Genomic DNA, 142,371 nt, shown 5'->3' with positions numbered 1-142,371 from the left:
CAGGCAGAGGCTTCTCTTAACAATCAAATTTTACTCCATCATTGCCCACACAGGAGTTAGGGAAAGCAGCACATTAATACCTTCATTGAAATCCAAGGGACACTACTGCTTCAGCTTCCCCAGTTCCATTCACATCTCTTTGGACACAGTAGTCATCTGCACACGAGGGCTGGCATTCTAGAACTCCAAACTTTTTCTTTTTCTTGAACCTAATGGGTGAAGGGGAAATGGAGCCCAGACTTGCAGACAGGTAGGAAGTAGAATGGGATGTCCAAGCCAGCACCCAGGAAGAAGAGTGGCCACCAGCTGCTGGCTGGATGTAACTGGGCTACTGATCAATCCTCTGCTTCTTGCTCCTCACAAGGCAGGTCAAGCCAGAAGCCCGAGGCCATTTCTGCAACAACAGCAAAATAATTCATTAATCTATGATCAGGATCAGATCTTGCTCCCACTCTAAAATGTGGCATCTGTGAACTGGCAGAGGTTGAAAACACATCTTGTTTAATTCAAACTAGCTGTCAAACATGGAAGATCTGCAGGTAAATATCTGCTCTGCTGCATTCCTACTTTCTCATCCTAGGACTTAGCAAGTCCTTCTCCAAGTCTACTGCTAAAAGGCTTTGGGAAATAGACACTCCCTTCAGCAGCTCCAGCAAAGCGTCCCTAATATGGGGCTGCCCAGTAAGCTTTGTCTAGGTCTCAATTTCTGCCTGCACGCCCCAGGAAAAGACTCAGCTTTTGCTGTCACACACTGACATGATTTACTAAAGAGGCACCAGCCTGTTTTAGAGCTTTATGTGTTAAAATTTAGATTAATGCTTCAGTATTACAACTCAGCAGTACAGAGTGTGATGGTTGGTTGTGAATTCTCATCAGGATGAACACAGACAGCTGCCACGTGCCAAGAAACTCTTGTTCATTTAGGTACAGCTGTCATTAATCCAGCAGGCTACCCACTCTGCAGACTCAAAAGCTGTAAGCTAACCAGCCCTTCAATTTGTACAAGGGAGGTTCACAAGTGGTTACCAACAAGCCCTTACTGTTGCTCAGTGCCCTTTACTCATCTCTCAGCTCCTCCCAAGGAGCTTCTCAAAGGTGCTGCCTCACGAGGCACAGCACACAGCCACAAGCTCCCCAAAGCACAGCAAACTCGGGGCCAAGGCTGGAGCAGAACAGGACAGCCGTGCCATGCCCAGGCAGAGTGAGGGAGGAGAGAAATTAGGGCAGAGGAGGGAGTGAGGAAGTATCCCCGTTCTGTAGATGCTGGGTTTTGTCCAGCCACGTGGGCAGTGCAGAGCTGGGTTCCAACAATGAGAGGGACAGAGAGACAGAGGGAGAAGAGAGCGAGAGGGCCCCATCTGCCCCAGCCTTGTGCAGCCTCCTGTGCACAGGAGATTTTCCATGCAGTTCTGTCACACAGGCAGAGCCAGCCCTTTGAACCCTTCTCCAGGGAATGACTTGAGGCTGGGGACTGAGCTCAAATCTCCAGGCAGAGCAGAAAGTTGGCTCAGGACAACGCTGCTCCATCCCTGCAGGATCCTCTCTTCTTATCACAACCTTCCTGTCACAGCACTCAGAATATCTGAGGCAAAACATGCTTAGGTCTGGTCCTGCACATTTCCAGCACAGCTTTTACACCACCAGCAAGTCTGCTACAATTTACTATACAGTCCAGAATGTTTAAAATGCACCAAATACCTGAGCAGGTCTTGCTGGAGCATCTCTCTCAGAAGGCCCTGGAGATGTCACTTGGCTGCTGCTGGTGAGGTTCTGAGATGGAGCTGATTTTCTGTAGGGATGGTCACATATTTCATGTTACAAGGCCTAAACATTAACTGTCATAGTTCTTTCCTTGCCAGGAAAAACAGACCTTCAGTCTCAGGACTCAAGGAAAAAGCATGAAGCAGAGTTGAGGGAGCTTTAGGTAGGATATCAGGAAAATGTTCATGCCCCAGAAGGTGCTTGAGCACTGCAACAGGCTCCCCAGGCCAGCGGTCACTGCACCAAGAGCTCAAGAAGAGTTTGAACAACACTCTTGGGCACCTGGTGTGATTCCTGTGGTGTCCTGTGCAGGGCCAGGAGTTGGATTCCATCGCCCTGATGGGCCTCTGCTGGGGCAGCATATTCTAAGAATCCTGGCTTCATTTCCCAGAGCTTTCTTCTGAAAAGGATCTTTTCCTTCCCCAAAAGACTGAACTTACCTAGAAAGTATCAACCTCAAATTCTCTCTTTCAATTTTACTGTAGCCAGGCCAGTCAGGCTGAAGGGTTTGAAAGAGATGTTCCTTCAAACTGAAGGAATTTTCCTCTGCATTCAGGTTGGCTACCTACAGGCAGACATCCAGGAAAACAAATGTTCATTACACCTATATGCAAACTACAGAAATCTAAATGAGCTACTTCAGCTGGGATGGCAGAACATGGCTCTCATTATGTTGTGAATGTCTTCAGGGTGAAAAAGCCCTGCCACTGCCCTGGGCAAACCCGGCAACAAACTCCACAGGTTCAGGGAATGAGTTCTTAAAAGTCACTGTGGGATCAACTGAAACTCTATCTACATTGAATTGGACTCCTTTCACTAGGTTCCAAAACATTTTCCTAGCTAAAGAAGAAATATTCCTAGTTGATCTAGTCATGCTTGCATAATTCAGCAACAGCCTACGTCTATGGGGAATATTTTAAAAGAAAGGAGGAGATACTGTATCTTTCCATGGGTCTTCATCTTACAAAAGCCTATCAGAAAGAAAGAGCAGTGGAACTTAACTTGAAGGAGAACTGGAAAAGCCTCTAATTTGAAAAGGTGAGGAAGAAGTAAAATTATGAACAGCTGAATAGCATGATGGAAGAATTGCTGGCACAGACTCCACAATCTCACCTGCTGAAGGATCTTCCCAAGGGAATCCTTGTCCTTTGGCCTGACTCCATCTCTCTGCAGCCGAGCAAGCAACTCTGGCTCCTTGTAATCCCTCAGGGCAAGTAAATGAATCACCCTGTCCCTGTAGGGTCGGCCATAAACAGCAGCGCAGCCGCTCCAGTCGATGTCTGCAAGTCTCACAGGCATCATCCTCTTCTTCTCAGGCACAGGCCCTGGATTGTTTTGTTGGGCTCCTCTGACCTCTGCTCTTTCTCCTAAAGTGAGGGAAACCCAGAAACAAACAGTTCAAATTGGAGGTCTGGAGAAGGCAAGGAAGTTGATTCCAAAGGATGTAGCAAGGCTGTTGAAACCCTATTGGTTTGGCATTTACAGATCTAAAAGAGTCCAAACAGTAAAGCCTTAAAAGGAAACAGTCATTAAAAGCTGGTAAAGGAGTGATACTGGATGGGAAGTTTTCATCAAGAATTGTTTTTATGCATGGTGCTTTTATATGATTTCCCCAGTGTGTAAGCTCAAGCAGTGGCTATTTCAAGAATGACACAGACAGTGGGATTAAGTGCACCTTCAGCAGCTTGCCAAAACCAGGGGCCTGGGATGCCATCCAAATGGATCAGGACAAGCTTGGGAACTGGGGCCCTGGGAACCTCATCAGATTCAACAAGGCCAAGTCCAAAGTGCTGCATCTTTGGGTTTGTGATGTGCTCTGGCACCAAGACAGGCTGGGGGATGAAGGTGGGGAGGACTTGGAGGTGCTCATGGATAAGAGGTTGGATATGACTTGAAAAACATACAGCTATCCAGTAAAAAATGAAACGGAAGCATATCTAAAAGTGGTCCCTCAGTTTAATACACTTTGTTTTTGGATTGTGTGACTCCTTTTCTGCCTGGGTCCTGTGCTCTCTGCTCATCTCTTGGCTTTGATCATGGCAAGCATTTTATAGAAATCCAAAGCATGGGATTTTTTCACCCCGTCTAATTCTCTTTTCTCACCTTTGTTCTTGGGAGTCTTCCCCTGCACCCTGGAAGACACTGGGAATCCAGAATGTGTCTGAATTTTTTTTTGTTGTTGTACTTCAGGTGTGGAGGTTGAAAGGGAGCTGACACTTGGAGGCCGGTTCAAAGCTGAACAGGATGTGGAAGGCAGGTCCAAGGAAGAAGGAGAGTGGCCACCAGCTGCCGGCTGGACATCACTGGGCTCTTGGTCAATCCTCTGCTTTTTGCTCATCACAGGATGGAGAAAGTCAGAAGCCAGAGGCCGTTTCTGCAAAGATGATCCCAATTAGTTTTGCTCCCATTTTGAAAAAGCAGCATTTCTCAACTGGCAATGGCTGGAAAAACACTTTTCTAACCTAAAAAGGCCTGTCAAACAGGGAGTGCAGCAGCTAAATTTGTTCTCTATTTCATTCCTACTTTCTCACCTGAGTATTCAGCAAGTCTTTCTCCTGCTCTGTAGCTCAGAGGCTTTGGGAGAAAGACACTTCACTTCAGCACCTCTGTCAAAGGCTTCCCCAAAATGGGGAGCTCAGGTTGGCTTTATCTTGCTCCCTGTTTCTGCTTAGACACACCAGGAACACACTCAGCTCTTGCTGTCACACACCCACACCATTCCCTAAAGCAGCCCCAAGAAGCTGCCGGTGCGGTGCCGATCACAGCGTTTCCAGAGCAGAGACGACAACAACAGAGAGAAGCCCCAGGCTGGTTACAGGTCTCATTCCTGCTGTTCTCCAGAGGAAACGCTGGATCACAGCCTCTTCCCTACCAAGCACACACTGCTCCTATCCGTGCACATCAGCAGCTCAGAGCAGAAGTGCCAGACAGGGCTCCGTGCCAGCCTGCTGACAGAAATCCTGTGGGCAAGGAGGCAGGACATAAGAGGATGCTGGGGGGGTCTTGCAGCATTTCCTATTCTGGCTTGGAAAAGAGCTAGGGAAAAACAGCTGTTTCAGAGCTGTGTCCTCCCTTCTCTGTTTAAAGAGAATTCTTCAAGGTATAGAAAATAAACCTTTCATGAAGTGTTCTTCAAGATTCTTTCAAAAGGTTTGCCTTGCCTTCTTGTATTGCTAAGAAAACAGGCCATGCCTTGATTTTAAGTGTGACAAATCCGAGGCATTCCCTGATGATTCAGAGTCCCCTCCTCACACATGGATCAAAAATGAGAGCCTAAGTGCTGCTTTGGACAGAAAAACAAGTTTCCTACAAATGCCTCACTGCAGGAATTTGTCCTTATTCTAGACTTCCCTAAGATTTCTCTTCAAACAGTAGCACTGGCATTTCCATGCATGTTTTAAGTACTAGAGCTGCCATATCATCAAGCACCCTGCACAGAAACAGCCAGGAACCAAAAACATGTCCACATCTTGTCCTTAGCAGAGTTCCCTGTGCACCATGAGAAACAAGTCATGTGTGCAAGCCCGCTGCAGGCTTTGACATTGCAACCATCTTGAAAAGTATACAGGAATCCCATTAGAAGTAATTGCTTCAGGTTCATGTGATATATAGACAACACTACTGCTTCATACCACAGCTTGGACATCAAGAGCAAGTGGGGTAAAACATCAGGCATGGTAGAGAATGTTTAAAAAATTCACAAAATACCTGAGCAGTTCTTGGTGGAGTATCTCTTTCAGAAGGTCCCAGAGATGGTGACTGGCTGGTGCTGGTGGCATTCTGAGATAGAGCTGCTTTTCTGTAAGCGTGGTCCAACATTTCAGGTTACAAGGCAAAAATATCAACAGTCATGGCTCTTTCCTCACGGGGAAAACAGACCTTCATTTCCCAGAGGGTTTTCTGAAATGCTTGTTGTCCTGACTGAACTTACTGAGAAAGGGTCACCTCCAATGTCTGTCTATCTCTTTCACTGTAGCCAGGCCAATCTTCCTGAATGTCTTTTGCGAAATCTTCCTTCAGACTGAAAGAACCCTCATTGGCATCCATGTTGGCTACCTAAGGACAGACATTTAAAACATAAATGTTCATGACACCTAAAGGCAGTCATAGATGTAAAACTGGTGCTGCAAAGCTAAAGCAAAGCTGAAAACAAAATCATGCACCACTTTTCCAGGATGTTTGTTCAGTGTGAAGAACAAAGCAGCTGACATGTAAGAGGCAACAATCTTAAACGGGTGTGGTCCATTTGGGCTGTAGAAATTTGGATGTAAGTAAATGCCCAACTGCTGCAAGCATGGAGGAAATGGACGCTACGGAAACCTCTTCCTGCATCAGGTTTTTTGCTCTTTAACACAGCTTTGAGTGTCAAAGTACACTATGCCAGAACTTCAGTCTTCACCATTTGAAATACATGGAGGGGCCAGGTTTTTCCTTTCTGTTTCCTTTTCTTTTGAGTAGGATCTGAAGAACATCATCTCCATGGGCAAATCCATAATTTTCCACCCTCAGGAGGACACCGGCTGCCCTCTTGTTCCACCCAGCTGCATTGCCATGGCAGAGCACAGCCTGGGCCTCTAACAGGGCATGTTTTCACCATCCCATGAAGCACCACAGGATGCTGGCATTTGTCCCTGCAAACAGAACTGCTTTTCTTTCTCAAGTGCCTGCTCAGAAACAACTACAGCTTCCTGTGGAACACTTGTATGAGATAACCTACCTAGAGCTACACTTCAACAGCTTAAAAGGAACCAAGATACCCAGAATCAGGAATTCACATCTTAAAAGCAGAACTAAGGCTGTGTTGGAAGAGAAGGAAGGCTGTGAGTATAATGAGTATAAGAGAACAGCAAGTTCACCCTCCTGGTTTTTCATCTATACCCAAAAACAACACCACCTGCCTATGAAGTTCAGAAAAATGTGAATAACAGTTTTCAGGATGTAGTGCTGTGCACAAAGGCCTTTCAGAATGCAAACCAGTACCTTGAGGCAGTTCACACTGCAAACAAGAAACTACTCTCTCAAAATCTCCTTCAACATTGATAAGAAGAAAGGGAAAGGTAACATTTTTTTTCACCTCTTAGCCTCTAACGAGCTGAGCTTTGAAATCCTAGAATCCCTTTTTTCATAGGTAAAAAGGAAATATTGTTACTTGAGCTGCTACTTCATGCTTTCATCATTCAGACACAGCCTACATGGACAGGGAATATTGAAAAAGGAAGGAAACAACCACTGCATCCTTCAATCCATGTGAATTGTATGAGTGATAAAGAACTAAAGTGATAAAGAAATAAGAGTGGAATTAAAAGGACAACAGTCCTGAAAAGTCACTGAATAATAACAGGTGCCGAGGAAGTTGAAGACTGGATCCACATAACAGCAAAGAACCCCTGTGCTCAAAGCTGGGCTACCACCACGTCTATCATGGAGAATTTGCCTGGAACACCCTTCCCAATCCCCACAGATCCCAACAGAAGCTAGGTACCACTGAGAGGCCACCAGCTCTGTTCAAGTGAAATACTGCCCTGTGCAGCTACCAAAATTCTCTCCTCTGAAACCTGTCCCAGGATATTTTAAGGACCTCAGCAAAGAGTTTCACCCAGCTGAGAGTTTCACCCTGTGAAGTTACTCCATGAAGCAGTTAAACAATGCAAGGAGAAGAGAAAGGATTGAAATAATGCATGAGAAGCAACAGCATTCCAAAGAATTTATCATTGCCAGCCATTCTAGAAAAACAACAACAATGCCTCTGAAATTGGAAGGTTTCTTTCTTTCCTCACATGGACTTGCCATTGGGGGGAAACTGGGTAAAGCTGATGAAAAAATGTAAACAAGGAGCATTTCCTAAGCCTCTGATTAGGAAATGCTCCTTGTTTCTGATTGAAACCCTGAAGTAAGACAGCCAACAGTTAGCATTGCCAGCAGCAACTCCAGCATCTCACCTCCTGAAGGATCTTTCCAAGGGATTCCTTGTCCTTTTCCACAACTCCCTCTCTCTCTAAGCGCAAAAGCAGCTCTGCCTTCTTGTAATTCTTCAGAGCCAGTAAATGGATCACCCTGTCTCTGATGGGTCGTTGAGAAACAGTCCTGAAAGGTCTCTGAAAGAATTTGGCAGGGTTCGTGGGCATCGTTTTCTTCCTCTCAGGCACAGGATCTGGAGAGCTGTGTGGGGCTCTCCTGGGCTCAGGAATTTTCACTTCAGTAAAGGAAAAACAGAAAAAGAATTGTCAAATAGGGGGGCTGGGAGAAGGCAAGGAAGTTGATTGAAAAGAATGTACCAAGACTGTTGAAACTCTTAATTGCTCAGCATTTATAGATCAGTAAGAATCCAAACAGGAAGGCGTTAGGAAGAAACAGTCATTAAAAATACCTGGTAAAGGAGTGATATTGGAGGGGTGGTATTTATGAAAAATTACTTTAATGCATGGTGATTTTATATGATTTTCCCACTTTGTAAACTCAAGCAGTGGCTACGTCAAGAATGACATGGGCAGTGGGATTAAATGCACCCTGGGCAAATTTGCCAACACCAAAGTCCTGGGATGCCATCCAGAGGGACATGGAGAACCTTGGCGAGTAGGGCCCTGGGAACGTCATCAGATTCAACCAGGGCAAGAGCAAAGTGCTGCATTCTTGGGGCTGGGACATGCCCTGGCACTGAGGCACTCTTTGGGATGAAGGTGGGGAGGACTTGGAGGTGCTGCTGGATGAGAGGCTGGGCATGAGCTGGCAACGTGTGCTGGCAGCCCAGAAAGACAACCGTGTCCTGGGCTGCATCAGGGGAAGCGTGGCCAGCAGGTCACAGGAGGGGATATGACACACCCGGCACTATTTTGAAACCAAGAACTTGTGGTTCCTGGCTGATGGAGACTTCATGAGTACTGGTGAGAAATCCAGGAGCTTTGTCTCTTCCATCCCACACACAGAGACTGACCTTTCTTTACACGCTCCTTCAATCTTTCAATGTAGGTCCAACTTTTAATGCCTTCCTCCCCTTGCTGTGCCTTGCACCATGCCTCTCTGATATTTGCCTGCAAACCTAATTGCAAAAAACATCACGCACTTCAATTATTTAGAACAATTTAAATGTGCCAGTGGTCGAGTGAAGGCACTACTAATGGTTTTGAGAAGTTCAATCCAATGTAGATACAGAAACTTCCCACAGCATTCAAGCAAAACACCTCCTAAAATCATACCCCTGAATGACATCTGACAAAAATTACCTGAAACCATACCCAAGCATTACATTGAAAATTTGATAAGACCTCTTCACCAGAGGGTGGTCAGGCATTGGGACAGGCTCTCTACAACTTCGTGGGCTCATGGCACCAAGTCCAGCAGAGCTCAGGAAGCATTTGGACAAGGTCCACAGGCACCTGGTGGGATTCTTGGGGACAGAGCTGCACTTGCATATCCTTGTGGATCCCTCCCAACTCACATATTCTCTGTTTTTGTAAAAAAGCCCAGTCCCTAACTGGCACTGTATGGATCATATTGCAAAGGCATTCTGTACCTTACCAGCAAGCAGACCTCTCTCCCCTGAGTTTCTCTGTGCCAACCCAAAGCAAAACTGCCACCAAGTTCTACAACTATCTCATTACTGCCAGTTCTCAGACCCCAGGTATTCAAGGTTAAATATTCCCTTAGGATCTATGTAGACCACCACCAAGAATCACAAAAATCTTCTATACCATGTGAAACAGAATGTCCCCAATGAGAAATTCAGAAGTGGAGTTTTGTCTCTCCAAAAAGCCACCATGATGCTGCCTTAAAAATGCTCTGCACCAGGCTCAGGCAGAGCAAGATCTGCACTTGCAGGGCCAGGGATGTCCCTCCAGGCAGGTGACTGCAGCCACAGCCAGGTGAGAGCCTGTTTTTCTCAGGGCAGCTGGCTGTACCTGGCTCAGATCACTGGTGCAGGCAGCACCACTGAGTGCCTGGAAGGGGAATGTGCACCTCATGTCTGCCTGGAGCCAGGCTCCTTGGGGAAACAGCACTGCGAAAAGATTAATACAAATGGCAGCACCTAAGCACATTGTGTTTTGTGGTAAATGATGGAATCTGTGGGCAAGATGATATCAATATCTTCCTTTAAATTTTCTTGAGAAGAACTCAATGCAGAATTACCGCAAACTTATTAATGAACAAGACAAATAGTTAAATCAAGCATGGTTTTCCTTATTGACCTTATGAAATTCTCTATGAAACTTCCTCAAGGTCATTTTTCTTTCAATTTCCCAGTTGAATTTACTTGATAATAACAGTGCCTAGGCACTCCAAAACCAAAACCTTAGCTACCAAGGCTGTGAATTTTAGTGCATAAGGTGGTCCAAACCTTGACCTCCATGCTCCAAATTCCAGTCCATCAAGCAGTATGGGAACAAGGAAGGAGTAGCAGGCTTTCTCAGGGGCTAAGAAACATGTGGCTGAATGCAGTGACAAGAGATTGCAAGGCTGACCTGGGGGCAAACCACCTCCAGCTCAGAGCTCTGAACACAAGAGATCCCCTGTCCCATGAATATGCTGCAAAAATGAATTACCAAGTTGAAAATCTTACAGACATTGAGCAAAATATGAAAGGCAACCATACCTCCAAGTGGGTTATACAATTTGACATCCTGCACACTTCCACTGTGCGATGCCTCGCTGACATTTGGCTGAAAGGAAACAGAAATCTTCTGTAAAAACTTCAGCCTACTCTCCATCACTGCTGATTAACTAGGCCCTTCATTTTAAACCAGAGCTGCATTTGCAAAGCTTTGCTGTCACATCACCAAAAACAGCTGCTTTGACACAGTTCTCCCTCTGAAAGCAGCCAGCTTCAAAAGTGCCCTGAGAGAGCGACCCTCACTCAGCCTCTAATGCAGCCAAGCCTTCAAGTAGCAAGCCACCCTTTCCCAATTGCTGGAATTTATAGGCACAGGCTTCTCTTGAAATCAAGTGCCTGAGTACAACTGACCTGGCCAGCGCTCAGCTAACAAACCAGAGAGGCTCACAAAAAGATCTGAAAGTCGGGGCAGCACCTGACATTTGGCACTATGGAAGCATATCCTGGAGTCAGCTCCAAGAACAACTTCAACTGCAAAAAGGTGAATTTCAACTCTCAACATGCATGAGAACCCTTTCTCTTTCCCTCAGCTCTAGATGCAATTATTTCCTTAGCTGTAAAATGGAATTAGTTTATCCTATGTTAGCCAGATACCACTTGGGTTGCTTGCCTGAACTCATAATTTAGTACAGAATAGTTGCATTCCATCGGAACTCAAAAATCATTAAAATGTCTACTGGCATAATCATATTTTTAGTAAAAACCATCTACTAGCATGCAGCTGCATCATTCTGAAAGCAGAATTGCCTGACAGTGAAGCTAAAAAGTTCTTCATCTGAAATTGGCCTGAACTTTTACTGAAATAGGAGTATCACTTGCAAAGATTACCAGAAGCCATATTCAACAGTCGTTTTTTGAAATCCTTCAATATTTTGCTTGTGAGACTGTTCATCCTTCAATCATGTTGCTGTCATTTGCACAAAGTGCTGCCTCAACACAATTCCATTAATATTTCAGCTTTAATCATCACTACTGGCAGAGCTTAGGACAGGGACTGGACATGAAAGGGAACAGGGAGTCCCTTGAACTTCACATCCTTTTACGTCAGCTTAACAAATCAGTATGCTCTAAGAGCATCTGTGCATTTTATAGAAGAATGGAAACAAATCACGTAAGGCACCAAACCCATCAGCTTGGATTACTTACACAGGTTTTTATTGCTTGGTTAGCTTACATTTTTTCCTAATTTATGATTTAAATTGACTTTTTCATTACTTGATTAATTAAGCATAGGCAGTATATTGATCACAAGCAGTGCATCAGTCTTAAGCATTGTAATATTAGAGAGAAGGTAGCCAAGAGTCTTTTGACAGTCTATTGTCAGAGTTGGATTGTGGGATCACCAAACTTTTAGTTTTACTAAACTAACCCTGATAACCCCTAACAAACAAAGCCAGAGGACGTAGAAGGATGGACACCTGGAATCTAGACTTCATAGCCCCCTGAGAACATGCTGGAGTAGCCAGAAGACAAAGAAAAATAATAATGACATTTCAGCCTCAGAGCTCAAATTCACTTTTCTGGGAAAAAGAAAAAAAAAAAGACTGAAAAATGACGACAAATTATCATGAGAAGAGAGACATCAATATCCAAGACAATACAGAAGACTAAACAATGAGGAGAATGATGTAATTCAGTACCAATGAACAGTCATTTCACTGTTTACTAACAATGTATCAGTAAGTGGAAAAGCTTTGAAAGTGGGTGCATATGGCAGGCATTTAGGAATATGAACTACAGTCAAGAATAAAGTGATGCCTACTCCTAATACTAAATAATAACACAAAAAAATTCCTGTTTGAGGGTTTCATTTATCCTTATATTTTTGGTGATTCTGGTATAAATATAGAACACAGAGAAATCCAAGCATTTAGACCACAAGGCATTCCCAGACCATGAATTTCCTGAGTGTCACAGCATGGGGAACCTCCCACTTCCACGGAAACCACCTCCCTGACATCCCTGTGAGTCGCTTCCCCCCTGGCAGCTGCCTCAAAGGGGCCCCTGGAGCACCAGTGGGGCCCCAGCCCTGCCCAACAGGTCCCGCGAGGTCAACAGCACCTGGCAACAACACCATGGCCAAGCCCCACCCGCTGTCAACCTGCAGAGCCTGACACCTGCCCCTCACCTGCTGGCCATGAGAGCTCTGGGTCACCCTGACAGGCATGGCTGTGGTGGTGGGGGCCCTGCGGGACGCAGTGCAGATCGGGGCACTGCGTAACTCACTGCATCCTGCCCAGGCCCGCAGCCCTGCCATCCCGCTCTGCCTCGGGTGCTCTGCTCCAACGCAGCAACTGATCCTGCTGAAAAATCTGCAAAATGGAAAATATTTCTTAGGAAAATGTGTTCCTGGGTGTTTGGTCTTTGTGGTTTTCAAGGCTCGACAAAAAGAAGGGAGATGATTCCCATGAAACAAGAAGTAGCCAACAAGCTGGAAGTGATGGCCAGGCCTTGGAAAGGCAGGTTACTTCTTGGCTGAATTGCCTTGTTGGTGTGGAGGGCTTGACAGGCTTCAGTGAGCTCAGACACAGGGCAGGTTAGCAAGGCTTGGGAAGAAAGATGTACCTCTGATCCTGGACACAAAGATTGCAGAATTTAAGGGCACAAAGACATTTGGACAAACCCTCAAGAAAAAGAACAAACTGATAAAGCCAACACAGCACCTGTGCTGAATCAGCTCTGGCACAGTTAAAGGCCATTGCAGCAGGGGCAGACCATGGCCACCCACTCAAGAAACCTCTCACTAAGAAGAAGGGAAAGACTGAGCATGCAGACTTTTGAGCATGAGCAGTGAGAGGATCATTACCCAAGAGCAGACAGAACACTCATTATGAAGAGAACTAGGGAACTTGCAGTCAATGAACACTAATTCCTTTCCTTGCCCAAATGTAGAAATACTCAAACACTCTGGGTTCTTGTGCTGCTGCCTTTGTGAATGTGTCCCTGAGCCTCCCTTTCTGCACAGAACTGTAAATAATTACCTCCACTCGGTGGGTGGATCGGCCTCCTGAAAAACAGGTTCTGGAACCAACCAAGTTGGAACAACACTCACTGTGGCTCTGACACCTCTGCTCTCGCTGCAGCCGCTGAAGGGTCTGAGTGGTCCTGCCCTGTGTCAGTGACAATGGCCACGTGTCCTTGGAAACGGGGAGTTCCATGTGCCAGGCTGGCCAGGATGTCACTGAGGAGTGGGACGTGACACAGTCAGGGCAGAGGGATTTCACAATGGGCACAGGTAGGGAATGCCCTGCCCTGTGCCATGACTTATTCTGCTCATTTCCAAGTGCAGAAAGGGGCACTCCACCAACCCCAGTGGCTGCATCTACTGTGCAAACCATGGCTAGTGAAGTCTTTCTGCACAAAAGTGTTTCTGCACTTGGCTCTCTCTGAGGCAAAGAAGCAGCTTTACACCTGTAACCAGGGCAGCAAGGTGCAGCCCTGCCAGCACTGGGCAATCCTGTCATGGGCCCGTCAGTCTGTGAGGCTTCCAGCATGTACACGGTCACTCAAATATCATCTCTTTGACACAACCCCCTGGCCTTTCCTCATCCTAAGCTCCACAAAGGACACGTGCCAGCAGCATGCCCAGGGCCCCAGGTGCTCTACAGGTGGAGCTGACATGGAAAGACCAGCACTGGCCCTGAACAATATTGGAGGCTGATAATTGTGCTGACAGCAGATGGACATTGAAGTTACTGACACATGTAGAGAAACATTTTATACTCAGTTTATGATGGTTTTATTGTCCTTTTTCCCATACCCAAGCTTACTCCTGATTTCAGTCAGCTGGCACCAAAAATAAGGGTTGTCCAGTCGTTCCAGGGAGAGGTAAAAAAGCATGTTGTTGAAAATGTGTTGTATATGACCTTCCAAAGCTCATCTTCAATGACATCTTGTATTTGTTTTCAAGACCATGTCCAAAGCTGCCCATGTGTGATCTGGCTGCCACACTCATAGGGAAGTGCAGTTTGGGGTCACAAAGGGAGGAAGCAATTTGTCCAACACTAGAGCCCAGATCTGTAAAAGAACTTTGTCCCTTTTTTGGAATAACTGGATTGTGTTGATTATGGATCCCCCCTTAAGGACTATTGGAAAAGCCCTTATATGACCCAGGAAAGGAACCCAAGGAGGTGTTTCACTGGACTCTGGATTGTCCAACAGCCTTTCCATATCTTTTAATGGTTACTGATGGCAACCCCTGATTTGGAGTTTCCAGATTTGATGGAACACTGTTCATACATGAGTGCCTTTGCCTTGGACAGTAACTCCATATTTAGCTCAGCGAATGGGAATGAAGGAAGGATCCCTGTGCCATTTTGAGTGTATTTCTCAAATAACAACTAAACTATGTACTCGAGGGATGGCCAATGCACCTCAGAGCAGGAGCTACCATGGTCCCGATTGATAGAATATACTTGAAAATAAATGGGAAAGAAGTGACAGTTGATGTACTGCACATGGTTATGCCTGGTGTAGAGCAAAAAGGAGGTCACTGGTTATCCCCAAGAAGAATCTGAAAGTAACAGGTGGTACTCCTGGAACAAAAGACATGGTGCTAAAGACAGCTACTGCCTTGAACCCTGTGTAAAAGTTACAAATTGCTGGATTTGTGACAAGAATGCTGACTGATTTGAAAACCAGCAATTTGGAATATCATCAATCAAAAGGGAATATAAGAATGGGAGAAGACTAAATGTCCCCACTCTTGGTGGGACTGGCTTCCCTCATGGCTACCAGACCTTTAAAAACTTTAAGAATTATTTATAACCCATGTGTGAATTGTTGCTGTCTGCTCTTTTTTTCTGTGTCATAATTCATTCTATTTTAGCTTTCATGAGATATTTTGCAAATATTTGTAATAACAAACAATATTGTCATAGAAAAGAAAATTAGTTTTAGAAGTGAGACTTCCAAGACAAATCTTGAAAGTATCTATGTGGGAGATTGTTGCAAATAGCTTAGGAGGAAGTGGTGGGTAGTAAAACAACGAAAGCTCCAAAATCGTCTATGTCCCAAGCCAAGCCAGAGCAATGCAGTTTGTTCAAGGACATATTCTGCAGCTCAGATACCAAGGTGAAAATGACTACTGTATGGAAGACCACAGTGAAAGGTCAACTGAAGTCCAAAAGCTCAGCAAACACCCAGGGTCTCTAAAGATGCCCAGCTAGACCCTCAGAGACTACCTGTGCAGACTCGAGCAATTTATGCATATTTCATGATTTCTGAGAAATAGAATACAAATGTATGGCATGCTCCGTTGTGACCTCACGGCTGGTGTTGGCTCTGTCACCATGTGCTCCGCACCGGCACCTGTATAAAAAAGCAGGGCAGACACACACGCCGCACTCGTCCAAAACCATCATGCCCTGCCACGGTTGGAGAGGACGCCGGAGCAGGAGCCAGAGCCGGAGCAGGAGCCGCAGGCGCTCCCGGCACTGGGGCATGCGGAGGAGGCTCTGGGCCGTGTCCCGCCGCCGCGGACATCGCCGGCACCGCAGCCGAGGCCGCCGCCGCCGCTATCGCTGAGCCGAGCCCGGGACTCGAGCCCATTCAGCCAGAGCCCGGAGAGCGCCAGCCACGGCACAGGCCTGGCTCTGCCAGTAAAGCACAGCAAGCTCACACCCAAGTGTGCGTGTGCCCGCGGTGCCTGTGCACCAGCAGCCGGTGTCACTTGGTGTCTACCCGGTGTCTGTGTCTCTCCACTCCCCCAGGGCTTCCCTGGCTCACAAGATTTCCCGGTTCTCCATGCTTGACTGCTCCATTGTTTGCTGTGGCTCCAGGGAACAGAGCTTGTATCGCATGAGTGAATGCCTTGAGACCCAGCCCCTCAAAAACTTTCTTTGTCCTTGCTGCACATGTGCCTAGAGCCACATGTGGGTCACCTTCCTGCCAGTTCAGGATGTGCAGAGCTGTACTTAAGTGCTGCTTCTGGTCAAAGTTCTCTAGAGGCAAAAAGGGAGCTGGGGAGGGGGCAAAGGGGGTAATGTCAATAAGTGACAGATTGTCCTGAAGTCCCTTTTGCTGGGGCAGATGCCATGGGTGTCTCTCAACCAGAACAAGGGCCAGGACCCCCGGGGCAGATCCTGCGTCCTGGATCCGACCCGGAGGGAAATCTTTGCAGCAGCCAGGAGGAGCACGGCCAGGGCCTTGGGGTAACTGGATACCAGCTGCAACGTGGCAGGGGGAAATGGAAGAGGTTTGTTTTTCCTCTACCAGTGTGCTGTGAGTCATGGGGTTTGCCAGGTTCTGTGTGGTGAACGATCATGTGTGACTTGTTCGCCTCTTGTGCACTCTCCTTTTAGTGTTGTTATTACCGTTTGTGTTCTTTTTTCACTTCTGTTTCCAGTAAATTGTTCTTATCTCAACCCGTGATCTTTACCCATTTGTGCTCTTCTCTCCATGCTGCCACAGGGAAAGTGGTGGGGAAGTCAGTGAGTGGCACGTGGTCTGAGGTGCATCATTGTGAGCACTAAACTAGGGAATACCATTCCCACAGTGCAACAATGTGGAAAACTCAATTTCTGAAGTTCCTTTTGCTATGTTTGCGCAATTATCTCATCAAGGAAAAGCCAAACAAAATATAAAGTAGCAGCAATTTTATTTGAGTAGCTTAGGATATACAAAATCGGATACAATTTAGTTAAAATAAGGAATAATTTAGTTCCAATAATAGCGCGTAAGCAAGAAAAGATAACCGCTGTGTACGGAGCCCAAAGGTCCCTTTTGGCACTTCACATACAAACTTGCCAATCGAAAATTACCCCCTTTATCTTATCTGTCGGAGCCATCTCCTCCCATTTTTGATTCATCACACCTCTATCTCTGCCATATCACCACCTTTCAGTGCGCATGCTCTTCCAGTCTTTTGGGTGGTCGCGCCCCTCTTCAGGGGTCATGTCTTGATGAAGGCCCTCTTCTTCATCATTGTCCTTTAATTCACCTTTGGGTTACACATGCGCACCAAGCTAGTATAATGTGAGCCAAGCTAATTTAATGTAAGCCAAAACTAAAAAATAACCATGAAAGCAATAAATCTCATTTAATTAATGTATCCTTGAAACCTAACTAGTTTTTCCTCCTTTCTTGGTAATTTTTAGTAACTGTTATCTCTTGCTCCTTCCTGCTTGAAAGATCTGCAGGATGGGGGGCAGGGAATGGAACCCCTCCTCTCCCTTTTGTCCTTACACTTTTAACTATTTTATTATTCCCAAATATTAATTACTGTATCAATACTGATTACTGTTGCAGTTTTGTCAGCACGAATCATACCTATTTACCACAAAATCCCCCATTTCTCTTCCTGATCATTGATTCGTGCTGTATTAAAAGGCGGTGCCCTGATATCCTTCATATTTTTCATAATTTTGATTTTCTCGTTGTCTCATTTCAACTTCAAACTTTTCCAGCATTTCTCTTGCTGCCCCTAGTTTTTCACACTCTTTTTCAAATTTGGTTATCATTTCCTGGGCTATTTCAATTTCTTTAGGTCCTGCCCACAGTTTATCGGTTCCTTGTTCTTTAACACGGGTCGATTTAGCTGTTAATACCATTATAGATCTTGGTTTTCCTTTTACTGCTGATTCTGGCTCCAGAGGCATTGTTGTAATTTGCATCCCTTGAATCACTGAGTGAATTATTCTAATAAAACATGGAATCATACAAGGCAAAAACAAAAGTCCCAAAACCAAACATAACAACATGAACCCTAACTTTTTCCACCAAACACCTCCAAAGAGGTTAGCCCACCTATCTGCGTTCAAGATCGAATTCCATTTTTGTACTGGTACATGGGCCACACTTTTAATTTCCTCTGCAAGTTTTGCGATAGCTTCCCCATAATCATCAATTTCTACACAGCACTCAGATTCATTATATCTCCCACAAACTCCTCTTTCTTCTGCCAACAGATAGTCTAGGGCAATCCTGTTCTGGTACACAAACGCCCGCATTTGTGTATATTGCTTGGCCAACAGTTTTAGTGCCCCAGAGGTGCGGTTTGATACCACCTCCACTACTGCTCAGAGCCTTATCAATCGATTCAGTAGGTAATCTGGGGTCCTATATCCCCATGATCTGTCCTGAGCCCATGTTGCTGGGTCATAATATGCTATAATTCTTTCTGCAGGCCATTCATCCTCCCCCCATTTTTGATTCCCTCCTGCTGTTGGAAAATTGAAATTGAAATCTCTTTTGTTCCGCTGCAAGGTTTCATAAAGTGGAGTTCCCAGCACATTGCTGCTAGACCTCGGTATAACAAAGAAGGAGGGTTGTATTACTCCCAAGGTACAGGTTCCTCCCCATTTTTGAGGTAACTCACTGTATGCTGTTTGCCCACAAATCCAATATATCCCATCTGGGGCTTTCCATTTCTTATCAGTTTTCTCCGGCTGTTCCCAATAAGACCTCAGGCTGTTGATGGATTGGTAAGGGTTACCTCCAGGACTTCTATACCAGCATAAATCAATCTGATCATCCCATTCACAGTTCATTTATTTTATTGGTTCCCAATATCCAGCAGGAGTTTCAGGTCGCCAAACCTTTGAACGACTATTCATATTGACTACTAATGTGGACTTACAAGGAGTGTACCCTACTATTTTATTAAATTTCTTTCCTTCTCGAGTTATACAAATGGTTCCAGTTACTGGATGGCTTAAAATCCATCCTTCAGGTCTCTTCAATGTTCCAGAAATTTTGGTGTGGTTCCATTATAAAAATTGCTCTGGAGCTAAGCTCTCACCTTTCCACAGCCATCTTCCAGCCATTTTTAGACCCCCACAGATTCAACATTTGGAAAATCCCAATTCTGTGGCAATTTCTTGCATCAATCCCACAAACAGATTCTTATTCAAGGCTGACAAATCCCAATCTTTATAGCGCTGTTTCAGCTGTTTATACAACTCGGCGAATTCTCCTAATTCTTTTCTCCTTCCCTTTCTTCTATTCTCCTTTGTTTCCTTTTCTTTTTTCATTTTCTCTCTTAACTTTCCCTTAGTGCCTCGGCCTCCTATGCCTATATATGGATCGTCACCATTATCATCTTTTTCAAAACAAAGGAATCTTTCATATTGAGGGCAAATCTGATCACCATGGGGATAAGGAGCTCGTCCACTATATCCCAAATTTTTCCCGACCCAATGCATCTTTCCTTTTTTAACACAAACATCTGTAAAACTGCTGCAGTTGTAGCAGGCAGAACTAACATGCAGGTGTGTCACAAACACAAATTCCATCTTGTCCTTAATCCACACGGGGTGATTGCAATAGTCACAAATGTTGAAATTGCTGGGACTTGGTTTTTGCACCGTTTGTTTTTTCATTGCTGATCCTCTCGTTTCTTGAACTCTGTCCAGTGTGGCTTTCTGGCTTTGGCCCACAGCCAAGGGTATCATAATGATTACAGTGAAAATAATCCTCAGGAAATTTACCTTTCTACCTTTCTCAAGGCCCCTTGGGTTGCGACCAAGGGCCAAGATGCCAGTCTTCTCGGTAGCAAAGGTAATATCCCGGGATCTAGTCACTGGTGCTTTTAATTTCCTTGGTACTCACAGCCTTGGTACCCATAGCTCCACAGAGTTTGCTTGTCCCTTTTTAAATGCCATTTCCCAATTCTGGCCCGTTAAGAAAAGACTGTTAAAACAAAACCAACAGGAAAAAGGTTAGGCTGAAACACCATAAACCTATATTTTCTAAAATTTTGGGGATGTGCCAACCACAATAAGATTTTACCAGCTGTTTTCTACTTCAAGGGTTGGGGAGTTCGTTAAGTCGTCGCCGCCTCCGGTAGGCACACTCACGGCGCCAGTGTGCCCCTGGAAGGCGCCTATGACATGGTATACGGACTTCTTCCCCACAACAGCTATCGAGTATGAGACACTCGTCTATGAGATCATGAATTGCTCATTCTCTTATTTCTGCTATAGCAGAATATAGCAAGAACAAATTGATCTAAGTTCTCTAGTAATCCAATTGCTGCTGAAAGGGTCCCATCTCCCAGTCTCAAAGGTATCCCAAGAAAATCACTAACAATGCTTTCTATAGTTAGCTGTCTACATACATAACCATAGCAAAACAAGCAAATCAATTGTCTTTCCTTCTCTTCCTTCTTAGTTACTCTCCACCATAAGTTAAAACAAAATGTGCAAACAATACATATCCATGGACGACACCTTAAACCATGTTTACCACACTCACACTGCTTTACTTGTCTCTGGACCCTTTCAACAACAGGTGTTATCAGTCTCAATTCCTGCAATTGCAGTTCTGTAACCAGTTCTACTGATGTTGCTGGTGGATGTCTCCGGAGAAGGAGGTCTTCAACCTTTTTGGGCCATTCCTAACGACTAAGAAAGTGTCTTATTCTTTTCTGCCTCCAAGCTCAAAGGAATTGTGGTCAGCAGCCACTCCAGAGTGCCTAATTCATTCTTAATAAACCAGGGTTAATAAAAAAAATCAACTTAAATCCCACCATATTTTCACATTACTCTTGTTACTATGTCATAAATTACATTCTTACTCCAGTCTTCTGTAAAAAAGAATGATCTACCTATTCTCAAGCCCTCCAGCATTTGATTAATACATAATGTCCTGGTCAAATAGAATTGATTAGAAAATCCAGAGGAGTTGTTTGAGCTAAAACTCCCTTAACTCCTTCAGATTGTTTACAATGATTACTACACCAAAAGCATACCAGAACAATACATAAGTTTACAAGCTTGTGCTGACCAGGATGGACTAAGGGGACCGGACTCCCTTTACCTTAAGCTCTTCCCCACTGATTATAGCATAACCTGATTTTCTTTCCCACTCACTACCCGAGATGACCCATCTATATATAACTTTTCCCTCCTTTGTAATTCTTGGTCTCCCAAATCTGGACGTAATTTTGTTGGTAATTCTATAACCTCTATACAATCATGTACCAGCTGTTCCCCTGGATCCCCATAAAAAAATTAAGCAGGGCTCTGTACTTGTGTCACCTTCAATTCTAGTTCAGGGGAGGTAATCAAGATAGCCTCATACCTGAGTATTTGGCTATCTGTTAACCATTTCTCAGCTTTTTGTGCCAAAATTCCCCTAATATTATGAGAGGTGTATACAAATAACTGAAAGGGTTTTTCCCAAATCAGGAAAACTTAGTACAGGAGCCTGCAACAAAGCTTCTTTAACCTCTTCAAATTTTTTCTCATCCTCCCTAGTGCACTTAAAATGGTTTATAGACAATTTTTCAGATAAAAATTTCACTTTCACTGTCTACAATAACCCAAAAGACCTAAAAACTCTCTTCCTCTTTTTAATTTTGGGGGTCCCATGTTTAATATTTCTGAACTCTCAGGGTCCAGTTTTTTTCTTTCCCTTACTGATCCAATGACCTAAATACCTGACTTCTGAACAAAGTATATGGGTTAGCCACTATTGAAGAATGTGTAATAGTTCTTTGATTTATTGCCCTTAAATCTTGAACCAGCCTGTAGCTCCCATCAGTTTTCTTTACCAGTAAGATGGGAGTATTATGGGGTGACATGCAAGGTTCTAATATTCCTTGCTGTATTAAATTTTCAATCACTGGTTTTAACCCCCACACACTTCTAATAATATTAAATATTGTTTTATTTAAATTGGTATTTCTGGATTTTATATTTCAACTTTAAGGGGCGGAATGTTCAACCTCCCTACTTCACCGAATGCCAAATGGTATTATTAATTTCCAGATTATCCTCTTCAGCTAAAAAAAAAAAATTTTTTAAGTTTTCCTTCACAGGGTTTTCCTAACAAATTATTTTTGGCTTCTGGTAACAACAAATAATCACTTACTCCAAATTTGTCATCTGTTTCAATCTGCACCCCTTTAATTACAGAAACGGAAAAAGTCTCTCCCTTAACTCCAATTACTAAAACTTATTCACAAGTTATCTTATATCACTTGGGTAATTTTCTTACTGTTGACCTGGAAGCTCCCATATCCACTAAAAATATAATTTCTTCACTATGGGGACCTATTTTTAACTTTATCAAGGGCTCTTCTGGTGGTATTTTGGTCCCCTTCATTAAATAGAGCCCCTGACCTCCCTAATCTTCCTGGAAAATTTTCTCATCTTACTGTTTCTTCCTACAACCTTTTTGTAGGTCCCCCTTTTTATGACAATAAAAACAGGTGGGTCCTGCACCCTTAGAGGTAGGGCAAGAATTTTCTAAGTGCCCCTTCTTCTGGCAAGCAAAGCAAGTGGGTCCTGTGTTTCTAAGAATAGAACCGGACGCCTGCTGCTTGTTCTTTCCTGTGGGTTTCTCTGTATCCAAAGCTGCCTGCATTTCTTTCACTGCTGCCACCAAAATTAACTCCTGAAGTCCCTTGTCTTCTAATTTCTCCAGCTTCTTCCTGATGTCTCCCCAAGATTTTGCCACAAACTGAGTTTCTAAAAGAACCTGCCCTGCCGCAGTATCAGTATGCCTATGTCTCAGTCCTGCAGAGGCCATTTCTGATCACTCCGCTCTGGTCCCTGATGTTCTCTGTCCCAAATTCACATTTCTGCCTGTCTGATCATCTCTCTCTCTTCTCTTGTAAACAAAATTCCTAGGATAGCCTGCAACTCCACAGGCCAATATAAATTATCTTTTAAATAATTTCCTTTGTCAATTCAAACATACAATACTTAATCATTTTCTGCTTACTCTTTCCCCTTCGGGATTCCCGTTCATCCCAAAACCATATCACCATCCCCAGTGGGCTGTCCTGAGGAATGCTCCCTTCCTGAGAAACCCCCTTATGGTTCCCAGATACCTCTAACTTCTGCAAATTTTTCACAAAATCCACAGCCCCTGGGTCCAGGGACTTACTTTTTCCTTGGCCCATCTCTGGCAATAAACTAAGAAATCCCCACTACCAGGAGAAACTTAGTTTCCTCTACTCGCCTCGTGGTTCAACTTCCTCCCTTACTACTCTATCACACAGTTTCCATCTACTTGTTCCACCCCTATCTCTCCCTCTTTTTTAATCTATTTCCACCTCCCTTTCCCAATATACTTTTCTAGCCATGTCCTCTCACCATCTAATCACATACTAAGTTGCCATCTACCAAACCCTCCAAGGATATTGAACCTATTCAATCACTCTCCTTCTCAGTCTCCCTACTGAGTCAATCCCTCCTGCTAAAGGACATTCTCACAAGTTCTTGGACCAGGGACCCCCTCTGCCCCTTGGTCAAGCCATCCTGGGGCCCCTACTCGTTCACTTTCCTCTCGCTTCCCTCCTTTCCCGGCCCGTCTCCTCACGGAGATCAGGGAACCGCGGTACTGGGAGGTCCCACTTGCTTCGGCAGTCCAGGACTGCCCAGCCCCCGTCTCAGACACCCCACAAAAACTCACACATGCACACAGTCGCCCTCCAGACCCAAAACTTGGTGATACTCACAGCCTCCTTTTCTCACAAAGGTCTTTGTGCACAAAGAAGTTTTACATGGGTATTTTCTACCTTCCCTAAGCCGGCACTACACTCTGATGGGAGCTTCTTTTGTGCTCTTCTAATAAGTCATTTGCTTATGCATTATTGTAATTAAGACTCTCTTTTCCAAGGGAGACTGGTCTAGCCTTGGGACCACTTAAAAGTCTAGTGGGGAGCTCATTCCCAAAAACCATCCACCTCCCCGGGACTTGGAGAGTCCCGGGTTTCGGCACCAAAATTGTTTTGTTTGCCCAATTATCCCTCCATCAAAAAAACCAAACAATATTAAAGGCAGCAGCAATTTTAATTGAGTAGCTTAGGATATACAAAATCGGATACAATTTGGTTAAAATAAGGGATAATTTGGTTCCAATAATAGCGCATAAGCAAAGAAATTACCGTGGGGTACGGAGCCCAAAGGTCCCTGGACCTTCAGCACTTCACCTACAAACGTGCCAAACAGAAATGCCTCCTTTTTTCTTACCTGTCAGAGCCATCTCCTCCCATTTTCAATTGATCATACTCCTATCTCTGCCCTATCACCACTTTTCAGTGCGCATGCTCTGCCACTCTTTTGGGAGTCTTCGAGGGTCGTACTGGAGGAAGACACTCTTCTTCCTCATTGTCCTTTAATTCACCTTTGGGTTACACATGTGCACCAAGCTAATATAATGTGAGCCAAGCTAGTATAATGTTAGCCAAAACTAACATATTACCATGTTCCAAGCACCAAAGCAATAATTCTTATATAATTAACATTTCCTTGAAACCTAACCAGATTTTCCTTCTTCTTTGGTAATTTTTAGTAACTGTTATCTCTTGCTCCTTGCTGCGTGAAAATCTGCAGGAAGGGGGGGGGGATTGAACCCCTCCTCTCTCTTTCTTTCTTGGCATTTGCACCTTTTAAAACTATTTTATTATTCCCAAATATTAATTACTGTATCAATATTGATTACTGTTTCAATTTTGTCAGCACAAATCATACCTATTTACCACAGAGAAGAAGGACATTGCTCTGTCTTGGCTGGGGAAAGGACATAAAGGGGGGGGTTAGTACACATTTATTTGGTCTCCTTTTCAGCAGACTAGCGGGTTTTATCTCACCATGTCTGCCTGTCTTTGGCAGGGTTGGCACATGTCTCGTGATTTGGAGTCAGCTGCAGCAGCAGGAAGGGGCAGAAATTTTGTGAGCATTGATATCAAAGCTAAAGTGCTGCCCCATGGAGGGATGTTGCTTTATTCAAGGGATTTTTGGCTTAGAGTTGCAGTGAACTTGCGCCTGTGTCTTCCCAAACAGCATTGCTTTTTTTCTTTCCTCAGGAATCGCTGCTTCTTTTTCTTCTCCCCATCTGGGGAGCGTTCCATGCAATTGCCTCCTGCAGCCAACTCTTGTCACTGTGGACTGACAAAGGAGATCTTGCAATGGAGAGAGACTCCCTAGAGCTGCTGTGGAGAGCTGAAGGGGGAAGCTTTGTCTCTTAGTCTTGAAGTCTTGTTGGGGATGTGAAAAACAACTGCACACTTTGAAAATTTAAGAAGGTTTATTAAATTTCGAGAAAAATAAAACAAAGGACTTCATAAGGAAAAAGCTGCTGTGCTGGGAATTGCCCCTCATGAATACCACATGGCCAGTTCATCTTCAGGATGGATGCTCAGTCTTTTATACCCCCTGGGGGTTGAATCAGCCAGCCCTGACCCCTCCCAAAGTCTGTCAGTCAGCTCTTCTTTGCCATTTATCGGTGGAAACTGCTTTCTTGTAACTTGATTGGAGCTCAGGTGTTGCCATGCGACACCCCCTAAGAGCCAAGCTTTTCCATTCCCAACTGCCCCAGGTAAGGGACACATGTGCACACCTTCTTTTCACTTATCCTAGACAACCCCGGCTGTCTGATGGCAACAATACAGGGGGAAAAGGGAACTATGGGGAAAACAGAAGACATCTAAACTACAAGAACATAACTATATATAATTAAAGCTTTTCTTAATATTCACACAATCGTTATCTTTTAATTGCGAGAGCCAAGCATCTCATTATCCATCTATAACAGGAGCTTCATGTGTTCACCCTGGCGGTAAATTCTTGGGTGTCATGATTATGAGCCTGGATTTACCCAGGCTTTTAAGTGGAGAAAACTGGGGACATTTTTCTATGCAGTTCCTAGAAAACAAAGCTACGTTTTCAGTGGCGGCTCTATTGTATTTTGATTCGTCTCTGATGGACTTGTGGGTTTATTTGCTGCTGTAGTTGAAAGGAGTTGATCAACAGTTACCTCATGTAAGCGTAAGTTAGTTAACTATTTAGAGTCAGCAACTATTAAGGACAAGCCCAAGAAGGAGGATGTGCCTCAGCCTTGTCAAGAGAAACAGAATGCACCTTGTTAAGATGAGAGGATCAGAACCTGTTGAAACTGATGCAGAAACTGCAGACGAAGGACTGCCTGTGCTTCAGAAGGTAAGGTGAAAAGTGCAAAGTGAGGAAGACTCCTGGCCTTCATCGCAGTGACCCCTGAGGAAGACTTTCAGCCTTTCTCAGTGTGACCACCAGAGTTCAGTGTGCTTGCTCATCAACTATGCTAATGATTTTAATAACTTCAGAGAAATAATTAGTACAACCATGTCTATCCCAAGGAATGTAATGAATATGCATGAAATCTAACCATAAATTGTGCTGTGTAAAGTGCTGAGTGTGTGTGTTAGGAGGAGCAATCCCCCCCATACCCGGCGCTGAATAAAAGCAAATACCCACCTCACTGATTCAGTCTCTGAGGTGACTCTTGGCTCACTGTTGGAGTGAATCAGAGTAGTTGCTGAATATGAATCATTTTGAGTAGCGTGCTAGGAAAAAATACTCAACTGAGAGGTTGAGCATCTCTTTCACAAGTAGTAGTGGCTTTCCAAAATGCTGTTAGGGTTATTTAATTTAATGCTTTGGGTTTTAATTTTGTTCTGTTTTGGGGTTTTTCTTTCCAATGGTTTACAAATACCTAGCATAGAGTTTTGAATAGGAGACTGCCCATTGTGGTATTTTAAAATAGGAAGGATTCCATTAAATAATGGAAGCTGGAGTTCTTGTTGTAGTGGTGAAAAAATGTATTTAGTGCTGTCGTCAGTCACTTCTGCATATAAATTTTCAATTAATATAGCATTAAGAAATATTCTAGGTATATAGGCAATCTATTATTAACAAGATTTTCTGTGTCTGGAAGTTGGTGCATCAAGGATCTCTATTTATTGCTTGCTTCTAATTTGTACTGTTTCCAATTTGGGGTTGCTTTTTTTTTTGGGTTGGTTTCTGATTTTTTTTTTTAATGTCAACATTTGAGTAAAATCTCTCTGCAGTGATCTTGTCTTTATGTTTTAGGCTGTAGCAGATCTGAGTCACTGCTATCAGGATTGAATTGTTCTTGTGAAGGGTAGTGTGAAAATGATTAAGGGCAGTCACTGACACAAAGAGCTGCATTGTTTTGCTGTTCTAAGTCCCATACTTAAATAGTTGATGTGAGTCTGTGCAAGTGTCATCTCCTAACAATCCTGGCATAATATAGTGCTGGCTTACAGATGAATCCTGTGAAAAACAAATGTGAGATGTCTTTTAAGAGGTGCTCCTAAACAAGAGATTTGTAGTCTGTACTGTGACAAGATCTGTAGAGTTTTTTGGGTATATGGTGTTGTGCTGGTGAACCACAGGCATCCTTTACAGCCCATTACTGTGGCATGACCTTGCTGGATCAACAGCTGCCTCACATGCAATGCTCATTTAATTATTGGCATTTTGAAGCACTTTTCCCCATGTCACATTAAAATATTCCCATGGACAAGGTTCTGCATTGAGACTGAGGTATGGGAGATGGGAGTTTTGCCCAAAATCTTTGCATTGTTTCAAGTTCTGTTGTAAGTTAGAACTTTCTTCTGTGGCACTTGAAACAAACTTTTTAAGAAACAGTCTCTAACCAGTGTGGCTGCAAACAATTCATTTTCCACATCACTGCCCCTTATGAAGTAGAATCTGGATTGTCACTGTAAACCCTGAATATTCTGCCCTAATGTCAGTAAAGTCAGCAACAAGAAAGCCACTACACTTCTTAGTTCATGTGGAGGCGGCCGGTTGGGGGTCTGACGGCTCAACCTGGATGCCGCAACCTTCCCAGAGAGAGGTCCCGCAAGAGACAACTTTGAGGAGTCTTAGGCAGTCCTTCAGCCGCAGGGTAACCTCAGCAAGGGGTAGGCAGCACAGCTCTTAGCAGTGATTTCAGCTCTTAGTGATTTCAGCTCTGCCTTGAGAGCTGTACCCTGGCCAACAGAGGGATGAAGAGACAGGAGCACCGTGTGGCTGTCCCGCAGAGGTGGCCTTTATTCCAGTGCCCCGCGAAGGACACCAGTGATGGCCGCTCCCTCCCAAACGGGGCAGAAACTGGGGGTTCTGTGGGGATAAGCGGGGGTGGCACAAAGGGGAAAAACCAATCGGTCCCAACAAATCTGCATGGGGTTCCAACATGCTGGGAACTCTCCGTGACCAAGGAGGATTTCTCAATCCACGAGAGTTTGAGAAGATCTTATCATAGCCCATTCCAGGGATACCTCTCCAAGGGAGAGGGCTGGCATCTGTCTCCACAAGTTCATATATACCTGAACATCCTATTTCTGGCCCTCTAAGGTACACAGTCATTCATGGGATTACAGGTTAAACTCAACAAGCCAACATCTTAATACTGAGTGTGAAATATATAGCAACATTAATGCATGATGTTGTTTGCCTTTACAGTGTGTGCTTCTAAAGCAGTTACATTTTCCTTTCTGAATACAGGTTTTTTTGTTGGTGGTGGCTACATTGATTAAATTCATGTCTGATAACTGAATAAAGAAATTAACATTTACATCTGTTGTATATCCTACTCTAGATGAAGAAAAGTGGGCAGCCTCTTGCTTTTTGAGATATTGTTTTTGGGGGAAATGTAACTGCCCATTTGACTTGTGGAGATTGGTTGGAGCTGATTTGAAGGTATATACTCATCTTCCCAGCAAGGCTGGAATTTAATGCTGAAATCTGTCCTTAGCAAAAGGGGAACCAAATGAGGACTGAATGCTGGAATTCCACAGAAAAAGCAAAGAAAAGTGTTTTGAGAAAATTGTGAGGAAGAACAACCAAGGCCTCAGTCAACTTGCTGAAAGGGCTTTTTAAAGGCGTTCAAGTGTTTCTTGTACTCTGGGTTAAATGCATGGGAGAAAAACCACAAAGATATTCTCAAAGGTACAAATAACTTTACTGGCAAACTTTAGAAAATCAGGGAGCTTTGGCAGAAGATTTGGGACAAGACTCAATCAACATAAAACACTTCTCAGAGCATTAACTTGACCCATTCCACTCAGCAAACTTTAAACCCACTTGATGTTAAGTTACTCAAGATGTTCCGAGAAGAGGCAATTAGAAGAAGAAGAAGAGAAAGAGAGGATATACAGAAAAGAACATGCACAGATAAAAAACTCCTGAGTTCCAGTAGTGTTCAAATAGATGCTCCAAGATGAAGGTAGCATCACGACATGTGGCCTCGTGCTGAGCCTCCCATACCCCTCGGCTTTCATGGGCCCAACCCCCCGGGTGCCACTTCTGGTCATTTGGCCACTCAGAAGCTGGGTCAGGGGCTCCAGGCTGGAGAGTGGGGCGTTTCCTCCAGTGTGCCAAAGACTGGCAGCTCAGCCAGGTGGGGGTACAGGCCTTTTGGAGGGTGTGAGGCAGTTCACTGCCTTGCCTGGGGAAGGCCTGACCTTTCCTCCTCCACACACACGTCTCCCAAAAGCTCTCAAAACATTGATCTTTCCACTCTCTGACACCACCACAGGAAATTCTGCAAGGATAAATCTGCCCTAGTTTCAGGTGGGCAAGTTCTCAAACAGAATAGAAGGGCTGATGTTACTTAGATCCTCTTGTAGGGACCTCCAGTTCATATTTATTAGAAGTGAGCAATGAGTACTATGACCAGAACTAGAGGGGTTCTGTCCCCAGCTGAGGGGAGGAAAGAGACAGCCAGCTCTCCAGGACTGTGTGGACTGATGGCCTGGCCCATCAGACCCACAAGAGCAGGTGGCTTTTGTCGACACCAGTGCAAAATGTACTCTGATGCCATTGAGCTGTGTAGGGGCAGGATCCATCTGGGTTCCTGGGGTGACAGGGGGAATCCCAAGAGCTGACTGTACTGGAAGCTGAAGTGAGCCTTCAGCTGAACTGGCCACAAATGGCAAAACAGCCGTGGCCCAGAGGCCCTGTGTATCCTTGGCATAGATTACCTCAGCAGAGGGTATTTCAAGGGCCCAAAAGGGCATCACTGGGCTTCTGGGATAGCTGCTGTGGAGACAGAGGAAATTAGAGAGCTGGTCCCTGGTGCCTCACAGGATGCTTCTGCTGTGAGACTGCTGAGGGTCAAAGAACAACAGGCACCGATCTCTACTACACCAGTGCATTGTCAAAAACACTGCCCCAGGGGACTGCGTGTCCCCCGTGCATGAGATGGTTCATGAACTGGAGAGCCCAGGAGTGCTCAGCGAGACTCACTCAGCCTCTAGTAGTCCCATATGGCCTGTGCATAAGTCTAAGGGAGAGTAGAGACTTACAGTGGAGTATCATGGCCTGAATGAACTCACATCAGCGAGTGCTGCCGTGCTGGACATGCTCAATCTTCAGTGTGGAGTCCATGGCAGCAAAGTGGTACAACCGTAGACAGAACTCCTGCATTTTCCTCCATTCCTTGATCAGGACAGTGCAGGCACAGTTTGCTTTCACTTGCAGAGGAATCCAGTGTAGCCCCAGGGCTGGAAACACAGCCCCCCACTATTTACCATGGCACCAGAAAAGGGTGAGGCTCCGGAACAGCTGCAGTACATCCATCACACCATTGTATAAGACAGCACAGCAGAAGAAGTGTTTGGAAAGGAGAGAAGATAATCCAGATCCTCCTGAAAGCTGGTTTTGTCATAAAACAAAGTAAGGTCAAGGGAACTTCACAGGAAATTAATGTTTTAGGAGTAAAATGCCAAGATGGATATCCTCCGATTCCAATTAATTCAGCCAACAAAATAGCAGATCTGTCCACACCAACTAGCAGGAGGGAACACAAACTTTCCTAGGCCCTGTGGGTTTTTGAAGAACGTGTATTCCAGAGTACAGTCAGATGTGACATGGAGGAATAATTTTAAGTGGGGTCCTGAACAAATTAAACTGTTTATGCAGTAGGCCTTGGGGCAGTCAGGAGAGGAAAAGATGTTAAAAATCTAGTGGATTGACCCTGGATGGACCCCGGCCAAAGCCACTGTAACATTCCCCCTCCCAAGGGCCAGGTAAGAGAAAATATGGAGGCAGGCTGAGGGCATGGTCCTGTGACAGGACCAGCTGCCCCTGATGCCCGCTCTGCCTACGGCATCTGCTGCTCTGTGGGTGCACAGCTGCAGCAGGGAGCTGTGGGAAGAGGTGCTGCTGCCATGGCCCAATGGCTCTGGGACCCCATGGCTGTGCCCCCTAGCACCGGAATGCCACCCAGGGTGGGGCTTAAGGGGAAGGGCATTAGCAGGGAGAGAAAGCAGCACACAGAGATTTTGTGAGGGAAAGAATTTATTTCCTTTTCCTTGAATAAAGGGTTGAAAGAGCCCTGCTAGAGCTGCCAGTGGGGCAGCCTCTGACAGGCCTGGGGAGAGCTCTAGGGCCTGGGTCCTCTCTTTTGTCAGATGTGCTGGGGCCCAGGGGACAATCAGTCCCTGCCCTGTGAGGGGGAGCAGAGGGGCTGCAACTGCCCCCCTGGGCAGGAGGAAGCCTCTAATGTACCAGCTTCCTCCTCCTCATCAGAGCCTGTGGGGCTGCTGTTGGGAGTCCCTTGCTGGGAACTGCTGGAGCTGCAGCTGCTGTTGGAGCTGCAGCTGCAACTACAACTACAACTGCAGCTGCAGCTGTTGCTGCTGAAGCTGGAGCTCCTGAAGTTGCTGGAGCTGGATGTGCTGAAGCTGGAGATTGTGCTGAAGCTGGAATTGCTGGAGCTGGAGCTGGAGCTGGTGGAAGTGGAGCTGGAGCTGGCCACAGGGCCATTGTTCTCGTCCGTGACAGCGGCATAAGGCAGAAGCCTCTGGACCTCCTCACGACACTGGCCCATAACGATGCTGATGACGTTGTGGACCAGTGGTGCCATGTGTTCCTCGAGGAGAGGCTGCAGCACCTGAACCAGCATCTCAGCATTCGGCTCGTAGATGCAAAGGCCATGCAAGATGCTGCTCTCTATGGCGTCTACCACCCACCACCAGCCCTGGTATATTCCCTCCAGCCTCTCATGCAGCCAGGACCGCATGGAGTCCAGGAGATGCTGTCGTTGATGGAAAATTTCTGCCCAGGCCTCAGGCAGGACACTGCGCACAAACTCCAGCCTTGATCCTTCCTGCTCTGCTGGAGACACTATCCCCTGTGGAGGAGGGGAAGGGGGCACCACAGGAGGATGGGAGCTGTTCTCATCCAGGCTGCTGAGAGCTCTCCCTCCCTGGCTGCTGCCATCTAGCAGCTCCTCAGGGACTGTGATGGATGTCTCCAGGTAGTCATCTTCTCCGTGATCAGAAAATTGGACAGTCACTATTGTTCTTCTGCAGAGTGGGCACACTGGATTTCTCTGTGTCCACCGCAGGATACAGCCCAGGCAAAACTGGTGGTGACAGGGCAGAGTAGAAGCCACATCCTCACAAGTGTCCTGGCAGATGGCGCAGTTGCCGTTGCTCTCTGTGGACATTTTTGTGCTCTGCAGCACGGTCATGGAGAGATAAGGATCAGGGGCTGTTTGCCCTCACTGCTGGCACCTCCCGCAGGAGGGAGAGGCCATGGTCACTGGCTGTCCTGGGGCAGGGAGGAAGAAGTGGCCAGGCCCCTGGAGAAGGCCACCCTCCCAGCTCCCTGAGTCCTGTCACACACCCCACAGCCACCCCAGAGGGACATTTTCCTTCAAAGCTCACCCTCAATGCGGCATCTGCAGTGCTTGGCTCCCTGAAGCAGGCAGGGCAGTGAAACAGGAGTGGCACCAAGTGGCACTCTGAGACTGGCACCAAGATCTGGCAGTAACAGCCACCAGCCAGCACTAGAGTAGCCTGCCTTGATCCTCCACTCCACAATGGTGCTTGGATGGAGTTCAGGCTGGAGCCAGACTGGCCCAGGCTCTGCCAACTGAATATAGGTAGTGAGGGACACAATGTCATCATCCCTTCCTTCTGTGATGTCACAGTCCACTGCTCAGTGACATCAGCCTTCACTCACCAGTGACAGCAAATCAGGCATTTCACCAAGATAAGCAGTGAGGGAAGTAAGGTCACGACTCATTGCAAAGGGACGTCACAGTCCCCAGGCTGGCAACATCAGCCTCCTCTACCCGGTGTTGTCACCGCAGGCCTTCCATCCCTGTACATACATGGTGTTGGAGAAAAAAAGAAATATCATTTCTTGTTTCCAACTTCTACATTCCCATGTTGCTCTCCCTTGGTCACCTGCATCATGTGTCTGTGGCCATGTGTCTCATCGTGCTTTTAAAGTTCTCTCTGGCATACAGAGACGGGGCACAAAGGGATAATTCAAAGCTGTGCCAGGAGAGGTTGTTATTGAAATTGGCCAAATAGAAATGTTCTAACACAGTTTTGAGTATTAGAAAGTAGGCATTCTTTATTACACCATGCTGGTCACTGAGAGGATCCCTCCTCTAATTGAGTCCCATGAGTGTCAGGTGAACAGAGCTTGAATACCCATTCATTAGCTATCCCTGCTTACTTGATGTATACCAATTACTTTATTTTACAAATTTCCACCCCTTACTGATCATAATCATATGATTCTTTGGGGTCTGTCTTCAATGTCCAGTGACCTTTTTAGGTGGCTGTTCCTTACACACCGCTTTAGAGTAAGCACAATATCATTTTTGCACAATAACTTCTGCTTTGTCAGCCTTGCAGAACTGAGCTGGCATCCTGCTTGTGTTTTGCATGACTTCTGTCTGCCTAAGTTACATCCTTCATCCACTTCTTCAAGGCTGTGCTGCTCTGTTCTGTGGTTGTTACCAAGTGTCCCCTTTTCTTGAGACAAAGCTCCTTATAGGAGCTAGTTTCTTAATACCTATAATTTCATTTTACAGCATAAGGCATTACAAAAGCTATAGACTGATGTTTTAACCAAGTCCAGCTGGGTAACCATGAAGTAAGTTTGGTCCAGATTCCTTCAAATCCCAAGGAGATATTGTTTTGAGCTAAGGGCTTTGGCTCTTTTGATTCTGGAATAATGTGTCCAAAATTTTACTCTGTTTCAATGCAGTAAAATTGTCAACAGAACTTGCAAAGGTCCTACTTTGGCTGTAGCAGAGCAGTTTCCCCTTCTTTCAAGTACACCCAAGCTCTTGGTTGGAACTTGTTCACGGGTATGTCCAATCCTGTTGGTCTGGAGATGGCTGCTGCTTGCTGTAAATCCTGTAAAGTTTTGCTAAGAGAAATGAGGTAATTATTCAAATCAACCTCTCCTTATATGTGTGTGTTTCCTGAAATGTGTGGTACTTGGTAGGGTCAACCACACAGCAGCTTATAGGACCAGATTTTACTGGTGCTCCATGGCTGAATTCTAATTCAAAGCAGAGCAACAGGTAAGGCTTGGACCCATGTCAAGGAGGTTTCCTAACATATTTTACCCAAGTTCAATTTGATTGCATAATTCATTCTCTCTACTTTGCCACTACCTTGGGGCCTATAGGGAGTAGGAAGATCCCAAGCTAATTCCCAAGGCTTTCCTACCCTCTTGTACCCCTTCCACAATACAGTGGGAACCTCTGTCTGATGGCATTCCCAAAGGTACCCCAAATCTAGGTATTATTTGATAAAAAAGTATTTTAGCCACTTCCCTAGACTGGTTGGTATGACAAGGGAAGTCTTCCGGACACCCGGAAAAGGTATCCACCAGAACTAGGAGGAATTTATACCCCCATTTTCTGGGAAATTCAGTAAAATCTGCCCCTATTCCCTTGGGACACCTCCAGATTTTATGGCTCTTAGAACTACATTGTGAGCTGTGTTAGGACTGTCTTTTTTACAATCCATACATTTTTTGAGTCTTGATTGTACAGTCTGAGCCATTTAAGACCCAATTATAGTTTTTTGCAAATGTTTCAAAAGTTTTTCAGTACTCCAATGAGTGGCTTTGTGTTTGCAATCCACTTTTTCATGCAAGAGTGATTCTGGGACTACTCTTGCCCAGCTGGGAGAACTGCCTGGCCTTGTGGATCAAATCTTGCTTCTACAGTTTCAATTAATTGACAGTCCCTAGCATTATAGTCTGGTTTTTCTATTGGGAGGACAAGGGTATCTCTGGCAAGGGTATTAAAGATAAAACTTTGTTCTCTGACATGTCTTTTTTGCAGCCGCATTGGCTAAATGTTTTCCCAATTCCAGTTTGGTCTTATCCACTTGGTGTGCTCTGCAATGCCTGATGGCCACTTCCTCAGGTTTCTGGATACTTTCAAGTATACCCAAGATTTGTTTTCCATTTTTGATCGATGTGTCTTGAGATGTCAGAAGGTCCCTTTCTTTCCAGAAATCCCAGAAATGTGCACGTTCCACTCCAAAGGTGTATTATGAATCAGTTCAAACGTTAACTCAATTTCCTCTATTTAATTCCAAAGCTGGATTGACTGAAATGTGTTCTACTTTCTGGGCTGAAACATCAGAGGAGAGTGCCCCCGACTGGATTACCTTGGGTTGTGGAGTCACTGTGCATCCAGATGTTTGCATAGGAGGATCAAGGGCATGGTCCTGTGACAGACCAGCTGCTCCTGCTGCCCGCTTTGCCTTTGGCATCTGCTATGCTGCAGGTATGGCAGCTGCAGCAGGATTTCCTGTGGGACCAGGTACCACTGCTGACATGGCCCTCGGACCCCAGGGGCCCATGGCTGTGCCCCCCAGCACTGGGGTGTCACCCACAGTGGGGCACAAGGCAATGGGAAAGGGCATTAGAAGGGAGAGAAAGCAGTGTCTGGGGACTGTGTGAGGAAAAGAACAATTTATTTGCTTTTCCTTGAATAAGGAGTTGCAAGAGCCCTGCTAGAGCTGCTGGTGGATTGGCCTCTTGCTGGGGCCCCTCCTCATTTTGGGACACCAGGTCCACCTGGGCTAGTGGCCCCTGTTCCAGCCAGGAGCAGAGGTGCTGTGCCTTCTGCCCTAGGCAGAGGGACATGCCGCTGTCGCCAGCTCTTTCCACAGCTCCTCCTGGTGCTGGTCCTGCCCTGCAGGGATGGGCACAGGTGGGGAGTGGCTGTGAAACCCAGGGCAGGGGCTTTAACACTGCTCTCAAAGAGTTCTCTGGAAATGCCAGTTCTGCCAACCAAGGCTGTCAGTGTTTCTGTGCTTGTATTGATGAAAAGGGTAGAGTGTGGGTTTGTGGTTTAATGGAGAGCAAAGCGGTGTCTGAATTAAATTGATTTCAGTTCTTTCTTTCATGGTATTTTGTCTGTGAAAAGCCTGAAAACCAAGGACATCTTTTGGAATACATTGTCTGTGACCTCGATACTAGCCGAGTGACCCTTCAGAACCTTGAACTGATTAAGCAAATGCAGGAACTCTTTTCGCTTTTTTTAGAGGGAGGAAAAAAACCAAACCTGTTTTCTGAATCCTTGGAAAATCAGACTTATCCGAGAAAGTATAATTTGGAATGTACAGATTTTCTGTTTATCATTCATTCAGATGCCTGTGAAGCCAGACCAATAATACTCTCTTTAATATCTTAACAGAGCTGATTGACATCAAACTGCTTGAAATTTTAGCCTCAACTTTCAATGACATTTTGAATATGAGAATTTCCATTTCAGGGAGGAACAGAATTAATTTGCATGGTTCCATTATGGTTTTCTTTTCAACACATAGATTCTCTCATTTCCCCTTCTTTAGCCTTAAGCATTAAAGTTGACCATCTGCTTTGGAACTTCAGCTCAAATGTAATTCTTTTTGCAGTTTTGCTTAATTTTTATTTTTTTTAAGGGGCTGAAAATATTCAGTTGTAGTTTGCTGTATAAAATACTTTGTCACTGTGGGACTGGAAAAAGATCACAGGAATTTCTCCCATCATAGATTTCAAAATATTTTAAAATGTTATTGTAGTATCTGATAGAGATAATTCATGCTTTGTAACGGTATAAAAATCATAAAGATCCAACCATGCCTCTGACCCCTATGGCCAGAAGCTGGGCTTTCCTTTCTATTCAAAAGATTTCCCAGACTGGCCCAGATAAAATCATGGCTATTAACGAATGAATGAGTCCTTCCCGGGCAGTCATTGGCCATGTCCCAGGAATTTCCAGAACATTCACAGAACGGCACCTGGAAGAGATTACATCGAGGAACGAGGAACGGCGATGTCTTGGCTACAACTGAAAGGAAGACCATCTGGAGGAGCCCAGACAGCCATCCAAACCTATGGACTGACTTTTGTATGAGACTGAATCTGTAGAGTCCCCATTATACAGGTGTAGGGATTTACAGAAATCTAAGGTCATTTCTGCTCCAGGCAGAATAAACTGTATAAAAACTGGCTACCAGGAGCAGTTGGTGTGAAACTTTGGGGAGAAGCTTACACTACGTCAGTTTGACGTAGGTTGACCCAGCATCAAAGTCCGGGGTTGACGCTGTCTTGGCTGTTGTGGTTTTATAATATTCTATTTTTCGGTTGTCGATCTAATAAATTTATAAATATTTTTTATAAATTTGGCTGCCGATTTGATCATTTACAACATTATTATAAAGACTATTTGGCAATATTTAATTTTTGCTTTCTGTGTAACTTTATTAAATATGTACTTTAAAACAAGTTTTACCTAGCAGGCTTTCAGTTCAATGGCAGCAGTTGCTTTTCAGCAGGCTGATTTTCCTTAGGGACTAGACAAGGAAAGGGACTTAGGAAATTGAGTTTTCCAAATTGCTGCGCTGTGGGAATGGTATACCCTAGTTTAGTGCTCACAATGATGCACCTCAGACCACGTGCCACTCACTGACTTCCCCACCACTTTCCCTGTGGCAGCATGGAGAGAAGAGCACAAATGGGTAAAAGTCACGGGTTGAGATAAGAACAATTTACTGGAAACAGCAGTGAAAAAAGAACACAAACGGTAATAACAACACTAAAAGGAGAGTGCACAAGAGGCGAACAAGTCACACATGATCGTTCACCACACAGAACCTGGCAAACCCCATGACTTACAGCACACTGGTAGAGGAAGAACAAACCCCTTCCATTTCCCCCTGCCACCTTGCAGCTGGTATCCAGTTACCCCAAGGCCCTGGCCGTGCTCCTCCTGGCTGCTGCAAAGATTTCCCTCCGGGTCGGATCCAGGACGCAGGATCTGCCCCGGGGGTCATGGCCCTTGCTCTAGTTGAGAGACACCCATGGCATCTGCCCCAGCAAAAGGGACTTCAGGACAATCTGTCACTTATTGACATTACCCCCTTTGCCCCCTCCCCAGCTCCCTTTTTGCCTCTAGAGAACTTTGACCAGAAGCAGCACTTAAGTACAGCTCTGCACATCCTGAACTGGCAGGAAGGTGACCCACATGTGGCTCTAGGCACATGTGCAGCAAGGACAAAGAAAGTTTTTGAGGGGCTGGGTCTCAAGGCATTCACTCATGCAATACAAGCTCTGTTCCCTGGAGCCACAGCAAACAATGGAGCAGTCAAGCATGGAGAACCGGGAGATCTTGTGAGCCAGGGAAGCCCTGGGGGAGTGGAGAGACGCAGACATCGGGCAGACACCAAGTGACACTAGCTGCTGGCGCACAGGCACCGTGGGCACACGCACACTTGGGTGTGAGCTTGCTGTGCTTTACTGGCAGAGCCAGGCCTGTGCCGTGGCTGGCGCTCTCCGGGCTCTGGCTGAATGGGCTCGAGTCCCGGGCTCGGCTCAGCGATAGCGGCGGCGGCGGCCTCGGCTGCGGTGCCGGCGATGTCCGCGGCGGCGGGACACGGCCCAGAGCCTCCTCCGCATGCCCCAGTGCCGGGAGCGCCTGCGGCTCCTGCTCCGGCTCTGGCTCCTGCTCCGGCGTCCTCTCCGACCGTGGCAGGGCATGATGGTTTTGGACGAGTGCGGCGTGTGTGTCTGCCCTGCTTTTTTATACAGGTGCCGGTGCGGAGCACATGGTGACAGAGCCAACACCAGCCGTGAGGTCACAACGGAGTGTGCCATACATTTGTATTCTATTTCTCAGAAATCATGAAATATGCATAAATTGCTCGAGTCTGCACAGGTAGTCTCTGAGGGTCTAGCTGGGCATCTTTAGAGACAGCCTGGGTGTTTGCTGAGCTATTGGACTTTGGTTGACCTTTCACTGTGGTCTTCCATACAGTAGTCATTTTCACCTTGGTTATCTGAGCTGCAGAATATGTTCTTGAACAAACTGCATTGCTCTGGCTTGGCTTGGGCATAGATGGTTTTGGAGCTTTCGTTGTTTCACTACCCACCACTTCCTCCTAAGCTATTTGCAACAATCTCCCACATAGATACTTTCAAGATTTGTCTTGGAAGTCTCACTTCTAAAACTAATTTTCTTTTCTATGACAATATTGTTTGTTATTACAAATATTTGCAAAATATCTCATGAAAGCTGAAATAGAATGAATTATGACACAGAAAAAAAGAGCAGACAGCAACAATTCACACATGGGTTATAAATAATTCTTAAAGTTTTTAAAGGTCTGGTAGCCATGAGGGAAGCCAGTCCCACCAAGAGTGGGGACATTTAGTCTTCTCCCATTCTTACATCCTTTTTTTGATTGATGATATTCCAAATTTCTGGATATCAAATCAATCAGCATTCTTGTATCAAATCCAGCAATTTGTAACTTTTACACCGTGTTCAAGGCAGTAGCTGTCTTTAGCACCATGTCTTTTGTTCCAGAAGTACCACCTATTACTTTCAGATTCTGCTTGGGGATATCCAGTGACCTCCTTTTTGCTCTACACCAGGCATAACCACGTGCAGCACATCAACTGTCACTTTTTTCCCATTTATTTTCAAGTATATTCTATCAATCAGGATGATGGTAGCTCCTGCTCTGAGGTGCATTGGCCATCCCTCAAGTACATAGTTTAGTTGTTATTTGAGAAATACACTCAAAATGCCACAGGGATCCTTCCATCTTTCCAATTCTTTGAGCTAAATATGGAGTTACTGTCCAAGGCAAAGGCACTCATGTGTGAACAGTGTTCCAAGAAATCTAGAAACTCCAAAGCAGGGGTTGCCATCAATAACCTTTAAAAGATATGGAAAGGCTTTTGGACATTCCAGAGTCCAGTGAAACACCTCCTTGGATTCCTTTCATGGTTCATATAAAGGCTTGTCCAATAGTCCAAAGGGGGGATGTGGAGAGTTTTGTGGAGACGTGGCTTGAAGAGAAGGGACATGATAAAATACAGCTGGTAAAACTATAGGCCTTTAGCAGAAGGCCTTGGGCAAGGCCACAGTATCCTTGAGCAAGAAGTTATACGATAACGGGATGCAGAAGCAGAGACTAGCTAGTGAGGGGAGAAAACATAGGCATCCTGAGTATGTGGTAGCAAAGGTGGAGCTGACCTTTTATAGCGAACCAATAGTGAGCTTTAGTTTTGCAATATGTATGAACCTTATTATCGTAGTTGTAAGAACACGCATGTTAAATCAATAAACTGAGACTTGTTGATCATCATTGGATGTGCTTGTTTCCCGTCGACTCTGTCAGGGGGATCCATAATCAACACAATCCAGTCACTCTCAAAAAGGGAGACAGTTTTTTACAGGTCTGGGCTCTGGTGTTTGACAAATTGCTTCCGCCCTTTGTGTCCCAAAACTGCACTTCCTTGTGAGTGTGGCAGCCAGGAGATCACACATGGGCAGCTATGGACATGGTCTTGAAAACAAATACAAGTTGTCATTGAAAATGAGCTGTGGAAGGTCATATTCAACACATTTTCAATGACACTCTTTATTACCTCTCCCTTTAATGACTGGAAAACCCTTATTTTTGGTGCCAGCTGACTGAAATCAGGAGTAAGCTTGGGTATGGGGAAAATGACAATAAAACCGTCATAAACTGAGTATAAAATGTTTTTCTACGTTTGTCAGTAACTTCAATGGCCCCCTGCAGTCAGCACAATTATCAGCCTCCAATTTTGTTCAGAGCCAGCGCTGGCCTTTCCATGTCAGCTCTGCCTGGAGCACCTGGGCCCCTGGGCATGCTGCTGGCTCGTGTCCTTTGAGGAGCCTGGGATGAGGAAAGGCCAGGGGTTTGTGTCAAAGAGATGATATTTGAGTGACCGTGTACTGTGGGTCAGCACATCACTCCTGATGTCCAGAGCTACCGAGAGAACCCTTGGGGGGCTCGGGAGTCTTGGAATGTTGCCAAAAGCACTTGGTGGCTTGATTTTGATCCATCTAGAGATGTGCCACCAATGTATGAAGAAATGGAACCCGCGAGAATCACTTGAGTGTAAATGGTGAAGGGAAGATATCATTATAGGGTGAATCACAAATTTTGGGGTTTTGGTACAGGGGGGTTGCAGAGACAAGATGGAGGAATCAGGGTGTGCCACCAGGCTCTTCTTTCTTCTTCCTGTCTTCCATCTTCTGGAGTGGTGTTGGCATTTGGGGATTGGTCTGGGGTGGGAGTGTAGTTAGTGACGAAGATGATAGGTATTGGGGAAAAAAGGTAAATATGATATACGTAGTTTTTGTTATAAAAGATGCGGCCGCCTTGGGGGTGGGCAGAGTGCCTTTGGCTGCCGTGCTGGTCAGATCCTTCGGGCAGAGAAAGGACTTTATAGATGAGAAATAATAAACAATTCTGAAGACTGAAAAAACCTAGTGTCCGGATTCATCTTTTGAAGCCCAGCGTGCAAGAACCATCCTGAGCGTGTGTGGGGGCAGAGACAGACAGCCGACCCCATAGTGTACGTGCTGGAAGCCTCACAGACTGACGGGCCCATGACAGGATCGCCCAGTGCTGGCAGGGCTGCACCTTGCTGCCCTGGTTAGAGGTGTTTTAGCTGCTCCTTTTCCTCAGAGAGAGCCAAGTGCAGCACTTTTGTGCAGAAACACTTCACTAGCCCTGGTTTGCACAGTAGATGCAGCCACTGGGCATGGTGGAGTGCCCCTTTCTGCACTTGGAAATGAGCAGAATAAGTCATAGCACAGGGCAGGGCATTCCCTACCTGTGCCCATTGTGAAATCCCTCTGCCCTGACTGTGTCACGTCCCACTCCTCAGTGACATCCTGGCAAGCCTGGCACATGGAACTCCCCATTTCCAAGGACACATGGCCATTGTCACTGGCACAGGGCAGGACAGCTCAGACCTTTCGGCAGCTGCAGCGAGAGCGGAGGTGTCAGAGCCACAGCGAGTGTTGTTCCAACTTGGTTGGTTCCAGCACCCGTTGTTCAGGAGACCGATCCACCCACCGAGTGGAGGTAATTATTTACAGTTGTGTGCAGAAAGGGGGGCTCAGGGACACATTCACAAAGGCAGCAGCACAAGAACCCAGAGTGTTTGAGTATTTCTACATTTGGGCAAGGAAAGGAATTAGTGTTCATTGACTGCAAGTTCCCTAGTTCTCTTCATAATGAGTGTTCTGTCTGCTCTTGGGTAATGATCCTCTCACTGCTCATGCTCAAAAGTCTGCATGCTCAGTCTTTCCCTTCTTCTTAGTGAGAGGTTTCTTGAGTGGGTGGCCATGGTCTGCCCCTGCTGCAATGGCCTTTTACTGTGCCAGAGCTGATTCAGCACAGGTGCTGCGTTGGCTTTATCAGTTTGTGCCTTTTCTTGAGGGTTTGTCCAAATGTCCTGGTGCCCATAAATTCTTTGTGTCCAGGATCAGAGGTACATCTTTCTTCCCAAGCCTTGCTAACCTGCCCTGTGTCTGAGCTCACTGAAGCCTGTCAAGCCCTCCACACCAACAAGGCAATTCAGCCAAGAAGTAACCTGCCTTTCCAAGGCCTGGCCATCACTTCCAGCTTGTTGGCTACTTCTTGTTTCATGGGAATCATCTCCCTTCTTGTTGATGAGCCTTGAAAGCCACAATGGCCGAACACCCAGGAACACATTTTCCTAAGAAATATTTTCCATTTTGCAGATTTTTCAGCAGGATCAGTGGCTGTGTGGGAGCAGAAGCACCCGAGGCAGAGCGGGATGGCAGAGCTGCGGGCCTGGGCAGGATGCAGTGAGTTCCGCAGTGCCCCGATCCGCACTGTGTCCCGCAGGGCCCCCACCACCACTGCCATGCCTGTCAGGGTGACCCAGAGGTCCCAGGGCCAGCAGGTGAGGGGCAGGTGTCGGGCTCTGTGGGTTGGCAGCGGGTGGGGCTTAGCCATGGTGTTGGTGTCAGGTGCTGCTGACCCAGCGGGACCTGTTGGGCAGGGCTGAGGCCCCACTGGTGCTCCAGGGGCCCCTTTGAGGCAGCTGCCCGGGGGGAAGCGACTCACAGGGATGACAGGGAGGTGGTTTCCGTGGAAGTGGGAGGTTCCCCATGCTGTGACACTCAGGAAATTCATGGTCTGGGAATGCCTTGTGGTCTAAATGCTTGGATTTCTCTGTGTTCTATATTTATACCAGAATCACCAAAAATATAAGGATAAATTAAAGCCTTGAACAGGAAATTTTCAGTGCTTTTATTTGGTATTAGGAGTAGGCATCACTTTATTCCTGACTCTAGTTCATAGTGGCAAATGCCTGCCATATGCACCCACTTTCAAAGCTTTTCCACTTACTTATACATTGTTAACAAAAAATTAAATCACTGTTCATTGGTTCTAAATTACATTCTTCTCCTCATAAATTAGTCTTCTGTATTGTCTTGGATATTGAAATCTCTCTCCTCATGAGATTTTGTTGTCATTTTTCAGTCTTTTTTTTCTTTTTCCCAGAAAAGTTTATTTGAGCTCTGAGTCTGAAATGTCATTATTAATTTTCTTTGTCTTCTGGCTCTCCAACATGATCTCAGGGGGCTATGAAGTCTCAATTCCAGGTGTCCATTCTTTTACACCCTCTGGCTTTGTTTGTTGGAGGTTATCAGGGTTAGTTTAGCAAAACTAAAAGTTTGGTGATCCCACAATCCAACTCTGACAATAGACTGTCAAAAGACTCTTGGCTACCTTCTCTCTAAAATTACAATGCTTAAGACTGATGCACTGCTTGTGATCAATATACTGCTTATGATAAATGAATCAAGTATGGAAAAAAATAATTAAATTATAAATTAGGAAAAAATGTGTGCTAACCAAGCAATAAAAACCTGCGTAAGTAATCCTAGCTGATGGGTTTGGTGCCTTACGTGATTTGTTTCCATTCTTCTATAAAATGCACAGATGCTCTTAGAGCATACTGATTTGTTAAGCTGACGTGAAAGGATGTGAAGTTTAGAGGACTCCCTGTTCCCCTTCATGTCCAGTCCATGTCCTAAGCTCTGCCAGTAGTGATGATTAAAGCTGAAATATTAATGGAATTGTGTTGAGGCAGCACTTTGTGCAAATGACAGCAACATGGATGAAAGATGAACAGTCTCACAAGCAAAATATTGAAGGATTTCAAAACTAGACTGTTAAATATGGCTTCTTGTGATCTTTGCAAGTGATACTCCTATTTCAGTAAAAGTTCAGGCCATTTTCAGATGAAGAACTTCTTAGCTTCACTGTCAGGCAATTCTGCTTTCAGAATGATGCAGCTGCATGCTAGTAGATGGTTTTTACTAAAAATATGATTATGCCAGTAGACATTTTAGTGATTTTTGAGTTCCGATGGAATGCAACTATTCTGTACTAAATTATGAGTTCAGGCAAGCAACCCAAGTGGTATCTGGCTAACATAGGATAAACTAATTCCATTTTACAGCTAAGGAAATAATTGCATCTAGAGCTGAGGGAAAGAGAAAGGGTTCTCATGCATGTTGAGAGTTGAAATTCACCTTTTTGCAGTTGAAGTTGTTCTTGGAGCTGACTCCAGGTTGTTCTCCCTTAGTACTGAATAAATCCCAGTGTCAGGTGCTGCCCCGACTTTCAGATCTTTTTGTGAGCCTCTCTGGTTTGTTAGCTGAGCGCTGGCCAGGTCAGTTGTACTCAGGCACTTGATTTCAAGAGAAGCCTGTACCTATAAATTCCAGCAATTGGGACAGGATGAATTGCTACTTGAAGGCTTGGCTGCATTAGAGGCTGAGTGATGGTCGCTCTTTCAGGGCACTTTTGAAGCTGGCTGCTTTCAGAGGGAGAACTGTGTCAAAGCAGCCGTTTTTTGGTGATGTGACAGCAAAGCTTTGCAAATGCAGCTCTGGTTTAAAATGAAGGGCCTAGTTAATCAGCAGTGATGGAGAGTAGGCTGAAGATTTTACAGAAAATTTCTATTTCCTTTTAGCCAAATGTCAGCAAGGCATCGCACAGTGGAAGTGTGCAGGATGTCAAATTGTGTAACCCACTTGGAGGTATGGTTGCCTTTCATATTTTGCTCAATGTCTGTAAGATTTTCAACTTGGTAATTCATTTTTGCAGCATATTCATGGGACAGGGGATCTCTTGTGTTCAGAGCTCTGAGCTGGAGGTGGTTTGCCCCCAAGTCAGCCTTGCAGTCTCTTGTCATTGCATTCAGCCACATGTTTCTTAGCCCCTGAGAAAGCCTGCTACTCCTTCCTTGTTCCCATTCTGCTTGATGGACTGGAAATTGGAGCATGGAGGTCTAGGTTTAGACCACCTTATGCACCTAAATTCACAGTCTTGGTAGTTAAGGTTTTGGTTTTGGAGTGCCTAGGCACTGTCATTATCCAGTAAATTTAACTGGGAAATTGAAAGAAAAATGACCTTGAGGAAGTTTCATAGAGAATTTCATAAGGTCAATATAGAAAAGCATGCTCGATTTAACTATTTGTCTTGTTCATTAATAAGTTTGCGGTAATTCTGCATTGAGTTCTTCTCAAGAAAATTTAAAGGAAGATATTGATATCATCTTGCCCACAGATTCCATCATTTACCACAAAACACAATGTGCTTAGGTGCTGCCATTTGTATTAATCTTTTCTGAATGCTGTTTGCCCAAGGAGCCTGGCTCCAGGCAGACATGAGGTGCACATTCCCCTTCCAGGCACTCAGTGGTGCTGCCTGCACCAGTGATCTGAGCCAGGTACAGCCAGCTGCCTGAGAAAAACAGGCTCTCATCTGGCTGTGGCTGCAGTCACCTGCTTGTAGGGACATCCCTGGCCCTGCAAGTACAGCTCTTGCTCTGCCTGAGCCTAGTGCAGAGCATTTTAAGGCAGCATCATGGTGGCTTTTTGGAGAGACAAAACACAACTTCTGAATTTCTCATTGGGGACATTCTGTTTCTCATGTGAATGAGGATTTGTGTGAATCTTGATGGTGGTCTACTTGGATCCTAAGGGAATATTTAACATTGAATTCCTGGGGTCTGAGGACTGGCATTAGAGAGTCAATACTGGAACTTGGTGCCACATCTGCTTTGGGCTGGCACAGAGAAGCTCAGGTGAGACAGGTTTGGTTGCTGGTGTAGGGTACACGATGCCTTTGCAACATGCTCCATACAGTACCCGTTAGGGACTGGGCTTTGTCACAGAACCAGTGAATATGTGAGTTCCAAGGGATCCACAAGGATATGCATTGCAGCTCTGTCTCCAAGAATTACCATCATCACTTAAAATCAACTCTTTTACCTTCTCCCAACTTCCCATTTGACACTTCTTTTTCTCTTTTCCTTTCCTTTAGGAAAACAAGCAGATGTGAGAAGAGCAAAACCAAACGTTTCATGTCTTGCCCCTGAGGAGAAGAGAACAAAGCCCATGAAGCCTGCAGAGAATGAACAGAATGCTTGCAGTGCTGTTTATCGGCGACCCTACAGGGACAGGGTGATTCATTTACTTGCTCTGAGGACTTACAAGAAGCCAGAGTTGCTTGCTCGCTTGCAGAAAGATGGAGTCATGCAAAAGGACAAGGGCACCCTTGGAAAGATCCTTCAGCAGGTGAGATTGTGGAGTTTATGTCAGCAATTTTTCCACCACACTAGTCTTTTGTCACTAATTGTCACTTGCTCCTGCACTGTTTAAATTAGATACTAATGAGCAAGTTAGGAAATGCTCCCTGTTAAGTTTTTTCTTCAACTTCATCCAGAGGTCTCAAGCTGCAAGTCCATGTGACAAAAAGGAAGAAAACGTCAAAACATTTTGGGCAATGTTGCTTTGCTAGAATGGCTGGCAATGAGGAACACTTTGTCATGTTGTTGCTCCTCATGCCTTATTCCATCCTCTTTCTTTTCCCTGCTCTGTTTAACTGCTTCATGGAGGAACTTCACAAGGGTTCCTTAATTGTGTGAAATGGTTTGTCATGGCCCTTAAAATTTCCTGGGAGAAGTTCCAGAGCAGAGCACTTCAGGAACTACAGAGGCCAGTATTTCATTTGAACAGAGTTGGTGGCCTCTCAATGGTACTTGGCTTCTCTGGGACCTGTGTGGATTGCCTTCCAGGGAAGGGTTTTCCAGGCAAATCCTCCGTGATAAACACGGTTGCCAAACTTTGAGCAGAGGGTTTCTTTCCTGTCACATGAATTAAATCTCCATCTTCCTTGGAGCTCTTCTATTCAGTAACTTCTCCAGTGCTCCTCTTAATACCACTGGTATTTCCTCATGATAGCCAACAACAGGATGCACATGCATTGAAAGATGCAGTGGTTCTTTCCTTCTTTTTTCAATATCCCCTGTTCCCTAGGCTGTTGCTGAATGATGCATGCATTAATATATCAAGTAGGAACATTTCCTCTTTAGCTAGGAAAACAGTGTCTTGGAACCTGGTCAAGGGAGTAAAATTCAATGCAGTTTCAGTTGATCCCACAGTGACTTTTAAGAACTCATTCCTTGAACCTGTGAAGTTTGTTGCTGGGATTGTCCAGGGCAGTGGCAGGGCTTTCCTACCCTGAAGACATTCACAATGTAATGAGAGCCATGGTCTGACATCCCAACTGGAGTAGCCCATTTAGATTTCAAGTCGATTATAAATTTTCAAAGCTGAGGTCTTTAGAAGGTAAAGGACGAAAGCATTTTCTCCTGTTCCATTGCAATGTTTTAGGAGATTTCCCTGGAGACAATGTGCTGTGTGAGGTGTAAACTGCCTCAGGGTCTTGGTTTGCATTCTGAAAGGGCCGTGTGAGCAGCCCTGCACCCTGAAATGCCTTGCTCAGGCTTTTGTGGACATCAGAGCAAGTGGAGGTCTATTTTGTATAAATCTCAAATGGGCAGTGTGAGCTAGCTGAGTTTCAGTCCACAAACACTTGCTTCCCTTCCAACACAATCTGAGTTCTTCTTCTAAGGAGTGAATATCTGTTTCTGCATATCTTTGCTACTTCTACTATTTTTTTCAGCTGTATAAAATAGACATCAACCCAGACCCAAATTATCAAGGTTTATATTGATTTCCAGGACAAAAGAAAAGTCAAAGCCGTGACAGATGGTGGTGGTGTGTTAGATGAGTTATTCAGTGTGTTGCAGGGGTCAAATAGATGGAGACTTTCCCAATGGGATTTTCTATGGAACTCTGAGCCGGTGTCAGGTGATGAAGTCTAAACCAGCACTTTTGATATAACTGGTCTTGAGGTTTCACTACCTCATTTTACCTTTTAGAGTAGACTTTGTGTTTTTCTTGAGGAAGATATGAACCTCATTTCTTTTCAAAGGAATACAGCAAAGCATATGCATGGCCTTCTCATGGCAGAACTTTGCTGGAATGAGCCCTGGCCCTGCCACATGAAGAGGGACTCTGGGCCTGACCCCCTCTCCTTACACATTGTCACACTAAATGTTGTTTTCAAAGGAACTCATGCTGGATATGAATGGAGATACTTGGTTGTTTCCAATTTGGTGAAACATTAATGTGGCTTAACACTCATGTGATAGAGGAATAATCAAGCTCTGTACAAAAAGACATTGAGTAGTTGAAACTGGGTGCTCACAAGCAGCTGTTCAGGACCAGTCATATTTCTGTAGTTTGCATGCAGCAACCATAACAAAGATTTGTTTTCCTACATGTCCACCTGTAGGTAGCCAAGTGGAATGCCAAGGATAATTCCTTCAGTCTGAAGGAACATCTGTTTCAAACCCTTCAGCCTGATTGGCCTGGCTACACTGAAATAGAGACACAGAAGTTGAAGTTAATACTTTCTGGGTAAGTTCAATCTTTCAGAGAAAGGGAAAACAAAACTCCATGGGAAATGAAGCCTAGATTCTGAGAATATGCTGAGGTAGCAGGAACCTGCCAGGATCCTGGCCCTGCACAGGACACCACGAGAATCACACCAGGTGCCCAAGAGTGTTGTCCAAAGACTTCTTGAAGCCTCCTGCAGTGACCGCTGGCCTGGGGAGCCTGTTGCAGTGCTCAAGCACCCTCTGGGGCATGAATGTTTTTCTGGTATCCTGCCTAAAGCTCCCTCAACTCTGCTTCATGCTGTTTCCTTGAGTCTGACAGTGAAGGTGTGTTTTTCCCAGCAAGGAAAGAACTATGACAGTTGATATTTAGGCTTTGAACATGAAATATGTGACCATCTCTACAGAAAATCAGCTCCATCTCAGAACCTCACCAGCAGCAGCCAAGTGACATCTCCAGGGCCTGCTGAGAGAGATGCTCCAGCAAGACCTGCTCAGGTATTTGGTGCATTTTTGACATTCTGGACTGTATAGTAAATTGTAGCAGACTTGCTGGTGGTGTAAAAGCTTTGATGGGAATGGCCAGGTCCTTCCCTTTTGGGGAAGCCTTTGATGGAGCTCCTGAAGGAAGTGTCAGTCTCCCAAAGCATTTTAGCTGCAGACTTGAAGTAGGACTTGCTAAGTGCTACGCTGAGAAAGTAGGAATGAGACAGAGCCTGTATTTACATGCAGTACTTCCTGGTTGGAATGCTCTTTTTCCTTTAGAAAGATGTGTTTTCAACCTTTGCCACTTCAGAAATGCTGCACTTTCAGAAGAGGAGCCAAAGCTGACCCTGATCATAGGTTAATGGACAAATGATTTTGTTATTGTGGCAGAAACGGCCTCTGGCTTCTGACTTTACCAGTCCTGTGACGAGCAAGAAGAGGAGAATTGGTCACCAGCCCAGTCATGTCCAGCCAGCAGCTGGTGGCCTTTCTTCCTTCCTTTTGCCTTCCACATCTCTTATCTCTTTGGACATGTCTCCAAGTGCTGGCTCCGTTTCCCCCTGCACCCATGTGGTGCAACCAAGAGAGAAATTCCAGAGTTCCAGCATCCCAGCGCCTGCCAAGGAGCAGGAGGAGATCCCCAATTCAAATGGGAAGAAAGATGAAATGGGGAGGCTTAAGCAGTGGCATCGCTTGGATTTCGATGAAGGTATTAATGTGCTGGTTTTCCTGACTCCTGTCTGGATAACTGTGGATTAAAGATTTGGTTATTAAGAGAAGCTTCTGCCCAAATAAGGGTTCAAGTGTGACCCTTTTCCTCAGTCAGTAGTAAAAATGTTATTGAAGAGTAAATGCAAACAAGGGAGATAGAAAGAAATAAGGTAAAAGAGGCAGGGTTAGGAGAAGAGAGAGATATTAAGTAGGGAGATATCATCATCACATGCGCTCTGTCATCCAGCTGGTCCTTCTTTACCCTTAATCTTCTCTGTGGGGGCGGTCCCCAAGTCTCTCTGGAGGTACCCCCTTTATACTGTCCAAGAGTGGGGAATCCACAGAGTGGTCACAGCTGTCCCCACATCTTGGGCTAGAAGCCATGCAAGCAGTGATTTTCCTTACCCACAGTCTCTACAGTGGAGTTTTTGTCTGGTTTCCTAATTTGAAACCTTCACCTCCGTGAGGCCAAGGCTTAGTGCTTTTCTTCTTGCCATCTGTCTCAAATTCCTGTTGTGGTAGCTTATCTTATGGGAACATCCTTCTTTGACAGTGTTCTGAAACAGTTAATTGTGCTCTTGCACCTTGTGAAAAGGCAGCTTTGAAAGTGGACCCTGGATACATGAAGACACTGCTCTACGTGACTGCTCTACCTTTATGCCTGCTCTGTGGTCATGAAACATCAAAATGACTTTTTTTTCTGCCTTTGCATTAGGTTGTAACTCGTGGTTTAAAGGCAACAAGAGCAAAGCCCAGAACCTGTGCTGCTGGAACCTTCTCTAATACTACATTCATTTTGAGAAATTCTCCCTCTAAAAGTTGTGCAAAACTGATCAAAAACAGAGAAATGTGAAATGGATTGGTGTTGGGAGAAGCTGGTTAAAAGGAAGAGTCATGCACGAGAGAGCAACACAGAATGGATTTTTTTTTCTATCCTTCTGATTTCTTGTAAATGGACAAGTGTTAACTGAGACAGCACTTTTTCCATCAGCAGATTTTCAAGACTGCAAGCTGAAGGCAGAAACCTGTAACACATTTATTGCAGACTAGTTTCCTGAAGTGTGTTGATCAAATCTCAGTGATTCCATGGTTCTTTATGGAACTCAGCCTTTTGATTGAAACTCCAAAAGCTACCAAACCTGGGCTGTGGTTTCCTGGAGTTCTACTTTGAACTGCACTGGGAGTTCCTCTCCATCCTAGCTGCAGAATTTCTTTCTTCAAAAGCTGTGAAAGTGGTGCGGACTGAAAACAGCATTGAAAAGCTAAACAGAAGTGCATAAAGAGCACTTGATTTCTGATGACAGGGACACGCCCAGCAGGGCAGAATTCAGTTGCTTTGGTAAATCTGTGGGCTGTCTATTTTGGAGGTTGAGGTATTCCAAGGTATTCCAAGCTTGGTTTAGCCTGGAGGAGGGTTTGGAGTGTGCAGATGCCTCTTGCAATTGATGGTGTGCTTGTAGAGACAGGTGCTTTGAGATGGACTTTCTAAATTTCCTCTGGACATGCACATGGTACCTGCAAACCTTGGGATGTCTTTGGAAGGATTTCTGCTGGAATCTATAAACACATGAGCAGATTTCTTGAGGAGCCAGTTACCAAATTCTGCCCAGCTGGTGAAGGAAAAATCTGTTCTGTCTTTCAAGTTGGGGCTCAGGCTGAAGCTTTCATGTGGACTGAGCCTTGAGAGCAAATGCAATTTTGGAAATGCAATGCTCACAGCAAAGCTGTTCTTCCAGGTTGTATTGAACATACTGTGATTACTGGTACTTCTGTCCAGTTTCATTACCACTATTACACTTCTTTTTATACTTCTGCTGTACCATGTAGTAATTCTAACACTAAAATCAACAAAAGAAAGGGGAACATCACATGACAGCTTTTCCACAAGAATTAAAGCTCAGATAGCTTAAAGATTGTCATGAATGACTGAGTTATACCAGGATTACTTTGTGTAAACAAGGGAAATGAAAGCTCATAAGGAATGTGAAGAATCATGTGGGGTTTTTATGCTTGGCACAAAACCTGAAAGGGAAAGCAGAGAGGGATTATCATGATCTTGATTTTTTTCCTTCCTGTTTCAGCTGACTTTTCCTTAGACAGCTCTTTTCATAATCATCGTAATTCTTCAACATCTCTTTGGAAAGAGGGCTTTGAGGTTATGTGCTCAAGGCTTCCCAAATGCCTATGCCAAGAGGCAAAGGGCAATTCACAAGTGCAGAGCTGTTTCCAGCCCCATCTTGCCACGTTAGTGAGGAGCACTCGGTTTTGGCTGCAGGGTATTGGAGCCTTAGTGCCAGTAAGCCCTAGAGAATGGAATTGGCTTTCCTACTGACAAGAGTGCAGGAAACTCTGGAATTGGCAGGGAAGTAGAGGTAAAAACATGGCATGAGAAGAATTTCAGCTTTTGTGTTTATTGCTTGTTTGCTAGAACCTCGATGTTGATCTCTCTGAAGCTCTTGTCTTTTGTAAAGCTCCATCTTTTCCTGTATGACTTGAATGGCTGTGCAGATGCCACCTCATACCTTCAAAGAAGAAAAGCTGAGCTGGGGCTAACACTGTGGGAATGCACAACCTGTAGAATAAAGTGACCATTCCCACTTTTTAAACTCCAGGACTGTATATTGTGGAGATGGTAGTCTGTGCCCTAGTATTGAATGTTGTTGCTTCTTCTGAGAAATTTGCTGTGAGAAGAACGCACTGAAGGACTTTTTCAAGACTGTCCAATGGGGATCTTTTGGCTTTTTAAAGAACATCTGATGAAGAGTGTCAAAATTCTGCTTCTCTGCAGGAACAAGAAAGGATACTTCCATTGCCTCCACATGCTCTGCAACAAGTAACCAACCAGACTACTTGAGGTAAGTAAAATAGCAACTAAGCCTTGCCACTCTCAGTGGGGTACAGTGTCAAGCTCTTCCCTGTGCTGAAAGGATGAGTTTGAGCAGGTTTAGTTGGGCCTCCCATGCTCAGAGCAGAGATGAACACCGAGGGGGTCAGGCCCGTCCGGGTCCTCCCTTCCTTCAGTGCAGTTGCACAGGCTCAGCTGCAGCAGTGCTGCTGCATCCCCTCATCCAATTTGCAGTGCAGGAGGGGATGGAGAAGTGTGTGTGTGTGTGTGTGTGTGTGTGATGAAACTCTGGAAATTGCTCCCAGCTTGTGTCAGAGCAGAGCTGTTGGCAGGGGCAGCCAGGCCTCCTGCAGCTCTGGGGCTCTGGGGCAGCTGCAGCCTTTGGAGCAGGCGCGGCAGGGCCCTGGCTCACCTTGCACCGGTGCCTCCCAAAATGTTGCAAGGCATCTGTAGTTTTCTTTTCAAAATTAACTTGAAGACTGGTCAAGTGTATCTGGCCTGGGATGCATCCCTGGCATCCACTGTTGTCTGTCCTGGGACTGAATTTCAACTTGTTAAAAATTTACTGCTTGTAAATAATAATCTCAGGATGGTTTGAAATATTTATTCCCATGTGGAAGGTGTTTTTGTCATGCAATAAGAACCAGCCCTTCAGGCTGAGAGGAGCAGAAGCATTGGTGTGAGAGTGTTGGGAAGTGGCATCTATTATTCTCATTGCCACGTCATCTTGGATTTGTGTCATGAGCTTGATAAACCTCACAGCTGTTGATTTGAGGGAGAAAGGAACAAAGAATGTTTTGACTACCATTGGTGGCTTTAGGCATTAATGAGTTTTGCCCTTTTTAGGAGCTATTGTGGTTTGGGTATTTCTTGTTGTAGTTTTAGACTTGTGTAGAGTTACTTTCTGTGGCTGTATTTCAAATGCCTCAGTTCCATGGTTGGTGATGTAACTGCTGTCCGCTAGAAGAATCAAATATTATCATTTACTCTGCTTTGCCATTAGACAGACAAGAATGTAGCTCAAAAGTTCAACTCTGTGCACTCAACTTCATGAATTCATTCCCTTACAAAAGTATTTTGCAGATGAATTTTCAGTATGAAATGAACTTCATCAAGTTTTTCCTACAGAGGAAGTGATTATAATTTATCAATGTATCTCCTCTTACTGAAGCTGCTGTGTTTCTTTGTCATTTGAAATGAGGGCAAATCTTTTCTAAATGTGCTCCACTTGCTAATGAACAAAACCTCTAAAGCGTAAGTTATTAGAAATCTGTGCCATAGAACTGTGGCAGATACCTAGTTACCTGACTCTAGGAGTTACATATAACTCTGTAGAGTTACATTCTCTCGAAGCACATGAGCTTGAAAGTAGAAACTGTCAGTCCCAGAGCATCTGACTCAAAGCTTGGATGTCTGTGTTGGACATTACCCTGTGCTTGGTGTAAAATGACACATGTGTTTTATGGACTAGAAACATACTAGAATGTTCTCTTAGAGTTCACTCATGGAAAAATGGTCTCATTTTTTCCATTAGAAAATACGTAGCCATTGTCTCCTTGGAGCAACGCCAGTGCTACAAGGATGACTTCAATGCAGAGTATGAGGAATACAGGAATTTACATTCTCAAATTGACAAGATTGTAAAGAAGTTCAGACAGTTTCAGGAGCAATGGAAGTCTCTGACTCCAGGCTCTGAAGCCTATCAGGTAAAGGAGGATAAAACCATGAAGATTGTGCTTCATCACAGCAGTGCTTTGGATTCCCTGGAGCCGCTCAGTGAGACAAAGGGAATTGGCATTTATGCTCAGACACTGCTTGGGCTGGGTCTGATTTTTGCCAGACCCTGGCCAAAAGCCCCTGTTTGAGCTGTCTATGATGAAACAGTAAGGTGAGAAGTGTCCCAAGCAGAGTCTTAGAATATCAAGCTCCTTATGTTGCCTATGGAGAGGCTAAATTGCAGATCTTGGCTGAGGCTGGGAGAGATTTGTTTTTGCAAACCTCCCAGGAGAAGGGTGACTGACAAGAGAAAAATCTCTAGAGTCAGACTGAGTGTACATTTCATGTTTTATCAAAGTTTGCATTTTATAGTGCCAGTGAAACATTCTTCATGTTTTTTTCCTTGAAGATGCTGCTTCATCGAATCCTAGCAGATTATCAGCAGTTACACCAGGTACGTGTGACACCAGAGCTGCAGGGCCATGGTAACTGCTGAGTCTGCCTCAGAGCTTCTTTAAAGCAAAGCACATCAGACTGTAGACACTGCAGAAATGTTTGCATGCCCTAATTTTCTTTTGCTTTCTCCTTCACAGGGTAGCCCCAGCTACACTGAAATGAGGAGCAGGTGCCAGTACCTCCACAAAAAGCTGGCCCATATTCAGAGCCGCATTTCTGAATTTGACCAGCTGTGAGTGGAGTCCTGGCACCAGACATCTGCTTCATCCTCGTGAAATCTGCGAACTCTGGGTTTTTTATTTCAACTAGAAGATTAGGTTTTTTAGGATAATTTAAGCTAGAATTGAACAGTAGGTTATGTTCGTACTGAGCAGTAGATTATTTCATAAAACTATAGGATTAGTTCAAAGAAATTAAGTACGTTTAAGAAGTTGAAAGATGATAGGATTGAAAGTTAACAATAAAGAAATCTCAGTATTGGTAAATCTTATCTCATTGTTGCTTCTATCATATTTGGTGTGGCTTTCTTCTGGTGAATTCTTTTCTACAAGTCTTCAGTTTGTCCACTGAAATAAATTTATCAGCAGAGGGTGGAAGCCCACAACCTCTACTGTGAAGTTGGGCACATTTTAAGAAAAGATTGTGGCAGATGGAAATTCTTATGATAGATACAGGGGCAGTGTTTGACCTTCTTGTTAATGCACTCTTTGCCCAAGTGGTCAAAGGCTTGGAAGTTTGGACAGCCCCATCCCCAAATGATCTTGTTTTGGAGGGTTATAAAGGAGTGCACATGGGCTGCCCTAAGCTGTCAGCTGAAGCAGCTCTCAGGACAGCTTGGAGACCATGGCCTCACCTTGTCAGTGAGCCAAGGAATATCCAGATCTTTGCAAGAGTTTTGTTAAAAACATAGACAAGTGTTGGAGGCAAGGTATTTCAACGGGTTTTAAAGAGAAATTGGGTTCAAGTGTCCCTATTGAAATGCTGTCCATTTCTTCACATTTTTAAAATTAGTCTGTCTCAACCAGCCTTTCTAGAGAGACATAGATGTTGATTCCTGCACAAACTTATGGGGACTTGGATCTGAAGTCCTTTTCCTAAGTTTCCTGCCATATGTCCATTCAGCTGACACAGCAGAGGTGTTACCAGCAAAGCCATAACCCTCTTTTGGGGAATAATATGAAATTGAATGAGGCAGAATAATATTTGGGAACACTCAAAGGTGGCTGTGAATGCCTCTTTCTTTCTTGGAGAGTATTCTACAAATTCCTGAATTGTCTCCATACAATGATGTTGAGCCCCTGTACCTGAGCAATCTTGGGATGTTTTCTGATTGAACAGCTGAGCTGTCATTGCCCTTCTGTTCTCCCTCTAGTGAAGTTCAACAAAATGTCACCTCTTAAACCCATAGATTTGGTCCATTTTTGCCAGAGTCAGGGGGTGTCCCTACAGCTCTGCAGTGCAGCAGCCCCAGGAACGCTGCCATGGGGGGGGCAGATCTGGCCTCATCTCGTTTGGAAGAGGAGCAGGGCACAGAAACAGCAGCCCCTGTTTTGTAAAGCTTCCCCAAATGAACTGTCTCTTCTCCTGGACCCGTTTGAGTCCCAAACTCCCCAGAATACGACCCCTGGCCTCCAACATTCTCAGAATACAACAAAAATCCCGAACGCTTTCCCAGGAATTCCAGGGGCGGATGATTTCATGGAGGAATGGGAGGACAGCCTGTCACAGCCCCAGTGACACAGGGAATCCTGGAAAAAGCAGAGAAGATGGCTGAAGCTGGAAGATTATCTGATTCCCCCTTCCCAGAGATCGGGGTGCTGTCCACACCACCTGGGGAAACCCCAGACATGCCAGGAGAAGCGACAGAACCCCGAACAAAACCCGGGATCCCCCCAGAGGAGGACTAAGGTCCAGCACCACTCGGAATTAAAGTCCCAGATCCAGGTATTCTGTTTGGTGTTTGAAAAAGTCTCTGTTAGAATCATTCTGGTCAAAGCTTTCCAGTAAAGCTGTGGAGACAGGCATTAGTTTGACCAAAGTCTCTTCCTTTTAGAGAGAGATTAGACTGTAAATTTTCCATTTTATTTGGTCCCAGAAATCAAAAGTAAAAGCAGACTGCAAGTCTATATTTTGAGTATTTGCTTTTACCCAGATAAAAAGTCTTTTAGTTCATGTTTTGAGATGTCTGAACGTCCTTTATCCTGTAAAAATGTCTCTAGTCGGTAAAAGATGTCCCATTATGGTTTAGATAGATGGTTTCCCATGTCATTGCCCAGGAGCCCCTAAAGTTGCTACTTATTATTTACAAGGGTATCAGCTACCGACGGCAAACTGAACGATCCATTCCTTCTTTAACAGCCTGGGCCTCCGGCAATGGCACTGTCCATGGTCTTCTTTTTATTTTTGTATTTCTCTAGGCTAGAAATCCTCCTTACTGAATAGCAGCTTTCCCAAAAAACTCTGATTTTAAGGATTCCCACAATATGCTACATAATATATATTTTAATATATGTACTGTAATAAATAGAATATACAAAACGTATCCTTCATTTTTTTCTAAGCCAGCAGGCCGTTGCAGGGAGTTCTGAGCCAATGTGTGGCTCTGCTGCCATCCCAAATCTGCGCTTCCCTTGCCCAGCCTGAGTGCAGGTGGGGCGTGTGCTGGGCATGGCTGAAGATTTTCATGGCCAAAATCCTCCGGCATTTCCATCTGCTCATGGCTTTGGGTACCACAAATTACAACATATCCATCAAAATTGACAAATGGCATTTCTTACAAATTGCCACAGCAGCGCTGACAACATAGAACTATACAGGTCTCACTTAAAGTTTAAAAAAGTAATTTATTTGATTGTTACACCACACTATTTAAAAACATACAAATATCAACTTCCTTCCACAAAAAAATAATTTATTGCAAACCTCTACACACACTCACTATAGACAGAGATCAAGAGAAAATGAAAAACTTAATTTATTGCATGTTACGACAAGCATACAGCCCATATATAAATACAAAAATATCAGTATCTCTATTACAGAGAACTCAAATAGGGAGATTACACCATTATACAACTCCATACACATGTAAATAGAATTAAATATATATATAACCACCACAATATACAGATCTGAATACAGATTAAATGTTACATGTTACATTCAAGAAAGAGATACATAAAACAAACCAATCTATCAATAGACAAACAGCACTACCAATCTAAATATCAGTACAACTGCATCAATACAAATACACAGCTATACATCTGGATATATATGTAAATATAATATATATAGAAATATATCAATATACATCTAAAAATATATAAAAATACATATATACCAAAACAAAGACCAATATACTTATTTAAAAAGACATATTCTGAAAACTACATCAATACAAATAAATACCTACACAAGTGTATACATATGGAAATGTAAACACAGTTATTAAAACATAGACAGAGAACTAGATACATATATACACAAATATATAACTGCAAACCTGTATTTATTCAGGCATCTATACATACATATATACATAGTACATTAATAAATCTAAAACCATATGTACAGAAATATGCCTGTAAAAAATAGCAGACTACACATGGACATACCATATCATAAGTTCACATGCAAGTCCATGTATCTTTGAACAGCACTCCAGGCAGAGGGATCCCAGCTGCCCCATCTTCAAAGCCTCTCCCTCGCTCTCCTCCTTCCATGCAGAGCAGCTCTCCTGGACAGGGACAGCAGATGGGACATCTGGCAAGCAAAGGGAACACTGAGTCAGTATGGCAACATTTCCCTTGGCAGCAGCTGCACTTCCATCAGGGAAGAGGAAATCTCAGAGCCTCCCCAGGAGGGTCAGAAAGAAAAAGCAGGCGAGCGGGCCAGGCTGTGGTGATCACAGCCGCGGCAGGACCGTCCCGCAGCCCCGGCAGCCCGACACAGGCGGCACAGCTCCCGGGCCCTGCCGGCACAACTGCCTTGCCCAAGGACAGCCCCTGTACTGGCCGGGGCAGCTGCGCTGAGCAGCCCAAGCATGGCCAGGGCCCGCTCCTGCCCCGCCAGGCAGTGCCCACGGCCACAGCCCACGCCACCCACAGCTCCTACCCTGTCTCACCGGTTCTGGGGAGCTGCCTGGTGGGGAAGGAGGGCACCGCCCGCTCATTGTGGAGCTGCTGGAAGCGGCTGTGGCCTTCCCGCCCCGCCGCCAGCTGCTGCCTGTTGGCCACACTCCAGCGCTTGATGTGAACAAGGAGGTTGGGGCAGTCGTGGCGATGCTATAGTGGAGCCAGGCCCCGGCATTGCCCAGTGCAGCAGAGCCAACCCAGCCCTGCACCCTGTGAAAGCGGTGGAGCTGGAGCACGAAGCTGCAGAACTGCATGGCTTGGAAGGAGTACAGAGCTGCCCAGCAAGCGTTGCTTGGGCTGAGCAGCTCCAGCTAGAAGAGGGAGCGGTCGCTGGGCCGCCCCTGGGCCCAGCTGTCCAAGCGCTCAGAGCAGACATGGGGGCTGTTAACCAGGCACCACAGCTCGGTGGGGAAGGTACTGGCACTGAGCCCGGTGGGCAGCGGCAGCTCCGCCATGGCGTCAATCGCCGACTGTCTCACAACGCCCGCAGTGCAACGGCCACGGCTGCACCGGAGGCACACGGCCTGAGGGTGTGCTGTGTTTGGGCCCGCGCATGCCCAGCGTGGCCCCGGTGTTGCAGTGTGGTTTTATTTTGTAGGTTATTGTTTGTTTTGTACTTTGGTAGTCCTTCTGGGTTTTTTTTCCTCCCCCTGTCATAGAGGTACACAGACCTGCCTTTGTTATTCAGTTGAGCCAGGTGTCCGTTTATGTGTGTTACTTAGCTACTTTCCTGCCAAGTTTCAAACCCTTTCTCCCCCACATCCCGTCGTTAACCCCTCCTGTCCCAAGTTTTCAAGTTTTTCCAGTTTTCCTGCCTTGTGTCCCACCCAGAGTACTCTTGATTAGTTGAACATTGTATCCTGCCCTGAGACCTGCCCCCCTTTATAAGCTGTTGTTGTCCCCCAGTTCCTTGCCTGGGACCTCAGGACTCGGAGAGTGTGACATCAAATAAAGTAACCCAGTGCCATCAAGGCCCATGCTGCTGTGGCCTTTTTGTTCCACCTCGCACCTCCACTGGTATCTGGGATTCTGTGGAGCCCCAGAAAAGGGGGACTGTTGCCCCCCCCACTGTCACCATCTAGCCAGGATGTGTGACACCCAGCACGGGACGGACTTGGTGGGGATGAGCACGGCAGAGCCGGGGCTGTGGGCACAGCGTGGGCGGGGCAGCTCTGAGGCTGGCCGGGCTCTGCATGGCACGGCACGGCACGGCACGGCACGGCACGGCATGGCACGGCACGGCACGGCACGGCAGGTTACGGCAGAACAAGGAAGGGCAGGGCAGGCAGGGAAGGGCTTGGTAGGGCAATGGGAGCAGTGACGGGCTCTGTCCCCATACAGCATCCCATGCCTGTGTCACCATCTGTGACAGAGAGGAAGGACATTGCTTTGTCTTGGCTGGGGAAAGGATGAAAAGGGGGGTTAGAACGCATTTATTTGGTCTCCTTTTCAGCAGACTAGCTGGTTTTATCTCACCATGTCTGCCTGTCTTTCGCAGAGTTGGCACATTTCTCATGATTTGGAGTCAGCTCCAGCAGCAGGAAGGAGCAGCAATTTTGTGAGCATTGATACCAAAGCTAAAGTGCCGCCCCATGGAGGGATGTTGCTTTATTCAAGGGATTTTTGGCCTAGAGTTGTAGCAAATTCACGCTGGTGTCCTCCCAAACAGCGTTGCCTTTTTTCTTTCCTCAGGAATCGCTGCTTCTTTTTCTTCTCCCCATCTGGGGAGCGTTCCATGCAAATGCCTCTTGCAGCCAACTCTTGTCACTGTAGACTGACAAAGGGGATCTTGTAATGGAGAGAGACTCCTTAGAGCTGCTGTGGAGAGCTGAAGGGGGAAGCTTTTTCCTTTAGTCTTGAAGTCTTGTTGGGAAGCTGCTTGTGCTCTGGGGGACGGATACCAATGATATTTGTCCAAGCCTTGCAGGTTCATTGCTGAGCTCCCTGATGCACCACAGAGACTTTGGGGTGGTTGTGCTGGCAAACAAATTTCAGTCTGGGGACTTTTTGAAATGCTTCAATTCTTCTTTTAGTTTCTTTTCTGCAGAAATATTGTCATCATCTATTGCTTCCGGAGAATCTTTTCCTACTTGTTAGGGAATTCCTTTTGCTGCCCTCCCAGATCAGACCAATTCCCAAGGCTCCTTCCCAAACTGTGGTGTAGCCCATGGCCTCCACTCTCCAGCTGGAATAGAAGAAAGCACAGAGGTTTCTGTTGTGGGAGGGGAGCTTCTCTTTCCTGCCTGCTTTCCCTTTGGGACAGGTTGATGGGTGCTCATTTGATAAAGGACGGTTTAAACTCTGAAGCAGTTGAGTTTCAAAATGCTTCCTCCTTGAGCTCTTCTGTGGGTATCCTTGGAAAAAAGGCCTCTTGGTGGGAGCTCCCAGTGGCAGGTTAAGGCAGGAGGTTGATATCTCAGGGTTTTGACTGCTGAAAGCAATTGATTACTGGAGGTGTCTAGAGCTGGGAGTGGCTCCTTTTCTCACCTGCCTGCAGCAAAGGAAGTTGCAGAGTAGGAATTTCATTTGTGGAGATGGCCATGAGCGGTGTTGGCCAAGAGATGGGCTGGCGGAGAGGCAGCTCGTGTGCTAAACTGGCTCTGTGTTTGCTGGTGGGGAGGGTCAGAGATGCAGACACAGACACCAGCAGAAGGAACAGTGTAATTTACTGTAATGCAAAAGTGTAAAGAAGAGTCAGAAAAGGATGAGCTAAGCAATGCACCTCAGCATTATTATAAAAGGTTGTCTTTGATGATTAAGGGAGATAATTAGCAGATACCCCAATCCTTTCCCCTTCATCCAGAACTGCACATCAGCTGGGGGAAGCTGTCCCAGCCAAGCCCTGCAGAGCCACGGCCGGGAACTGGGAAATCCTGTGGTGCCTCTACCTTTGCTGGCCTCGAGGCTTCTGACTGCGCTGTGAGAGTAGTCTGGCTTTGATAGTGCCGGACGAGCAATGTGCCAGAGCTCCTGCTGGGGGGACATCTGGTTTCATTCTCCTCTTGTTTTTCTCCCTGAGCTTGCCCAGGGCTCTAGGAGGAACCAAGGCCAGGTGTAGCTTTGTCTGGTTTCCTAATGATACATAGAACATTTGGTTGGAAAGGTCATCTAGAGAGCAGCTTTGGCTCAGGACCTGTTGTTGAGGCTTCAGTCAGGGTCTGTTGTTCAGGCCTTATTCCTTCAGTATTTGGTGGTGCAAATCAATGCTGTGCAGAGCTGGAAACAAACAAGTCTGTCTTTAGCACATTTGAGACAGGGAACAGGATTAGCCCTGCAGAGCCAGGCTAGGGCCAAGAGCAGAAGGCCAGCACCCTGCATTTGCCTGCTGGCAGCCCTCCAGAGCAAGAAGCCACTGCTTTCCAGGGGCTGAGGTGTCTGAAGCTGCCTCCCCGCTGTGCAGCTCTGCAGAGCCCACAGAGCACAGGGTCCTGGGCAGCCAGGGAAGCCCAGCTGCCTTGGAGCACAAGGAGTGTCCCAGAGAGAAGCTGCTGCCCTTTGCTTTGAAACTGTTTCTCAGAGTCTTGTCATTAACCCACAGTGTCTGTCTCCCAAATTTAACACAGCTTTTTGAGAAAATTGGCTGATGTAGCTTCTGCTGCGGGTGGTGCTTTTGTCTGCAGCTGAGGGCAGGTAATTTGAACCAAGGACGGAGTCCATTGTTAACACCCCAGCTCTGCCAAGTCAAGGAAACCATTCAGAACTGGGCTACTGGTGCTGAGCAGTAGGTTTTTTTCTCCTAGGTTTTGGAAAGCTACGACCTTAAGAAACCCAATGGGTTTTCTTCCAGGAGGATAGCAGCAGTAGCATGATGCCTATTTTTTCCACTTCTTTTCTGTGTCTTTGGTGCTTTAAAGATTTCCTCAGTGCCCAGCAGGAATGAAAGGATGTGTGGTATTGTGATTTGAGAGCTCTGTGTTGTGCCTTGCCACATGAGTGTTTGTGACAAGGTGGATACCTCACTGGTGGCTCTGTCGAGTTAAATTCATCCCAATTCTGTGCAAACATCACGCCCGACATGGTGAGAAGAGGAAGCACACAGCCAGGGGCTGACTGCTGTGTGGGCAGAAGGCTTTGGACTGCTGTACATCTTCACTCTCCCAAGCTGGAGGAATTTATCAAATCTATATAAAATGAAAAGATATAAATCAATACAAAATCAAAATATTTCAAAATGTATGAAATAATACATAATAATCTATCATATATGTGATTTAACATCTATACACTATTGCCATCTGGGGGTCTATGTATTAATCACGAACGGGACGGTACTGCTGAGGAGGGCAACTCGCGCTGTTTGTTTTCCAGCATCAGTCTCATTACGTGGTTATGACAATGGGAAGATGCCAGCAGCTCACATCCCTTGCAGCAAACCAAGAACTTAGTGCTATAACTTACTTTAAGTAAGTTTTTTGTCCAATCACACAAAGGAAAAGCATATTGTCAGTAGTTCTACCCAACCACTATAAGCACATGTACCTTTTCTTAAAGCAATGCTTGCTTATTTCAAATACACTGCCTGCTTCTAAGCCATAAAACACAATGCACAGAGCTCTATTATTAAGCTTAGAAGTTCCTCATATCTTGCTAGATATCCTTTTCTATAGCTTAGGGAGCTATTCTAGACAAGCATTAATACACAGACCATTGTTCTATTTGTCCTTACTTTTCTACTTCTATAATTTTTCTGCTGACAAATCTTATGGCTACTGCTTAGCTGTAACCGCAGTTCTGCTGTCTCTGAGGCCTGCCCTTTGCAGCTTTCCCAAAACCCTCGGATTTGAAGGATTCCCATAATTCCCCCCTCTCAGTTCAACTAAAAAAAACCCTTCGTAACCGTGTCATTTATTAACTACCTTGTGTTGCATAGCTTTACTATAGTGTACCTGCTTATTACTTGCTTAAAGCATCCTTTTTGCTCACATTAAGCCTTGCTATATTACAACACAGCAATTTTAATGCTGTGGAAGTCCAGTCTGTTCAAAGAGCATAAGCCATGTCTGATAGGAATTGCGATTCATTCTTCAAAAAAGTCTCGTCTCTTCTAAGGTCTAAATTCAAAACCTTCCTCCATATCAATACCTTCATCCACCATCTCTGTGAGATTTTAAAAACTCTCTGTGAATCCTTTTCCTACCCCTCTCTCGTATGATAAAAACTTCTTTGATAGTTTTGTCATTCATTTGTCGCACACACACTGAAGTGTGCAAAGTATTACTACTAGTATCACTACCAAAGCACCCAATACATAGAGATCTATTTTTCAAAGTTCTCTTAGCCAAGGTGCAAAGCTCTTGCCTTGGAACAAACCATCTAACCATGACCCACCGCCCTCTTCAATTTGAGCTGTAAATCTTTCAGCTTTTGTATGCTTTTGTCATTGGATTCAGAGTGATCACACAGGTTTATGGAACACAATCTTTCAAATTCCTCACAACCATGTCCATGTGCCAGTAAAAGAAAATCAACTGCAGCTCTGTTTTGAAGGGTAGCATGCCCAACACTGTTAACATCTGTCAGCATATCACAGATTGCAGTGCATGTGGCATTGGTTCCTTTACTCAGCCAACATCCAATCCAATCAAATTGTTTTAATGCCATTGCTGAAGCCAGGTGGGGTGAAAACAAACCTACTGAAACCCTTTTGGCAGCATTCCAAGGCATACTATCACTCACAGTTTTCATCATAGTGATGAGCAGATCTTGTTCCCTTACGTTTCTTCTTCATGACTGCCTTAGCAGTAGGTGCTATCATACTGAGCATTCCAGTGCTACATGGGCCAACTTCAAGGCATGATGGGATGCTCCACCAAGCCCTATCTCCACGAATGAGCCAGTATCCTTTTGGTAATTGTTGTGGATATTGGTCAGCCTTGGAAAGCACATCCCAACTGTCTGAAGAATTACACCAAACCCTTGAATTTCTGTATGCAAAATAATGGGGAGTAACATTGTACTTCGGAGGATCACCCTCTCACCAATCATTAGCTGTAAGGCAGAAATCCATTGTTAAAGGACCAAGGATTTCTAATTCTTGGGGTTCAGATACTGCTTTGGGAAGTTCTTGGGCCCAAATATTCCCATGCAATACAGGATTGCTCCCATTGTCAATTTCACTAGGCTTACTATTGAATTGCTTTTTGACCAAGAGCAAATCCTCTATTGGCACGCAGACTAGACAGGTTGAGAAAGGCTTTCCTGGTTCTGAGTTAGACAAACATACGGTATCCAAGCCTGCTGCCTTGGCTAAGGTCACCCAAACATATGGTTTTGGTTGTTCCACAGGCAAATCTGCCCTACAAGAAGTAATTAAAACCAACAAACACCAGTGTATCATTCGATTCTGCTCCATCCTTTTTATGAGCTAACTTTTGGCAAAAGATTCTCCTATACATATCAATTTAAAAACTTTCCTTTTCACATTTAACTAAAATTTCACCTCTGAAAGTCCAATAGAGGGGATCTATGACATAACAAAACAAAACCCCATGCTTTTGCCAAAAAAGCTCTTATGAAACCAACAATTGACACATTTATAAATAGCATAAAATCAGAGATTGCAGGTTCCACCAATAAACAGAGACCGTCAGGCGGGACCTGTGATCCCTCTGTTCTGCTCACGCCTGCATACTTGAATGAATTGTCATAATTGTTTTTAATCAAGGAGAGTACATTGGCCATTTTAGGCTTGGAAATTTTCCTTTCCTTTGTTAAAGAGGAAAGTAACAAAGTCTCCTTGGCCACCATCTATTTCACCACCAGTAGCGCTGAGTTATTATTATCCTGGTGGGCATTTTTATGGAAACTCCAAGGCCTCTTGCCATTGTTATTTTTGTCTATTTTAAATGGATTCTGAAAGCTGAGGTCTGAGTAGTTCCAAGTCTGTTTCTAAATAATATCTTGCAAAAGCAGAATGAGCTCTCTCCTTCTTGCTTGTCAGCGTGTTAGAGCTTGGTTCCGCATGAACCACATTGGATAATGATCTATGATGTCTTGCCAATCTACACTGTAATTCCTTGTTCTGAGGAGTATCAGAAAGACCTGATGAGCTCCATGAACCCTGTCAGCTGCATGGAAGTGAGCATCCTTGGCTTTGCTGAACAAACTAGAGCTCAGCTTAGGTTAGATGCTCTTGAGCAGGAGAAAGGCTGGAATTGTCAGATGTTTCCAAAAGCCCCTGTGCCCAGAGGGACTAAGTTCCAGGCAGCAGCTGGATGTTTCAGTACATGGTGGAAAGGGGGCTGTCAGACAGCTCAAGCCTTAGTACAGCCAAACACTCCCCAACTCTTCTCAGGCAACACTTTGCTTTGGGTTTAGAGTTGTTCCCGCTTGTATGTCTGTGAAGATGCAACTAAAACCATAATGCAAGCCTCTCAGAACTGGTGTTACATTTCCAGAAATGAGGAACAGAAGCCCAAACCCAGCAAAGTTTCTAAATCAGTGTTTTTTACAGAGGAACTTAACCCCCAGTTAAGTTTCCTCTCACTGGGAAACATGCCTGAAACCTGGGCATGCAGGTGTAAAGGCCACAGAGTCTCTTCTGCTTCTTGTGCAGTGCTGCTGAAACACTGAGAGACCGTGTTTCTCTCCTAGCCCAAGCCAAGTTCTCCACGTCACCAAGACAGAGCGTGGGGATGTGGAGAGCCTGCCAAAACCTGCCAGTGTTTCCTGACACTTCCTGAGATGGGCCTACCATTAATGTTTTGACTTGAGGAGCCAAATGAGCAGAAGATTACCAAAGGGATGGCAATTATCCTTCTGATTTGACCATGGGAAGTTTTCCTTTTTCACATAAGGAAAGCAGAAATTTTCAGACTGCTGAGGGACAGAGCTGCAGGTGGCTCCTGTGTGTCCAAGCAGGCATTTTCATCCCAATACATTTGTGCAGGCATCTTAATGTGTCTGTGTTGAATATGAAATTGTAAATGTTTGTTTCCTTACCTGATGATAAAATGATGGACTTCCTGTCTTTTCTTCCCATTTCCAGTGTTTTCAAGAACAACACAAAAAGCTTGATGAGTTTGGTTTTATGGAAACTGTGCTTAATGGACCAACAAGCACTGCAGAGATGCCTTTCCATGTACTAATACTTAGAATTAGTATAGCAAAGTCCCTTTTCCAAAAAGCCTCTCAAGCTGGTGTGAATCCTCAGAGATGCAAATGTGCTTTTGCTGATGTAGTTCCCACTACCTAGGTCAGTCAATGAAATCAGCTGCCAAGGCAAGATCTGTGGGATGGTGGAAAAGCTGTGGTTGCATCGGGGTTTGGGGTTTTGGTTGGTAAAGGAAAGTCATCTCTGGGTCTCTGCCAGGGCAGAAACTGTCACTGAAGAAGAGAGGTTAAACAAAGACATGTGGCAGAGCACCTAGAGATGTGAAAGCAGCAGGGCGAGCCTCGTGTTTCCTTCTTCTGCAGGCTCAACGCCTTATAGCCACAGTAGGGACCCCAAAGCTGCGACATCCCAAGCTCCTCTCAGCTTTGCTGCGTGACTTCCTGAGCTGCTGCCTTCAGAAAGACGAGGAGGAGCGCTGGTCTGCCATGGAGCTCCTGCGGGTAAAGTGTGAAGGGGCTGCAGGTGAAACAGGGTCTGAGGGATGGGCTCCTCCTCGACTGAAGTCCAAGGCATCAGATGAGCCCCCTTCCTTCTCACCTCCACTCTTGGTGCTCTACAAATAAAAATGGTGAGGAATCCTAGACTGGGCTGGGCTGGCAGGGTCCTGTAAAGGTCCTCTGGTCCAAGTGTCTTGCAATGAGCAGGGACATCTTTAAAGAGATCAGGTTGCTCAGAGCCCTTTGCCACCTGACCTGGAATGGTTCCAGGGAGGGGGCACCTACAAGCTCTTGGGACATCTGTGCCAGGGTGGCACCATGCTCTGAGTAGACAAGTTCTTCCTTAGACCTGCTCTGATAAGATCTCCTTTGTGTTTAAAAATATTCGCCCACATCCTATTCTAACTGGACCTGTAAAAAAAGGTGTCCCCCACTTTCTTCAAAGACACTCTGAAGTCTTGGAAAGTAGCAAAAAAGTCTCCCTGGGCTTGTTCTTCATAAAACTGAATATCTCCACCTCTCTCTGCATTTCCTGAAAGGACAGGTCCTCTGTCCTCTGTTTCTGTTGCCCTCTTTTGTAATTTGGTTGGGTGTTCAGTTTTATCTAACGGCAAAAGAATTGAAGTAGAGCAATGAGGGTAAGGAGACATGAAATGATGGTGAAGGAACCCAAGGAAGCCAGTCCTGGCCTAGCAGTCAGAGATTTGGCTGTGGGCAGGAGGGGCTGTGGGGGGCTCACTCTGAGCCTCTGAGGGGCCCTGGTTTGCTCTCCCCAGCCCACCCTTAGAGGTTTCTGGCACGCAAACAGGGACAGCTGGGAGGGACTTGTCCCAGCCCCATCTGCTGCCTGGCATGCTCAAGCAGACGGGAACTGCCCCAGGGTCACTGCCAGGTTTTGGCAGAATGGGAACTGCAGGACCCAGTGCCACTGGGCTGGCCCTGCTGGGAAGGAAGGTGCCATCCAGCACAGGAGGGGCATGGCATGGAAAGGTAGACGCTGCTCTATCCCCCTGTGGAAATCAGCACGGTGCCTGTCTTTCAAAGGCAGGGGCCTATGTGAGTCATTGGAGTATCCTGAGAGGAAGAAACCCCAGGGACAGAAAGCACCATTTCTAGAGTACTGGCAGGGCAAAAATCCCAGAGAGATGAAGCCATCACAATAAAGAGATGGGTGGCATTCTGGGCCAGGTTTGCCTGTGATGGCAAGGTCCTGCACATGACAACTGGAGAGCTGATGGTCCCATTGTTCTACTTTCTGGGTCTTTTTATGACCCAGAGGAATCCTGATTGAGTCTGTGAAGCACTGAGCTTGGAAAGTCCTGGTTCACTGTTCTTTGTTGTTTTGGTTTTTTGGTTTTTTTCCTATGGACAGCATCCATTTGTGACTTCAGCATAGCCAGCATCTATCCTGTCACAACTGATCAACTCAGTCAAGAAGAGGAAGAAGAATTAGGAGACGAGAAAGTTACACTCATGTCAAGATGTTATCTCCAAAGGCAATTTACAGTAGCATTGCAGAGTAGAATTCTAGAGTAGGACTGTTGAAGAGTTTTGTACATTAGGATTATAGATTAGGATTATAGAAGAGGATTATATATAAGGATTAATTCAATAAAGTAATTCAATAAAGTTTCTGAAACTTCAACTCATTTGGAAGATTTCCTCTCCTTCTGACCCCTTCAGAAAACTTCCTTCTGAATTACTAGTTGTTTTTTACTGGTGCTAAGTCACACAAATGGCTTCTTTAGTATGGTTTGTAAATGGAAAAGGCTCGTCTTCATTCATTCTCTCCAGACCATACTGCCTTTGGAATATGGCCCGCTGGCTGGTTTTTGCCTAACTTTGGTATTTCTAGTTGAGGCAGAAAGGGCAATGGCATTTGCAGGAAAAAACCAAAGGAGCGGGGCAGCCCAAACACCCTGTGCAGATGCAGGCATTGAGCTGTGACTCGAGAGCATTTGGGTTCCTGCCACTTGGAATTGGATCCCTAAATGCAATGTCTTTGGCAGAAGGAGAGCCTTACTCAAGTGAGAAAGCAGAAAGATCAGAGAGGGGGCTCGGGAAGGTCTCCTGTGGCGCAGAGCTGTCAGCAGCGCCTGTGAGGTGCGAGCGGGCCCGGCCTTGCGGAGCCCCAGCAGAGCCCCGGCAGAGGCCGGAGCAGCCTGAGCCTCGGCAGAGGCAGGCTGGAAGGAGGCCCAGGTAGCTGCAAAGGGCAGCAGCCGGGCCCTGGGTGCCTCTTCCCGGGAGCGGGCGAATCCTCGGCTCTCAGAGCCCGGCTGGCAGCTGGCTGCTCCCGAGGGGAAGCGCAGCCGTGCTGGGCACAGCCCGGACTGGAGGCATTGGTCTGGAGTGTGCCCAGGAGCAGAGCAAGGCGAAGGGCAGCCCAGGGCCGCTGGGCTGGCTGAGGGTTCCTCCTCTTCTGCCGCCTGCTCTGTAACTCCTGGGAAAGGTCAGCAGTGTGTGCAGCACTCTGGGCACCGGGGGAGTGAGCCGGGCTGCTCGGCAGGCTGGAGCACAGGGCAGCCTCCTTCAGGCCCGGCACTTCTGCCAGGGGAAGCGAGGCCGGCGGGAGGCAGTGACAGCTTGGCAGGTCACATCTGCAGGAGCCAGTGCCTCACGCAGCTCTGGGAGGAAGCGCCTGCAATCCTGCAGTTCTGCACCGAGCCAGAGCAAAGGGGTGAGATGCAGAGTGTTTTGCAGAAATATTCAGGGCCACCAGGCCAGCCTGCTTTGTGCTGTCTGGCGCACAGCAAGCGCTGTGCAATGCTGCTCTGAGCTGCTGGGAGAGAGGGAATCGGGCATGTGCCTGAGAGTTTTGCTTGAGGAGTGAACTGATTTGGAAGGGAGTGCGGAATAATTTCAGTAGGCAGTTGAAATAAATAAGGCAGGAGATCCTTCTCCTCTTTAATGCCTTTATTAAAAATCAGGTTGGGTGGGGAGAACCCACGGGTCTCGCACATGCCACCACTGCTCCCAGTGGCACGGAGGAGGAAAAGTGCAGCTTTGTCCGCTGGTCTGCAGGCAGAGCTGGGGCTTCCATCCTCAGAGGAGTACCAGGACATTGCCCAGTTTTTCAGTTTGACATTCGAGGTCCTCTTTCTAGCCGATGTCTTTAGGTTAGGGTGAAAGGTAAAAAGGGTCTTAGCGGATACTGGTTTCTGTTCCTCACATCTAGACATCACTTCAATCTCTTAATTCCATGGTGGCTCGTTTTTTTTAGGGGTTTTTCCTGCTAGGTTTGGTGTGGGGTTTCCTCATTTGCATACCAGCCCGATGTCACCTCCTCCTCACAACCCCGGGTGCCATTTTCCAGGTAGCAGCAGGGTGATACTCGACGAAGGGGATTTCTAACCATCAACAGCAGGTAATTAAAGAAAAACTATTAACAACAGGTGATTACAACATGAAATTATTAACAGCAAATAGTTACAACTCCAACTTGGCAGCAATTGGTTTAACTTGTGAACTCTGCAACCTTTAAAAACAATGGACAACTTTTCTCCTCATAACAGCAATCTGTGTTTTCTTCATTAATTTCTGAAAGAAAGTCACAATGTGTTGCACACAGGTAGGGGTATTAGAAAAGAAAGGCCTTCTAAAATCAGGCCTTGCTCTGCTAACTTCCCAGCTGGCCTGTTACGTCTTCTACGTGCAGCCAGTTAACTTCCCATGGGGAAAGTCCTAGGAATGAGTGCAGCTAGCACAACAAGCTATTGTGCTAAGAAATCTGTTTGCATCTCTAATAAACAAGAACTCTGTCTCATGAACGTCCACAAAGGAAAAATGTAATCACCTGAGTAAGAGTGAGTCTTCAAAAGAGAGAGTCTTAGCATGTACACACCAAAACACCTTCTAAGCAATGAATTGTGTGGCAAGAAAACTACCAGCCAGTTGGAGTTGAACGTGAGGTCTGTGAAAATGGTTTAAAAATGAGTTATGTGAATAAAGAATTGGCTTTCTCTGCATGAACAAACGGAGTCCCAGCTGCTTTATTGACACAGCAATGTGGCTTCTCTCAGCAAGAGCATTTGCAGGGTGTATTGATGAAATGCTTGTGTTTGCTTCCCAGAATAGGAGGGCGAGGCGTTAAGTGTAACAAATAGGGTTTCATCTTGTCAATTCCTTTAGCTTTAACAGGCAGTGCTGAACCCTGTATTCCCCCACTGCAGTGCTTACTGTGTGCATGTGGCTATCTTGGCCTTGAGAATAAAGAAAGTGGTCCTGCTAAGAAGGTAGCTGGAATGCATTCAACATTCAAAGGGAAGAAAGTGTTTAGGAGGCTCTTGACCACCAAAGGAGAATTTGAGGAATGGGATATTTCCCTAACGACTGTGTCAGGAACCAGAGTCGTGTCTGAGGCCCTGCTGTATTTGATCCATGTTTGAGCAGGTTGACAAGACAATGAAGAAAAGTGTATTGTTTAATAGGTGGCAACTTGACCCTTGGAAGAGAAACAATGTGTTGGTCAATCGGTGGGCAGTCAAGCTTTGAAAAAAGGGGAACAATGTTTAATGGAGCCCTTGGTGGCAGGGAGTCATGGAGTCATCATGGCCTCATCTCACAGCCAGCCATGTATGAGCTGATGCCGTAACTGGGAAAATTCCACTCCTGCTCAGGAGATACAAGCCTGGTTCTGGGGTAGAGGAGTGAGAAGGACGAGATTCACACGGTTTTGATCCAGGGGATGTCTTGCAAGTGCACTGCCTACCTGCTCCTGCCGCCAAGCACCACGCTCCATCTCCTTCTCCTGCTCAGCAGATTTTTGGGAATCAAGGGGTTGGTTGTCAGGACCCAGGACATCCCTCTGGTTGTCCTGAGCAGGCAAGACCCCTGCCAGGGGTCTCAGAGACCCGGGCACAGAGCCCAAAAATACCTGTGGTTGTGATTATGACCCGTGGAGCAAGTTACCAACCATAGATGAATATCTGCAAGCCACAGTAAATTAAGTAGAATGATAGTGAATTTATCATGGGGTGAAACAGTAGATTTTGGGGTTTCTAGAATAGGGGTTCAGGGGGCAAAATGGAGGGATCTGGGCATGTCCTACCTTTCTCCTTCCTGGCCTCCATCTTCTGCTGGGATGTTGGCACATTTAGATTGGTTTAGAGTAGAAGCTCACTGTCTAACATAGGTGATAGGTATCGGAAAGTAATTGTAAACATTGTATGCATAGTTTTTAGCATAAAGACATAACACCGCCCCGGGGGCAGGCAGAATGCCTGTGACTGTCTTGCTGAGCAGACCTCGGCAGGACAGAAGAAATAATTTTATAGATAAGATTCAAAAAACAACCTCGAGACTGAGAAATGAAGAGCCCTGACTCCTTCTTCAAGCGCCAGGCTGGAAAAAGGGACTTTGCAACTTTTCTCGGGGTCACTCTGACAAGCTAGAGACCCCAACAGTTGGTATGTATTGTTTGCTACTGCAACTAATGGAATACATTTGCTTTACAACCCCAGTTGTGTCTTAGGTTCTTTTGTGCATGGGTCTCCTCCTGAACCTGTGGCAACGACCACCAGGGACCTACAGAACACTCCTACTCTGATGTCGATAAATTCTGAGAAGTGATTGAAATATGTCAATAAATTTGGGGTAATGTTTAGCCTAGGAGTTTCAGGAAAGTATTGAATATGTCTTAGTTCCATGGATACAAACTAGTAGGTGTTATTGCTGGGTGTGCAGGGCTTAGGGAAGTGATTCCCTATGCTCCCAGCGCTAAAATAAAGTAATGCCTCCTTTCTAACCCTGAGCTGGCAGCAGGCATCAGGCCCTGCTTGGTAGCTTTCAACCTTTTCCAGCTGTTTCCTCTGGTTGGTCTTTTTAGGCACCAAAGCTCCTTGCCATGGTTGGCCAGGGTGTGTGCAGAGTAATGCAGCCCCCACAAAGCCCTTGGTTTCCCTACAAGTTGCCAGTTGGACTACTTTCAAAGGGGAAGAAAGGCAGAGATATACATTCACAGGTGTCCGGGTAATATCCAATAAATGTGCAAATATGTGGGAGGATTTGTTAGGAATGATTTCATCTGTTATGCCCACAGTGCCTTCTCTTCTGGTTCTGTGCACTCTAGGTGAGTAATGAAATAGTTGGCTCTCACAGTTAAGAGATAGATGTTATGTGGGTGTTCAAATGCGAAGTGATGTTATTAGAAAATGTTCTCCCATAGTCCTCTTTCTTATCCCCCTTGTAATAGCCTTGGTAGTCAGGGCTTTTGGGGAGGGCTGGCTTGTGACCACGAGGCACGGCTTAATAACACCTGACCTCCAATCAAGATGTAAGAGGACAGCAGAGAAAGATTTGACAGACAAAACTTTGGGAGGGGCTAAGGGTATTAAAGGCAGAGCATCCCTTTTGTAGATGAGCATGTGGCTGCTAGTCATGGAGACTCCCAGTGCTGGAATCTTTCCTTATTCAGTCCTTTGTTAAGGTTTAAGAAACCTTTAAAAAGTTAAAAACAAGGGTCGTTTCTCAGAAGTGCAATACTGTGGGCCATTTTCTTGGTCTGGTTTCCTTAGCTTGTGTCCCATCTGAGTGCTCAGTTGGGGTACAGGCTGTAGGTGCTTTGTGCACTCTTGGAGTTACTCTTGGATCCCTTGAAACAACAGGCTTTGGCCCACGAGGGGAATTTGTGCTGCTTTGTGATGGAGGAGAACTTCCCAGGCTGTCTTCTGTTTGCTGTAGGGAAGGTTGTTATTTCCTGGCATAAATTCACAGACCAACATAGAGTGTTTGCTTTGTGATGTCAGGGCATGGTTGCCACCTTGTCGTGGTGACATCAGAAGGTTGCCTTAGTGCATGGAAGGCCTGAGCGTCAGAGCAGCCCTAGAGCTTGCTCAGTGCAGTAGCATTCTCCTGGGTGAGGCATTTGTCAGTGAACACCTGTGCACTGACAAGAGCCTTGCTTTTTCTACTGTTGGAGCACAGCCTGCAAACTTGCAGAGCAGTGCTACAATGATTGAGCAACTTGCTCCTGCACTTTTTGGAGCATATGCTGTTACTTATTCTGTATATTTTGTGACTCACCTGGCACGTAAGTAGAGGTTTTCCATGGGTGTAACCAGAATGATGGCTTTGGTATGTCTTCCTGCTCTTTCTTAGTGACTGAGTTGATTTAGAAACAGAAAGAGCATTAGAATGCCACTGGTTTGGGAAAGCTCCTGTCAAAACACTCAGCTGAAAAATGAGTGTCTGTAGCCACAAGGGCAGCATTTGCAAGGGAACCTGCAGGGCTTCCGTTCCCTCCACAGGAGAGTTTGTGGCAGCAGAGTCTGTCATTTCCTCAGTTTGCTGGGACAAGCAAGACAGCTTTGAAAATGTAGACTGCTGGAGACGTTCTTGAAGGGCCTTCTAAAAACTCTGCAAATGTTCCCAGCATTCAGGGAAAGCTTCTTTCGTTCTACATTTCCTCATGAAAGGATTTGACTAACTAAGTAATCCTTTACTGAGTGCAACAATAGTGATTTTCCCTTTGCAATGAAATGCAAACTCCAAAGCAGTGAGTGTCTGCTCCTTAACCCTGGAGCTGCTGCTGCGCTCTTCCACAATAGAACTGCCACAGCTCCAGGGGATCTTGGGGAAGCTTTTCTGTGCAACTGTTTCCAGCAAGTTAATGAGAATTAGTGCATGCAACTGATTAATTTAAAAAAGTACCTGAAGGAGAGGATTTTAGAAGATGTTTTATGTTTTTGGTAGAACAGGAGCATAGAGTGTTAAAGAAGACTTTGCATTTTCTTGGTCATCTTTGTATTCATTTACTGGCAAAACAGGCCAAGGTGTAGGCACAGCCAAGAATACTGTCCCAATCTCTTGCTGGCTGTGCGAATGAAACGTGTCTCCTGGAGGGAAGTTGTGAAACAGGAAATCACCTCTGTTGGGGTTGACTTCTTCTGTGGGATTCAGCAGCCCAAGCAGTTTTCTCACAGCATCTGGTTCATTTTCCCTTGCCCACTACAGGTCACGTGAAGCGTGTATTCAGTGGTGCTGATCGTGAGGTGAGTGAGAAAGGGAAATTTCATGTTCCTGGTCTTTAAGAATCGTAGAGCGAGCTGTCAGCAGGGCCAGTACCAGTAGAGTGTAGAGGGCCAGCTAGGGAGGCCAAAAGAAAATCCATTTTCACGCCTTCAACGAAAATAACAAAGGCATAAGTGGATATTTCCTAATTTGCATCTCAGAGCCCAGAAAAACTGCCAACTCAGTTTTGCAGAGAGAATGTTGCTTGCTGACGGCAGCCAGGGGGGAACACTGAACTGAGAGCAATTTCCCCTAGAGTAGAATAGGCCCATTAAAATTTAGTCAGAGTGACTGACAATTCTATTCCTATCTATTTAATACCATCTCCTTAAAAGGTGCCGCTGTAGAAAAACAAGGCCATCCTAAAATGGTGGATGCTGTATTTTAAGTCAGATGGGCAACTTTGTGCCTGGATGGCTGCATGGGCCAAAAAGGTGCCAAGGCTGCTGCAGGTCTGGAGAAGCTGCAGATAAGGCAGACTGTGGCCCGGTGGCCAGAAAGGACAAGGGCATCGTGGCCTGTGTCAGCAGCAGGGGGGCAGCAGGAGCAGGGCAGTCAGCGTCACTCTGTGCTGGGCAGCGCTGCGGCCACAGTTGGAGTGCTGTGTGCAGCTGTGGGCCCCTGGGAAGCAGAAAGTGATAGAGGAGCTGGTGCATGTGCAGAGAAGGCTTCGGGAGCTGGCAAAGAGGTGGAGCACGAGGCCAGTGAAGAGGTGCTGAGGGAGCTTTAGTCTGGACAAGGGGAGGCTCGTGAGGGACATTATAGCAGACTTCTATAGATGCCTACATGACAGTGCTCACCACAAGGGCTGTTTCCCATCCAAACATCCACTCTCTGCATCCAAGTGTTTTAGACATATGCGTAGCTGACACTTCAATCTTGTTTTTTGTTGGTTTCCTCGGAGGACAAGCCATCGTCATTTTCTCATTTTCCAGACAGCAAAGATGCCTCTGCACTACTTTTTTGACCCTTATAAAGCACAGAAAGGGATTCTGAACCCTTTCTGGTTTTCCATGTCTGCCGCAGCAGTCACAGAGACCTTGGTGGCTCTTTCTTACTTCTCCGTTTAAAAGCTTTCAACAAAGGAAAGCTCAAATTTGCAGAGATGACCTACCTTGCTGATAGCAGACAGAGAAGAAATATCAAATTCTTAGCAGGATAATGCTCTGTTTATTTGGCCCATTTCAATTTGGTTGGTGTGACTTAGAATCCCATTGCTAACAAAGTGTATGAGTTCTCCTTTCAAGATGTGGTTGTAGATCCAAGGAGAAATGGGGTTATAAGTGAGAGGTAATGGCCTGTCCCTCATGCTTCTCTCTTGCCACAGGTGACAGGACCAAGAACTGTCTCTCCTCTGGCTCTCTCTGCTCTTGCTGAAGAAGCCAGTGAGGAGGAAAATGAGGAAGAACAGGACAAGTGTCCACCTAGGGTCATATCACCGCCTACTCATACCAAAAGAGTAAGTGCCCATTCTGGGGGTTGCTGTCTTGAGTACAAGGCAAAGGTGCAAGTTTCTGAGCAGCCAGCACTTGCTGTTGCTGACTGAGGATGCTGAGTGCTGGAGTCCTGAAGGATGTAGGCATTTCCTGTAGGCAGTGACAGCAAGAAATTGGCCTTTCACCTGTCATGCTGGGGCACTGAAGAGCTGGGGCTTGTAACTGAGCTTCTGGCAGCTTTGCTGAAGGAAGATCCATCTCTGGGCTTCTGCAGTGTTATGGCCAAGGGCGCACGTGGTAGTGCTGGAGGTCAAAAGGCTCTTTTATTTTGCTTTCCCATTTTGGAAAAGTGTCTTTGGCTTGTTGGATTGTTCTTCCGATTTTTTGAGTCGTTCTTCACTGGTAGAGTCTCTGTTGGCCCAGCTGCCTTTTGGCTTTTGCTCAGGTTCAAGGAGATGTTTGTATAGTCCATGATCTGTGGGGAGCCATTCTTGTCTCAGGTGGCCAAAGAAAGGAACCGCGCAGTGTCGAAGCCTCCTTGTGAGGCAAACAGCAGAAGGGGCAACTCTCTATTAATCACTTTTGGGCTGAAGTCTGCAGCTTTGGCAATTGCATTGGTACCCGCAGTGGGGGTGAAGCTGCAAGTCCTTGACAGCTGTCTTGTGTTGCTCAGAAGAGGAAGGCCATCTTGAAATGGTGGATGCTGTATTTGTAGTCAAACAAGCAACGTTGTGGATGGGGAGCTGTGTGGGTCAAAAGGAGGCAGGGGTGCTGCAGGTCAGGAGAAGCTGCAGATGAGGCAGACTGTGGCCTGCTGGCCAAGAAGGCAAAGGGCATCGTGGCCTGTGTCAGCAGCAGGGGGGCAGCACGAGTAGGGCAGTCAGCGTCGCTCTGTGCTGGGCAGCGCTGCGGCCACAGTCGGAGTGCTGTGTGCAGCTGTGGGCCCCTGGGAAGCAGAAAGTGATAGAGGAGCTGGTGCATGTGCAGAGAATGCCTCGGGAGCTGGCAAGGGTGTGGAGCACAAGGCCAGTGAAGAGGGGCTGAGGGAGCTTTAGCCTGGACAAGGGGAGGCTCGTGAGGGACATTATAGCAGACTTCTATAGATGCCTACATGACAGTGCTCACCACAAGGGCTGTTTCCCATCAAAACAACCACTCTCTGCATCCAAGTGTTTTAGACATATGCGTAGCTGACACTTCAATCTTGTTTTTTGTTGGTTTCCTCGGAGGACAAGCCATCGTCATTTTCTCATTTTCCAGACAGCAAAGATGCCGTTGCACTACTTTTTGGCCCTTATAAAGCACAGAAAGGGATTCTAAATCCTTTCTGTTTTTTCATGTCTGCCGCAGCAGTCACAAAGGCCTTGGTGGCTCTTTCCTACTTGTCCATTTAAATGCTCTCCAGAAAGAAAAGCTCAAATTTGCAGAGATGACCTTACTTGCTGATGGCAGACAGAGAGAAATATCAAATTCTTAGCAGGATAATGCTCTGTTTATTTGGCCCATTTCAATTTGGTTGGTGTGACTTAGAATCCCATTGCTAACAAAGTGTATGAGTTCTCCTTTCAAGATGTGGTTGTAGATCCAAGGAGAAATGGGGTTGTATATTACAGGTAATGGCCTGTCCCTCATGCTTCTTTCTTGCCACAGGTGACAGGACCAAGAACCGTTGCTGCCCTTGTTGCCTCTGCTCTTCCTGAAGAAGCCAGAGAGCAGCAAAAAAAGGTAGACCTCCACAAGCATCCAGCTTTGGGCACAGTACAGGTTGCTCGTAGCAAAAGAGTAAGTGCCCATTCATGGGGTGCTGTCTTGAGTGCAAGGCAGAGATGCAAGTTTCTGAGCATCCAGCACTTGCTGTTGCTGGCTGAGGATGCTGAGTGCTGGAGTCCTGCACGACGTAGCCATTTCCTGTGGGCAGTGACAACAAGAAATTGGCCTATGAGCTGTCGTGCTAGGGCACTGAAGAGCTTGGAGCTGCGGCTGAGCTTCTGGCTGCTTTGCTCAGGGAAGCTCCATCTCTGGGCTTCTGCAGTGTTATAGCCAAGGCCGCACGTGTTAGTGCTGGAGGTCAAAAGGCTCTGTTGGGTTTTGTTTCCTCGTTTTGGAAAGGTGTCTTTGGCTTGTGGAAGTGTTCTGCAGTTTTCTTGAGTCGTTCCTCACTTGTAGAGTCTTTGTTGACCCAGCTGCCTTCTGGCTTTTGCTCAGATTCAAGGAGATGTTTGTGTTGTCCATGAAGCTGTGGGGAGCCAATCTTGTGTGTGGCCAAAGAAAGGAACCGAGGAGTTGCGAAGCCTCCCTGTGAGGCAAACAGCAGAAGGGGCAAGTTTCTGTTGATCACTTTTGGGCTGAAGTCTGCAGCTTTGGCATGTGCCTTTGAGGCCGGAGAGGGGGTGAAGCTGCAAGTCCTTGACAGCTGTCTTGTGTTGCTCAGAAGAGGAAGGCCATCTTGAAATGGTGGATGCTGTATTTGAAGTCAAACAAGCAACTTTTTAGATAAGGAGCTGTGTGGGTCAGAAGGAGGCAGGGTTGCTGCAGGTCTGGAGAAGCTGCAGATGAAGCAGACTGTGGCCCAGTGGCCAAGAAGGCCAAGGGCATCGTGGCCTGTGTCAGCAGCAGTGGGGGCAGCAGGAGCAGGGCAGTGAGCGTCGCCCTTTGCTTGGCAGCACTGCGGCCACAGCTGGAGTGCTGTGTGCAGCTGTGGGCCCCTGGGAAGCAGAAAGTGATAGAGGGGCTGGAGCGTGCACAGAGAAGGCCACGGGAGCTAGGCAAGGAGGTGGAGCACAAGGCCTGTGAGGAGGTGCTGAAGGAGCTTTAGCCAGGAAATGGGGAGGCTCATGAGGGACATTCAAACAGACTTCCATAGATGCCTACCTGGCCATGCTCACCACAAGGGCTTTTTCCCTTATAAACATCAACTCTCTGCATCCAAGTGTTTTAGACACATGTAGAGCTGACACTTCCATCTTATTGTTGGTTGCTTTCCTAGGAGGAGAACCCTTCTTGAGTTTCTAGTTTTCCAGCAATCATGGACGCTTCTGCACTATTTTCTGGCCCTTAACAATGCAATGAAAGAGATTCTGAACCCTTTCTGGTTTTCCACGTCTACCGCTGCCGTCGCAAAGGCCTTGCTGTCTCTTTCCTACTTTTCAGAGCTTTCAAGAACTATAAACTGTGTTTTTTTCATAGACAATGTTGCTTGCTTATAGCAGACAGGAAGGAATATTGAATTCCTAGCGATGTACTCATCTGTTGAATTTGCCAATTTCAATCTGGTTAGGGTGACTTAGAATGCCTATGCCTACAGAGCAGATGAGTTCTCCTTAGCAGGTGTTGCTGTAGATGCGAGAGGAAGTCAAGTTATAAGCCCTAGGTAACGGCTTATCCCTATGATTCCCTCTTGCCACAGGTGACAAGACCAAGAGCTGTCTTTCCTCTGGCTCTCTCTCCAATTGCTGAAGAAGCCAAGGAGGAGGAAGATGAGCAAGAAAAACTGAAGCATCCAGCTGTGGTCACATCGCCGCCTGCTCGGACCAAAAGAGTAAGTGCCCATTCTGGGGGTGCTGTCTTGAGTGCAAGGCAGACGTGCAAGTTTCTGAGCAGCCAGCACTTGCTGTTGCTGGCTGAGGATGCTGAATGCTGGAGTCCTGTATGATATAATCATTTCCTGTAGGCAGTGACAGCAAGAAATTGGCCTTTGACCTGTCATGCTGGGTGGGGCACTGAAGATCTTGTGGCGGCAGCTGAGCATCTGGCTGCTTGGCTCAGGGAAGCTGCTTCTTTGGGCTTCTGCAATGTTATGGCCAAGGGCGAATGTGGTAGTGCTGGAGGTCAAAAGGCTCTTTTGTTTTTTTTTCCCTTTTTGGAAAGGTGTCTTTGGCTTGTGGAAATGTTTTTAAGTTTTCTTGAGTCGTTCCTCACTTGTAGAGTGTCTGTTGGCCCAGCTGTCTTTTGGCTTTTGCTAAGCTGCATGGAGATGATTGTGCTGTCCATGATGCTGTGGGGAGCCATTCTTGTCTCAGGTGGCCAAAGAAAGGAACCGCGCAGTGTCGAAGCCTCCTTGTGAGGCAAACAGCAGAAGGGGCAAGTATCTGTTGATCCGTTTTGCCCGGAAGTCTGCAGCTTTGGCAATTGCATTGGAGCCCGCAGTGGGGGTGAAGCTGCAAGTCCTTGACAGCTGTCTTGTGTTGCTCAGAAGAGGAAGGCCATCTTGAAATGGTGGATGCTGTATTTGAAGTCAAACAAGCAACTTTTTAGATTAGGAGCTGTGTGGGTCAAAAGGAGGCAGGGGTGCTTCAGGTCAGGAGAAGCTGCAGATGAGGCAGACCGTGGCCTGGTGGCCAAGAAGGCCAAGGGCATTGTGGCCTGTGTCAATAGCAGTGGGGCAGCAGGAGCAGGGCAGTGAGCGTCGCTCTGTGCCTGGCACCACTGCGGCCACAGCTGGAATGCCGTGTGCAGCTGGGGGCCCCTGGGAAGCAGGAAGTGTTTGAGGGGCTGCTGCGTGTGCTGAGTAGGCCACGGGAGCTGGGCCTGGGTGTGGAGCACAAGGCCAGTGAGGAGGTGCTGAGGGACTGAGGGAGCTTTAGATTGGACAAGGGGAGGCACATAAAGGACCTTCAAGCAGAATTCCTTAGATGCCTACATGACAGTGCTCACCACAAGGGCTCTTTCTCTTCACATCATCCACTCTCTGCATCCAAGTGTTTTAGACACAGGCAGCGATGACACTTCCATCTATTTGTTTGTTGGTTTCCTAAGAGGAGATGCATTGTTCATTTTCTAGTTTTCCAGCAATCATGGATGCTTCTGCACTATTTTCCGGCTCTTATCATGCAATGAAAGGTATTCTGAACACTTTCTGGTTTTCCATGTCTGCTGCAGCAGTCTCAAAAGCCTTGCTGTCTCTTTCCTACTTTTCCATTTGATATCTTTCTAGACCTAAAAGCTGTGTTTTGCATAGACAACGTTGCTTGCTTCTAGCAGATTTTTTAGCAATGTAAAGATCTGTTGACCTGGCCCATTTCAATCTGGTTGAAGTGACTAAGAATGCCATTGCCAACAAAGTTCATGAGTTCTCCTTAGGTGCTGTTGCTGTAGATGCGATAGGAAATGAAATTATACGCCCTAGGTAACAGCTTATCCATGATCCACCTCTTGCCACAGGTGCCAAGGCCAAGAGTCCTCTATCCTCTGGCTCTCCCTCCAATTGCTGAAGAAGCCAAGGAGGAGGAAGATGAGCAAGAAAAACGAAAACGTCCAGCTGTGGTCAAATGGCCGCCTGCTCATACCAAAAGAGTAAGTGCCCATTCTGGGCTGCTGAGTTGCAAGTTTCTGAGCAGCCAGCACTTGCGGTTGCTGGCTGAGCATGCTGAGTGCTGGAGTCCTGCAGGATGTAGGCATTTCCTGTAGGCAGTGACAGCAAGAAATTGGCCTTTGCCCTGTCATGCTGGGGCACTGATGAGCTGGGGTCTGCGGCTGAGCATCTGGCTGCTTGGCTTAAGGACGCTGCTTCTCTGGGCTTCTGCAGTGTGACGGACAAGGGCGCATGTGGTAATGCTGGAGGTCAAAAGGCTCTGTTGGTTTGTTTTCCCCTTTTGGAAAGGTGTCTTTGGCTTGTGGAATTGTTCTACAGTTTTCTTGAGTCCTTCCTCACGTATAGTCTCTTTTGTCCCAGCTGACTTTTGGCTTCAATAAGCTGCAGGGAGATGTTTGTATAGTCCATGAAGCTGTGGCAGGCCTTTCTTGTTGCATGTGGCCAAAGAAAGGAACCGCGCAGTGTCGAAGCCTCCTTGTGAGGCAAACAGCAGAAGGGGCAAGTATCTGTTGATCCGTTTTGCCCGGAAGTCTGCAGCTTTGGCAATTGCATTGGAGCCCGCAGTGGGGGTGAAGCTGCAAGTCCTTGACAGCTGTCTTGTGTTGCTCAGAAGAGGAAGGCCATCTTGAAATGGTGGCTGGTGTACTTGAAGTCAAACAAGCAACTTTGTGGATGGGGAGCTGTGTCGGTCCGAAGGAGGCAGGGTTGCTGCAGGTCTGGAGAAGCTGCAGATGAAGCAGACTGTGGCCTGGTGGCCAAGAAGGCCAAGGGCATCGTGGCCTGTGTCAGCAGCAGTGGGGGCAGCAGGAGCAGGGCAATGAGCATCGCCCTGTGCTGGGCAGCACTGCGGCCACAGGTGGAGTGCTGTGTGCATCTGTGGGCCCCTGGGAAGCAGAAAGTGATTAGGGGCTGCTGCGTGTGCAGAGAAGGCCACAGGATCTGGCTAAGTTAGTGGAGCACAAGGCCAGTGAGGAGGTGGTGAGTGAGCTTTAGCCTGGACAAGGGCAGGCTCATGGGGGACTATATAGATGCCTTCATGAGACTGCTCACCACAAGGGCTGTTTCCCTTTCCAAACGTCTGCTCTCTGCATCCAAGTGTTTTAGAGACATGCAGAGATTACACTTTCATCTTGGATTTTGTTGGTTTCCTAGGAGGAGAAGCCCTGTTCATTTTCGAGTTTTCCAGCAAGCATGGAAGCTTCTGCACTATTTTCCGTCTTATATCATGCAATGAAAGGGATTCTGAACCCTTTCTGGTTTTCCATGTCTGCCACAGCAGTTGCAAAAGCCTTGCTGGATCTTTCCTACTTTTCCATTACAGAGCTTTCACGAAATAAAAAGCTGCATTTTGCACAAACAACGTTGCTCACTGAAAGCAGACAGGGAGGAGTAATGAATTCTTAGCAATATGTAATGATCTGTTGAATTGGCCCGTTTCAGTCTGGGAGTAACTTAGGATGCCATTACCAACAAAGTTGATGAGTTCTTCTTAGCAGATGTGGCTGTAGATGTGAGGGGGAATCAAGTTATAAGCCCTAGGTAATGGCTTATCCCAATGATTCCCTCTTGCCACAGGTGACAAGACCAAGAGCCATCTTTCCTCTGGCTCTCCCTCCAATTGCTGAAGAAGCCAAGGAGGAGGAAGATGAGCAAGAAAAACTGAAGCGTGCAGCTGTGGTCACATCACCGCCTGCTCGTTCCAAGAGAGTAAGTGCCCATTGTGTGTGGTGCTGTCTTGAGTGCAAGGCAGAGGTGCAAGTTTCTGAGCAGCCAGCACTTGCTGTTGCTGGCTGAGGATGCTGAATGCTGGAGTCCTGTATGATAAAATCATTTCCTGTAGGCAGTGACAGCAAGAAATTGGCCTTTGACCTGTCATGCTGGGTGGGGCACTGAAGATCTTGGGGCGGCAGCTGAGCTTCTGGCTGCTTTGCTCAGGAAAGCTGCTTCTCTGGGCTTCTGCGATGTTATGGCCAAGGGCCAAGTTGTAGTGCTGGAGTTCAAAGGGCTCTTTTGGTTTGTTTTCCCTTTTTGGAAAGGTGTCTTTGGCTTGTGGAAATGTTTTTAAGTTTTCTTGAGTCGTTCCTCACTTGTAGAGTGTCTGTTGGCCCAGCTGCCTTTTGGCTTTTGCTAAGCTGCATGGAGATGATTGTGCTGTCCATGATGCTGTGGGGAGCCTTTCTTGTCTCAGGTGGCCAAAGAAAGGAACCGCGCAGTGTCGAAGCCTCCTTGTGAGGCAAACAGCAGAAGGGGCAAGTATCTGTTGATCCGTTTTGCCCGGAAGTCTGCAGCTTTGGCAATTGCATTGGTACCTGCAGTGGGGGTGAAGCTGTAAGTCCTTGACTGCTGTCTTGTGTTGCTCAGAAGAGGAAGGCCATCTTGAAATGGTGGATGCTGTATTTGAAGTCAAACAAGCAACATTGTGGATGAGGAGCTGTGTGGGTCAAAAAGAGGCAGGGGTTCTGTTGCAGGTCACCTGAGGATGAGGCAGACGGTGGCCAAGAAGGCCAAGGTCATCGTGGCCTGTGTCAGCAGCAGTGGGGCAGCAGGAGCAGGGCAGTGAGCGTCGCCCTGTGCTGGGCACCTCTGCAGCCACAGCTGGAGTGCTGTGTGCAGCTGTGGGCTCCTGGGAAGCAGAAAGGGATTAGGGGCTGAAGTGTATGCAGAGAATTCCACGGGAGCTGGGCTGGGGTGTGGAGCACAAGGCCAGTGAGGAGGTGCTGGAGAAGCTTTACCCTGGACAAGGGGAGGCTCATGAAGGACCTTCAAGAAGACTTCCTTAGATGCCTACATGACAGTGCTTACCACAAGGGCTGTTCCCCTGCCAAAATTCCCTTCCCCGCATCCAAGTGTTTTAGACACAGGCAAAGCTGACACTTTGATCTTATTGTTGGTTGGTTTCCTAGGAGGAGAAGCCCTCTTCATTTTCTCTTTTTCCAGCCAGCAAAGATGCCTCTGTACTACTTTTCTGGCTCTTATCATGCAATGAAAGGGATTCTGAACCCTTTCTGGTTTTCATTGTGTCAGCAGGAGTTGCAAAGGTCTTGCTGGCTCGTTTCTTCTTTTCTATTTTAGAGCTTTCAAGAAGTAAAATCTGCATTTGCAGAGACAATGTTGCTCATTAAAAGAGCCAGGAAAGAATATCAAATACATAGCCATATTCTATTCTGTTGAATTGGCCCATTTCAATCTGGTTGGAGTGACTTAGAATGACATTGCCGACAAAGCTGATGATTTCCTTTTAGCAGATGTGGTTATAGATCTAAGGAGAAATGGGGTTATAATTGATGGGTAATAGCCTGTCCGTCATGCTTCTCTCTTGCCACAGGTTACAAGACCAAGAACCATCTCTCCCCTGCCTCCCTCTGCTCCTGGAGAAGAAGCCAAAGATGAGGAAGTTGAGCAAGTCAAATGGAAGCGTCCAGCTGTGGTCACACCACAGGCTGTTCATTCCAAGAGAGTAAGTGCCCATTCTGTGATGCTGTCTTTAGAGCAAAGCAGAGGTGCAAGTTTCTGAGCAGCCAGCACTTGCTGTTGCTGACTGAGGATGCTGACTGCTGGAGTCCTGCAGGATGTAGGCATTTCCTGAAGGCAGTGACAGCAAGAAATTGGCCTATGAGCTGTAATGCTGGGGCACTGAAGAGCCCGGGGTTGCAGCTGAGCTTCTGGCTGTTTGGCTCACAGAAGCTCCATCTCTGGGCTTCTGCGGTGTTATGGCCAAGGGCGAATGTGGTAGTGCTGGAGGTCAAAAGGCTCTTTTGGTTTGTTTTCCCTTTTTGGAAAAGTGTCTTTGGCTTGTGGAAGTGTTCTGCAGTTTTCTTGAGTCGTTCCTCACGTATAGAGTCTCTGTTGGCCCAGCTGCCTTTTGGCTTTTGCTAAGCTGCAAGGAGATTATTGTATAGTCCATGAAGCTGTGGGGAGCCGATCTTGTCATGTGTGTGGCCAAAGAAAGGAACCGCGCAGTGTCGAAGCCTCCTTGTGAGGCAAACAGCAGAAGGGGCAACTTTCTGTTGATCCATTTTTCCCGGAAGTCTGCAGCTTTGGCAAGTGCCTTGGAGCCCGCAGTGGGGGTGAAGCTGTAAGTCCTTGACAGCTGTCTTGTGTTGCTCAGAAGAGGAAGGCCATCTTGAAATGGTGGCTGGTGTACTTGAAGTCAAACAAGCAACGTTGTGGATGGGGAGCTGTGTGTGTCAGAAGGAGGCAGGGTTGCTGCAGGTCTGGAGAAGCTGCAGATGAAGCAGACTGTGGCCCGGTGGCCAAGAAGGCCAAGGGCATCGTGGCCTGTGTCAGCAGCAGTGGGGCAGCAGGAGCAGGGCAGTGAGCATCGCCCTGTGCTGGGCAGCGCTGCGGCCACAGGTGGAGTGCTGTGTGCAGCTGTGGGCCCCTGGGAAGCAGAAAGTGTTTGAGGGGCAGGAGAGTTTGCAGAGAAGGCGACAGGATCTGGCTAAGTTAGTGGAGCACAAGGCCAGTGAGGAGCTGAGGGAGCTTTAGCCTTAACCACTGAAACCTTGTGAGGGACCTTCAGTATCTCCTCTGTGCATGCAAATATTTTAACTACTTTTGGAATTGGCTTTCTTCTCCTTTTTTTATTGTGATTTTTTTGCTTTGCCTAGAGGAAGTGTCTTATTCATTTTCTTTTTCTCCCAACTAAACTGCTTTTCCTCTTTATTTCCTGCCCTTTTACAGTACTCGGACTGCTACAATTTTTATTCCAAAGTGTCACTTCTCGTGAATGCAGTATATTTTTGCATGAGAACACACCGTTTGGTACAGGGATGTTGGTGCAGAAGAAGCTTTTGTGGCTCCAGGCCTGCCAGCATCACTTTGAACTTAAGAGTGCCTGTGACTTTCTGTAGACAAGGAAATCAATGTGTGTTTTCTTTGGGAATTGAGCAGGAGATCAATGCCCTTGCATTCCAGCTGCTCCTCAGAGATCAGAGGAGCTGGTAGGGGCTGGCCTTTATTTCTTTTTATTGCTTCCAGCCACTTTAGCACCATCAGTATTGTCGAGTCCAAGAGAAGAACTTGCTCAAGCACAGATGCACAAAGAGTGCATTTCCCAGTGCAGTGCTCTGGGTCTGATCACTTTCCATAAGGACCTGCACACTCCAGATTCCCCAAGAGTGTGCTTTATTGAGCAACTGGAGAGCAATCTCAGGATTGCTGCTGAGCGGGGCACTGGCTACCAAGTTTTGATGTGTGTAGCAACAGAGAGGTCAGAAAATAGAGATTATAGTATAGAGATCTGTCTGTCTATCTATCTATCTATCTATCTATCTATCTATCTATCTATCTATCTATGTAACATTTACATAATTGAATCTTCCCGGCTCTGGTCCAAGGCAGTTGGAGGTGCAAAGGTCACCTAAAAGCATCCCTTTCAGGAGAGAATTAGAGACACATTCCCTCCACCGATTCTGAGCAGGCAGAGATGTTTCCCCCTCCAGATAGGATGTTTTTTTCCCCCCTCAGAGTTGTTTTCCTCCTCTGGCCTCTTCTGCCCTGAAGTCTCCAGTTAACTTTTTAGATTGCTGCCTGTCCTAGAGAGGTGGAACAATTCCACGTTTAGCTGGTGTTCGGTGACTCTGGTCATACATGCCATGCATTACATGACACATGGTTTCCTTCACTGGCCTCCCCAGGGCTGTGTAAGTGCATTCGTTAATGGGGCCTTAGCAGAGTCTCTTTTACTGCTGGTCAGAATTCTCAGTTGACAGCAGAGGGAGAAGAAACACCTTGGTTCTCTTCCATATACTGAGGTGGCCATCGAGGCTCTCTGACCTCCATCAGAGATCTGTGCATGCATCCTCATCTTGTGAATGACCAGGTTTTCTAACAAGAGTGTAGATGTCAGAAAGGCAGGAATGCTGGTGCAGGCCTGAAAAGAGCATGAACTCCAGAAGTGTGTCTCACAAGGGGTGAGCTCACACAGGAAACCACCTGCAGAGCCAGGATGGAGCTGTGCGACAGGGCGGGCTGACAGTCACTACTGAAAGACAAACAGGACATGGCAGAAGAAGAGGGAGGCCCTCACCAGACCCTTGAGTAATGCCACACCTTCCCTGTCAGCTGCCTGAGAGGCTGTTGGAGCTTCTGTCCCAGGTGGCCTCTGATTGTAGGGCCAGGGTCACTTTGGAATCTGTGCTTCCCCACGGGCAGAGAATGACCCAGTAGAGCAGCACAGTGCTTTGGGAACGTGAGAGCCCATCAGTCCTTGAGTCTTGGCCCACAAAGGTTGTATGGAAAGTTGAAACCCATCTTCTCTTGCTTTCTGTGCAGGCCCTTCTAGAGAAAGAGCAGGAGCAAACTGCTTCATCAGAGATGCCACGCCCGTCTCAGGGAGAGCTGTTCCCAGCCCGAGAGCAGGAAGAGCAGCACAGGCAGCAGGTGGAAGAGCCAGAGGAGAATGGCCAGGTAAGCCTGACTGGCCAAGTGACAGCAGGAAGGGCAGGAAGAGGGGCATAAAACGGAGCTCTTGGGACTGAGGAGGCCAGGAGTCCCACAGGCACTGGAAGCACAGAGCCTTGGAATCTGCAGAGAACAGCACTGGGACAGGAGGGTTACATTGGAAACAGATGTGGGTAGGGAAGCAGAAAGAAGTGGCTGAATAAATGTGATTTTGAGGCTGCAAGAGGAGAAAGCTGAGCTTGATGGCAGCTCCCAGTCACTTGCTCTGCACTTGTGTGTACAGAACATCAAGGCAGAGCCACAAGCAGAGCTGCCCGAAGCTCAGAGTGACATCATGGCATTGAAGAGAAAGAACAAGGATGACATGAGAAGAGTTCAAGAGGAGAATCTCAATCAGCAGAGGGGCGATCAACAGAACCAGGTGAGTGAAAGAGTGGCAGCCACTCCACTCATGAAACATCCTCTCCCTTCTTGTTTACTGACTAACAAGGACCATGTGCAGGCAGAGCTGCAGGATTCGGAGGCTAGCAACAAGGTAAGGGAGAAGAGGCTGGAGGAAGAAATTAAAATCATCAGAGATAAAGCTAATCGCCTCTCTCAGTCTCTACAAAAGCAAGTGAGTGAAAGAGGGATAGCCACTGCAGTCACCAAACCGGTGGTTTCTGCCCTTCTTGCCTTTCTAGTACAGAGCAGCAGGGAGTGGGGTGATGCCTCTGAGTGCCATCCTGCTGTAGTGTGTATTACAGTCACTCTGAAGGACATTTCCTGGTGTGTTGAATCCCCACTGCTGCCCTGGATGGTTGGACTTGTCCTTTGGCCTTTTGGCCAGCAGTCATCTAAATTGATTCCTGCTTGCCTGTTCTGCTCTCCTTGTTTCTTGAGGTGTTTTTACAGGGGAACATGGTGACCCAGATGGAGGATTGAAGCAAGCTGTCTGTATCCCCTGTCAATCTGTTCTTTCCCTTTCCTCACAGTCGGTGACTCCTGGCTGACAGGGACAAGCTGTAGTCTCTGACTGCTTTGTTCTGTTTGATTTGAGGTGCAAGTGTTGACACCTCACCGGGCAACCTGCAAAGACTTCCAGCGAATGTCTGGCAATGAAGGGCCCCAGGTTTGGCATGAGGCACAGGAACAGTGCCCACCAGAATTGCTACAGGACCAGCACATCATGGGCTCTGAACCTGCTGCCGCATCAGCATTACCTCGAGGAAGCCCTTCTGTCAAACCTGGGAACTCGAGCTCAGGCAGTTCCTTCGTCTCTCCAAAACAGCAGACTGAGAAGGGGTACCTGGAGATGCTGGGTACGTCTGGTGTGTTTCTTGTCTGAGGGACAGTGTGTTGTGTGCAGGTGTCAGCACAGCTGTACCGAATGCTCCTCCTGAGTTTGGTGTCACAGGGCCATTTAGGACTCCCCAGAGGAAGTGCTGTGCTCCGAGGCAGCGAGAGAGCGCTCTGGGTGTTCCTGCTGCCTCTGAGGGCACCTGGGACTGGCTTGGGTTTGTCTGAGCTTCCCTCTCTGCTAAAGGCTGAAGCAGGGATTGTTCTTGGATCAGCAGAAGGCTGTGACCTAGCAAATAATCCAGGCAATTCCTGTCTGTTAGTGGCCAAACTGAATGGAATTTTCAGCTTCCTAAATCCTCCTTAGACTCCTGACTTCCAACCAGTCATCAGAGCAAAAAAACCTCACAGAAATTGACTGGTTTTGGATTTTTGTCTTTTTGGCAGGGTTTTTTTTTTTTGGTGGGGTGTTTTTGTGTTGTTTTTTGTGGGAGCCTTTTGTTTTTTGTTTTTGTGAGGTTTTTTTGTGGTGTTTTGGGGTTTTTTGTTGTTGACTTGTGGGTTTTTTTGCTGGAGTTGGTTTTTCTCCATCCTGAAGGAGCCCTTCTTCCCCACATCTTGTTGATGCCTATTTTGTGACTTACTGTTACCACTACTACATCTGCAGTTTATTTTCATGAGAATGCTGTATTTTTGTCAATAAGAACTACTTTTGAAAGAACATCAGGTTACAGGACAAATAGAGAGCAGGAGGTGTTTTCCATGTGCCCCCAAAGAAAAAAACAGATACTTTTATTACAACCTGTATTTATTCTTCTAGTTTTATGCTTATCAAGATGTGTCCAAGAGACACATCTAAGTGATGTGATCAGATTAACTGGAGGCATTTCTCAGGAGAGAGCCTCCAGCCCACCCACGGTATAGTCCTCAGATCCATGGCACTTTGTCATACCTGATACCCACTCTTTCCCATGACTGTTGCAATCCTACCCATTGGCCAAAGCCCTGCTCAGATCAGTCTCTAGGAAAACACATCAAGTCCTTTGTGATTCTGCAGCACAACCCAATGAGTCTGCTTCTTGCCCGTAAGAGCTGCCAGTGCTGTGCTCTCAGATAAGACCTGGTGGGGCTGAGACCAGAGCCCTGTGGATTCTGTGTCTACCATCACCTGTTGGGACAAAAAGGGCATTGATCTGCACCTCAGTGTGGCTGATCTCAAAGCCCATCCTGTTGTGTCCTGAATGGGGGCAACAACTTGTATGGGGCTCAGGCTGGCTGTGGCTTCTTCTCACTGCTTGTCAGTGCTCATGCTTGGGCTTTGCCAGACTTGTTGTGCTGGCTGCCCTCTCCCGGAGGGCTGGTGGGACTGCAGAGGCTGGAGCCTTCCTTAGCTGGGAGAGGGGCACCTTTGAGCTCAGCCTGCTCATAAACAGGTGAGGGTCCTGATGCTGAAAGCCTTGTTGGGATTGGTAATAGCATGAGCTGCTCTGGTTTACAAATGGAAAGGAATTCTTTTGGCAAACTGCTGAAAGGTGGAGAAGATGTCCTTCTCTCCTGGAAATGCATCTCCCTGTGCTTTGTTTCCTGTCAAGAGAACTCTTCAAAGGATTGTACAAAATCAGTCTCTGTGCCAGCCGTCTGCACTGCAGGGCTGCCTGTCCTATTGACGTTGGATGTTGTTACCCAGCTGACCACAAAGGGCTCAGAGCACCAGACAGTGGGGCTGCCCTTTGTATCTCCTGGAAGCTGGGATCTCTGCTTTAAAGTCAGCATCTTGCATTTTGTTTCCCTCAGGGAGAATGGTGAATACGGAAAATCCTGCAATGAACTACACTGAAAAGGAACATATTGGCAGTGGGTGAGTCCAACCGCAGTTACTCCTGCACAACCATGGGCCAGGTGTTTTTCTGGTGGAATGTCTATCCAGCGTGAAGTCAGGCCAGCTGCAAACATGTTCACACACTGGGGACAGATTCTCCCATCTCTCGGTGCTGCTCCGAATTTGTGTGTGTGCTCAGAAGGCATTGTCAGACACACCTCCATGCTGCCGAGGTCTTGCCTGCATCAAGGAACAGGACCTGGAAGATATCCTTGTCTCTCAAGTGTGGGACAGCTCTGTGTTAATTTCTTTAGCATTTTTGTATGTCTCAAAATCATACTGCCCCACTAATGAAAAAAGAAGAAACTTGCTTGCCAGAAAGAGCAACCTACCCCCTATCAAAGCTGTGAGATAACAGTTCCCAGGAACATTTCTTTCCCCTGGTTTGTGGAAGGAAACACTCTATGGTCAGGATAGGAACCCACCATTTAGAAAGTGAAACGCAAGAGGAAAGAATAAACTCCCTTTAGAAGTTGAACCCCAGCGCTTCATGAACAGGCCCAGTGCCCATGCACTTGAGAAGAGCATACATCATCTGCCTTCTGGCAGAGCCCTCCTGCATCCTGCAGCTTTTAGGTATTTACAGCAGAGATCTCCTAAATGGGCTAACTTTCACTCTAGGAGCTAAACAGCTTCTCCTTTCTCTGCTTCTGTTTCATTGCTAGGAGTTTTGGTCATGTGGTTAGAGCACTCAACAATGCCACAGGAGGAGAGGTAAATGTCAACAGCCCCTGCAGACTCTGATGCTCTTGAGGGCCTTCCCCTCTGGGGGGTGGGAGCTGTGGCTGGAGCTTTGGGTAGAGCTGTGCTGAAAAGGCACAAGAAGCACAGACTGGTGCCAGCCCATGAAATACGTTTGGGACTTTGTCCTCCTCAGCTGCCGAAGAAAGGCACGGAGGGCAGCGGTTCCTTTCAGAGAAGGAGGCGCTCACTCGCTCTTCGTTGCCAAAATAAAGGTGGTGCCTTAGAGCACCTCCCTGCTCTTTGGGGCTACAGCTTCAGAGTCCTGAATTCTCATTTCTGGCTGCCAGCAAATACATCTGAAAGTTACTGGTAGTTCCTTAGCCACCTGCAGTGTGCACTTGGGAACTGCACGTAGGGAGAGATCTGCAAGGTGTCCCTAAAAGCCCTAAGCCCTGCCCACAGCCCAAGATGTATCCACCGAGTATTAAGGCATAGATTACTTCTTCTGAATCCCATACAAAGCAGCAGAGAGTATGGTCAGAGGTTTGGGGGTGATAGCTGAGACACCACTGTTTCCAAGTGGACAAGGCAAGATGTCAGTGGCCCCATGTGTTCTGGAACTGCCCCCAAGGAAGCAGAGAAATGGGCTGTTGGAATGTCAGCTCCTAATTACTGCAGTGCCTAATCACAAGGCAGTTTGGCACAGCTCAGCTGTGTCATTGCAAAATCACTTGCTCCATGTGTGTTGTGGTCTCGTGCCACCAGCTTCTCAGGTTACTGATTTTCAATGTCATTTTAGGTGGCCATAAAGAAAATAAATCTTCAAGGACTGCAGAGGAAGCAACTAACAGTTAATGAAATCATGATCATGAAGAGGAATAGGAGTCCCAGTGTTGTGAATTATTTAGACAGGTGAGAGGTCATGGTCTTATCCCATGGATGTGCATTTACATACAGCAAACATGAGAGGTTAAAAACCCACTTTGGTCAGTGGCAGGAAGTAGAGCTGTTCATTATTACTTATTAATATTTCTCTATTCATCTCCAATGGATTAGAAGAGAGTGCATCTTGTTTGCATGAGTTTTCCCTGGAACGCTTGAAAATTATTCCAAAATTATTCAGAACCTGGATCAGCTGTATCTTCTTAAGTCAGTATCCTCAAAATTCGCTGCCTTCCCATTTTTTGGGATTGATTTTTTAAATTTTCTTAAATGCTAATGAACCATCCTAAAGTGGATTTCCCTTAGATCGTTGCCCCTCTTTGCCATTGTCATGCATGCCAGGAAGACTACGTGCTTATTTCCAGAAACACCAGGTGTGAAAGGCTTTTTATCTGGGCTGTTACTAAACTGCACTTTTCACTTGCTGCCCATCTAAGACATCTCCTTTTTCACAGCAGTGCCTTTCTCCTCCAGACTGCACAGATTGTAAACAATGCACAGCTGAGAGGGAGTGTCTATTCCTTTGATTCTGTCCTAGTCCCAAAGGGACCTGGAAACAAGAAACCCGGAAGTAAAAAATCAATGTAGCCATGCATGTTCATCTCCACACCCTTGTTTCCTTCTTTCAGCTATCTTCTGGGTGAGGAACTCTGGCTGGTTTTAGAGTACATGGACGGAGGCGCCCTGAGTGATGTCATCAGTGAGACCTTCCTGTCTGAAGAGCAGATGGCACCCATCAGTCGGGAGGTCAGCAATCCCATCTGTGCTTCCGAGGGCTTGGGCAGGATTGTCTGGGAAACAGGGGCTCAGAGCTGGAGTGATTTCATGTGCCAGACTTTGTTTCTGTGTGGCTGGTATGCTATGGGCAAGTAAAAGCATCTCAAGTGAAACGCCTGCCAGTGCCACTGCACTCACTGTACTCAGTTCTTGTACTCTAATTTCCTGCTGTTGTACTCTAGCTCTGCCTCTTGTATTTGCTGTTCTCCATCTTCCTAAACTTTTGCCTGTCTTCACTGCATTCCTTGCCTGTGACAGCAAAGGTGCTCGTGGCAGGATTTGAAACGAACAGCAAAGAAAAAAGAGAGACTCGTTTTGCTCAGTCCTCAGCTAAAAAGGAGTGCAGCTAAAATGCTGTTTGCTTCTGAGCACATGCACTGCAGCAGCAGTCATCCTGGCTGGTTTGCAGGGGACAGTCTACTAGAGCAGGTGCTGCTGCTCTTTTAAAAAGCTGACATGCCTTTCCTTAGAAAGGTCTTGCTCTTCAAGTGCTGGAGCAGCAAGCTCTTCCTCTCAATGACACTGTGTTCTGCCACTACTCCCCTTTCCCCTGGAGAGGGAATCTTTTAGATTCTTTGTTTCCTTTCCTGTGTGATGAAATGACATCACTAATTTTTGCCCTCCTCTCTCTGTTTTCTCTCTCAGTGCCTGCGAGGACTGGATTTTCTTCACTCGAACCACATCATCCACCGAGATGTGAAGAGCGACAACATCCTTCTCAGAACAGACGGCTCTGTCAAGCTAGGTCGGTATGTTCTTGGTCAGGTGCAGCGTTCCAGGGATGGGGGCTGTGAGGCTGCTTTGAGTGATGGCCAGCTCCCCAGAAATGGAGCTGGTGGTAGTACAGGGGCACTCGCTGTGAGCTGGTGACAGGGTTGACACATGTACAGAGGTATGACAAGGAACCAGCAGTCAAGAGTGGCGTTGCTCTGTGAGCGTCCCTTCCAGAGGGAGGGAACTACAAGTCTAAAGCTTCCAAAGAACAAAAGCCACTGCTGGAAGCAGTGAAAAAACGGGGCGCTTTTTAAAGTCGCCAATGCCAGGACATTCAGCAGCACATTGCCAAACTTCTGCTGGGGAATTCTTTTGTTGGTTTCCTAATTGCACAGAATTAAAATCAAACCAGTATTTTGCTTTCTCCTCAGCTGATTTTGGCCTCTCTACTCAGCTCACCCCTGAGCAGAATAGACGGTGCACGTTAGCCGGGACTCCTTGGTAGATGGCGCCTGAAGTGGTGACAGGTCAACCATATGGCCCCAAAGTAGACATATGGTCTTTTGGAATTGTGGGAATTGAAATGGTAGAACGAGAACCTCCTTACTGCAACCAAAGTCCTGCCTCGGTAAGGAGCAAATACTCTCTGATCCCGCTGTCTTTCTCACCTGCCCCATGTCCTGCGTGCCATTGGACAAAACCCCATTGCCATCTGCTGGAACTACTTCCACCAAGGTCCCCTCCTAAGAATGTCCCTGCAACACATCAGCATCTGCTGTAGTTTTGGTTGCATCAGGTGGGGGAACTCAAGCCTTGCCACATGCAAACAAACTCCATTCTCAGGCAACACTTGCCTTTGGGTTATAAGTGGTTCCACTTCTTTTGTCTGTGGAGATGGCCCCAGTAACAGGAAACAAGCATCTTAGAATTGCTATTATCTTTCCAGAAGTGAAAGAAGGAAACCCAAATCCAAGAAAGTTTCCAAAACTGTGGTTTTTAGAGAAGAACATAACCCACGGTGCAGTTTCTTCTCACTGGGAAACATGCCTGAAACCTGGGCATGAAGGTGTGAAGGCCACAGGGTCTCTTCTGCTTCTTGTGCAGTGCTGCTGAAACACTGAGAGACCATGTTTCTCTCCTAGCCCAAGCCAAGTTCTCCACGTCACCAAGCTCTCCACATCCCCAGACAGAGCCTGGGGATGTGGAGAGCCTGCCAAAACCTGCCAGTGTTTCCTGGCACTTTCTGGGATGAGCCAATCATTAATATATTGACTTGAGGAGCCAAATAAGCAGAGGGTGACCATAGGGATGGCACCTCTTCTTCTTTTGACCATGACAATTTTTTCTTTTCCACATAATGGGAAGCAGAATTTTTCAGACTGCTGAGGGACAGAGCTGCAGGTGGCTCCTGTGTGCCCAAGCAGGCATTTTCATCCCAATACATTTGCGCAGGCATCTTAATGACTCTGTGTTGAATATGAGATTGTAAATGTTTGTTTCCTTACCTGGGGATAAACAGATGGATTTCCTTTCTTCCAATTAATATTGTTTTCAAGAACAACACAAAAAGCTTGATGAGTTCTATGGCACGAGTGCTTAAGGGACCAACAAGCACTGCAGAGATACCTTTCATCTACTAATCCTTGAAAATTAGTTATCATAGCAAAGTCCCTTTTCCAAAAAGCCTCTCAAGCTGGTGTGAATCCTCAGAGATGCAAATGTGCTTTTGCTGATGTAGTTCCCACTACCTAGGTCAGTCAATGAAATCAGCTGCCAAGGCAAGATCTGTGGGACGGTGGAAAAGCTGTGGTTGCATTGGGGTTTGGGGTTTTGGTTGGTAAAGGAAAGTCATCTCTGGGTCTCTGCCAGGGCAGAAACTGTCACTGAAGAAGAGAAGTTAAACAAAGACATGTGGCAGAGCACCTAGAGATGTGAAAGCAGCAGGGCGAGCCTCGTGTTTCCTTCTTCTGCAGGCTCAACGCCTTATAGCCACAGTAGGGACCCCAAAGCTGCGACATCCCAAGCTCCTCTCAGCTTTGCTGCGTGACTTCCTGAGCTGCTGCCTTCAGAAAGACGAGGAGGAGCGCTGGTCTGCCATGGAGCTCCTGCGGGTAAAGTGTTAAGGGGCTGCAGGTGAAACAGGGTCTGAGGGATGGGCTTCTCCTCGACTGAAGTCCAAGGCATCAGATGAGCCCCCTTCCTTCTCACCTCCACTCTTGGTGCTCTACAAATGAAAATGGTGAGGAATCCTAGACTGGGCTGGGCTGGCAGGGTCCTTTAAAGGTCCTCTGGTCCAAGTGTCTTGCAATGAGCAGGGACATCTTTAAAGAGATCAGGTTGCTCAGAGCCCTTTGCCACCTGACCTGGAATGGTTCCAGGGAGGGGGCACCTACAAGCTCTTGGGACATCTGTGCCAGGGTGGCACCATGCTCTGAGTAGACAAGTTCTTCCTTAGACCTGCTCTGATAAGATCTCCTTTGTGTTTAAAAATATTCGCCCACATCCTATTCTAACTGGACCTGTAAAAAAAGGTGTCCCCCACTTTCTTCAAAGACACTCTGAAGTCTTGGAAAGTAGCAAAAAAGTCTCCCTGGGCTTGTTCTTCATAAAACTGAATATCTCCACCTCTCTCTGCATTTCCTGAAAGGACAGGTCCTCTGTCCTCTGTTTCTGTTGCCCTCTTTTGTAATTTGGTTGGGTGTTCAGTTTTATCTAACGGCAAAAGAATTGAAGTAGAGCAATGAGGGTAAGGAGACATGAAATGATGGTGAAGGAACCCAAGGAAGCCAGTCCTGGCCTAGCAGTCAGAGATTTGGCTGTGGGCAGGAGGGGCTGTGGGGGGCTCACTCTGAGCCTCTGAGGGGCCCTGGTTTGCTCTCCCCAGCCCACCCTTAGAGGTTTCTGGCACGCAAACAGGGACAGCTGGGAGGGACTTGTCCCAGCCCCATCTGCTGCCTGGCATGCTCAAGCAGACGGGAACTGCCCCAGGGTCACTGCCAGGTTTTGGCAGAATGGGAACTGCAGGACCCAGTGCCACTGGGCTGGCCCTGCTGGGAAGGAAGGTGCCATCCAGCACAGGAGGGGCATGGCATGGAAAGGTAGACGCTGCTCTATCCCCCTGTGGAAATCAGCACGGTGCCTGTCTTTCAAAGGCAGGGGCCTACGTGAGTCATTGGAGTATCCTGAGAGGAAGAAACCCCAGGGACAGAAAGCACCATTTCTAGAGTACTGGCAGGGCAAAAATCCCAGAGAGATGAAGCCATCACAATAAAGAGATGGGTGGCATTCTGGGCCAGGTTTGCCTGTGATGGCAAGGTCCTGCACATGACAACTGGAGAGCTGATGGTCCCATTGTTCTACTTTCTGGGTCTTTTTATGACCCAGAGGAATCCTGATTGAGTCTGTGAAGCACTGAGCTTGGAAAGTCCTGGTTCACTGTTCTTTGTTGTTTTGGTTTTTTGGTTTTTTCCCTATGGACAGCATCCATTTGTGACTTCAGCCAAGCCAGCATCTATCCTGTCACAACTGATCAACTCAGTCAAGAAGAGGAAGAAGAATTAGGAGACGAGAAAGTTACACTCATGTCAAGATGTTATCTCCAAAGGCAATTTACAGTAGCATTGCAGAGTAGAATTCTAGAGTAGGACTGTTGAAGAGTTTTGTACATTAGGATTATAGATTAGGATTATAGAAGAGGATTATATATAAGGATTAATTCAATAAAGTAATTCAATAAAGTTTCTGAAACTTCAACTCATTTGGAAGATTTCCTCTCCTTCTGACCCCTTCAGAAAACTTCCTTCTGAATTACTAGTTGTTTTTTACTGGTGCTAAGTCACACAAATGGCTTCTTTAGTATGGTTTGTAAATGGAAAAGGCTCGTCTTCATTCATTCTCTCCAGACCATACTGCCTTTGGAATATGGCCCGCTGGCTGGTTTTTGCCTAACTTTGGTATTTCTAGTTGAGGCAGAAAGGGCAATGGCATTTGCAGGAAAAAACCAAAGGAGCGGGGCAGCCCAAACACCCTGTGCAGATGCAGGCATTGAGCTGTGACTCGAGAGCATTTGGGTTCCTGCCACTTGGAATTGGATCCCTAAATGCAATGTCTTTGGCAGAAGGAGAGCCTTACTCAAGTGAGAAAGCAGAAAGATCAGAGAGGGGGCTCGGGAAGGTCTCCTGTGGCGCAGAGCTGTCAGCAGCGCCTGTGAGGTGCGAGCGGGCCCGGCCTTGCGGAGCCCCAGCAGAGCCCCGGCAGAGGCCGGAGCAGCCTGAGCCTCGGCAGAGGCAGGCTGGAAGGAGGCCCAGGTAGCTGCAAAGGGCAGCAGCCGGGCCCTGGGTGCCTCTTCCTGGGAGCGGGCGAATCCTCGGCTCTCAGAGCCCGGCTGGCAGCTGGCTGCTCCCGAGGGGAAGCGCAGCCGTGCTGGGCACAGCCCGGACTGGAGGCATTGGTCTGGAGTGTGCCCAGGAGCAGAGCAAGGCGAAGGGCAGCCCAGGGCCGCTGGGCTGGCTGAGGGTTCCTCCTCTTCTGCCGCCTGCTCTGTAACTCCTGGGAAAGGTCAGCAGTGTGTGCAGCACTCTGGGCACCGGGGGAGTGAGCCGGGCTGCTCGGCAGGCTGGAGCACAGGGCAGCCTCCTTCAGGCCCGGCACTTCTGCCAGGGGAAGCGAGGCCGGCGGGAGGCAGTGACAGCTTGGCAGGTCACATCTGCAGGAGCCAGTGCCTCACGCAGCTCTGGGAGGAAGCGCCTGCAATCCTGCAGTTCTGCACCGAGCCAGAGCAAAGGGGTGAGATGCAGAGTGTTTTGCAGAAATATTCAGGGCCACCAGGCCAGCCTGCTTTGTGCTGTCTGGCGCACAGCAAGCGCTGTGCAATGCTGCTCTGAGCTGCTGGGAGAGAGGGAATCGGGCATGTGCCTGAGAGTTTTGCTTGAGGAGTGAACTGATTTGGAAGGGAGTGCGGAATAATTTCAGTAGGCAGTTGAAATAAATAAGGCAGGAGATCCTTCTCCTCTTTAATGCCTTTATTAAAAATCAGGTTGGGTGGGGAGAACCCACGGGTCTCGCACATGCCACCACTGCTCCCAGTGGCACGGAGGAGGAAAAGTGCAGCTTTGTCCGCTGGTCTGCAGGCAGAGCTGGGGCTTCCATCCTCAGGGGAGTACCAGGACATTGCCCAGTTGTTCAGTTTGACATTCGAGGTCCTCTTTCTAGCCGATGTCTTTTAGGTTAGGGTGAAAGGTAAAAAGGGTCTTAGCGGATACTGGTTTCTGTTCCTCACATCTAGACATCACTTCAATCTCTTAATTCCATGGTGGCTCGTTTTTTTTAGGGGTTTTTCCTGCCAGGTTTGGTGTGGGGTTTCCTCATTTGCATACCAGCCCGATGTCACCTCCTCCTCACAACCCCGGGTGCCATTTTCCAGGTAGCAGCAGGGTGATACTCGACGAAGGGGATTTCTAACCATCAACAGCAGGTAATTAAAGAAAAACTATTAACAACAGGTGATTACAACATGAAATTATTAACAGCAAATAGTTACAACTCCAACTTGGCAGCAATTGGTTTAACTTGTGAACTCTGCAACCTTTAAAAACAATGGACAACTTTTCTCCTCATAACAGCAATCTGTGTTTTCTTCATTAATTTCTGAAAGAAAGTCACAATGTGTTGCACACAGGTAGGGGTATTAGAAAAGAAAGGCCTTCTAAAATCAGGCCTTGCTCTGCTAACTTCCCAGCTGGCCTGTTACGTCTTCTACGTGCAGCCAGTTAACTTCCCATGGGGAAAGTCCTAGGAATGAGAGCAGCTAGCACAACAAGCTATTGTGCTAAGAAATCTGTTTGCATCTCTAATAAACAAGAACTCTGTCTCATGAACGTCCACAAAGGAAAAATGTAATCACCTGAGTAAGAGTGAGTCTTCAAAAGAGAGAGTCTTAGCATGTACACACCAAAACACCTTCTAAGCAATGAATTGTGTGGCAAGAAAACTACCAGCCAGTTGGAGTTGAACGTGAGGTCTGTGAAAATGGTATAAAAATGAGTTATGTGAATAAAGAATTGGCTTTCTCTGCATGAACAAACGGAGTCCCAGCTGCATTATTGACACAGCAATGTGGCTTCTCTCAGCAAGAGCATTTGCAGGGTGTATTGATGAAATGCTTGTGTTTGCTTCCCAGAATAGGAGGGCGAGGCGTATAAGTGTAACAAATAGGGTTTCATCTTGTCAATTCCTTTAGCTTTAACAGGCAGTGCTGAACCCTGTATTCCCCCACTGCAGTGCTTACTGTGTGCATGTGGCTATCTTGGCCTTGAGAATAAAGAAAGTGGTCCTGCTAAGAAGGTAGCTGGAATGCATTCAACATTCAAAGGGAAGAAAGTGTTTAGGAGGCTCTTGACCACCAAAGGAGAATTTGAGGAATGGGATATTTCCCTAACGACTGTGTCAGGAACCAGAGTCGTGTCTGAGGCCCTGCCGTATTTGATCCATGTTTGAGCAGGTTGACAAGACAATGAAGAAAAGTGTATTGTTTAATAGGTGGCAACTTGACCCTTGGAAGAGAAACAATGTGTTGGTCAATCGGTGGGCAGTCAAGCTTTGAAAAAAGGGGAACAATGTTTAATGGAGCCCTTGGTGGCAGGGAGTCATGGAGTCATCATGGCCTCATCTCACAGCCAGCCATGTATGAGCTGATGCCGTAACTGGGAAAATTCCACTCCTGCGCAGGAGATACAAGCCTGGTTCTGGGGTAGAGGAGTGAGAAGGACGAGATTCACACAGTTTTGATCCAGGGGATGTCTTGCAAGTGCACTGCCTACCTGCTCCTGCCACCAAGCACCACGCTCCATCTCCTTCTCCTGCTCAGCAGATTTTTGGGAATCAAGGGGTTGGTTGTCAGGACCCAGGACATCCCTCTGGTTGTCCTGAGCAGGCAAGACCCCTGCCAGGGGTCTCAGAGACCTGGGCACAGAGCCCAAAAATACCTGTGGTTGTGATTATGACCCGTGGAGCAAGTTACCAACCATAGATGAATATCTGCAAGCCACAGTAAATTAAGTAGAATGAAAGTGAATTTATCATGGGGTGAAACAGTAGATTTTGGGGTTTCTAGAATAGGGGTTCAGGGGGCAAGATGGAGGGATCTGGGCATATCCTACCTTTCTCCTTCCTGGCCTCCATCTTCTGCTGGGATGTTGGCACATTTAGATTGGTTTAGAGTAGAAGCTCACTGTCTAACATAGGTGATAGGTATCGGAAAGTAATTGTAAACATTGTATGCATAGTTTTTAGCATAAAGACATAACACCGCCCCGGGGGCAGGCAGAATGCCTGTGACTGTCTTGCTGAGCAGACCTCGGCAGGACAGGAGAAATAATTTTATAGATAAGATTCAATAAACAACCTCGAGACTGAGAAATGAAGAGCCCTGACTCCTTCTTCAAGCGCCAGGCTGGAAAAAGGGACTTTGCAACTTTTCTCGGGGTCACTCTGACAAGCTAGAGACCCCAACAGTTGGTATGTATTGTTTGCTACTGCAACTAATGGAATACATTTGCTTTACAACCCCAGTTGTGTCTTAGGTTCTTTTGTGCATGGGTCTCCTCCTGAACCTGTGGCAACGACCACCAGGGACCTACAGAACACTCCTACTCTGATGTCGATAAATTCTGAGAAGTGATTGAAATATGTCAATAAATTTGGGGTAATGTTTAGCCTAGGAGTTTCAGGAAAGTATTGAATATGTCTTAGTTCCATGGATACAAACTAGTAGGTGTTATTGCTGGGTGTGCAGGGCTTAGGGAAGTGATTCCCTATGCTCCCAGCGCTAAAATAAAGTAATGCCTCCTTTCTAACCCTGAGCTGGCAGCAGGCATCAGGCCCTGCTTGGTAGCTTTCAACCTTTTCCAGCTGTTTCCTCTGGTTGGTCTTTTTAGGCACCAAAGCTCCTTGCCATGGTTGGCCAGGGTGTGTGCAGAGTAATGCAGCCCCCACAAAGCCCTTGGTTTCCCTACAAGTTGCCAGTTGGACTACTTTCAAAGGGGAAGAAAGGCAGAGATATACATTCACAGGTGTCCGGGTAATATCCAATAAATGTGCAAATATGTGGGAGGATTTGTTAGGAATGATTTCATCTGTTATGCCCACAGTGCCTTCTCTTCTGGTTCTGTGCACTCTAGGTGAGTAATGAAATAGTTGGCTCTCACAGTTAAGAGATAGATGTTATGTGGGTGTTCAAATGCGAAGTGATGTTATTAGAAAATGTTCTCCCATAGTCCTCTTTCTTATCCCCCTTGTAATAGCCTTGGTAGTCAGGGCTTTTGGGGAGGGCTGGCTTGTGACCACGAGGCACGGCTTAATAACACCTGACCTCCAATCAAGATGTAAGAGGACAGCAGAGAAAGATTTGACAGACAAAACTTTGGGAGGGGCTAAGGGTATTAAAGGCAGAGCATCCCTTTTGTAGATGAGCATGTGGCTGCTAGTCATGGAGACTCCCAGTGCTGGAATCTTTCCTTATTCAGTCCTTTGTTAAGGTTTAAGAAACCTTTAAAAAGTTAAAAACAAGGGTCGTTTCTCAGAAGTGCAATACTGTGGGCCATTTTCTTGGTCTGGTTTCCTTAGCTTGTGTCCCATCTGAGTGCTCAGTTGGGGTACAGGCTGTAGGTGCTTTGTGCACTCTTGGAGTTACTCTTGGATCCCTTGAAACAACAGGCTTTGGCCCACGAGGGGAATTTGTGCTGCTTTGTGATGGAGGAGAACTTCCCAGGCTGTCTTCTGTTTGCTGTAGGGAAGGTTGTTATTGCCTGGCATAAATTCACAGACCAACATAGAGTGTTTGCTTTGTGATGTCAGGGCATGGTTGCCACCTTGTCGTGGTGACATCAGAAGGTTGCCTTAGTGCATGGAAGGCCTGAGCGTCAGAGCAGCCCTAGAGCTTGCTCAGTGCAGTAGCATTCTCCTGGGTGAGGCATTTGTCAGTGAACACCTGTGCACTGACAAGAGCCTTGCTTTTTCTACTGTTGGAGCACAGCCTGCAAACTTGCAGAGCAGTGCTACAATGATTGAGCAACTTGCTCCTGCACTTTTTGGAGCATATGCTGTTACTTATTCTGTATATTTTGTGACTCACCTGGCACGTAAGTAGAGGTTTTCCATGGGTGTAACCAGAATGATGGCTTTGGTATGTCTTCCTGCTCTTTCTTAGTGACTGAGTTGATTTAGAAACAGAAAGAGCATTAGAATGCCACTGGTTTGGGAAAGCTCCTGTCAAAACACTCAGCTGAAAAATGAGTGTCTGTAGCCACAAGGGCAGCATTTGCAAGGGAACCTGCAGGGCTTCCGTTCCCTCCACAGGAGAGTTTGTGGCAGCAGAGTCTGTCATTTCCTCAGTTTGCTGGGACAAGCAAGACAGCTTTGAAAATGTAGACTGCTGGAGACGTTCTTGAAGGGCCTTCTAAAAACTCTGCAAATGTTCCCAGCATTCAGGGAAAGCTTCTTTCGTTCTACATTTCCTCATGAAAGGATTTGACTAACTAAGTAATCCTTTACTGAGTGCAACAATAGTGATTTTCCCTTTGCAATGAAATGCAAACTCCAAAGCAGTGAGTGTCTGCTCCTTAACCCTGGAGCTGCTGCTGCGCTCTTCCACAATAGAACTGCCACAGCTCCAGGGGATCTTGGGGAAGCTTTTCTGTGCAACTGTTTCCAGCAAGTTAATGAGAATTAGTGCATGCAACTGATTAATTTAAAAAAGTACCTGAAGGAGAGGATTTTAGAAGATGTTTTATGTTTTTGGTAGAACAGGAGCATAGAGTGTTAAAGAAGACTTTGCATTTTCTTGGTCATCTTTGTATTCATTTACTGGCAAAACAGGCCAAGGTGTAGGCACAGCCAAGAATACTGTCCCAATCTCTTGCTGGCTGTGCGAATGAAACGTGTCTCCTGGAGGGAAGTTGTGAAACAGGAAATCACCTCTGTTGGGGTTGACTTCTTCTGTGGGATTCAGCAGCCCAAGCAGTTTTCTCACAGCATCTGGTTCATTTTCCCTTGCCCACTACAGGTCACGTGAAGCGTGTATTCAGTGGTGCTGATCGTGAGGTGAGTGAGAAAGGGAAATTTCATGTTCCTGGTCTTTAAGAATCGTAGAGCGAGCTGTCAGCAGGGCCAGTACCAGTAGAGTGTAGAGGGCCAGCTAGGGAGGCCAAAAGAAAATCCATTTTCACGCCTTCAACGAAAATAACAAAGGCATAAGTGGATATTTCCTAATTTGCATCTCAGAGCCCAGAAAAACTGCCAACTCAGTTTTGCAGAGAGAATGTTGCTTGCTGACGGCAGCCAGGGGGGAACACTGAACTGAGAGCAATTTCCCCTAGAGTAGAATAGGCCCATTAAAATTTAGTCAGAGTGACTGACAATTCTATTCCTATCTATTTAATACCATCTCCTTAAAAGGTGCCGCTGTAGAAAAACAAGGCCATCCTAAAATGGTGGATGCTGTATTTTAAGTCAGATGGGCAGCTTTGTGCCTGGATGGCTGCATGGGCCAAAAAGGTGCCAAGGCTGCTGCAGGTCTGGAGAAGCTGCAGATGAGGCAGACTGTGGCCCGGTGGCCAAGAAGGCAAAGGGCATTGTGGCCTGTGTCAGCAGCAGGGGGGCAGCAGGAGCAGGGCAGTCAGCGTCGCTCTGTGCTGGGCAGCGCTGCGGCCACAGCTGGAATGCTGTGTGCAGCTGTGGGCCCCTGTGAAGCAGAAAGTGATAGAGGAGCTGGTGCATGTGCAGAGAAGGCCTCGGGAGCTGGCAAGGGTGTGGAGCACAAGGCCAGTGAAGAGGTGCTGAGGGAGCTTTAGCCTGGACAAGGGGAGGCTCATGGGGGACATTCAAGCAGACTTCTATAGATGCCTACATGACAGTGCTCACCACAAGGGCTGTTTCCCATCCAAACATCCACTCTCTGCATCCAAGTGTTTTAGACATATGCGTAGCTGACACTTCAATCTTGTTTTTTGTTGGTTTCCTCGGAGGACAAGCCATCGTCATTTTCTCATTTTCCAGACAGCAAAGATGCCTCTGCACTACTCTTTTGGCCCTTATAAAGCACAGAAAGGGATTCTGAACCCTTTCTGGTTTTCCATGTCTGCCGCAGCAGTCACAGAGACCTTGGTGGTTCTTTCTTACTTCTCCGTTTAAAAGCTTTCAACAATAGAAAGCTCAAATTTGCAGAGATGACCTACCTTGCTGATAGCAGACAGAGAAGAAATATCAAATTCTTAGCAGGATAATGCTCTGTTTATTTGGCCCATTTCAATTTGGTTGGTGTGACTTAGAATCCCATTGCTAACAAAGTGTATGAGTTCTCCTTTCAAGATGTGGTTGTAGATCCAAGGAGAAATGGGGTTATAAGTGAGAGGTAATGGCCTGTCCCTCATGCTTCTCTCTTACCACAGGTGACAGGACCAAGAACTGTCTCTCCTCTGGCTCTCTCTGCTCTTGCTGAAGAAGCCAGAGAGGAGGAAAATGAGGAAGAACAGGACAAGTGTCCACCTAGGTTCATATCACCGCCTACTCATACCAAAAGAGTAAGTGCCCATTCTGGGGGTTGCTGTCTTGAGTACAAGGCAAAGGTGCAAGTTTCTGAGCAGCCAGCACTTGCTGTTGCTGACTGAGGATGCTGAGTGCTGGAGTCCTGAAGGATGTAGGCATTTCCTGTAGGCAGTGACAGCAAGAAATTGGCCTTTGACCTGTCATGCTGGGGCACTGAAGAGCATGGGCCTGTAACTGAGCTTCTGGCAGCTTTGCTGAGGGAAGTTCCATCTCTGGGCTTCTGAAGTGTTATGGCCAAGGGCGCACGTGGTAGTGCTGGAGGTCAAAAGGCTCTTTTGGTTTGTTTTCCTTTTTTGGAAAGGTGTCTTTGGCTTGTGGAATTGTTCTTCAGATTTTTTGAGTCGTTCTTCACTGGTAGAGTCTTTGTTAGCCCAGCTGCCTTTTGGCTTTTGCTCAGGTTCAAGGAGATGTTTGTATAGTCCATGAAGCTGTGGGGAGCCATTCTTGTCTCAGGTGGCCAAAGAAAGGAACCGCGCAGTGTCGAAGCCTCCTTGTGAGGCAAACAGCAGAAGGGGCAACTTTCTATTAATCACTTTTGGGCTGAAGTCTGCAGCTTTGGCAATTGTATTGGTACCCGCAGTGGGGGTGAAGCTGCAAGTCCTTGACAGCTGTCTTGTGTTGCTCAGAAGAGGAAGGCCATCTTGAAATGGTGGATGCTGTATTTGAAGTCAAACAAGCAACGTTGTGGATGGGTAGCTGTGTGGGTCAAAATAAGGCAGGGGTGCTTCAGGTCAGGAGAAGCTGCAGATGAGGCAGACCGTGGCATGGTGGCCAAGAAGGCAAAGGGCATCGTGGCCTGTGTCAATAGCAGTGGGGCAGCAGGAGCAGGGCAGTGCGTGTCGCTCTTTCCTGGGCAGCGCTGTGGCCACAGCTGGAATGCTGTGTGCAGCTGTGGGCCCCTGGAAGCAGAAAGTGATAGAGGGGCTGCTGCGTGTGCAGAGAAGGCCTCGGGAGCTGGCAAGGAGGTGGAGCACAAGGCCAGTGAAGAGGTGCTGAGGGAGCTTTAGCCTGGACAAGGGGAGGCTCGTGAGGGACATTCAAGCAGACTTCTATAGATGCCTACATGACAGTGCTCACCACAAGGGCTGTTTCCCATCCAAACATCCACTCTCTGCATCCAAGTGTTTTAGACATATGCGTAGCTGACACTTCAATCTTGTTTTTTGTTGGTTTCCTCGGAGGACAAGCCATCGTCATTTTCTCATTTTCCAGACAGCAAAGATGCCTCTGCACTACTTTTTTGGCCCTTATAAAGCACAGAAAGGGATTCTGAACCCTTTCTGGTTTTCCATGTCTGCCACAGCAGTCACAAAGGCCTTGGTGGCTCTTTCCTACTTGTCCATTTAAATGCTCTCCAGAAAGAAAAGCTCAAATTTGCGGAGATGACCTTACTTGCTGATGGCAGACAGAGAGAAATATCAAATTCTTAGCAGGATAATGCTCTGTTTATTTGGCCCATTTCAATTTGGTTGGTGTGACTTAGAATCCCATTGCTAACAAAGTGTATGAGTTCTCCTTTCAAGATGTGGTTGTAGATCCAAGGAGAAATGGGGTTGTATATTACAGGTAATGGCCTGTACCTCATGCTTCTTTCTTGCCACAGGTGACAGGACCAAGAACCGTTGCTCCCCTTGTTGCCTCTGCTCTTGCTGAAGAAGCCAGAGAGCAGCAAAAAAAGGTAGACCTCCACAAGCATCCAGCTGTGGTCACAGTACAGGTTGCTCGTACCAAAAGAGTAAGTGCCCATTCATGGGGTGCTGTCTTGAGTGCAAGGCAGAGATGCAAGTTTCTGAGCATCCAGCACTTGCTGTTGCTGGCTGAGGATGCTGAGTGCTGGAGTCCTGCACGATGTAGCCATTTCCTGTGGGCAGTGACAACAAGAAATTGGCCTATGAGCTGTCGTGCTAGGGCACTGAAGAGCTTGGAGCTGCGGCTGAGCTTCTGGCTGCTTTGCTCAGGGAAGCTCCATCTCTGGGCTTCTGCAGTGTTATAGCCAAGGCCGCACGTGTTAGTGCTGGAGGTCAAAAGGCTCTGTTGGGTTTTGTTTCCTCGTTTTGGAAAGGTGTCTTTGGCTTGTGGAAGTGTTCTGCAGTTTTCTTGAGTGGTTCCTCACTTGTAGAGTCTTTGTTGACCCAGCTGCCTTCTGGCTTTTGCTCAGGTTCAAGGAGATGTTTGTGTTGTCCATGAAGCTGTGGGGAGCCAATCTTGTGTGTGGCCAAAGAAAGGAACCGAGGAGTTGCGAAGCCTCCTTGTTAGGCAAACAGCAGAAGGGGCAAGTTTCTGTTGATCACTTTTGGGCTGAAGTCTGCAGCTTTGGCATGTGCCTTGGAGGCCGGAGAGGGGGTGAAGCTGCAAGTCCTTGACAGCTGTCTTGTGTTGCTCAGAAGAGGAAGGCCATCTTGAAATGGTGGATGCTGTATTTGAAGTCAAACAAGCAACTTTTTAGATAAGGAGCTGTGTGGGTCAGATAGAGGCAGGGTTGCTGCAGGTCAGGAGAAGCTGCAGATGAAGCAGACTGTGGCCCAGTGGCCAAGAAGGCCAAGGGCATCATGGCCTGTGTCAGCAGCGGTGGGGCGAGCAGGAGCAGGGCAGTGAGCGTCGCCCTGTGCTTGGCAGCACTGCGGCCACAGCTGGAGTGCTGTGTGCAGCTGTGGGCCCCTGGGAAGCAGAAAGTGATAGAGGGGCTGGAGCGTGCACAGAGAAGGCCACGGGAGCTAGGCAAGGAGGTGGAGCACAAGGCCTGTGAGGAGGTGCTGAAGGAGCTTTAGCCAGGAAATGGGGAGGCTCATGAGGGACATTCAAACAGACTTCCATAGATGCCTACCTGGCCATGCTCACCACAAGGGCTTTTTCCCTTATAAACATCCACTCTCTGCATCCAAGTGTTTTAGACACATGTAGAGCTGACACTTCCATCTTATTGTTGGTTACTTTCCTAGGAGGAGAACCCTTGTTGAGTTTCTAGTTTTCCAGCAATCATGGATGCTTCTGCACTATTTTCTGGCCCTTAACAATGCAATGAAAGAGATTCTGAACCCTTTCTGGTTTTCCATGTCTACCGCTGCCGTCGCAAAGGCCTTGCTGTCTCTTTCCTACTTTTCAGAGCTTTCAAGAACTATAAGCTGTGTTTTGCATAGACAATGTTGCTTGCTTATAGCAGACAGGAAGGAATATTGAATTCCTAGCGATGTACTCATCTGTTGAATTTGCCAATTTCAATCTGGTTGGAGTGACTTAGAATGCCTATGCCAACAAAGCTGATGAGTTCTCCTTAGCAGGTGTTGCTGTAGATGCGAGAGGAAGACAAGTTATAAGCCCTAGGTAACGGCTTAACCCTATGATTCCCTCTTGCCACAGGTGACAAGACCAAGAGCTGTCTTTCCTCTGGCTCTCTCTCCAATTGCTGAAGAAGCCAAGGAGGAGGAAGATGAGCAAGAAAAACTGAAGCGTCCAGCTGTGGTCACATCACCGCCTGCTCGGACCAAAAGAGTAAGTGCCCATTCTGGGGGTGCTGTCTTGAGTGCAAGGCAGAGGTGCAAGTTTCTGAGCATCCAGCACTTGCTGTTGCTGGCTGAGGATGCTGAGTGCTGGAGTCCTGCACGACGTAGCCATTTTCTGTGGGCAGTGACAACAAGAAATTGGCCTATGAGCTGTCGTGCTAGGGCACTGAAGAGCTTGGAGCTGCGGCTGAGCTTCTGGCTGCTTTGCTCAGGGAAGCTCCATCTCTGGGCTTCTGCAGTGTTATAGCCAAGGCCGCACGTGTTAGTGCTGGAGGTCAAAAGGCTCTGTTGGGTTTTGTTTCCTCGTTTTGGAAAGGTGTCTTTGGCTTGTGGAAGTGTTCTGCAGTTTTCTTGAGTGGTTCCTCACTTGTAGAGTCTTTGTTGACCCAGCTGCCTTCTGGCTTTTGCTCAGGTTCAAGGAGATATTTGTGTTGTCCATGAAGCTGTGGGGAGCCAATCTTGTGTGTGGCCAAAGAAAGGAACCGAGGAGCTGCGAAGCCTCCTTGTTAGGTAAACAGCAGAAGGGGCAACTCTCTGTTGATCACTTTTGGGCTGAAGTCTGCAGCTTTGGCATGTGCCTTGGAGGCCGGAGAGGGGGTGAAGCTGCAAGTCCTTGACAGCTGTCTTGTGTTGCTCAGAAGAGGAAGGCCATCTTGAAATGGTGGATGCTGTATTTGTAGTCAAACAAGCAACATTGTGGATGGGGAGCTGTGTGGGTCAAAAGTAGGCAGGGGTGCTGCTGTTGCAGGTCACCTGAGGATGAGGCAGACTGTGGCCCAGTGGCCAAGAAGGCCAAGGGCATCGTGGCCTGTGTCAGCAGCAGTGGGGCAGCAGGAGCAGGGCAGTGAGCGTCGCCCTGTGCTGGGCACCTCTGCAGCCACAGCTGGAGTGCTGTGTGCAGCTGTGGGCTCCTGGGAAGCAGAAAGTGATTAGGGGCTGAAGTGTATGCAGAGAATTCCACGAGAGCTGGGCTGGGGTGTGGAGCACAAGGCCAGTGAGGAGGTGCTGGAGAAGCTTTACCCTGGACAAGGGGAGGCTCATGAAGGACCTTCAAGAAGACTTCCTTAGATGCCTACATGACAGTGCTTACCACAAGGGCTGTTCCCCTGCCAAAATTCCCTTCCCTGCATCCAAGTGTTTTAGACACAGGCAAAGCTGACACTTTGATCTTATTGTTGGTTGGTTTCCTAGGAGGAGAAGCCCTCTTCATTTTCTCTTTTTCCAGCCAGCAAAGATGCCTCTGTACTACTTTTCTGGCTCTTATCATGCAATGAAAGGGATTCTGAACCCTTTCTGGTTTTCATTGTGTCAGCAGGAGTTGCAAAGGTCTTGCTGGCTCGTTTCTTCTTTTCTATTTTAGAGCTTTCAAGAAGTAAAATCTGCATTTGCAGAGACAATGTTGCTCATTAAAAGAGCCAGGAAAGAATATCAAATACATAGCCATATTCTATTCTGTTGAATTGGCCCATTTCAATCTGGTTGGAGTGACTTAGAATGACATTGCCGACAAAGCTGATGATTTCCTTTTAGCAGATGTGGTTATAGATCTAAGGAGAAATGGGGTTATAATTGATGGGTAATAGCCTGTCCGTCATGCTTCTCTCTTGCCACAGGTTACAAGACCAAGAACCATCTCTCCCCTGCCACCCTCTGCTCCTGGAGAAGAAGCCAAAGATGAGGTAGTTGAGCAAGTCAAATGGAAGCGTCCAGCTGTGGTCACACCACAGGCTGTTCATTCCAAGAGAGTAAGTGCCCATTCATGGGGGGCTGTCTTGAGTACAAGGCAAAGTTGCAAGTTTCTGAGCAGCCAGCACTTGCTGTTGCTGACTGAGGATGCTGACTGCTGGAGTCCTGCAGGATGTAGGCATTTCCTGAAGGCAGTGACAGCAAGAAATTGGCCTATGAGCTGTAATACTGGGGCACTGAAGAGCCCGGGGTTGCAGCTGAGCTTCTGGCTGTTTGGCTCAGATAAGCTCCATCTCTGGGCTTCTGCGGTGTTATGGCCAAGGGCGAATGTGGTAGTGCTGGAGGTCAAAAGGCTCTTTTGGTTTGTTTTCCCTTTTTGGAAAGGTGTCTTTGGCTTGTGGAAGTGTTCTGCAGTTTTCTTGAGTCGTTCCTCACGTATAGAGTCTCTGTTGGCACAGCTGCCTTTTGGCTTTTGCTCAGGTTCAAGGAAATGTTTCTGCTGTCCTTGAAGCTGTGGCCGGCCTTTCTTGTTGCGTGTAGCCAAAGAAAGGAACCGCACAGTGTCGAAGCCTCCTTGTGAGGCAAACAGCAGAAGGGGCAACTTTCTGTTGATCACTTTTGGGCTGAAGTCTGCAGCTTTGGCAATTGCATTGGTACCTGCAGTGGGGGTGAAGCTGCAAGTCCTTGACAGCTGTCTTGTGTTGCTCAGAAGAGGAAGGCCATCTTGAAATGGTGGATGCTGTATTTGAAGTCAAACAAGCAACGTTATGGATGGGGAGCTGTGTGGGTCAAAAGGAGGCAGGGGTGCTTCAGGTCAGGAGAAGCTGCAGATGAGGCAGACCGTGGCCTGGTGGCCAAGAAGGCCAAGGGCATTGTGGCCTGTGTCAATAGCAGTGGGGCAGCAGGAGCAGGGCAGTGAGCGTCGCTCTGTGCTTGGCACCACTGCGGCCACAGCTGGAGTGCTGTGTGCAGCTGGGGGCCCCTGGGAAGCAGGAAGTGTTTGAGGGGCTGGTGCGTGTGCTGAGTAGGCCACGGGAGCTGGGCCTGGGTGTGGAGCACAAGGCCAGTGAGGAGGTGCTGAGGGACTGAGGGAGCTTTAGATTGGACAAGGGGAGGCACATAAAGGACCTTCAAGCAGAATTCCTTAGATGCCTACATGACAGTGCTCACCACAAGGGCTCTTTCTCTTCACATCATCCACTCTCTGCATCCAAGTGTTTTAGACACAGGCAGCGATGACTCTTCCATCTATTTGTTTGTTGGTTTCCTAAGAGGAGATGCATTGTTCATTTTCTAGTTTTCCAGCAATCATGGATGCTTCTGCACTATTTTCCGGCTCTTATCATGCAATGAAAGGGATTCTGAACACTTTCTGGTTTTCCATGTCTGCTGCAGCAGTCTCAAAAGCCTTGCTGTCTCTTTCCTACTTTTCCATTTGATATCTTTCTAGACCTAAAAGCTGTGTTTTGCATAGACAACGTTGCTTGCTTCTAGCAGATTTCTTAGCAATGTAAAGATCTGTTGACCTGGCCCATTTCAATCTGGTTGAAGTGACTAAGAATGCCATTGCCAACAAAGTTCATGAGTTCTCCTTAGGTGCTGTTGCTGTAGATGCGATAGGAAATGAAATTATACGCCCTAGGTAACAGCTTATCCATGATCCACCTCTTGCCACAGGTGCCAAGGCCAAGAGTCCTCTATCCTCTGGCTCTCCCTCCAATTGCTGAAGAAGCCAAGGAGGAGGAAGATGAGCAAGAAAAACGAAAACGTCCAGCTGTGGTCAAATGGCCGCCTGCTCATACCAAAAGAGTAAGTGCCCATTCTGGGCTGCTGAGGTGCAAGTTTCTGAGCAGCCAGCACTTGCGGTTGCTGGCTGAGCATGCTGAGTGCTGGAGTCCTGCAGGATGTAGGCATTTCCTGTAGGCAGTGACAGCAAGAAATTGGCCTTTGACCTGTCATGCTGGGGCACTGATGAGCTGGGGTCTGCGGCTGAGCATCTGGCTGCTTGGCTTAAGGACGCTGCTTCTCTGGGCTTCTGCAGTGTGACGGACAAGGGCGCATGTGGTAATGCTGGAGGTCAAAAGGCTCTGTTGGTTTGTTTTCCCCTTTTGGAAAGGTGTCTTTGGCTTGTGGAATTGTTCTGCAGTTTTCTTGAGTCCTTCCTCACGTATAGTCTCTTTTGTCCCAGCTGACTTTTGGCTTCAATAAGCTGCAAGGAGATGTTTGTATAGTCCATGAAGCTGTGGCAGGCCTTTCTTGTTGCATGTGGCCAAAGAAAAAAACCGCGCAGTGTCGAAGCCTCCTTGTGAGGCAAACAGCAGAAGGGGCAACTTTCTGTTGATCCGTTTTGCCCAGAAGTCTGCGGCTTTGGCAATTGCATTAGTACCCGCAGTGGGGGTGAAGCTGCAAGTCCTTGACAGCTGTCTTGTGTTGCTCAAAAGAGGAAGGCCATCTTGAAATGGTGGCTGGTGTACTTGAAGTCAAACAAGCAACTTTGTGGATGGGGAGCTGTGTCGGTCCGAAGGAGGCAGGGTTGCTGCAGGTCTGGAGAAGCTGCAGATGAAGCAGACTGTGGCCCGGTGGCCAAGAAGGCCAAGGGCATCATGGCCTGTGTCAGCAGCAGTGGGGGCAGCATTAGCAGGGCAGCGAGCATCGCCCTGTGCTGGGCAGCACTGCGGCCACAGGTGGAGTGCTGTGTGCATCTGTGGGCCCCTGGGAAGCAGAAAGTGATTAGGGGCTGCTGCGTGTGCAGAGAAGGCCACAGGATCTGGCTAAGTTAGTGGAGCACAAGGCCAGCGAGGAGGTGGTCAGTGAACTTTAGCCTGGACAAAGGCAGGCTCATGAGGGACTATATAACAGGCTCCCTTAGATGCCTTCATGAGACTGCTCACCACAAGGGCTGTTTCCCTTTCCAAACGTCTGCTCTCTGCATCCAAGTGTTTTAGAGACATGCAGAGATTACACTTTCATCTTGGATCTTGTTGGTTTCCTAGGAGGAGAAGCCCTGTTCATTTTCGAGTTTTCCAGCAAGCATGGAAGCTTCTGCACTATTTTCCGTCTTATATCATGCAATGAAAGGGATTCTGAACCCTTTCTGGTTTTCCATGTCTGCCACAGCAGTTGCAAAAGCCTTGCTGGATCTTTCCTACTTTTCCATTACAGAGCTTTCACGAAATAAAAAGCTGCATTTTGCACAAACAACGTTGCTCACTGAAAGCAGACAGGGAGGAGTAATGAATTCTTAGCAATATATAATGATCTGTTGAATTGGCCCGTTTCAGTCTGGGAGTAACTTAGGATGCCATTACCAACAAAGTTGATGAGTTCTTCTTAGCAGATGTGGCTGTAGATGTGAGGGGGAATCAAGTTATAAGCCCTAGGTAATGGCTTATCCCTATGATTCCCTCTTGCCACAGGTGACAAGACCAAGAGCTGTCTTTCCTCTGGCTCTCCCTCCAATTGCTGAAGAAGCCAAGGAGGAGGAAGATGAGCAAGAAAAACTGAAGCGTGCAGCTGTGGTCACATCACCGCCTGCTCGTTCCAAGAGAGTAAGTGCCTATTGTGTGTGGTGCTGTCTTTAGTACAAGGCAGAGGTGCAAGTTTCTGAGCATCCAGCACTTGCTGTTGCTGGCTGAGGATGCTGAATGCTGGAGTCCTGTATGATATAATCATTTCCTGTAGGCAGTGACAGCAAGAAATTGGCCTTTGACCTGTCATGCTGGGTGGGGCACTGAAGATCTTGGGGCGGCAGCTGAGCTTCTGGCTGCTTTGCTCAGGAAAGCTGCTTCTCTGGGCTTCTGCGATGTTATGGCCAAGGGCCAAGTTGTAGTGCTGGAGCTCAAAGGGCTCTTTTGGTTTGTTTTCCCTTTTTGGAAAGGTGTCTTTGGCTTGTGGAAATGTTTTTAAGTTTTCTTGAGTCGTTCCTCACTTGTAGAGTGTCTGTTGGCCCAGCTGTCTTTTGGCTTTTGCTAAGCTGCATGGAGATGATTGTGCTGTCCATGATGCTGTGGGGAGCCATTCTTGTCTCAGGTGGCCAAAGAAAGGAACCGCGCAGTGTCGAAGCCTCCTTGTGAGGCAAACAGCAGAAGGGGCAAGTATCTGTTGATCCGTTTTGCCCAGAAGTCTGCAGCTTTGGCAATTGCACTGGAGCCAGCAGTGGGGGTGAAGCTGCAAGTCCTTGACTGCTGTCTTGTGTTGCTCAGAAGAGGAAGGCCATCTTGAAATGGTGGATGCTGTATTTGAAGTCAAACAAGCAACATTGTTGATGGGGAGCTGTGTGGGTCAAAAGGAGGCAGGGGTGCTGCTGTTGCAGGTCACCTTAGGATGAGGCAGACTGTGGCCCGGTGGCCAAGAAGGCCAAGGTCATCATGGCCTGTGTCAGCAGCAGTGGGGGCAGCAGGAGCAGGGCAGTGAGCGTCGCCCTGTGCTTGGCAGCGCTGTGGCCACAGGTGGAATGCTGTGTGCAGCTGTGGGCTCCTGGGAAGCAGAAAGTGATTAGGGGCTGAAGTGTATGCAGAGAATTCCACGGGAGCTGGGCTGGGGTGTGGAGCACAAGGCCAGTGAGGAGGTGCTGGAGAAGCTTTACCCTGGACAAGGGGAGGCTCATGAAGGACCTTCAAGAAGACTTCCTTAGATGCCTACATGACAGTGCTCACCACAAGGGCTGTTCCCCTGCCAAAATTCCCTTCCCGCATCCAAGTGTTTTAGACACAGGCAAAGCTGACACTTTGATCTTATTGTTGGTTGGTTTCCTAGGAGGAGAAGCCCTCTTCATTTTCTCTTTTTCCAGCCAGCAAAGATGCCTCTGTACTACTTTTCTGGCTCTTATCATGCAATGAAAGGGATTCTGAACCCTTTCTGGTTTCCATTGTGTCAGCAGGAGTTGCAAAGGTCTTGCTGGCTCGTTTCTTCTTTTCTATTTTAGAGCTTTCAAGAAGTAAAATCTGCATTTGCAGAGACAATGTTGCTCATTAAAAGAGCCAGGAAAGAATATCAAATACATAGCCATATTCTATTCTGTTGAATTGGCCCATTTCAATCTGGTTGGAGTGACTTAGAATGACATTGCCGACAAAGCTGATGATTTCCTTTTAGCAGATGTGGTTATAGATCTAAGGAGAAGTGGGGTTATAATTGATGGGTAATAGCCTGTCCGTCATGCTTCTCTCTTGCCACAGGTTACAAGACCAAGAACCATCTCTCCCCTGCCTCCCTCTGCTCCTGGAGAAGAAGCCAAAGATGAGGAAGTTGAGCAAGTCAAATGGAAGCGTCCAGCTGTGGTCACACCACAGGCTGTTCATTCCAAGAGAGTAAGTGCCTATTCATGGGGGGCTGTCTTGAGTACAAGGCAAAGTTGCAAGTTTCTGAGCAGCCAGCACTTGCTGTTGCTGACTGAGGATGCTGACTGCTGGAGTCCTGCAGGATGTAGGCATTTCCTGAAGGCAGTGACAGCAAGAAATTGGCCTATGAGCTGTAATGCTGGGGCACTGAAGAGCCCGGGGTTGCAGCTGAGCTTCTGGCTGTTTGGCTCAGAGAAGCTCCATCTCTGGGCTTCTGCGGTGTTATGGCCAAGGGCGAATGTGGTAGTGCTGGAGGTCAAAAGGCTCTTTTGGTTTGTTTTCCCTTTTTGGAAAGGTGTCTTTGGTTTGTGGAAGTGTTCTGCAGTTTTCTTGAGTCGTTCCTCACGTATAGAGTCTCTGTTAGCCCAGCTGCCTTTTGGCTTTTGCTAAGCTGCAAGGAGATGATTGTACAGTCCATGAAGCTGTGGGGAGCCGATCTTGTCATGTGTGTGGCCAAAGAAAGGAACCGCGCAGTGTCGAAGCCTCCTTGTGAGGCAAACAGCAGAAGGGGCAACTTTCTGTTGATCCATTTTTCCCGGAAGTCTGCAGCTTTGGCAAGTGCCTTGGAGCCCGCAGTGGGGGTGAAGCTGCAAGTCCTTGACAGCTGTCTTGTGTTGCTCAGAAGAGGAAGGCCATCTTGAAATGGTGGCTGGTGTACTTGAAGTCAAACAAGCAACGTTGTGGATGGGGAGCTGTGTGGGTCAGAAGGAGGCAGGGTTGCTGCAGGTCTGGAGAAGCTGCAGATGAAGCAGACTGTGGCCCAGTGGCCAAGAAGGCCAAGGGCATCGTGGCCTGTGTCAGCAGCAGTGGGGCAGCAGGAGCAAGGCAGTGAGCGTCGCCCTGTGCTGGGCAGCGCTGCGGCCACAGGTGGAGTGCTGTGTGCAGCTGTGGGCCCCTGGGAAGCAGAAAGTGTTTGAGGGGCAGGAGAGTTTGCAGAGAAGGCCACAGGATCTGGCTAAGTTAGTGGAGCACAAGGCCAGTGAGGAGCTGAGGGAGCTTTAGCCTTAACCACTGAAACCTTGTGAGGGACCTTCAGTATCTCCTCTGTGCATGCAATATTTTACCTACTTTTGGAATTGGCTTTCTTCTCCTTTTTTTATTGTGATTTTTTTTCTTTGCCTAGAGGAAGTGTCTTGTTCATTTTCTTTTTCTCCCAACTAAACTGCTTTTCCTCTTTATTTCCTGCCATTTTACAGTACTCGGACTGCTACAATTTTTATTCCAAAGTGTCACTTCTCGTGAATGCAGTATATTTTTGCATGAGAACACACCGTTTGGTACAGGGATGTTGGTGCAGAAGAAGCTTTTGTGGCTCCAGGCCTGCCAGCATCACTTTGAACTTAAGAGTGCCTGTGACTTTCTGTAGACAAGGAAATCAATGTGTGTTTTCTTTGGGAATTTAGCAGGAGATCAATGCCCTTGCATTCCAGCTGCTCCTCAGAGATCAGAGGAGCTGGTAGGGGCTGGCCTTTATTTCTTTTTATTGCTTCCAGCCACTTTAGCACCATCAGTATTGTCGAGTCCAAGAGAAGAACTTGCTCAAGCACAGATGCACAAAGAGTGCATTTCCCAGTGCAATGCTCTGGGTCTGATCACTTTCCATAAGGACCTGCACACTCCAGATTCCCCAAGAGTGTGCTTTATTGAGCAACTGGAGAGCAATCTCAGGATTGCTGCTGAGCGGAGCACTGGCTACCAAGTTTTGATGTGTGTAGCAACAGAGAGGTCAGAAAATAGAGATTATAGTATAGAGATCTGTCTGTCTGTCTATCTATCTATCTATCTATCTATCTATCTATCTATCTATCTATGTAACATTTACATAATTGAATCTTCCCGGCTCTGGTCCAAGGCAGTTGGAGGTGCAAAGGTCACCTAAAGCATCCCTTTCAGGAGAGAATTAGAGACACATTCCCTCCACCGATTCTGAGCAGGCAGAGATGTTTCCCCCTCCAGATAGGATGTTTTTTTCCCCCCTCAAAGTTGTTTTCCTCCTCTGGCCTCTTCTGCCCTGAAGTCTCCAGTTAACTTTTTAGATTGCTGCCTGTCCTAGAGAGGTGGAACAATTCCACGTTTAGCTGGTGTTCGGTGACTCTGGTCATACATGCCATGCATTACATGACACATGGTTTCCTTCACTGGCCTCCCCAGGGCTGTGTTAAGTGCATTCGTTAATGGGGCCTTAACAGAGTCTCTTTTACTGCTGGTCAGAATTCTCAGTTGACAGCAGAGGGAGAAGAAACACCTTGGTTCTCTTCCATATACTGAGGTGGCCATCGAGGCTCTCTGACCTCCATCAGAGATCTGTGCATGCATCCTCATCTTGTGAATGACCAGGTTTTCTAACAAGAGTGTAGATGTCAGAAAGGCAGGAATGCTGGTGCAGGCCTGAAAAGAGCATGAACTCCAGAAGTGTGTCTCACAAGGGGTGAGCTCACACAGGAAACCACCTGCAGAGCCAGGATGGAGCTGTGCGACAGGGCGGGCTGACAGTCACTACTGAAAGACAAACAGGACATGGCTGAAGAAGAGGGAGGCCCTCACCAGACCCTTGAGTAATGCCACACCTTCCCTGTCAGCTGCCTGAGAGGCTGTTGGAGCTTCTGTCCCAGGTGGCCTCTAAATGTAGGGCCAGGGTCACTTTGGAATCTGTGCTTCCCCACGGGCAGAGAATGACCCAGTAGAGCAGCACAGTGCTTTGGGAACGTGAGAGCCCATCAGTCCTTGAGTCTTGGCTCACAAAGGTTGTATGGAAAGTTGAAACCCATCTTCTCTTGCTTTCTGTGCAGGCCCTTCTAGAGAAAGAGCAGGAGCAAACTGCTTCATCAGAGATGCCACGCCCGTCTCATGGAGAGCTGTTCCCAGCCCGAGAGCAGGAAGAGCAGCACAGGCAGCAGGTGGAAGAGCCAGAGGAGAATGGCCAGGTAAGCCTGACTGGCCAAGTGACAGCAGGAAGGGCAGGAAGAGGGGCATAAAACGGAGCTCTTGGGACTGAGGAGGCCAGGAGTCCCACAGGCACTGGAAGCACAGAGCCTTGGAATCTGCAGAGAACAGCACTGGGACAGGAGGGTTACATTGGAAACAGATGTGGGTAGGGAAGCAGAAAGAAGTGGCTGAATAAATGTGATTTTGAGGCTGCAAGAGGAGAAAGCTGAGCTTGATGGCAGCTCCCAGTCACTTGCTCTGCACTTGTGTGTACAGAACATCAAGGCAGAGCCACAAGCAGAGCTGCCCGAAGCTCAGAGTGACATCATGGCATTGAAGAGAAAGAACAAGGATGACATGAGAAGAGTTCAAGAGGAGAATCTCAATCAGCAGAGGGGCGATCAACAGAACCAGGTGAGTGAAAGAGTGGCAGCCACTCCACTCATGAAACATCCTCTCCCTTCTTGTTTACTGACTAACAAGGACCATGTGCAGGCAGAGCTGCAGGATTCGGAGGCTAGCAACAAGGTAAGGGAGAAGAGGCTGGAGGAAGAAATTAAAATCATCAGAGATAAAGCTAATCGCCTCTCTCAGTCTCTACAAAAGCAAGTGAGTGAAAGAGGGATAGCCACTGCAGTCACCAAACCGGTGGTTTCTGCCCTTCTTGCCTTTCTAGTACAGAGCAGCAGGGAGTGGGGTGATGCCTCTGAGTGCCATCCTGCTGTCGTGTGTATTACAGTCACTCTGAAGGACATTTCCTGGTGTGTTGAATCCCCACTGCTGCCCTGGATGGTTGGACTTGTCCTTTGGCCTTTTGGCCAGCAGTCATCTAAATTGATTCCTGCTTGCCTGTTCTGCTCTCCTTGTTTCTTGAGGTGTTTTTACAGGGGAACATGGTGACCCAGATGGAGGATTGAAGCAAGCTGTCTGTATCCCCTGTCAATCTGTTCTTTCCCTTTCCTCACAGTCGGTGACTCCTGGCTGACAGGGACAAGCTGTAGTCTCTGACTGCTTTGTTCTGTTTGATTTGAGGTGCAAGTGTTGACACCTCACCGGGCAGCCTGCAAAGACTTCCAGCGAATGTCTGGCAATGAAGGGCCCCAAGTTTGGCATGAGGCACAGGAACAGTGCCCACCAGAATTGCTACAGGACCAGCACATCATGGGCTCTGAACCTGCTGCCGCATCAGCATTACCTCGAGGAAGCCCTTCTGTCAAACCTGGGAACTCGAGCTCGGGCAGTTCCTTCGTCTCTCCAAAACAGCAGACTGAGAAGGGGTACCTGGAGATGCTGGGTACGTCTGGTGTGTTTCTTGTCTGAGGGACAGTGTGTTGTGTGCAGGTGTCAGCACAGCTGTACCGAATGCTCCTCCTGAGTTTGGTGTCACAGGGCCATTTAGGACTCCCCAGAGGAAGTGCTGTGCTCCGAGGCAGCGAGAGAGCGCTCTGGGTGTTCCTGCTGCCTCTGAGGGCACCTGGGACTGGCTTGGGTTTGTCTGAGCTTCCCTCTCTGCTAAAGGCTGAAGCAGGGATTGTTCTTGGATCAGCAGAAGGCTGTGACCTAGCAAATAATCCAGGCAATTCCTGTCTGTTAGTGGCCAAACTGAATGGAATTTTCAGCTTCCTAAATCCTCCTTAGACTCCTGACTTCCAACCAGTCATCAGAGCAAAAAAACCTCACAGAAATTGACTGGTTTTGGATTTTTGTCTTTTTGGCTGGGTTTTTTTTTTTGGTGGGGTGTTTTTGTGTTGTTTTTTGTGGGAGCCTTTTGTTTTTTGTTTTTGTGAGGTTTTTTTGTGGTGTTTTGGGGTTTTTTGTTGTTGACTTGTGGGTTTTTTTGCTGGAGTTGGTTTTTCTCCATCCTGAAGGAGCCCTTCTTCCCCACATCTTGTTGATGCCATTTTTGTGACTTACTGTTACCACTACTACATCTGCAGTTTATTTTCATGAGAATGCTGTATTTTTGTCAATAAGAACTACTTTTGAAAGAACATCAGGTTACAGGACAAATAGAGAGCAGGAGGTGTTTTCCATGTGCCCCCAAAGAAAAAAACAGATACTTTTATAACAACCTGTATTTATTCTTCTAGTTTTATGCTTATCAAGATGTGTCCAAGAGACACATCTAAGTGATGTGATCAGATTAACTGGAGGCATTTCTCAGGAGAGAGCCTCCAGCCCACCAACGGTATAGTCCTCAGATCCATGGCACTTTGTCATACCTGATACCCACTCTTTCCCATGACTGTTGCAATCCTACCCATTGGCCAAAGTCCTGCTCAGATCAGTCTCTAGGAAAACACATCAAGTCCTTTGTGATTCTGCAGCACAACCCAATGAGTCTGCTTCTTGCCCGTAAGAGCTGCCAGTGCTGTGCTCTCAGATAAGACCTGGTGGGGCTGAGACCAGAGCCCCGTGGATTCTGTGTCTACCATCACCTGTTGGGACAAAAAGGGCATTGATCTGCACCTCAGTGTGGCTGATCTCAAAGCCCATCCTGTTGTGTCCTGAATGGGGGCAACAACTTGTATGGGGCTCAGGCTGGCTGTGGCTTCTTCTCACTGCTTGTCAGTGCTCATGCTTGGGCTTTGCCAGACTTGTTGTGCTGGCTGCCCTCTCCCGGAGGGCTGGTGGGACTGCAGAGGCTGGAGCCTTCCTTAGCTGGGAGAGGGGCACCTTTGAGCTCAGCCTGCTCATAAACAGGTGAGGGTCCTGATGCTGAAAGCCTTGTTGGGATTGGTAATAGCATGAGCTGCTCTGGTTTACAAATGGAAAGGAATTCTTTTGGCAAACTGCTGAAAGGTGGAGAAGATGTCCTTCTCTCCTGGAAATGCATCTCCCTGTGCTTTGTTTCCTGTCAAGAGAACTCTTCAAAGGATTGTACAAAATCAGTCTCTGTGCCAGCCGTCTGCACTGCAGGGCTGCCTGTCCTATTGACGTTGGATGTTGTTACCCAGCTGACCACAAAGGGCTCAGAGCACCAGACAGTGGGGCTGCCCTTTGTATCTCCTGGAAGCTGGGATCTCTGCTTTAAAGTCAGCATCTTGCATTTTGTTTCCCTCAGGGAGAATGGTGAATACGGAAAATCCTGCAATGAACTACACTGAAAAGGAACATATTGGCAGTGGGTGAGTCCAACCGCAGTTACTCCTGCACAACCATGGGCCAGGTGTTTTTCTGGTGGAATGTCTATCCAGCGTGAAGTCAGGCCAGCTGCAAACATGTTCACACACTGGGGACAGATTCTCCCATCTCTCGGTGCTGCTCCGAATTTGTGTGTGTGCTCAGAAGGCATTGTCAGACACACCTCCATGCTGCCGAGGTCTTGCCTGCATCAAGGAACAGGACCTGGAAGATATCCTTGTCTCTCAAGTGTGGGACAGCTCTGTGTTAATTTCTTTAGCATTTTTGTATGTCTCAAAATCATACTGCCCCACTAATGAAAAAAGAAGAAACTTGCTTGCCAGAAAGAGCAACCTACCCCCTATCAAAGCTGTGAGATAACAGTTCCCAGGAACATTTCTTTCCCCTGGTTTGTGGAAGGAAACACTCTATGGTCAGGATAGGAACCCACCATTTAGAAAGTGAAACGCAAGAGGAAAGAATAAACTCCCTTTAGAAGTTGAACCCCAGCGCTTCATGAACAGGCCCAGTGCCCATGCACTTGAGAAGAGCATACATCATCTGCCTTCTGGCAGAGCCCTCCTGCATCCTGCAGCTTTTAGGTATTTACAGCAGAGATCTCCTAAATGGGCTAACTTTCACTCTAGGAGCTAAACAGCTTCTCCTTTCTCTGCTTCTGTTTCATTGCTAGGAGTTTTGGTCATGTGGTTAGAGCACTCAACAATGCCACAGGAGGAGAGGTAAATGTCAACAGCCCCTGCAGACTCTGATGCTCTTGAGGGCCTTCCCCTCTGGGGGGTGGGAGCTGTGGCTGGAGCTTTGGGTAGAGCTGTGCTGAAAAGGCACAAGAAGCACAGACTGGTGCCAGCCCATGAAATACGTTTGGGACTTTGTCCTCCTCAGCTGCCAAAGAAAGGCACGGAGGGCAGCGGTTCCTTTCAGAGAAGGAGGCGCTCACTCGCTCTTCGTTGCCAAAATAAAGGTGGTGCCTTAGAGCACCTCCCTGCTCTTTGGGGCTACAGCTTCAGAGTCCTGAATTCTCATTTCTGGCTGCCAGCAAATACATCTGAAAGTTACTGGTAGTTCCTTAGCCACCTGCAGTGTGCACTTGGGAACTGCACGTAGGGAGAGATCTGCAAGGTGTCCCTAAAAGCCCTAAGCCCTGCCCACAGCCCAAGATGTATCCACCGAGTATTAAGGCATAGATTACTTCTTCTGAATCCCATACAAAGCAGCAGAGAGTATGGTCAGAGGTTTGGGGGTGATAGCTGAGACACCACTGTTTCCAAGTGGACAAGGCAAGATGTCAGTGGCCCCATGTGTTCTGGAACTGCCCCCAAGGAAGCAGAGAAATGGGCTGTTGGAATGTCAGCTCCTAATTACTGCAGTGCCTAATCACAAGGCAGTTTGGCACAGCTCAGCTGTGTCATTGCAAAATCACTTGCTCCATGTGTGTTGTGGTCTCGTGCCACCAGCTTCTCAGGTTACTGATTTTCAATGTCATTTTAGGTGGCCATAAAGAAAATAAATCTTCAAGGACTGCAGAGGAAGCAACTAACAGTTAATGAAATCATGATCATGAAGAGGAATAGGAGTCCCAGTGTTGTGAATTATTTAGACAGGTGAGAGGTCATGGTCTTATCCCATGGATGTGCATTTACATACAGCAAACATGAGAGGTTAAAAACCCACTTTGGTCAGTGGCAGGAAGTAGAGCTGTTCATTATTACTTATTAATATTTCTCTATTCATCTCCAATGGATTAGAAGAGAGTGCATCTTGTTTGCATGAGTTTTCCCTGGAACGCTTGAAAATTATTCCAAAATTATTCAGAACCTGGATCAGCTGTATCTTCTTAAGTCAGTATCCTCAAAATTCGCTGCCTTCCCATTTTTTGGGATTGATTTTTTAAAGTTTCTTAAATGCTAATGAACCATCCTAAAGTGGATTTCCCTTAGATCGTTGCCCCTCTTTGCCATTGTCATGCATGCCAGGAAGACTACGTGCTTATTTCCAGAAACACCAGGTGTGAAAGGCTTTTTATCTGGGCTGTTACTAAACTGCACTTTTCACTTGCTGCCCATCTAAGACATCTCCTTTTTCACAGCAGTGCCTTTCTCCTCCAGACTGCACAGATTGTAAACAATGCACAGCTGAGAGGGAATGTCTATTCCTTTGATTCTGTCCTAGTCCCAAAGGGACGTGGAAACAAGAAACCCGGAAGTAAAAAATCAATGTAGCCATGCATGTTCATCTCCACACCCTTGTTTCCTTCTTTCAGCTATCTTCTGGGTGAGGAACTCTGGCTGGTTTTAGAGTACATGGACGGAGGCGCCCTGAGTGATGTCATCAGTGAGACCTTCCTGTCTGAAGAGCAGATGGCAGCCATCAGTCGGGAGGTCAGCAATCCCATCTGTGCTTCCGAGGGCTTGGGCAGGATTGTCTGGGAAACAGGGGCTCAGAGCTGGAGTGATTTCATGTGCCAGACTTTGTTTCTGTGTGGCTGGTATGCTATGGGCAAGTAAAAGCATCTCAAGTGAAACGCCTGCCAGTGCCACTGCACTCACTGTACTCAGTTCTTGTACTCTTATTTCCTGCTGTTGTACTCTAGCTCTGCCTCTTGTATTTGCTGTTCTCCATCTTCCTAAACTTTTGCCTGTCTTCACTGCATTCCTTGCCTGTGACAGCAAAGGTGCTCGTGGCAGGATTTGAAACGAACAGCAAAGAAAAAAGAGAGACTCGTTTTGCTCAGTCCTCAGCTAAAAAGGAGTGCAGCTAAAATGCTGTTTGCTTCTGAGCACATGCACTGCAGCAGCAGTCATCCTGGCTGGTTTGCAGGGGACAGTCTACTAGAGCAGGTGCTGCTGCTCTTTTAAAAAGCTGACATGCCTTTCCTTAGAAAGGTCTTGCTCTTCAAGTGCTGGAGCAGCAAGCTCTTCCTCTCAATGACACTGTGTTCTGCCACTACTCCCCTTTCCCCTGGAGAGGGAATCTTTTAGATTCTTTGTTTCCTTTCCTGTGTGATGAAATGACATCACTAATTTTTGCCCTCCTCTCTCTGTTTTCTCTCTCAGTGCCTGCGAGGACTGGATTTTCTTCACTCGAACCACATCATCCACCGAGATGTGAAGAGCGACAACATCCTTCTCAGAACAGACGGCTCTGTCAAGCTAGGTCGGTATGTTCTTGGTCAGGTGCAGCGTTCCAGGGATGGGGGCTGTGAGGCTGCTTTGAGTGATGGCCAGCTCCCCAGAAATGGAGCTGGTGGTAGTACAGGGGCACTCGCGGTGAGCTGGTGACAGGGTTGACACATGTACAGAGGTATGACAAGGAACCAGCAGTCAAGAGTGGCGTTGCTCTGTGAGCGTCCCTTCCAGAGGGAGGGAACTACAAGTCTAAAGCTTCCAAAGAACAAAAGCCACTGCTGGAAGCAGTGAAAAAACGGGGCGCTTTTTAAAGTCACCAATGCCAGGACATTCAGCAGCACATTGCCAAACTTCTGCTGGGGAATTCTTTTGTTGGTTTCCTAATTGCACAGATTAAAATCAAACCAGTATTTTGCTTTCTCCTCAGCTGATTTTGGCCTCTCTACTCAGCTCACCCCTGAGCAGAATAGACGGTGCACGTTAGCCGGGACTCCTTGGTGGATGGCGCCTGAAGTGGTGACAGGTCAACCATATGGCCCCAAAGTGGACATATGGTCTTTTGGAATTGTGGGAATTGAAATGGTAGAACGAGAACCTCCTTACTGCAACCAAAGTCCTGCCTCGGTAAGGAGCAAATACTCTCTGATCCCGCTGTCTTTCTCACCTGCCCCATGTCCTGCGTGCCATTGGACAAAACCCCATTGCCATCTGCTGGAACTACTTCCACCAAGGTCCCCTCCTAAGAATGTCCCTGCAACACATCAGCATCTGCTGTAGTTTTGGTTGCATCAGGTGGGGGAACTCAAGCCTTGCCACATGCAAACAAACTCCATTCTCAGGCAACACTTGCCTTTGGGTTATAAGTGGTTCCACTTCTTTTGTCTGTGGAGATGGCCCCAGTAACAGGAAACAAGCATCTTAGAATTGCTATTATCTTTCCAGAAGTGAAAGAAGGAAACCCAAATCCAAGAAAGTTTCCAAAACTGTGGTTTTTAGAGAAGAACATAACCCACGGTGCAGTTTCTTCTCACTGGGAAACATGCCTGAAACCTGGGCATGAAGGTGTGAAGGCCACAGGGTCTCTTCTGCTTCTTGTGCAGTGCTGCTGAAACACTGAGAGACCATGTTTCTCTCCTAGCCCAAGCCAAGTTCTCCACGTCGCCAAGCTCTCCACATCCCCAGACAGAGCCTGGGGATGTGGAGAGCCTGCCAAAACCTGCCAGTGTTTCCTGGCACTTTCTGGGATGAGCCAATCATTAATATATTGACTTGAGGAGCCAAATAAGCAGAGGGTGACCATAGGGATGGCACCTCTTCTTCTTTTGACCATGACAATTTTTTCTTTTCCACATAATGGGAAGCAGAATTTTTCAGACTGCTGAGGGACAGAGCTGCAGGTGGCTCCTGTGTGCCCAAGCAGGCATTTTCATCCCAATACATTTGCGCAGGCATCTTAATGACTCTGTGTTGAATATGAGATTGTAAATGTTTGTTTCCTTACCTGGGGATAAACAGATGGATTTCCTTTCTTCCAATTAATATTGTTTTCAAGAACAACACAAAAAGCTTGATGAGTTCTATGGCACGAGTGCTTAAGGGACCAACAAGCACTGCAGAGATACCTTTCATCTACTAATCCTTGAAAATTAGTTATCATAGCAAAGTCCCTTTTCCAAAAAGCCTCTCAAGCTGGTGTGAATCCTCAGAGATGCAAATGTGCTTTTGCTGATGTAGTTCCCACTACCTAGGTCAGTCAATGAAATCAGCTGCCAAGGCAAGATCTGTGGGACGGTGGAAAAGCTGTGGTTGCATCGGGGTTTGGGGTTTTGGTTGGTAAAGGAAAGTCATCTCTGGGTCTCTGCCAGGGCAGAAACTGTCACTGAAGAAGAGAGGTTAAACAAAGACATGTGGCAGAGCACCTAGAGATGTGAAAGCAGCAGGGCGAGCCTCGTGTTTCCTTCTTCTGCAGGCTCAACGCCTTATAGCCACAGTAGGGACCCCAAAGCTGCGACATCCCAAGCTCCTCTCAGCTTTGCTGCGTGACTTCCTGAGCTGCTGCCTTCAGAAAGACGAGGAGGAGCGCTGGTCTGCCATGGAGCTCCTGCAGGTAAAGTGTGAAGGGGCTGCAGGTGAAACAGGGTCTGAGGGATGGGCTCCTCCTCGACTGAAGTCCAAGGCATCAGATGAGCCCCCTTCCTTCTCACCTCCACTCTTGGTGCTCTACAAATGAAAATGGTGAGGAATCCTAGACTGGGCTGGGCTGGCAGGGTCCTGTAAAGGTCCTCTGGTCCAAGTGTCTTGCAATGAGCAGGGACATCTTTAAAGAGATCAGGTTGCTCAGAGCCCTTTGCCACCTGACCTGGAATGGTTCCAGGGAGGGGGCACCTACAAGCTCTTGGGACATCTGTGCCAGGGTGGCACCATGCTCTGAGTAGACAAGTTCTTCCTTAGACCTGCTCTGATAAGATCTCCTTTGTGTTTAAAAATATTCGCCCACATCCTATTCTAACTGGACCTGTAAAAAAAGGTGTCCCCCACTTTCTTCAAAGACACTCTGAAGTCTTGGAAAGTAGCAAAAAAGTCTCCCTGGGCTTGTTCTTCATAAAACTGAATATCTCCACCTCTCTCTGCATTTCCTGAAAGGACAGGTCCTCTGTCCTCTGTTTCTGTTGCCCTCTTTTGTAATTTGGTTGGGTGTTCAGTTTTATCTAACGGCAAAAGAATTGAAGTAGAGCAATGAGGGTAAGGAGACATGAAATGATGGTGAAGGAACCCAAGGAAGCCAGTCCTGGCCTAGCAGTCAGAGATTTGGCTGTGGGCAGGAGGGGCTGTGGGGGGCTCACTCTGAGCCTCTGAGGGGCCCTGGTTTGCTCTCCCCAGCCCACCCTTAGAGGTTTCTGGCACGCAAACAGGGACAGCTGGGAGGGACTTGTCCCAGCCCCATCTGCTGCCTGGCATGCTCAAGCAGACGGGAACTGCCCCAGGGTCACTGCCAGGTTTTGGCAGAATGGGAACTGCAGGACCCAGTGCCACTGGGCTGGCCCTGCTGGGAAGGAAGGTGCCATCCAGCACAGGAGGGGCATGGCATGGAAAGGTAGACGCTGCTCTATCCCCCTGTGGAAATCAGCACGGTGCCTGTCTTTCAAAGGCAGGGGCCTACGTGAGTCATTGGAGTATCCTGAGAGGAAGAAACCCCAGGGACAGAAAGCACCATTTCTAGAGTACTGGCAGGGCAAAAATCCCAGAGAGATGAAGCCATCACAATAAAGAGATGGGTGGCATTCTGGGCCAGGTTTGCCTGTGATGGCAAGGTCCTGCACATGACAACTGGAGAGCTGATGGTCCCATTGTTCTACTTTCTGGGTCTTTTTATGACCCAGAGGAATCCTGATTGAGTCTGTGAAGCACTGAGCTTGGAAAGTCCTGGTTCACTGTTCTTTGTTGTTTTGGTTTTTTGGTTTTTTCCCTATGGACAGCATCCATTTGTGACTTCAGCCAAGCCAGCATCTATCCTGTCACAACTGATCAACTCAGTCAAGAAGAGGAAGAAGAATTAGGAGACGAGAAAGTTACACTCATGTCAAGATGTTATCTCCAAAGGCAATTTACAGTAGCATTGCAGAGTAGAATTCTAGAGTAGGACTGTTGAAGAGTTTTGTACATTAGGATTATAGATTAGGATTATAGAAGAGGATTATATATAAGGATTAATTCAATAAAGTAATTCAATAAAGTTTCTGAAACTTCAACTCATTTGGAAGATTTCCTCTCCTTCTGACCCCTTCAGAAAACTTCCTTCTGAATTACTAGTTGTTTTTTACTGGTGCTAAGTCACACAAATGGCTTCTTTAGTATGGTTTGTAAATGGAAAAGGCTCGTCTTCATTCATTCTCTCCAGACCATACTGCCTTTGGAATATGGCCCGCTGGCTGGTTTTTGCCTAACTTTGGTATTTCTAGTTGAGGCAGAAAGGGCAATGGCATTTGCAGGAAAAAACCAAAGGAGCGGGGCAGCCCAAACACCCTGTGCAGATGCAGGCATTGAGCTGTGACTCGAGAGCATTTGGGTTCCTGCCACTTGGAATTGGATCCCTAAATGCAATGTCTTTGGCAGAAGGAGAGCCTTACTCAAGTGAGAAAGCAGAAAGATCAGAGAGGGGGCTCGGGAAGGTCTCCTGTGGCGCAGAGCTGTCAGCAGCGCCTGTGAGGTGCGAGCGGGCCCGGCCTTGCGGAGCCCCAGCAGAGCCCCGGCAGAGGCCGGAGCAGCCTGAGCCTCGGCAGAGGCAGGCTGGAAGGAGGCCCAGGTAGCTGCAAAGGGCAGCAGCCGGGCCCTGGGTGCCTCTTCCCGGGAGCGGGCGAATCCTCGGCTCTCAGAGCCCGGCTGGCAGCTGGCTGCTCCCGAGGGGAAGCGCAGCCGTGCTGGGCACAGCCCGGACTGGAGGCATTGGTCTGGAGTGTGCCCAGGAGCAGAGCAAGGCGAAGGGCAGCCCAGGGCCGCTGGGCTGGCTGAGGGTTCCTCCTCTTCTGCCGCCTGCTCTGTAACTCCTGGGAAAGGTCAGCAGTGTGTGCAGCACTCTGGGCACCGGGGGAGTGAGCCGGGCTGCTCGGCAGGCTGGAGCACAGGGCAGCCTCCTTCAGGCCCGGCACTTCTGCCAGGGGAAGCGAGGCCGGCGGGAGGCAGTGACAGCTTGGCAGGTCACATCTGCAGGAGCCAGTGCCTCACGCAGCTCTGGGAGGAAGCGCCTGCAATCCTGCAGTTCTGCACCGAGCCAGAGCAAAGGGGTGAGATGCAGAGTGTTTTGCAGAAATATTCAGGGCCACCAGGCCAGCCTGCTTTGTGCTGTCTGGCGCACAGCAAGCGCTGTGCAATGCCGCTCTGAGCTGCTGGGAGAGAGGGAATCGGGCATGTGCCTGAGAGTTTTGCTTGAGGAGTGAACTGATTTGGAAGGGAGTGCGGAATAATTTCAGTAGGCAGTTGAAATAAATAAGGCAGGAGATCCTTCTCCTCTTTAATGCCTTTATTAAAAATCAGGTTGGGTGGGGAGAACCCACGGGTCTCACACATGCCACCACTGCTCCCAGTGGCACGGAGGAGGAAAAGTGCAGCTTTGTCCGCTGGTCTGCAGGCAGAGCTGGGGCTTCCATCCTCAGGGGAGTACCAGGACATTGCCCATTTTTTCAGTTTGACATTCGAGGTCCTCTTTCTAGCCGATGTCTTTTAGGTTAGGGTGAAAGGTAAAAAGGGTCTTAGCGGATACTGGTTTCTGTTCCTCACATCTAGACATCACTTCAATCTCTTAATTCCATGGTGGCTCGTTTTTTTTAGGGGTTTTTCCTGCTAGGTTTGGTGTGGGGTTTCCTCATTTGCATACCAGCCCGATGTCACCTCCTCCTCACAACCCCGGGTGCCATTTTCCAGGTAGCAGCAGGGTGATACTCGACGAAGGGGATTTCTAACCATCAACAGCAGGTAATTAAAGAAAAACTATTAACAACAGGTGATTACAACATGAAATTATTAACAGCAAATAGTTACAACTCCAACTTGGCAGCAATTGGTTTAACTTGTGAACTCTGCAACCTTTAAAAACAATGGACAACTTTTCTCCTCATAACAGCAATCTGTGTTTTCTTCATTAATTTCTGAAAGAAAGTCACAATGTGTTGCACACAGGTAGGGGTATTAGAAAAGAAAGGCCTTCTAAAATCAGGCCTTGCTCTGCTAACTTCCCAGCTGGCCTGTTACGTCTTCTACGTGCAGCCAGTTAACTTCCCATGGGGAAAGTCCTAGGAATGAGTGCAGCTAGCACAACAAGCTATTGTGCTAAGAAATCTGTTGGCATCTGTAATAAACAAGAACTCTGTCTCATGAACGTCCACAAAGGAAAAATGTAATCACCTGAGTAAGAGTGAGTCTTCAAAAGAGAGAGTCTTAGCATGTACACACCAAAACACCTTCTAAGCAATGAATTGTGTGGCAAGAAAACTACCAGCCAGTTGGAGTTGAACGTGAGGTCTGTGAAAATGGTATAAAAATGAGTTATGTGAATAAAGAATTGGCTTTCTCTGCATGAACAAACGGAGTCCCAGCTGCTTTATTGACACAGCAATGTGGCTTCTCTCAGCAAGAGCATTTGCAGGGTGTATTGATGAAATGCTTGTGTTTGTTTCCCAGAATAGGAGGGCGAGGCGTTAAGTGTAACAAATAGGGTTTCATCTTGTCAATTCCTTCAGCTTTAACAGGCAGTGCTGAACCCTGTATTCCCCCACTGCAGTGCTTACTGTGTGCATGTGGCTATCTTGGCCTTGAGAATAAAGAAAGTGGTCCTGCTAAGAAGGTAGCTGGAATGCATTCAACATTCAAAGGGAAGAAAGTGTTTAGGAGGCTCTTGACCACCAAAGGAGAATTTGAGGAATGGGATATTTCCCTAACGACTGTGTCAGGAACCAGAGTCGTGTCTGAGGCCCTGCCGTATTTGATCCATGTTTGAGCAGGTTGACAAGACAATGAAGAAAAAAGTGTATTGTTTAATAGGTGGCAACTTGACCCTTGGAAGAGAAACAATGTGTTGGTCAATCAGTGGGCAGTCAAGCTTTGAAAAAAGGGGAACAATGTTTAATGGAGCCCTTGGTGGCAGGGAGTCATGGAGTCATCATGGCCTCATCTCACAGCCAGCCATGTATGAGCTGATGCCGTAACTGGGAAAATTCCACTCCTGCGCAGGAGATACAAGCCTGGTTCTGGGGTAGAGGAGTGAGAAGGACGAGATTCACACGGTTTTGATCCAGGGGATGTCTTGCAAGTGCACTGCCTACCTGCTCCTGCCGCCAAGCACCACGCTCCATCTCCTTCTCCTGCTCAGCAGATTTTTGGGAATCAAGGGGTTGGTTGTCAGGACCCAGGACATCCCTCTGGTTGTCCTGAGCAGGCAAGACCCCTGCCAGGGGTCTCAGAGACCCGGGCACAGAGCCCAAAAATACCTGTGGTTGTGATTATGACCCGTGGAGCAAGTTACCAACCATAGATGAATATCTGCAAGCCACAGTAAATTAAGTAGAATGATAGTGAATTTATCATGGGGTGAAACAGTAGATTTTGGGGTTTCTAGAATAGGGGTTCAGGGGGCAAGATGGAGGGATCTGGGCATGTCCTACCTTTCTCCTTCCTGGCCTCCATCTTCTGCTGGGATGTTGGCACATTTAGATTGGTTTAGAGTAGAAGCTCACTGTCTAACATAGGTGATAGGTATCGGAAAGTAATTGTAAACATTGTATGCATAGTTTTTAGCATAAAGACATAACACCGCCTCGGGGGCAGGCAGAATGCCTGTGACTGTCTTGCTGAGCAGACCTCGGCAGGACAGGAGAAATAATTTTATAGATAAGATTCAATAAACAACCTCGAGACTGAGAAATGAAGAGCCCTGACTCCTTCTTCAAGCGCCAGGCTGGAAAAAGGGACTTTGCAACTTTTCTCGGGGTCACTCTGACAAGCTAGAGACCCCAACAGTTGGTATGTATTGTTTGCTACTGCAACTAATGGAATACATTTGCTTTACAACCCCAGTTGTGTCTTAGGTTCTTTTGTGCATGGGTCTCCTCCTGAACCTGTGGCAACGACCACCAGGGACCTACAGAACACTCCTACTCTGATGTCGATAAATTCTGAGAAGTCATTGAAATATGTCAATAAATTTGGGGTAATGTTTAGCCTAGGAGTTTCAGGAAAGTATTGAATATGTCTTAGTTCCATGGATACAAACTAGTAGGTGTTATTGCTGGGTGTGCAGGGCTTAGGGAAGGGATTCCCTATGCTCCCAGCGCTAAAATAAAGTAATGCCTCCTTTCTAACCCTGAGCTGGCAGCAGGCATCAGGCCCTGCTTGGTAGCTTTCAACCTTTTCCAGCTGTTTCCTCTGGTTGATCTTTTTAGGCACCAAAGCTCCTTGCCATGGTTGGCCAGGGTGTGTGCAGAGTAATGCAGCCCCCACAAAGCCCTTGGTTTCCCTACAAGTTGCCAGTTGGACTACTTTCAAAGGGGAAGAAAGGCAGAGATATACATTCACAGGTGTCCGGGTAATATCCAATAAATGTGCAAATATGTGGGAGGATTTGTTAGGAATGATTTCATCTGTTATGCCCACAGTGCCTTCTCTTCTGGTTCTGTGCACTCTAGGTGAGTAATGAAATAGTTGGCTCTCACAGTTAAGAGATAGATGTTATGTGGGTGTTCAAATGCGAAGTGATGTTATTAGAAAATGTTCTCCCATAGTCCTCTTTCTTATCCCCCTTGTAATAGCCTTGGTAGTCAGGGCTTTTGGGGAGGGCTGGCTTGTGACCACGAGGCACGGCTTAATAACACCTGACCTCCAATCAAGATGTAAGAGGACAGCAGAGAAAGATTTGACAGACAAAACTTTGGGAGGGGCTAAGGGTATTAAAGGCAGAGCATCCCTTTTGTAGATGAGCATGTGGCTGCTAGTCATGGAGACTCCCAGTGCTGGAATCTTTCCTTATTCAGTCCTTTGTTAAGGTTTAAGAAACCTTTAAAAAGTTAAAAACAAGGGTCGTTTCTCAGAAGTGCAATACTGTGGGCCATTTTCTTGGTCTGGTTTCCTTAGCTTGTGTCCCATCTGAGTGCTCAGTTGGGGTACAGGCTGTAGGTGCTTTGTGCACTCTTGGAGTTACTCTTGGATCCCTTGAAACAACAGGCTTTGGCCCACGAGGGGAATTTGTGCTGCTTTGTGATGGAGGAGAACTTCCCAGGCTGTCTTCTGTTTGCTGTAGGGAAGGTTGTTATTGCCTGGCATAAATTCACAGACCAACATAGAGTGTTTGCTTTGTGATGTCAGGGCATGGTTGCCACCTTGTCGTGGTGACATCAGAAGGTTGCCTTAGTGCATGGAAGGCCTGAGCGTCAGAGCAGCCCTAGAGCTTGCTCAGTGCAGTAGCATTCTCCTGGGTGAGGCATTTGCCAGTGAACACCTGTGCACTGACAAGAGCCTTGCTTTTTCTACTGTTGGAGCACAGCCTGCAAACTTGCAGAGCAGTGCTACAATGATTGAGCAACTTGCTCCTGCACTTTTTGGAGCATATGCTGTTACTTATTCTGTATATTTTGTGACTCACCTGGCACGTAAGTAGAGGTTTTCCATGGGTGTAACCAGAATGATGGCTTTGGTATGTCTTCCTGCTCTTTCTTAGTGACTGAGTTGATTTAGAAACAGAAAGAGCATTAGAATGCCACTGGTTTGGGAAAGCTCCTGTCAAAACACTCAGCTGAAAAATGAGTGTCTGTAGCCACAAGGGCAGCATTTGCAAGGGAACCTGCAGGGCTTCCGTTCCCTCCACAGGAGAGTTTGTGGCAGCAGAGTCTGTCATTTCCTCAGTTTGCTGGGACAAGCAAGACAGCTTTGAAAATGTAGACTGCTGGAGACGTTCTTGAAGGGCCTTCTAAAAACTCTGCAAATGTTCCCAGCATTCAGGGAAAGCTTCTTTCGTTCTACATTTCCTCATGAAAGGATTTGACTAACTAAGTAATCCTTTACTGAGTGCAACAATAGTGATTTTCCCTTTGCAATGAAATGCAAACTCCAAAGCAGTGAGTGTCTGCTCCTTAACCCTGGAGCTGCTGCTGCGCTCTTCCACAATAGAACTGCCACAGCTCCAGGGGATCTTGGGGAAGCTTTTCTGTGCAACTGTTTCCAGCAAGTTAATGAGAATTAGTGCATGCAACTGATTAATTTAAAAAAGTACCTGAAGGAGAGGATTTTAGAAGATGTTTTATGTTTTTGGTAGAACAGGAGCATAGAGTGTTAAAGAAGACTTTGCATTTTCTTGGTCATCTTTGTATTCATTTACTGGCAAAACAGGCCAAGGTGTAGGCACAGCCAAGAATACTGTCCCAATCTCTTGCTGGCTGTGTGAATGAAACGTGTCTCCTGGAGGGAAGTTGTGAAACAGGAAATCATCTCTGTTGGGGTTGACTTCTTCTGTGCGATTCAGCAGCCCAAGCAGTTTTCTCACAGCATCTGGTTCATTTTCCCTTGCCCACTACAGGTCACGTGAAGCGTGTATTCAGTGGTGCTGATCGTGAGGTGAGTGAGAAAGGGAAATTTCATGTTCCTGGTCTTTAAGAATCGTAGAGCGAGCTGTCAGCAGGGCCAGTACCAGTAGAGTGTAGAGGGCCAGCTAGGGAGGCCAAAAGAAAATCCATTTTCACACCTTCAACAAAAATAACAAAGGCATAAGTGGATATTTCCTAATTTGCATCTCAGAGCCCAGAAAAACTGCCAACTCAGTTTTGCAGAGAGAATGTTGCTTGCTGACGGCAGCCAGGGGGGAACACTGAACTGAGAGCAATTTCCCATAGAGTAGAATAGGCCCATTAAAATTTAGTCAGAGTGACTGACAATTCTATTCCTATCTATTTAATAACATCTCCTTAAAAGGTGCCGCTGTAGAAAAACAAGGCCATCCTAAAATGGTGGATGCTGTATTTTAAGTCAGATGGGCAGCTTTGTGCCTGGATGGCTGCATGGGCCAAAAAGGTGCCAAGGCTGCTGCAGGTCTGGAGAAGCTGCAGATAAGGCAGACTGTGGCCCGGTGGCCAGAAAGGCCAAGGGCATTGTGGCCTGTGTCAGCAGCAGTGGGGCAGCAGGAGCAGGGCAGTGAGCGTCGCTCTTTGCTGGGCAGCGCTGCGGCCACAGCTGGAATGCTGTGTGCAGCTGTGGGCCCCTGGGAAGCAGAAAGTGATAGAGGAGCTGGTGCATGTGCAGAGAAGGCCTCGGGAGCTGGCAAGGGTGTGGAGCACAAGGCCAGTGAAGAGGTGCTGAGGGAGCTTTAGCCTGGACAAGGGGAGGCTCATGGGGGACATTCAAGCAGACTTCTATAGATGCCTACATGACAGTGCTCACCACAAGGGCTGTTTCCCATCCAAACAACCACTCTCTGCATCCAAGTGTTTTAGACATATGCGTAGCTGACGCTTCAATCTTTTTTTTTGATGGTTTCCTCGGAGGACAAGCCATCGTCATTTTCTCATTTTCCAGACAGCAAAGATGCCTCTGCACTACTTTTTTGGCCCTTATAAAGCACAGAAAGGGATTCTGAACCCTTTCTGGTTTTCCATGTCTACTGCAGCAGTCACAGAGACTTTGGTGGTTCTTTCTTACTTCTCCGTTTAAAAGCTTTCAACAATAGAAAGCTCAAATTTGCAGAGATGACCTACCTTGCTGATAGCAGACAGAGAAGAAATATCAAATTCTTAGCAGGATAATGCTCTGTTTATTTGGCCCATTTCAATTTGGTTGGTGTGACTTAGAATCCCATTGCTAACAAAGTGTATGAGTTCTCCTTTCAAGATGTGGTTGTAGATCCAAGGAGAAATGGGGTTATAAATGAGAGGTAACGGCCTGTCCCTCATGCTTCTCTCTTACCACAGGTGACAGGACCAAGAACTGTCTCTCCTCTGGCTCTCTCTGCTCTTGCTGAAGAAGCCAGAGAGGAGGAAAATGAGGAAGAACAGGACAAGTGTCCACCTAGGGTCATATCACCGCCTACTCATACCAAAAGAGTAAGTGCCCATTCTGGGGGTTGCTGTCTTGAGTACAAGGCAAAGGTGCAAGTTTCTGAGCAGCCAGCACTTGCTGTTGCTGACTGAGGATGCTGAGTGCTGGAGACCTGAAGGATGTAGGCATTTCCTGTAGGCAGTGACAGCAAGAAATTGGCCTTTGACCTGTCATGCTGGGGCACTGAAGAGCTGGGGCCTGTAACTGAGCTTCTGGCAGCTTTGCTGAGGGAAGCTCCATCTCTGGGCTTCTGCAGTGTTATGGCCAAGGGCGCACATGGTAGTGCTGGAGGTCAAAAGGCTCTTTTGGTTTGTTTTCCCATTTTGGAAAGGTGTCTTTGGCTTGTGGAATTGTTCTTCAGATTTTTTGAGTCGTTCTTCACTGGTAGAGTCTCTGTTGGCCCAGCTTTTGGCTTTTGCTCAGGTTCAAGGAGATGTTTGTATAGTCCATGAAGCTGTGGGAAGCCATTCTTGTCTCAGGTGGCCAAAGAAAGGAACCGCGCAGTGTTGAAGCCTCCTTGTTAGGCAAACAGCAAAAGGGGCAAGTTTCTGTTGATCACTTTTGGGCTGAAGTCTGCAGCTTTGGACATTGCATTGGTACCTGCAGTGGGGGTGAAGCTGCAAGTCCTTGACAGCTGTCTTGTGTTGCTCAGAAGAGGAAGGCCATCTTGAAATGGTGGATGCTGTATTTGTAGTCAAACAAGCAACGTTGTGGATGGGGAGCTGTGTGGGTCAGAAGGAGGCAGGGTTGCTGCAGGTCTGGAGAAGCTGCAGATGAAGCAGACTGTGGCCCGGTGGCCAAGAAGGCCAAGGGCATCGTGGCCTGTGTCGGCAGCAGTGAGGGCAGCAGGAGCAGGGCAGTGAGCGTTGCCCTGTGCTTGGCAGAACTGGGGCCACAGCTGGAGTGCTGTGTGCAGCTGTGGGCCCCTGGGAAGCAGAAAGTGATAGAGGGGCTGGAGCGTGTGCAGAGAAGGCCACGGGAGCTAGGCAAGGAGGTGGAGCACAAGGCCTGTGAGGAGGTGCTGAAGGAGCTTTAGCCAGGAAATGGGGAGGCTCATGAGGGACATTCAAACAGACTTCCATAGATGCCTACCTGGCCATGCTCACCACAAGGGCTTTTTCCCTTATAAACATCCACTCTCTGCATCCAAGTGTTTTAGACACATGTAGAGCTGACTCTTCCATCTTATTGTTGGTTGCTTTCCTAGGAGGAGAACCCTTCTTGAGTTTCTAGTTTTCCAGCAATCATGGACGCTTCTGCACTATTTTCTGGCCCTTAACAATGCAATGAAAGAGATTCTGAACCCTTTCTGGTTTTCAATGTCTACCGCTGCCGTCGCAAAGGCCTTGCTGTCTCTTTCCTACTTTTCAGAGCTTTCAAGAACTATAAGCTGTGTTTTGCATAGACAATGTTGCTTGCTTATAGCAGACAGGAAGGAATATTGAATTCCTAGCGATGTACTCATCTGTTGAATTTGCCAATTTCAATCTGGTTGGAGTGACTTAGAATGCCTATGCCAACAGAGCAGATGAGTTCTCCTTAGCAGGTGTTGCTGTAGATGCGAGAGGAAGTCAAGTTATAAGCCCTAGGTAACGGCTTAACCCTATGATTCCCTCTTGCCACAGGTGACAAGACCAAGAGCTGTCTTTCCTCTGGCTCTCTCTCCAATTGCTGAAGAAGCCAAGGAGGAGGAAGATGAGCAAGAAAAACTGAAGCGTCCAGCTGTGGTCACATCACCACCTGCTCGGACCAAAAGAGTAAGTGCCCATTCTGGGGGTGCTGTCTTGAGTGCAAGGCAGAGGTGCAAGTTTCTGAGCATCCAGCACTTGCTGTTGCTGGCTGAGGATGCTGAGTGCTGGAGTCCTGCACGACGTAGCCATTTCCTGTGGGCAGTGACAACAAGAAATTGGCCTATGAGCTGTCGTGCTAGGGCACTGAAGAGCTTGGAGCTGCGGCTGAGCTTCTGGCTGCTTGGCTCAGGGAAGCTCCATCTCTGGGCTTCTGCAGTGTTATAGCCAAGGCCGCACGTGTTAGTGCTGGAGGTCAAAAGGCTCTGTTGGGTTTTGTTTCCTCGTTTTGGAAAGGTGTCTTTGGCTTGTGGAAGTGTTCTGCAGTTTTCTTGAGTGGTTCCTCACTTGTAGAGTCTTTGTTGACCCAGCTGCCTTCTGGCTTTTGCTCAGGTTCAAGGAGATGTTTGTGTTGTCCATGAAGCTGTGGGGAGCCAATCTTGTGTGTGGCCAAAGAAAGGAACCAAGGAGTTGCGAAGCCTCCTTGTGAGGCAAACAGCAGAAGGGGCAACTCTCTGTTGATCACTTTTGGGCTGAAGTCTGCAGCTTTGGCATGTGCCTTGGAGGCCGGAGAGGGGGTGAAGCTGCAAGTCCTTGACAGCTGTCTTGTGTTGCTCAGAAGAGGAAGGCCATCTTGAAATGGTGGATGCTGTATTTGAAGTCAAACAAGCAACTTTTTAGATAAGGAGCTGTGTGGGTCAGAAGGAGGCAGGGTTGCTGCAGGTCTGGAGAAGCTGCAGATGAAGCAGACTGTGGCCCGGTGGCCAAGAAGGCCAAGGGCATCGTGGCCTGTGTCGGCAGCAGTGGGGGCAGCAGGAGCAGGGCAGTGAGCGTCGCCCTGTGCTTGGCAGCACTGCGGCCACAGCTGGAGTGCTGTGTGCAGCTGTGGGCCCCTGGGAAGCAGAAAGTGATAGAGGGGCTGGAGCGTGCGCAGAGAAGGCCACGGGAGCTAGGCAAGGAGGTGGAGCACAAGGCCTGTGAGGAGGTGCTGAAGGAGCTTTAGCCAGGAAATGGGGAGGCTCATGAGGGACATTCAAACAGACTTCCATAGATGCCTACCTGGCCATGCTCACCACAAGGGCTTTTTCCCTTATAAACATCCACTCTCTGCATCCAAGTGTTTTAGACACATGTAGAGCTGACACTTCCATAGATGCCTACCTGGCCATGCTCACCACAAGGGCTTTTTCCCTTATAAACATCCACTCTCTGCATCCAAGTGTTTTAGACACATGTAGAGCTGACACTTCCATCTTATTGTTGGTTGCTTTCCTAGGAGGAGAACCCTTCTTGAGTTTCTAGTTTTCCAGCAATCATGGACGCTTCTGCACTATTTTCTGGCCCTTAACAATGCAATGAAAGAGAATCTGAACCCTTTCTGGTTTTCCACGTCTACCGCTGCCGTCGCAAAGGCCTTGCTGTCTCTTTCCGACTTTTCAGAGCTTTCAAGTACTATAAGCTGTGTTTTGCATAGGCAATGTGGCTTGCTTATAGCAGACAGGAAGGAATATTGAATTCCTAGCGATGTACTCATCTGCTGAATTTGCCAATTTCAATCTGGTTGGAGTGACTTAGAATGCCTATGCCAACAGAGCAGATGAGTTCTCCTTAGCAGGTGTTGCTGTAGATGCGAGAGGAAGTCAAGTTATAAGCCCTAGGTAACGGCTTAACCCTATGATTCCCTCTTGCCACAGGTGACAAGACCAAGAGCTGTCTTTCCTCTGGCTCTCTCTCCAATTGCTGAAGAAGCCAAGGAGGAGGAAGATGAGCAAGAAAAACTGAAGCGTCCAGCTGTGGTCACATCACCGCCTGCTCGGACCAAAAGAGTAAGTGCCCATTCTGGGGGTGCTGTCTTGAGTGCAAGGCAGAGGTGCAAGTTTCTGAGCATCCAGCACTTGCTGTTGCTGGCTGAGGATGCTGAGTGCTGGAGTCCTGCACGACGTAGCCATTTCCTGTGGGCAGTGACAACAAGAAATTGGCCTATGAGCTGTCGTGCTAGGGCACTGAAGAGCTTGGAGCTGCGGCTGAGCTTCTGGCTGCTTGGCTCAGGGAAGCTCCATCTCTGGGCTTCTGCAGTGTTATAGCCAAGGCCGCACGTGTTAGTGCTGGAGGTCAAAAGGCTCTGTTGGGTTTTGTTTCCTCGTTTTGGAAAGGTGTCTTTGGCTTGTGGAAGTGTTCTGCAGTTTTCTTGAGTGGTTCCTCACTTGTAGAGTCTTTGTTGACCCAGCTGCCTTCTGGCTTTTGCTCAGGTTCAAGGAGATGTTTGTGTTGTCCATGAAGCTGTGGGGAGCCAATCTTGTGTGTGGCCAAAGAAAGGAACCAAGGAGTTGCGAAGCCTCCTTGTGAGGCAAACAGCAGAAGGGGCAACTCTCTGTTGATCACTTT

At 47.2% G+C, this 142,371-nt stretch overlaps 1 protein-coding gene and 1 pseudogene across 1 annotated transcript; both read left to right on the top strand.

Moving 5' to 3' along the window:
• Positions 1 to 66,306: 66,306 nt before the first annotated feature.
• LOC132342062 (serine/threonine-protein kinase PAK 3-like) lies at positions 66,307 to 98,872 on the top strand (annotated as a pseudogene).
• An 8,804-nt stretch (positions 98,873 to 107,676) lies between these two features.
• Positions 107,677 to 130,188, top strand: LOC132342061 (serine/threonine-protein kinase PAK 3-like). Its single transcript, XM_059874253.1, has 12 exons — positions 107,677 to 107,691; positions 108,516 to 108,647; positions 112,026 to 112,157; positions 117,276 to 117,407; positions 120,227 to 120,361; positions 120,639 to 120,971; positions 124,995 to 125,107; positions 125,767 to 125,884; positions 126,560 to 126,659; positions 127,059 to 127,255; positions 128,601 to 128,738; positions 130,108 to 130,188. Exons 1-12 carry the CDS (start codon positions 107,677 to 107,679, stop codon positions 130,186 to 130,188), a joined length of 1,626 nt encoding a protein of 541 aa, XP_059730236.1.
• The last annotated feature ends 12,183 nt before the right edge of the window (positions 130,189 to 142,371 follow it).

Source organism: Haemorhous mexicanus, chromosome Z (genome assembly GCF_027477595.1).
Source record: "Haemorhous mexicanus isolate bHaeMex1 chromosome Z, bHaeMex1.pri, whole genome shotgun sequence".
NCBI lineage: Eukaryota > Metazoa > Chordata > Aves > Passeriformes > Fringillidae > Haemorhous > Haemorhous mexicanus.
The sequence above is the reverse complement of the archived record's forward strand: the minus strand, read 5'-3'. Positions and strand labels throughout refer to the sequence as shown.

Bases quoted from the DNA above. Each gene is read 5' to 3' on its own strand.
- LOC132342061 (XM_059874253.1), top strand. The intron at 108,648-112,025 runs GTAAGTGCCCAT...CTCTTGCCACAG, and splicing joins AGGTTGCTCGTACCAAAAGA to GTTACAAGACCAAGAACCAT. The intron at 112,158-117,275 runs GTAAGTGCCCAT...CTCTTGCCACAG, and splicing joins AGGCTGTTCATTCCAAGAGA to GTTACAAGACCAAGAACCAT.